Source organism: Malania oleifera, chromosome 8 (assembly GCF_029873635.1).
Source record: "Malania oleifera isolate guangnan ecotype guangnan chromosome 8, ASM2987363v1, whole genome shotgun sequence".
Lineage (NCBI taxonomy): Eukaryota > Viridiplantae > Streptophyta > Magnoliopsida > Santalales > Ximeniaceae > Malania > Malania oleifera.
Window position 1 is genome coordinate 60062532 of NC_080424.1, and position 144179 is coordinate 60206710.

Here is a 144179-nt window from a genome sequence, read left to right on the forward strand (position 1 = left end):
CTTCGTGACCTTATCTTTTTTAGGCTTTGATACTTGAAATTTTTCTTTTGCACATCTAGGCTTTTTGGGGGGCAATATCTTTCACTTACCCTTTCTAGGCTTTTTTAGAACTTTTCCTTTGTATTGTTATGCTTTGTCAAATTTAGTACCCTTTATCTTTTTAGGCTTATGACTTTAGGAATTCCTCTCTTAAGCCTTTTGATTTTAATAGCCATAGTCTCATTTATCCGAACTGATTTATGACCTTTTTAGGATATTTCGTGCGCAGTGCTCTAACTCTCAAGACTTATAACCCCAAGGATTTTTCTTTTATAAATGTAGGCTTTACAGGCTCAATGCTCTTTCATCTTTCCTTCACTCACAAGCCTTAATTTGGATTTTTATTTTATAATTTTAGGACTTATTAGGCTCAATACCATTTTAGGCTTTATTATTCTTTTAATATTAATGCATTTGTGCTTTATTTTATTGCTCCACATTTCCATTAGAGTTTTAAACATTTATTTTTTTTGTTAGGAAGAAATAACTTAAGCCCAATTTGTAATTGTGAGGATTAATTAGCATTGTATTTTAAAATATGAAGTTTAAATCTTGAAATTAATATTGTATAAAATTTAATATAATTTAACATAATTTTATACTATATTTTTTCTACATTCAAAAATTTAAGTCCCAAATCAATCCCCAACTACTGCTTCTTAATTTACATAGTTCATTTTAATAAAAACAATCATTCATTTTTCCTTACAGCCATATCTAAAGTATACTTACTCCAAAATATATCAATAACTTTGATAAACTAAATCTGATTTTGACAGCCAATAGTCAAATGATGATTGGACCATATCCCATATTTCATGCCCCCTCCCAAATAAAAAATGAATAAAAACGAAAACTAACATAGCAGACGTGTAGGGATAGACCCACACCACTGCCTTGTATTGTAGCATGCTATATAATATGTACCCATGAAAACGTGCCACTGTATTAAACAAAGATTAATTTGCTTTCACTAAACCCAAAATCCCACACAATCCATAAATCCCACTTTTCCATAGACCATTCACGCAGCTGTGAAGGCATTCCACCGGGAAACTACACTGCTGTCTGTGGTCCAAATTGGGAATCTAATTCTCAATTCCCTTTCAGCTTTCAGTCACTCTCTTCCACCAATCTTTATTCCTTTTTGATTTTAAGCTTGCAATGCTTCCAACCATCTTTATTCCCAGTTCCCCTCATAACTGAGCTGGGAACAGCTAAATTTTTTTATTATAGAAACTAATGCGTCATTTTGTAATTAGCTTGGCACCTAAGAATTTCTTCTCGTGGAAGAATTGGAGGCACATATAGTTCATTTCTGTGCACAAGCCCCGAGTTAAATTACTACAGAGACCCCTAATATGAGTGTCTAAGCAATATCAAGTCACAAAGAAACGAAGTTAGGGTTTTATTTCAGGGAGGTTCATAAGCAAGGACGCAACGTATGAAGCACCTAATGTGTCCGGTGCACGTCACAATTTAAACAAGGGCTTCTAATAAAAAGGAAAGAATGAAGAAAATCAAAGAGGCTGGCCATTGGCTGCAAAAAAAATTTATAATGGTCTTTCAATGCAGATAAAAAGTGAGCAATCTGAGAGAATAGGAACTCAATTTTGTTTTATTGTCTCGTTTTAACCATATTCAACCAGAAAGAGTGTGACCGCAACTCCTACAAATTGAAAGTCCCAAATCATGCAAATTTATTTCGTGTATATATCTTTTCCAATTGAACAAAAATGTATATCCAGTCTGAAACTCCAAGACCCTAAACACAAATCAAAACATTAATCATTGTATTTCACAAAGATAATAGAGCATTTTTCTACTGAAATTGTTTGTTAATGGCCAACCCATTTGACCCATTAAACATAGATCCCAGCCCCAACTCATTGATTTTCAGGTGAATTGAACAGAGGCTTGCGGGTCAAAGGATCTTTAAATCACCAAACCTATTTAAGAGAATTACAAGATTTCTGTGACTTCTAAAACCCTAAACTGTCACTGCTCACTTCAAAATTTTGAGAACATGATATATGCACATAGCTTCCCATTAGAGTCCATTCATACAGCGTCAGTATACGGGCATAACACTATTCACAGAGCATGGCAAATGGATGTTCTAGCCATTCCAAATTCACAAGTGCAGATCTTTTAGGAGGGTTCCCGTGTGTCTGCCTTCCTCCTCGGACGGGGGTGTAAGCCGCAACTTTTTTGCAGCTCGCTGCTCTGATTCTGACAACGTATCATCACCAACCAATTGCGCCTCATCACATGCACCATCCTGGTTTTCTTCCATATCAGAGTCCTTGATAGTGAATGACATAATTGTTGTTCGGCAAGAGCGAGACTCCCCATTCTCATCGCAAGCTGGCAATTTGTCATGGTCTTGAGTGTCTTTGACAGCAATCTCCTCTATTCCACTAGATCCAGATGCAATATGCTGTGTGGAGCAAACAATATTTTCCGTGGAGGGAGATGTAGATCGATCTTCTCCTTTATGGTTCAGGCCTTTATCTCCCCCAGTGGGGCTAATTTTATTGAACCCCATTTCTAACGAATCCTCGGAGGAACAACTTAATGTCTCTGGGGATGAGGCAGCAAGCTCATGCTCATGCTCATGCTCAGGGAGCTGCATAGAGATTCCAGGGTTCCACAAAGGCTCTCCTCTAAAATCTCCGCATGAATATGCAAGGGAACAATCATCATGAGGAATTCCACCCAATCTTTGATAACCAGTTTCGCCCACTGGTGGATAAAGTAGTTGCTCACCAGCTGCTGTCTCTTCCTGAAAAAATGAGTTGGATGGTTATGTCAGAATACAAAAACACAATTGAGACTGCTTTCCACTTCCCCTTCAATTAACAAATGCTTCACAAAAAAGCACAATAATCAAATGGAAATTTTTTTATTTTTAAAAAAAATAAAAACCAGCCTATAAAATTGTTACAATTTAAGTAATAGTCATTGTATATAGACGCACAATAGCCATGTGGTAAGTGCTTTAGTAACATTAGGTGCTCCAATATTCAACAGAATTGTCAGCTGTAAAATGTCATTTCTGGTGAGGGAAAATTACCCTCAAAATAATTGCCTCTAATCTCTAGACCACAAACAAGTAAAGATAATATTGAAGATCTCTTCATTTCTTTGTAGCAGGAGTGATGAAAGTTCTTTAATTTTAGAATATTATTGTCTAAAAAAAATTAAGATGTCTCATCCAAAACAATGTTCTTCCCAAATCTCACTCAGCTCATGGCGAGGAAAATAATAGATAGATTTCAGAGCTGGTTAATTATTAATAAAAATAAACATAGCACTTCTAAGTGAATTTATGCTTCTCATATATTTTTAAAAAATATATTAATAAATTAAAAATTTACAGATTTTCTATAAAACAATTCTGCATTTTTACATTAAAATTTTCCTTTAAAATCACAAGTCTAAAGAATACTTTCCACAATACCCACAGCTCAATGCAGACATTGTATTTTAAAGACAATGCAAACCAACATTAAAGGTGGAACAGCCTAACTTCCTTTACCACAAGAATTGGTTTGCCACATCCAAATGATCAGACTCGGGATTTCAATTTCAGTCCATGATTCAAATGGAATAGATGTTGACTATTAGAACTAGCTTTGAGGGACCTTTGTTTTTATTTAATGGGCATCATGCTATAAACATGGAGTCGGCATGTGCTCACAAGAACAAAGATATATAATAGGACGTTTTCAGTGGAAAAATAGAGGCCAAGGATAATTTAAAAAAAAATTAAAATTGGAGAAGATGTTTCTTTCAATCCCCCATTGACAATTGTTCAAATATATTAAACAATATAAACAATTTTATTTTAGAAATAAATATTTAAGGTCACTGACTTTCCTGAAAAAAAATTGAAGAACAAACATGAGTCTTTGCTCAGACTAAAGACAAAGAAAGTGATTACCATAACTGGTGCCATAGCATCATTAAGCCGATGAAAAGATGCTGTTGGTTCAAAAGATTGATACCGTCCATCAAGGAATGACCCTGCAGCAGCCCCTGGCTCAAAAAACTCCCTCAAAACCAAGCCTGAGTCACCAACACACTGAGAATTCCTCACTGAAGATGTTGCTAATAGAGTAATTTCAATTCCTTGGCCTGTTTGTGAGCTGGACAAATTTCCATGACAAGCTTTTGCAGGACTAAATCTCTCCTCAACAAACTCCACACCAGCTCCATTCTCAATTTTATTTTCTTGAAATTTCAACCACTGCTCATTACTGCAGCCACGAGGAGAGGTTTCCTGAGAACGATTTTCAAGGATATCATAGATCAGTCTCTGGATAAGAACACGCTTGAGAGAAGCCTCGGAAGGTGGAAACCAATTTACATTGAGCTGGAAAGGAGGAAAAGGAAAACAATCATGAGTTAGAACGTGGTCACCATAAATTGTCATCAGATTGCTGCAGGTTCCCAGAATAATTTCTAAAATAGATACAAATTTATTGCTAGAAATGGTCAGAATGCTAAGGAAAATAAAAATCTGCATCGATTCTTAAACTTCAACATTTTAGAAGAAAATTTCAAAGAAACATTAACTCTCATGAGCAACAGTTGCAGTAGTCATTGCAATTTATTATTATTACTGCTTTTTTTAATAGGCAAGTTGCGGAAGCGGGAGGACAACCCAAATATTGAATCCAAGTTGGCAACGTGGGAATAAATCAGAACAAATCCACTTGCCAACTGGGCACCCTTTTAGGTGAGATTAAAGTTGGAGTAAAAGCTGCAGTATTTTGCTAACCTTCTTCAACTCTGGGGAAGAAGAGTATTCCTAAGTAGTGGACACTTCGATAGGAGGAAAAGGCAGGCAGATTCAGCACAATTTTATTCATCAAAGAATATTATTAATATAGAAAAATTATACAGGAGAATAAGAAATCCTCCTTTAAAGAACAAAAGAACAAAATAAGGGGAAAAAACAAATAATAATAATAATAATAATAATAATAATAATACAAAACAGCAAACAATCATGCTGATCAAGTCGTCTTTCTGAATTAATACAACCCATACACAGCCCAATCTGCCTGAGTTTTGCTATTTAAAATTACCATTCAAACAACTTCATAAATACTTTACACATGTGAGAGTGCGCATAATGATATCGAATGCAGGTTTATCTTTCTTTATATGATTTTTATATTTTACATTCAAAAAATGGTATGACTCAGTTTCAATGTTATGAGACTACATTTGCAAATATTTTTTACATGCGATTTCCTTGGCAATTCAAATCAAGTGGCAACCAAAAATATCTTCCAATCATTGCATCAAGAGCACTGGCATAAAGAAATTTTCAAACAAATGTAAAATTTTGACCCCAATTTAAAAATATGCTAATATTTTTAAAATAATTTATAGATTCTCAATTGACATTTAACTATTTATATCATAATAAATTGCCAACAAAATAACAAGGACATGATAAAGAAGCTCAAAAAAAAAAATTAAAATTAAAACAATAAAAGAAGTCACAGAAGGAAATTAAAATTCCTGTCTACCAAAATAATAGAAAATCTGAAAGCAAAAATGATAACCTTTGTAGCCCATCTGAAGCTTCAAGATGTAAAAACTTAAGTGCAACAGAAACTATAAATCCAATGAACTGGGTTCGGGTTTATTGGATGGATCAGGTTTGTGCTTGGTGGTTCCAGTTTGAAATTCACCCCCGGTTTCTTCTAGCTAAACTGGCACAAGAACAAATAAATTAGCCTCCACCCACCCACTCCATTCTACGGGGAGGCACAGGAAGGGGCATAGTTTTAAATCGCAGTAATGGGTAGCGTAATGTAATGGTAACAGGTGTAACGGGAAGCAGGAGTACCGGATGTTACATAACAGGAAGTGGGGGTAATGGCTGTGAATTTTTTCAAGCACACATAACCTTGTGTATATTAGTGTATTTGCATGTTTTAAGCTTTTAACCCTTTTTAGAAAGAAGTTTTAGTATATTTTGGATCCTTTAGTTCAACTAAATTGTTTGATAAGGACAAGAAGTTTACATTTGTCGAACCACCATTCAAAGAAAAATTACGTGTATGTGTGTGTATTTATACTTCTCATTGTTCTCACGCATGATAAATTCTTATGTGTACTAAATTTATAAAACAAAATACATTATACACTCCATTAATCTATTTAGACACATAAGGCATATGAATAATACAAATATACAATAACTAGAAAAGAAAGAAGGTTGAAGTTAAAAAACATAGAACATAAATATCAAATTTCTAACATTATAAAAATAAAATATTTTCCTAACAAGTTAGTATTTTCAAATTGTTAACTAATGCATCTTTTGTGAATATTTAAAAAAAAATGGAAAATTTTGTATCATTATCATCCTCTTTATAATATTTTCCCCCTCTCACCACATAGTATATTAAGAATGATTTATGAAAAAGCGGGGGAAACAAAACTTAAGAGACAATTTTGAGAAGATCTGAATAGTATTATACAAGTCATACCAGGGACTGAGAAAATATTCATAGGAGGAAATTTGAATGGACACGTTGGAAGAGATAATAACAGTTATGAGAATATACGGATATGAAGACAAAAATGAGCCGGGGGACATGATCTTAGACTTCGCTATGTCATGTGATTTTATAACAATGAATACTGGTTTTAAAAAGGGAAAAGAACACCTAATAACCTTTAAAAGTCGACAAAATAGAAGTCAAATAGAATTTTTTTTAACTAGGAGCGCAGATCGTTTATCATGCAATGATTGTAAAGTTATTCCAGGTGAAAGTCTAACCACACAACATAGAGTCTTAGAATTAGATATATGTATTAAAAAATGGAAGAAAAATGATAAAATAAATCAATGTAAGAGAACTATGTGGTGGAATCTAAAGGGAGAAAATATAATAAAATTTAAAGATAAAATGATCAAAGATGGGGATTGGACTATAGAGGATTAGATAGATAAAAATAATCTATGTAGTACATTAGCTAGCTCTATTAAAAAAATAGTAAAAGAGATTTTAAGGGAATCAAGGGGAAGATTCTCGAATAGCAAAGAAACTTAGGGGGATAAATATGTCCAAAAAGTTGTGAAGACAAAGAAAATGATATAAAACATGACAAAAATGTAAAAACATGAATAACTTTGAAAAGTATAAAGAGGCGAGAAAAGATGCAAAAAATGCAATTAGTGAAACTAAATGCAAATCATTCAATAGTTTGTATGATAGATTAGAAACAAAAGAAGAGGAAAGAGATATATTTAAACTTGATAAAACTAAAGAAAGGAAAGACTAAAGACTTAGAAAATGTAAAATGTATAAAACGTGAGGATGATATTGTCTTAGTTAAGGACGAAGACATAAAAGATAGATGGCGAAGTTATTTTAGTAAGTTATTTAATGAGGCTTAAACATAGAATTGACAAATGAGGAAAAGACTAAAAATATGATATTAATTCGCAAAATTAGAGTTAACAAAGTTAAGTTTGCACTAAAAAAATGAAAAATGGAAAAACTATAGGACCGGATAACATCCGAATTGAAGTTTAGAAATGCTTAGGGGATAATGGAATTATATGGTTAACTAATTTATTTAACACAATTAAAAAAATTAAGAAAAAGCCAGATGAATGGGGGGAAAAGCACTTTAATATCTATACACAAAAATAAAGGAGATATTCAAAATAGTAATAACTATCGTGAAATTAAACTTATTAGTCATACAATGAAACTATAGGAAAGGGTAGTTGAACAAAGATTAAGGCTAGAAACGAAGGTCTCAAAAAATCAATTTGGTTTTTTATGTCTGAGAGATTTACCACAAAAGCTATATATCTTTTAAGAATATTAATGGAGAAGTTTAAGAAAAAGAAGAGGGACTTGCATATGGCATTTATTGACTTAGAGAAAGCATATGATAGAGTACCTAGGGAAGTTCTATGGTAGGTTTTAGAGGGGGAAAAAAAGGTGTATGTAGTAGGTATACTGATGTCATTAAGGATATGTACGATGAAGTATTGACTAGTGTAAGGACTATAGATGGCGAATCTAGAGAATTTCCAATCACCATATGTGTACATCAAGGACCTGCTTTGAGCTCTTATCTTTTTTGCTTTAATGATGGACCAACTGACTAAGAGCATTCAAAATGAGGTTCCATAGTATATGTTGATTGCAGATGATATTGTATTGATTGATGAAACTAGGGATGGAGTAGAGGCTAAGTTAGAATTATGAAGAGAAACTTTGAAATTTATAGGCATTAGGATAAGTAGAAATAAAAAAGAATATATGAAATGTAATTTTGGTAATGGTAGAAGGAATATTGGAGAAAAGTTAAACTTGATAATGAAAAAACGAATAGCACTTGTAGATTTTGATACCTTGGGATCTATTATACAAGCTAAAGGATAAATTGAAGATGATTTAATGCACAAAGTTAAAGCGGGTTTGGGTAAAATGGAGAAATGCTTCAAGTGTACTTTGTGATCGTAGAATATCCTTAAAATTGAAAGGGACGTTTTATAGGACGACTATAAGACCAACTATGCAATATGGATCAAAATGTTAGGCGATGAAGAAACAGAATATCCAAAAAGTAAAAGTTGCCAAGATAAGAATGCTTAGATGGATGAGTGAGTGATATAACACTAAAAGATAAATTAAAAAATGAACATATTCGTGGTAAGTGTAGCTCCTATAGAAGAAAAGATAAGGGAGGAACTACTCAAATGTTTGGGCACTTGCAATGTAGGTCACATAGTGCGCTAATGAGGATGAGTAAGTTAGTTACTGTGTTGGGGGGGTAGTAGAAAGGGTAAAGGTAGACATAAAATAACTTGAAATGAGATAATAAGGATTTAATAGCCCTAAATTTGTCAAAAGAAATTATCTATGATCGCATAAATTGGCGGAAAAGGATTCATATAGCCAATACACCTAGTGAAACTTAAGGCTTGGTTTTGTTGTTATTGTAAGGAGGAACAAAACTGAGAAGTAAAAAATAAAATAATTTTTCATACCTAACAATCCTATAGCACTTACGTAACTGTCGTAGCAACCTTCACATAACGTTCGCAGTCCGTAACAGCCACTACAACCGTGATTTTTCTTCCCACCAATTTCGCGGTGAGTAACGGTATCAAGAAGCCAAAAAATCATTACTTAAGGGCATTATGTAACGGTCACGGCCGTTATTTAAAACCATGGGAAGGGGAGTGGAGGTGGGGGTGGGGTGGGGTGGGAGGAGGGTTTAAAAAGACAACTTCTTGGAAACACCGAGAATTTTGGGAGCCTAATGTCCAACATGTGTTGGACTTTGATACCTGCTAGACAAGCATCCACCATGTGTCGAAATTAATTAATTTATTTTTATTTTTCGACACAGCTGACACATTTTTTGACAAGACAATGACATTTCCCCCTCCCTAAATCCATTGCCAGTTTGCCACACTGTTAATTTTTTCTTCTTTTTATTTCTTGATGAGCCACGCCCATTGCCCCCCACTATCAGGCTGTTGAGTAGTTTTTTTGTTGCTGGACCAATATTCTATAATATGAATGTAGCTAATGATTCTACAAGTGCGGTTAGTAAAATGTGTAATTGATAGTTTTGCAGGAAAGGTGCTCCTCATTTTTTCAAAATTGCCATATCGACATGTCAATATCGTGTTGTATCCATGTATCGTGTTGGTATCAGTGCTTCCTAGCACAGCCTCATTACTAAAATGGCATAATACATAAAAATACACCAAACAAAATCCAGAAAAAAAATTCAGAAATGCACACAGCATAGCAGACTAATTAGAGAAAAAGTAAAGTTGCCAAAACAACATTTTGATTCTAAGTGAATGATCAGAAAAACATTTAATGGTTGAAAAAGTGGCAATAAGTACCTAAAACATTCCTCATTAGATAACTTATCTTGTGATTTGTGTCTTGTCAAACAGTAATCAACTCTGTATCCTAGTTAACAATGTTTGTAGTTTTGGATCTAATGCATATTTCATTTTGTTTTAAGGTCTCCAACACCCCCCCCCCCCCAAATAAATTTGTAACCTGTATCGCTGTCCCATTTACATGTTTCATAACAGTTTCCTTTGAAGGTTCATTACCTGGCCTCTTTATGGTGTGTTGGTTTTGGTTGCTTTAAGGAAGTTAGTTTTTCAGACATTCAGCATGATTGGAGGAATCTTCTGCTCAGAATATTAACTTTTTTCCTTCTTTTTTTTTCGTTTTATTAGTTTATTTTTTCTAGATTATTGCAAAAGTTGACGGGTGAAGTCTTTTTCTCCTTTTTTGTAAATTCTCTTTTTTTCAAGAAATCTCTTCTTTTGTTATTAAAATAAATAATAAAAAAAAAAAGAGGAGAAAGATGGATCCCACTTTCCCTTAATGGAACATATAAATCATTCTGAATGCCAAAGCTGAAGTTGAATGTGGAACGGCCCACTAGACCTAATGAGGAAGTAAAACATCTCTCATGTCAACCAAGAAAACCGATGACTCCCATCAAGATGAAACTCATGAAAAGATTAGGAATCCTTCCTCAGAACAGATTCATGGAGATAGGCAAATAAAGAAGGCAAATGACTCCTACTGGCTCAAACATGTTCACCACCCACCTAGTCTTTTCCAAAGCAGCTGTAGCCTCTCTGTCCTATCATGATAAACATTTTGGCAGAATATTTTTTCCCCGGGAACTCTTGTGGAATCAACCTTGACATCTATGAATTGGAAGAAGAAAGAGACGAATATGGGAAATGAGAAAATCCCTTAGTCTAAAAATCAAAACTTCTGGAAAAGTGAAGTGAGCCAAAAAGCCATGGAGGCAAATGCTCATTGTTGAGCTTCTGGGTAAATCACTTATGAACAACTCATTAGCTTCAAGTAAAAATGGAATTGTAAGGCAGAAAGGTAGCTCATTGACCTATACAATCGCTACTAAGATAAATTTGAGAATCTGGGCGACTTGCATTTTGCTGGCATAGGGGCCATCGTTTTGAAGACCATTACCTTACCATCCAGAAACAGCACCCAGATTCAACCCTCATCAGACTGCTAACCAAGATGGTTCAGTGGCAGCTGAATGCACTCATAAAGAGGTATTTGAAGCATGTTGGTAATGTTGTAGGAAGTAATTGAAACCACAAACACAATGCAATTTTGGCGAGAGGAAATTTTTTCAGTTGTCTGAAAATCAACTTGGACGAGACCTAGTCACAACCTTACCCAGGCTCTCATTTTAAAAAGTTCGAATGCAATGGATAGCAGATTGTTTGCTTTGAATGTGGACAAATCGATCATTGCCTCACCGAAAATTCAGTCAGGCATCAGTCCATATAACTCAGGGTTTGACCTTGCATGTTGGTGGGCTGGCAACTGAGATAAGGACAGGTGATGCTGCCAGCGTTAAAAAGAGGAGCATGGCAGAAGTTAGCCGTATGGCCAAGGGGAGATTCTCAAACCTCTTTGCAAAAGGTGTTACAAGAAAATCAGAACCCATACAAAGATTTTGAATATTTGGGGAGTCTCGACTCAATTTCGCAACCTCCAAGGCCTGGATGACAAACAGATGAAAGAGGAAATTGAGAATGCCCACAATGAGGCAAAAACTTGCTGTGATTTTGCTAGTAGAAACTAGAATTGATGGGAGGATCTCAAAGTATCATCCACAGAATTGAGCTTCTTGCATTGACAGGGTTCATGCACAAGGCAAATTAGGAGGATATAATTTCTCTAGAGATGAGAACAGGTTGAAGCAGAAATTCTCTCTAGAACCCAAGTAATCAATGCCAAAGTACAACAACAATAACAACAAGCCTTAAGTCTCACTAGGTGGGGTCGGCCACATGAATTCTTTTCCGCCAATTCACTCAATCAAAAATGTTTTCCTCTAGATTAAGGGCTGTTAAATCCTTCCTTACTACTTCATTCCAAGTTATTTTAGGTCTACCCCTATCCCCTTTCATGCTAGAAACAATAATTCACTCTTCCTCACAAGTGCTCTACTAGGTCTACGTTTTAAATGCCAAAATCATCTAAGCCGCCCCTCCCTTATCTTGTTTTCAATTGGTGCTATGCCTAAATTATTACATATATGCTCATTTCTTACTTTATCCTTTAATGGTAAACCATTCATCCACCTTAACATTTACATCTCAGCAACTTTTATTTTTGTACATGTTGTTTCTTAATTGTCCAACATTCTGAACCATAAAGCATAGCTGGCCTTATAACCCTCTTATAAAATTTTCCTTTTAACTTTAAGGGTATTCTACGATCACACAACACACATGATGCACTACATCTTCTTCAATTTCCCCTTCAACTTGCAAAATAGATCCAAGATATCCAATTCTGCCAGTTTTATTAATCTCTTGATTATCAAGTTTAATCTTCTCTTATTTATACTCCTTACATTACTGAAATTACATTTCATATATTGTCTTATTCTTACTTATCCCAAACCCTTTAGATTCTAATGTGGCTCTCCAAAGTTCTAGCTTAGATCCCACTCCGCTCCTACTATCATCAATCAACATGATATCATCAGCAAACAACATGCACCAAGGAATCTCATTTTGGATATTGTTTGTTAGTTCATCAATTATTAAAGTAAAAGATAAAGACTCAAAGTAGAACCTTGATGTACACCTATTGTGATTGAAAAATCTCTAGATTCTCCTCCTACAGTCCTAATGCTAGTCACTACTCTATCATACATATCCTTAATAAATAAATAAAAAATGGCAGCCTGGTGCACAAAGTTCCTGCGTATGCAGGGTCCAAGGAAGGGACGGACCACATTGGGTCTATAGTACACAACCTTGCCTTGCATTTTTGCAAGAGGCTGTTTCCACGCCTTTGTATATCTATTGCACACTCCCTTCCTTTCTAAGACCCACCAAAGGACTTCCCTAGGTACTCTATCATAAGCTTTTTCTAGGTTAATAAAAACCATACGCAAATCCCTCACCTTTTCACTAATATTTCCATTAAGCTTCTTAAAAGATAAATAGCTTTTGTTGTTGATCTCGTAGACATAGAACCAAATTGATTTCCTGAAATCTTGTTTATAATCTTATTCTATGTTCAACTACCCTTTCACATTATTTCAGCGTATGACTCATAATCTTAATTCCATGATAATTATTACAGTTTTGAATACCACCTTTGTTTTTATACAAAGATACTTTTCCTCCATCCTTCTGAAACTTTCTTGGTTATATAACAGTATTGAGTAGATTAGTTAACCAAATAATTCCTTTATCCCCCGGCCATTTCCAAACTTCAATTGGTATTTTATCTGGTCCTATAGACTCCCCACTTTTCATCTTTATTAATGTCATCTTAACTTCAAATACTATAAATTTGCGAATAAATCTCCTAATTTTAGTCTTCTCCTCATTTGTCACTTCCAAGTTCAATCTTTCATTTTGGTTTTCATTAAACAACTTACCAAAGTATCTCCCCGCCACCTCTCTTTTATGTCCTCTTCTCTAATTAAGACATTATCATTCTCATCCTTTATACATTTTACATCACCTAAACCTTTGCATTTTCTCTCTAACTTAAGTAAGTGTATAACTATCTTTTTCTCCTTTTGTATTCAATTTAGGGCATAAAGTATCATAAGCTCTATGTTTAACTTCACTAATAGTCATTTTTGCTTCTTTTTTTTTTCTTACTTCTTTATATTTTTCAAGATTCTCTATATTTCTACAATTTTTCCACATTTTATACCGATTTCTTTTTGTCTTTACAGCTTCTTGTACTTCTTGATCCCACCACTAACTTTCTTTGCTACCCAAGTATCTACCTTTGGACTCACTTAAAACCTCTTTTGCTATCCTTACGATAAAATTTATCATTTTATTCCAAACATTATTTGCATTAACCTTATCCCCTACTATCCAATCACACTCTTTGTTCATTTTATCTTTGAATTTTACTATATTATCTCTCTTCAAGTTCCACCATCTAATTCTGTTGCATTGATTTATGCTACTCTTCCAATTTTTAATATGTATATCTAATACTAGGACTCTATGTTGAGTAGCCAAACTTTCACCTGGAATAACTTTACAATCCTTGCAAGAGAGATGATCCCCGTTCTTAGTTAAGAAGAAATCTATTTGGCTTTTGTTATACCCACTCTTGAAGGTTATTAAGCATCCTTCTCTTTTTATAAAGCAAGTCTTCAATATAACCAAATTGTGAGATAGGGCAAAATCTAAGATTGTGTTACCAACCTCACTTTTATCTCCTTATCCATGGTCTTTATGTATCCTCTCATATCATATATCCTTTCTAATGTGACCGTTCAAATCAGCTCCTCTGAATGTCTTTTCAGACATTGGCATCTCTTGTACAATACTATCCATTTCTTCTCAAAATTGTCTTTTAAGATTTTCTACTAAGCCTATTTAGGGAGCATACGCACCAATGGCATTCACCATCTCCAAGCCTAAAGCTATCCTTATTTTAATGATCTTATCCCCTATTCTTTAAACGTCTATCTTTTAGATCTTTGTCTACAATAATACCCACCCCATTTTTATGTTTCTCTTTACCAATGTACCACAATTTAAATCCTGATTTTTCAATTTCTTTAACTTTCTCTCCTACCCATTTTGTCTCTTGAAGACAGATTAAGTTAATTTTCCTTCTACATATTATTTCCACTATTTCCACACTTTTTTTCCCATAAGAGTCCCTATATTCCAAATTGCTAATCTAATCTTATTTTCTTGTGCTACTTTATTAATCCTTTCCCTTTTATACTGACCCGGTCCATTTCCGTCACCTAAGTGAATTTGGTTAGAATTCATGATAATAAGATTTGACAAATTTTTATGCTGGTTGTCAACTACCTAACACAACCTTACTCCTTTATCTGACTTGGAACCAGCTGTGTAAAAAAAATATTGTATTGCACAGGCAAATTATACAATTAACTATTTTTTTTCACATAAACAATTTTCTAAATCACACCCTTCAACTAGTAGAAACCACACACATACAATGCATTAAAAAAAATCTTTAAAGGAAAAAAATTTTAAAGCATACAATTTTGGGCGTGAATCTAGCTATACTACAATTTTGGGTGTGAATCAAGCTAAACTACAATTAAAAAGAACCATGCAATAGCACTTTTTTTGAAAAATTTTGTATATTCCAAAAACTGCAAATGAAAAACATAAAAAACACAAAATTGCATATACTGAGCCTACAAATCAAAAACACAAAATCTCCACTAGTAACCAACTATTGGAAAATACATATTAATAATAGTAATAAGAAAGAAATAACAAGAGAGAAGAAGATCTCAATGCTGACTAAAAACTAAAAGGAAATGACAATCATTTGGAAAATACTACCATAAGTATCCTTTGCCACATGAACTTTGATGCTAATGAAATCAATCGAAGAATATTTAAGAATGAGAGATTGCAAGAATTCTTCAATCTAAATTCAAGATTCAAACTCGAGAATATTGAGGAACAAGATTCTTCAACCCATAAAATCTTTATTGCTTCTTTATTGATCTCTCAATCAATTGCATGCCACAATTGAATATGAATCCTCTAAAAGTTCGGGAAAGCCAAACAAATTCAAATCCAAACAATGGAGGATGAAAAAAAGAAAATTATTTTCGCAATAGAATAACCTAAAGAATCTAGAAAAGACCCATGTCTCAGAATCCACCAGAATCTTTACAAAAGGCTGATATTTCATGTTGGTACCATTAGCCCTAGACCCCCTATCCGCAGAGACAAAGAAAGAGATCAAGAAGATACGAAACTTGGATCAAATTTCAGGATTTGAAACTCCTCACAGGACAACAGAACCGAAATGGAAAAGAAATTCAAGAAAAGCAAAAAAACAACAAAACATGAAAATCGAAAGCTCCAAAAGCTAGCAGGTCGCAAAATGGCAGCAACAGACCAAGACCCAGTTGAGAAAACGGAAATATTCTTAAAGAATCCAGGAAAACCACAACTGTTGCAATACAAAACTTGGATCAAATTTCAGGATTTGAAACTCCTCACAGGACAACAGAACCGAAATGGAAAGAAGTTCAAGAAAAGAAAAAAAACAACAAAACATGAAATCGAAAGCCCCAAAAGCTAGCAGGTCGCAAAATGGCAGCAACAGACCAAGACCCAGTTGAGAAAACGGAAATATTCTTAAAGAATCCAGGGAAACCCCAACTGTTGCAATAAATTTGTCACAAGTAGGCTTGTTAGTTCTGTGCCTATTTCGGGCCTCTATAAAGACCAATTGGGCCAGTCATGCTTTAAGCAGACCTAGAACCCTTGGCCTAATTTAGCCCATGCATATTCCATATTTCATCTAGTAGTTACGTAGAAAGAATCTTCCTGTTTGCAGCAGTTAGAGGAGAGAAAAGGTTAGTTCCCTTTATCAAGGGAATTGAACCAACTCGCTGGACATTCAGAATTGGCTGAGCTAAATCTGGGTCTGGAGGACGCTCCCTCGAAAGAGCTTGGTTCCTTTCTCCTGTGATTATTTTCTTTCTCAGTTCCTGTAGTTTCAATCTTTTGGCATTAATTCATCACAATCATTCCACAATTCTATCATTCCTCTCAATTCTTTTCTACTTCATTCCATCACCTGTCATAAATCCCTATTATTACAGACCATAAACATAGGAACAAGCTCAGAATTGTTACAAATTTTCAAAATATTGAAGCTATGTCTCAATCTGACTACTAGTAGAGTTATTCATCCTCCAAAAAGACTGAATTTTTTTTCCCCAAAATCCTACAGAATAGGTCAAAATATCAACAAGCAAAATTAAAATGCTGTGAAAATTTTCCAATTTCTCGTGCCTGGACTTTTCTTTCAATTCTTGAAGTATTAGAAGATCGTTGGAAATCCTTTGGATGTTCTTTGCTAGCGTATTAGTGCATTGGCTACTGGAAAGTTGAGATGCATCGTAACGAAGCGCGTGGTCGTGTGCTCTATCTGCACGGAAGCATTGTCGGTAGTTAACCGAACCAGCCACTGGAAAACTATACATCGGAACTGTCACTGGAACGCATAGAGAGAAAAAGAGAGGAGACCCAAAACCTAACACCAGCACTATGTAGTTTTGAGAAAATCAAATAGAAAAAAAAGGGAGAGAAAGGGAAGGGAAGAGAGGGGGAGGGGGAGGGGGAGGGAGGAAGAGGGAAGAAAGACGGGAGAGGACCATTATGTTCTAATCAACACCGTAGTGAAAAGATGAAATGATTGGTTGTTCTCTGCCCTCTATGAGAGCCCTAACCCTTCAAACAGAAAAACAACTAGGAAGTATTGGCCAAAAGTTTTATAGGATTAATTATCTCCCCTGATTCATTCAAGGTAATTTCAATCAATTAACCAAATTTGAAGAATGACACATATAAATCCCATTCATACAGCCATAGGGAACTTTAAAAATGCTTCAGCAGTGCAGACTTATTGATTTGCACTTCCCAAAACTGAAATTCATGTGGTCCAACTAGAGGACGGGATTACTGTTTATCTGGAAGAGGCCAAACAAGGTCTATGCTAAAGCTAGTTTCAAGAAGCATTGGTCTAGAACCTACCTCAAACTAGTTGGACCACTCTTTTGGAGATTTTCAGGGAAGGAATCCCCTTATCCGCAATCTTTGAGCCTTCCATGTTTTAAGTTGTCTCACTGTCTAGCTCTTAGATGAAGAGATTCACAATATAGTGGCAGAAATATAAAGCCCTCTCATCTCAATGACCCAGGAAAATTGCTTCAACAACAGCTGGTGAAAATTCGAATAGAAACACATTCGGGGGACATCTTTTCCAGGAAAAATAAAATAAAATAAAATAAGAATACTGGCAAGAATCGAAAAAGACTTGAGCATTGGGCTAACCCAGGGTGGATTTTGTCCAGCTCTAAGATTAATAAGATTGTGCTTGGCCACAGCCACAGACCCAGAACCCAGCCCAATCCAATCATCATGGCTCAATCTTGTACCCAGACCCATGCATAAAGCATACAACTGAAGATTCTTCAGCTCAATGTTGTATGTGTGCATATATGTGTATGTATGTGTGCATGATGCATAAAAATACAAATATATAAAAAACCTTACACTTATTAGGGCTGCAATCATATGGAAAAAAGAAAAGTTCAAAAGTCTACAGGACTCGATGCCAAACAACAGGGCAAGCAAAAAGCCCCAACTAGTTGAATGGGAAAAGAGTGAGGAGGAATGGGGGCATAGACCAAGCCTCCCCCATTGTCCTCCCAAATCCAACCAACATGGACCATACGAAAGATACCCACAATCCCACATTTGATGGATGATAAATCAGAGTGGGAAGGAATATCTACTCTCCCTCCCAAAAATGCAGCATGAAGTTCATTTTTGGCACTGTTAACTTATGTCTGATGCAGCATGTGTAGGATAAGACAGCCCAACAAGAGGCTTCTAAGTTAGCTCACATGGGCCAGAGTCAGCCAATCTAAACCCTCCACCCCACTGCAAGCTATTCGGTGTTCAGCTCAATAATGGCTCGTTCACCAAGATAAATGATCCAAGCTTAATCTAAAACATGAAACCCAAAAATTAATGAGCTGAGCATGAGATAGATGATACTCGGCTTGTCAAACTTTCAAGCCAGCTTGTTTTACTAGCTCGCAAGTTGGCTTGTTTGTAAACTCAAACAATGGGCTTATTTAATAGGATCATAAGTTAAATACTCAAGTTCATGAACATGTTTTGTTGCCGCATTAATTTATATAATCAGTTAGAGCTCATTTTTAAATTGATATTACATATATTTTTTCAATTTTTTTCTCTCAAGTTATCACTAATCACATTTTTATTTATCTTATAAATTTTTTAGAAGATTGTAAACACAAATCAATATATTACACATATGGTTCAAAAGAACTATCGTTTCATTAATGAGCAGTTTAAGGTTTAATTTTCACAAGAGATGCATTAATTAACAATTTGAAAATACAAACTAGTTAGGAAAATATTTTATTGTGATCATATTAGTAATTTGATATTTATGTTCTATATTTTTCAACTTCGACCTTCTTCCTTTTCTAGCTATCTTTTATTTGTATTATCCGTATGTCTTATGTATCTAGTAGATTAATGGAGTGCATAATGTATTTTTTTTAATTAATTAATTTAGCACACATAAGAATTCATCACACATAAGAACAATGAGAAATATAAATACACACAAACACGTAACTTTTTTGTCAATGGCAGTTTAAAACAAATGCAAACTTCTTGCCCTCACCAAACAACTTAGTTGAACTAAAGGATTCAAAATACACTAAAACTCTTTTTACGAAGGGTTAAAAGCTTAAAACATGCAAGAACACTAATATGCACAAGGTTGTGTGCGCTTGAATAAAACTCACAGTTGTTACACCCGCTTCCTGTTATGTAACATCCACTACTCTTGCTTCTCATTACACCCGTTACCATTACGTTACACTACCTGTTACTGTGATTCAAAACCATGCAATTTAAAAATTGTCAGCAATTTCCTCCAACAATTAAGAGCTAGTAAATCCTTACTATCTCATTCCAAGTTATTTCACGTCTGCCCCTACCCCTTTACTACTGCTACCAATAACTACCCCTCTCCTCACCAGTACACTATTTGGCCTAAATAGCAAGTGTCCAAACCATCTCAATAGCCCCTCCCTATCTTCTAGAGGTGTTATGCATAACTTACCGCAAATATGCTCTTTCCTTCATGTTGGATATGTGGCCCATATTGAGTGGAATGCATGCACCGAGAAAGCATGGTGAAGCAAAGAACAAGGAGGGGGGTTGCAGGAAGAAATTGTCGACTATTTGGTCGACGGTATGATCAACGGTTTGACCTCGGTAGATAACCGTCGACGGTTTCAGTCCATACCATCGACAGTTTTCTAAAACTATAGACAATTTTGTTCTGCGTAGATCGGTAGATTGGGAGATTTCGGAGGATTTTCCTCCGGGGATTGCTAAAGGAGCGTTTTAGATATAATCTAAGTCTTTTATACGCATAGGGTTGATATAAAAACTATATTTGTAACGCTTGATGAAAGCTTTGGCAATTGATAGTGAAAATCAACCGCTTGCTCCCATCAACGTAGGCAAGTTGTCGAACCACGTAATTTCTTGTGTCGTGTGTTCTTATTTGCTTTCATTTATTCTCTTTGTGAGTGATTGTTTCATATATTCTTCGTTGGTTGCTTGCATTGCTTGTTCCAAATTGATTTGTTGATTTTCACTATGCATTGGCATTCAGGCCACTCTGCACAACAAACTAGTATCAGATCCAGGTTGCAATGGCTGGGATTTCTTCTGCGAAGTTCGATATTGGTAAGTTCAATGGAACAGGAAATTTTGTACTTTGGCAGAGGAGGGTTAAGGACTTGTTGGTGCAGAAGGGTACGATGAAGGCACTATACGGAAGGAAGTTGGAAGACATGGATGACACGAGTTGGAAGGAATTATAAGCGAAAGTTGTGGCTATTATCAGACTTTGTCTAACTAATGACGTGATGTATCACGTCATAGATGAGGAATCGCCGGCAGCAGTTTGGCTGAAACTGGAAAGCTGGTATATGTCCAAGTCTTTATCAAACAAGTTGTCTCTTAAGCAAAGACTCTATGGGCTTAATATGGCAAAGGATACAGACCTAAATCAACACATCAACGTATTCAATCAAATAATCAGCAATTTGAAGCGGGTTGATGTGAAGTTCAAGGACAAAGACAAGGCATAGATGCTGCTGAATTCCCTACCTATGTCTCCTACATACGAGAATCTGGTTATGACTCTGACATGGGAAAAAGAAACCCTGGAGTTAGAGGATATCACAAGTGCATTATTGGGGTTTCATCAAAGAAAGAAGACTAGCGATGAGAGTTCACAAGGTGAAGGGCTCGTGGTGAAAGGTAATCAGGATTGTGGGAGAGGCAAGTTCTGGAGCGGATCGAATAATAATAAAACTCAGTCAAAGTCCAGGAAGAGGAAGGACGTTCGGTGTTTTAAGTGCAGGAAAATTGGGCAAATAAAATCGGAGTGTCCGAAGCGGAAGAAGGGGAATGCAAAAACTCAAGAGGGTTTGTCAAATTTTGCGAATGTAGTGAAAGGAGACTCAGGGAATAGTGATGGTGATATGCTTTCTGTTTCATCGGGTTCAGAACGCCTCACGGATTCTTGGATCCTAGACTTGGGTTGTTCTCATCACTTTGCGCCCAACAAAGACTGATTCACCACTTACAGATCGGTGAGGTCTGGTCCCGTTCTGATGGGAAACGATGTTGTCTACAAAGTTGTCGGAATGGAAAATATCAAAATCAAGATGTATGATGGTGTGGTAAGGACGTTATGTGATGTAATGCATGTACTCGAACTACGGAAGAATGTGATTTCATTGGGCACTTTAGATTGTAACGGACATAGTTACAAGTCTGAAAGTGGGACAATAAAGGTTTGTAAAAGCATTTTGATGGTGATGAAGGGACAGAAGTTAGCAGGAAATATCTATGCACTGTTAGGTACCAAAGTTGTAGGTGGAGCCAAGGTCTTAAATTTTGATTTCGACTCAAGTTTCAAAGCTCCAAAAGTACGAAAATTTCGACCAAAATTTTGATTTCAATTTCGATTTGAAAAAATAACGAAAATCAATAGTAAAACATGGAATTCTTTGTGAAACTTTAGAAATGGTTAACAAACATAATAATGTAAGTTTTAGGACTAATATATTACAAGTTAAATACATCTATGTTTTGTATGAGGTGGAAAAGTTGTAATATAGTATGTGTATCAAACATATTTGGAAGATAATGTACAGCAAACATATTTAGCTAATACAAATGAAATTCATAAATCATTTAAATATTATTTATTATACAAATAACGATAACTTAGACATAAATGATTAAATAAAATGTTGGTGAAAGTTTATTTTTTCATATAATTTCAAAAGCATTAGTAATAATATTTTGTTTCAATAAAAAATAATAAAATAAATTAACAGAGAAATTTCACTTCACTCATAAATCTCTTATTTGAATTTCAAGGAAATTTCATTGTATAGTTAAAATTTCGACAAGTTTCGCTAAAGTTTCGAGATTTCGATAAATTTCAGGATGATTCGTTGATTTCGATGGAAATTATGCAAGACGAAAATTGATTGCCATTTCGATTTCGAGGGTGACAGAAACCAAAAATTTCGACGAAAATTTCGACAATTTCGTGGAAATTTAAGACTAGGGGTGGAGCTATAGCTGCAGATTTCAAGCCAGATATTATTATTTTGTGTAAAACAACCACACAAAAAACAAAGGGTATTCTTAACTAAATTTATTTGGATGTTAGGGGACCGGTGAGGGTAGCATCACAAGTTGGACATATGTACCTCATGAGTTTATCACGAAAGGTCTGGGGGTACTTCATGTGGCACAAGTCAGAGATGTTTGTCAGGTTTAACTTGTGGCTAAGGCGGAAGACCAAACCGAGAGAAAGATCATCAGGTTAGACATTGGAACTGAGTACACTGGTGCTCAAAGAGTTTTGCGAGCAACATCTCAGGTTGTATGCAAGGCTTGCAAGGAACTTCCTAGTAAAGTCAGTGAGTATGGCGTGTTTCTCAATTAACAGATCGCCAAAGGTATCACTAGATGGGAAAGTTGTAAGAGAAGTTTGGATAGGTTATGCGGTATACTACTCTGGTTTGAGAGAGTTTGGAGGTGCAGCCATGAACGTTTCGAGTGAGGTGCAATCTAAATTTGTTGCAAAGTCTATACGGTACAACTTTCTGGGTAACGGAAAAGGGGGGATTTAAGCTATAGGATCCAATGGCAAACAAGGTGGCGATCAATGGAGACATGATTTTTGATGATAAATCCATGGTGCAGTGTACTCAGGTAGATGAAGAGAAACAGATGTCAGAAAGCTGCAGCAACAATGAGCATGTGATGCAGGTGAAGTTGGAGACTCAGGGTGGAGATGACATTGTTCATAATGCAGGGAGTTCTAACTTAAGAGACCAGTAGTATCACAATATAAACTGCAACAAAAAGGAGATTGTGATGCAGGTGGAGTTACAGACTCAGGGCAGAGATGACATTGTTCATATTGCAAGGAGTTCTAGCTCGGAGAACCAGCAGGATCACAATGGGCCAAGGTGCACTATCAGGCCACCGGCCAAGTATGAATTTGATGATCTGATGTCTTATGCATTCATTCCAACCAAAAATGTTCCTACTCTTTTTCAAGATGCGGTGCACAGCAAAGGAAAAAACATATGGATGAGTGTTATGGTGGAGGAGATGGAGTTACTGCATAAGAATCAGATGTGGAAATTAGTGGAGCTTCCAGAGGGAGAGAAGGCGATAGGATGCAAGTGGGTAATTTTTCTGTAGCTTTATGTTGATGACATGTTAATTGCTGAGAACATTTTGACTAAGATTAATCAGTCGGAAACTCTATTGAGAAAGGAATATGACAAGAAGGTTTCCGATACGGCCAAAAAAATTCTTGAGTTGGAGATTCGCAAGGATAAAGCTGCAAGGAGATTGGGGCTATCTTAGGATGGCTTTGTGGACATTACTGTAGGGAGATTGTAGTTATTTCAAAGTGGTTTTATGGAGAAGGTGCTAGAGAGGTTTAGCATGATCAATGCAAAACCGGTCACCAGTAAACCATTGGCGAATTAATGTAAAATGTTTACCACTCAGTACTCAAGGACGAACGGTGATGTTTGGGACATGTCAAAGGTCTCCTACGCCAATGCAGTGGGGCGTTTCAACAAGCAACGGAGTGATCTGTCAATTGTGAGATTCGTGAATACAGACTATGCAAAGGACTAGAATGACAAGAGGTCTACAATAGGGTATATGTTTACTGTTGTAGGAAGGTCTATTTGTTGGAAGTCCAGGATACAATCTTTGACACATTTTCAACAACTGAGTCAAGAGTACATGGCAATGGCTAAGGCTGCCAAGGTAGCATTGTGGTTTACAGGATCAGTCAAGGAGCTGGGTATTCAGCTAGGTGGAGTTTCTGTTACCACGGACAAGTTCAAGCATCGCTTGGACTTGGTTAACGTCTCCAAGTGCTAGACAGGAAGCGGTCCCAAGCTACTGTCCTGAGTGGAGCAACAGGTTATACTTTCATATTTCTCTTAAGTGGTGAATATTTTCCAAAGTGGAGATTGTTGGATATGTGGCTCATATTGAGTGGAACGCATGCACCAGGAAAGCATGATGAAGCAAAGAACAAGGAAGGGGGCTGTAGGAAGAAACCGTCGACTGTTTAGTCCACGGTTTGGCCTCGGTAGATAATCGTTGATGGTTTCAATCCATACCGTCAACGGTTTGCTAAAACTAATGACAGTTTTGTTCGGTGCAGATCACGGATTTTGAATCAGGAGATCAGTAGATTGGGAAATTTCAGAGGATTTTCCTCCGGGGATTGCTACAGGAGTGTTTTAGATATAGTCTAAGTCAACTGTACGCATAGGTTTGATATAAAAACTATAGTTGTAACCCTTGATGTAAGCTTTGACAATTGATGGTGAAAATCAGCCGCTTACTTCCGTTGACATAGGCAACCTGCCGAACCACGTAATTTCTTGTGTCGTGTGTTCTTATTTGCTTTCCTTTATTCTCTTTGTGAGTGATTGTTTCTTATATTCATCGTTGGTTGTTTGCATTGCTTGTTTCAATTTGATTTGTTGATTTCCGCTGCGCGCTGGCATTCAGGCTACTCTGCACAACACTTCATTTATCTTTTAATGTTACATCACTCATCTACCTTAGAATTCTCATGTCGGCAACTTTTACTTTTCAAATATGTTGTTTCTTAATTCCATATAGCATAGCTGGCATTATGGCCATCCTATAAAACTTTCTAATTTTAAGGATATTTTATGATCAAACAACACATCTAAAGAACTCCATTTTGTCTACCCTGCTTTAACTCTAAGAATAACATCTCCTTCGATCTCTGCTTCATCTTGCATAATAAATCTGTCAAATAATTGGGTAAAATGGAAGGCATAAAACCAATGATAGGTCTCTCCCTTTATTTATAATATATGTCAAGTACAATAGGAATTACCATAATAACCTTACTACTCACACTTATCACTAACCAAATTCTTAACACATAATAATAATGTTGAATGACTAAATAACCATTAACTCTCCCTCTCAAGATGGAGCATATATGCCATATGCTCCTAACTTGTTACAAATGAATTTCACATGAGACCTCTCAAGGCTTTAGTAAACAAATCAGCAAGTTGAAACTCACACTTCACATGAGTGATTATAACGAGCTTCTGTAAAAGTTTCTCCTAAATGAAATGGCAATCAACTTCAATATGCTTTGCCCGCTCACAAAAGACAAGGTTGGAGGCAACATGAATAGAAGTTCGATTATCATGCATCAACTCCATAAACCGAGAATGTGGAAAACCTAGTTCTTTCAACATGATCTTCAACCAAACAAGTTCAAATGTAGTGTGCATCATAGCCTTGTATCCTGACTCAGCACTCAACCTAGCCACCATAGTTTATTTCCGACTTTTCCAAGAAACCAAATCACCATTGACAAAGATACAATACCCAATTGTGGATCTTCAATCGGAAGGTGACTCGATCCAATCTGCATCTGTATATCCCTGAATATGGGTGTGACCCCGATCCTGATATAAGAGACCTCACCCTGGTGCACCTTTGAGATATCTCAAAATGCGAATTACTGCAACCTAGTGACTTGTTCTCAAGAATCGAGAAACTGACTCACAACACTTGCGGCGAAGGATATATCTAGTTGAGTGATTGTGAGACAATTCAACTTTCCAACAAGTCTCTGGTACCGACTTGTGTTAGGCAACAAATCACCCATATCTGGCACTTACTATTGGGATCCATGGGTGTATCAACAAGTTTGGATTCCAACACCCCTGTCTCATCTAAAAGATCAAGAACACACTTCCTCTATGACAAGACAGTTCCCGTATGAGATCTTGATACTTCTATACCCAAGAAGTGCTTCAATGGTCCTAAGTCCTTGGTCTGAGACTTACTCTATAGGAAAATCTTTAGGTCTTGGATACATCAATCATCATCACCAGTGATCACAATGTTATCCACATACACATTAAGCAAAATTCCTACCAGATGGAGTACGACGATAAAATACAGAGTGATCTACTACACACCAGTAGAGGCCAAACTCAAGTACTATAGCACTAAAATGGCCAAACCATGCTCTTGGAGAGATTGTTTTAATCCATACAACGATTTCTTAAGTTGATATACTAACCCTGACTCCCCCTAAGCAACAAACTCAAGTGTGTGCTCCATATATACCTCCTCATGAAGATCACCATGTAGGAAAGCATTCTTCACATCTAACTGATGTAGAGGCCAATGACAAGTGGTGGCTAACAAAATGAACAAACGTACTATGGCAAGTTTAGCAACCTTAGAGAATGTGTCTGACCAATCCAAACCATACACCCGAGTATACCTCTTAGCAAGAAGGTGGGCCTTCACATTGTACACCCAACAACAACCAACCACAGACTTATCAGGAGGAAGAGGTACCAAATCCGAAGTATCATTATCATGTAGTGCACACATCTCTTCAACCATTGTTGTCCTCGACCCAGATAAAGCTTCAAAAATAGATTTTGGAAGAGCAACAGAAGATAAGAGTACTAACAAAACAGTAATAAGAGGGTGACAAGAAATCATAACAACCAAAATTACAGATTGGATGTTGGGTACAAGTGCGTTTACCTTTTAGAACAGCTATAGGAGGATCAACATCATGGGAAATAAGATCATTTGACGAGGGAACTAGAAGCACAGTAGTAGAAGCTGGAGGAGGCACTTACCCCTTGAGTCGCCGTGTGTATACCTACAAATTGGGATGATCCAAGCGACGAAAAGGACTCAAACTGGATGAAGATGTAGGAGTATTAGGCACAAATACTAGGTTTAGATCTAGAAGGCAAGGCAGAGGAAGGGACTCATCAAGGTCAACAAAACTCAAGGAATCAGAGTAGTATGGTGTAGACTCAAAGAAGGTGACATCAGCGGAGACAAAGAATCAATGTAAAGCAGGACTATAACATCGATATCCTTTTTGAGTATAGGAATAGCCCAGAAAAATACATTTGATAGCATGAGGATCCAATTTACCCATTCCTAGAGTTAACTGATGGACAAAGCACACACAACCGAATATACAAGGAGAAAAAGGAGAACAAAAGAGCCTTAGGGAAGATAACTAAATATGGGATTTTACTAAATAAGGAGAGAGGATGACATTTTATTGATGAGGAAGCAAGCTGTGAGCACAACATCACTCCAAAAAACTTTGGGGACAGTCATTTGATACAATTTGGTATGAGTGACTTCAAGAATATGTCTATTTTTCAACCCTGCAACCCCATTTTGTTGTGGAGTGTGGGCACAAGAGGAATGATGGATCATACCAAAGTTAGTCATATAAGTACTGAATTGGGTACTGAAGTATTCCTTAGCATTATCACTATGAAGTATCTTGACTGGTATATCAAATTGAGTCTTTATTTGGGAATAGAAGGCACAAAAATGTCAAAGAACTCAGAACGATCTTTCATTAAATATAACCAAGTCATCCTAGAGTAGTCATCAACAAATGTAACAAAGTACCGAAACCCCAACTTTGAGGTGACACGACTAGGACCCCAAATATCATAATGGACTAGCATGAAAGGACTAACCGCCCGTTTTTCAACCCAGGAAGCAAAAGGAATACGACGATGTTTGCCCAATTGACAAGACTCACACTCAAGATTAGAGACAGAACTCAATACAAGAATTAGTTGTTTCAACTTATCTAAGGACGGATGACGAAGGCGACAATGGATTTGAAGTGGTGTAGCTGTGACTATGCAAACAATGGGTGGAGAAGGCAACAAGCAATAAAGTCCACAAGCCTTACATCCAGTGCCAATTGTATTTCTCGTCTTCAAATCCTGAATAGCCACAAAATTAGGAAAGAATGTGACTGAAAAAATTTAGTGACTTTGTAAGCTAATTGACATGAGATTGAAAAGGAGATTTCGAAAGGTATAAAGCAAAAGAAAGAGAGAGAACGAATAGGATTTACTGTTCCTATCCCCTTACCAGCAATAGTGGACCCTTCGGCAAGGTTAACTTGAGGTAGATTTTTAGGATACTAGAGATCAGAAAAGAAGTTGTTCACACTTGTTATACAGTCACTAGCATCAGAATCGATAACTCAAGGACTAATAGGAAGAATACCAAATGACATACAGACTACCTTTCAGGGGAAAAGACACAATGTGATAAGATGCTTGTTGAGATGATTGATATTGTAGAAACCTTCTCTGATATAGTCACAGCACGTGGTTCACTCAAACAAGTGACTAACAAAGGAACCATACTTTTGGGATTTGCAAACTCCATCCCAACATTCACAAACTCAGGCAAATGATCATAAGATTAATTGCTGGAACAATCAGAACAGCCACAAACAAGGTGACCCACCATGAACAAGTCACAAGTAAATCAGTACAAGGCTGCCACAGCATCAAGAAACTCAGACGCAACCCCAAGAAAGCAACACACAGCACTGGAACAATTGGAGAGGTGAACCACTGTAACTACCATGGATAAATCACCAACAAACTTATATAACACTGCCACACCCTCACAAAAACAGCTTATGAGAACTGCCACTGCTCACCAATGACTCTAACTAACACCGAACAACTACTAATGAGTTATCACAAGTGCATGGTCACAACAAAGATTGGATCTTTGAACAAAACACATGTCCAACAGCTTGATATTTTGATATATAGAAGGAATAAAAAACAGCAAATCCCACTGTTTCAGACCCAATAAACTCAATAACCATTGACAAACAGCTTCACAAAGCATCAAACAACCATTCCTTGGGTGCCTCACATGAGCAATTAAAAAAGGAGAGATCTTTGTGCAAAAAACATCACGAAAAACACCAATAACATGTTAATAGAGGGATTGGATCACTGATGGATGATTTCAGGTCAAAACCATGCCTGAAAGTGGCTTCACGCGCCAGCACATGGGGTTGTCCCTGGCAGCCTTCAACCAGCGCGTGAGGGCGTGTGGGACACTGCCTAGACATGGGATTTCAGTGGGGTGCAGATTGGCAATGTCTGTGGGAGACTATGGTGTTGGTTTTGCAAAATCTATGGTAGATTTGATGCTCTCAAACTGGCAGTGTCGCCCAGAAAATTCCAGCGACTGGTCTAACTTTCTGCTGCTGCTGGCTGTTCTCTAGGGTTATACTATTGCTGGAAATTCTTATATGATGATAGACATGCAGTGGATTTTGGGTTCTAGGCTTCGGATTTGATGGTGGTGGTAACAATTAGGGTTTAGGTTTCAGAATCATGCTCTGATACCATGTTGAATAATTGGGTAAAATGGAAGACCTAAAACCAATGTTACGTCTCTCCCTCTATCTATAATACATATGTCAAGTACAATCGGAATGACCGTAATACCCTTACTAACTCACACTTAATACTAACCAAACTCTAACACATAATTATAATTCTGAATGACTAAATAACCATTAACAAGATTAAAGGTATCAAAATCTAATAGTGCTATTAATTTCTTGATCATCAAATTTAATGTTGTCTCCTACATTTCACATATCTGTCTTATTTTCACTTACACTAAAACCTTTTAGGTTCTAAAAATTCTATCCATCATTCTAACTTATATTCTACTCTGCCCCTATTTTCATCAATCAAGACAATATCATTTGAAAAATAACGAGCAGTTTGATTTTAAAGCTCATTATAAATGACGAAAATTTGAACAAGATTAAACTTGACTCCTTTCGGTTTGTTTTAGGCTCGACAAGTAAATGAGCCAAACAAGCCAAGCTTGAACTCAATTTTAAAGCTCTTCTATTGAACAAGAGAAGCCTAAACGTGTTAAAGCTTGGCTCGGCTCAATTTCAGCCCTAATCCCTTATAGATGGCAACCAACTTTATAGATGGCAACCAAATGCAGGATAGGATAATTATCTTACGTACTCCAGTCCAATCCTATAACACCTTAGCCTGTGAAACAAACACACCCTTAAAAGTCCTCAGACAAACTCGACATAGGACTGGTTGGGAGTGGAATAGAAAAAATACAAGGGATGAGGCTAAATCTCTTTCCAGAATCATGGATACAGCCATACAGGACACTGCAGAGAAGAAAAGTGCTCACTTCCATGGAATACGAGCTCATACACAGGTAGCCTCCTTTGCTTGGGAAGCTGCTACTTGAAAAACTGCATAAGAAGGGAATTGTGCTGGTAAACAGATGTTTTCTGCACAGAAATGAAGCCAAGACAGTCCCAACTCCTCCTGATTGGGTGTAGTTGGACCGTGTATCTTCAGGACTCTGCATTGGTTATGTTGGGGATTAGATGATGGTGGCACGATTTGTTGTGGGGGAGCTAACAAGCTACGTGATTGGAGCAGTATAATAACTATCAAATTATTAGGGCTTTGAGCACCTCAATAATTCTCTCAATAACAAAAAATGGTAATTGATTTAAAATATTGTTTTCCTGGTTTTATGGCAGCATTTTGCCAACAGTCAAGCCACCAATGATTTTTTCTATGTAATCTCTCTGCAAATTCCTCTAATGTCTGTTGGATGCACCCCCTCGGTTTCCGCCTTGAGATCAACTATATTAAATTGAAGATGCTGTTGTCAGATTGAGTAAATTCAAAGCCCCAGAATCTGATGACTGCAAAGCTGCCTTCTAGAAAAAAAAATTTAGGACTACTGTTGGCAGTGATATATGTGGCATGGTTAAAGAAGCTTTCAGAAGAGCCTCTAAGGCTTGAAATTACTCATCATTCTCATCCCAACCTTCAAAAGTTAGGCCTACCAGCTAGTCCAACATTGCATACGAAATTGTTATGAAGGTGAATGTTAATTGAATTAGGCAACACTCACAAACATGCAGTTACTCCCAATCAGAGTAACTTCACCCCTAGTTGACACACAACAGAAAATAATTTGTAGTTGTCCAAAAGGTCTTACATTCTATAAAGAAAACAGAAGGGAGAGTTGGATCCATGGTCTGGAAAATTGATTGTCATTTAACAAGTACTCTTTGAGGTAGGGCTTCATCCCACATGGGCTGAAATTATCATGTGTTGTGTCCCAACCCCTAAACTCCACAGTATTGTAGAATGGTGAATTTACTGTCTGATTTGAACCAAAAAGAAGGTGATCCTCTGCTGCCACTAAACTAGCGCATTCACCCAGGACAAGAAATAGAAACAAGTGAAATCTTTAAGAGGGTGACACACCCTCTCTCTCACCTCTTCACTTATTCAATTCTCAGACACCTCAGTGGAACGAGCTGCAGTGGTGCTCAACTGCCTTGTGCTTTGCTCTATTTTTGGCTAGAGGGTGAACAACTCCAAATCTATGACTTCATTCTCCTCCAAATCTCCAGGAAGCCTAAAAGAAGACATCTCTTGGAGATATAACATAACATTCAAGATATCACCAACCCAGGCAAGTACTCCAGAAGTTCCACTTTTCATCAATAGTTTAACAGAGAGGTACAGAAACATCCTTGCTAAAGTCCAAAAAAGGTTGGCATCTTGGAAGGCCAATCAGTCCAGGCTTAAATTTTGTCACTTCCAATGTACATTATGCAATCAATTCTTCTTCCTGTCAGGTGTTTACAAGGATCTCATTAAACTCAACATAAATTTTTCATGGGTACACATTAAATAGGGAGGAAAGAAACATCTTATAAGAGGGATACATCTGCATGCCTAAATACAATAGGGAGGTCGGATCCAAGAAAATGGAACATTTGATCAACAACTATAATCGAACATCCCTTGAGACTTCGAAAAGAACCTTCAGAACTTTAGGCTCAGGTTCTTCACATTAATATGTACCTGAAAATTGCAGTGGTTTAATGCATAGCTCCACAGCAATATGACCTCCCATTCCTGGAGAAGCATCCTAAAATTTTGCGGCATCCTTAGAAAGGAAACCATTAGGCATCAACAGTGTGCAATATTGTTAATACCCTGGAGGGACAACTGGGTGCAAACCTGCACTTGAAATGCTTCCCTCTAAACAAATTACAAGAAAAGCACAAGATAAGGTTTCTGTTTTCTTGTCTAAGGGATGTGGCATGTTGAGAAACTACACAAATTTCTTACTTGGAGCCTTGCACGGAAAAACATTAGCCTCCCCATGGAAACTAACGGCATTTGAAAGACAATCATTTGAGATTTCTCGAGTGGAAGACAGAATGAACAAGTTGACTGCTGGGAAAGGATCTGAAATTCATATTGCACTTCAAGTGTAGCCATTTTATGGTTGGCCGACTTAGACAAAATTCTCACCAATACACAACAAATTATCAGGTTGCACAAAATCCAACACCCACCCCTCCCACCAAAGTGTGTGTATGAGTGTGCGTGGGTATACATATATATATTGCTGAAAGCATATCCTTAAGAGGGCATTTGGCTCATGGCATAAAAAATATTCCCATGGAGTGACATTCCCAGGGATCATATTCTTCGGAATGGGATATCTACCTCATGGGAATATTTTTGTTTAGTTTGCCCATAAGATTCCTAGGAATGTACAGAGGATACCTTTCAACATGGGACAATTATACCTTTGACGTGTGCATAAACAACATATGTTTTCAACACAAAAAAACTACTAAGAATATCTACCTAATTAAATTCATGTCCTAAAACATTGAACAATCATAAATTAAAAAGATCCGCAACTAATAATCCAATTATCCAAAATAATTAGGGCCGATATGATCTCCAAACTTGAACCATTGTATTATATTATTATAAAATATTATTATTACTACTTTCATTTTTATTAATAATCTATTATTTTAAATATAATAATAGTGCATAATAATACTATATTATGGGGGCATTGATGTCCAACCAGCCAAAATAGTGAGGAAACTTGGTCCCAAAAGTAGTATTTCAAGGAAATGGGATTCCATGAAACTTACCTATGGAAAAGGTTGGGAATGAGACACCCATGTTTTGTGGGAATCCTTCATTCCCAAGAGTGTTCGCATTCCCACTATGCCAGATTCCAGTGTCCAAAAAAACATGGGAATGAGATATGATTAGCATCATATTTCTGCTAATGTTGAAAGATCAACAAACCAAATGCCCCCAAAATTAGTGTCAACTGTACAAATTAGTGTCTCAAGACAAGAAACACACCCATCAAGCTAGCAGAAAATATATTTAGGAAAAAACATTTCATTGGTGGAGCGTGACTAAAATGTGACTCTATAGATAGAAAACATTGTGTTTAAATCTTCAAAGTGCAACTAAATGTTTCAAGTTAAAGGTCTCATAGCCAGAAAAAAGCATCAAAAATAGTAATAACAAAATGTCAATATTTGCAGTGAAAAATGCCAGAAACTTCCCATATCATATTTGAAACAACCGCAGTAAAAGCAGGTTTAGAAACGTAAGGACACTTACAAAGCTTGAGAATTTTGTTAGTTTGAATGGGCTGAAACTAGCAGGAGCTTCATCCAAAAAACGTTCCGCATAATGGAGCAAAAAGAGACCACAATCAAATGAATTTTCCTGCTGCGGGAGCTGCCATAGAATGTAAACTGAATGTCAAGATAGAACTGTATTTTCTGCCACCAAATTTTGCAAGACTTATTAAGTAATTATACATAAGTAATGGGAGAAAAAAGAAAACAGAAAAAGCTGTGCACAAATTCACCCACACCACAAAACCCTCAAACTTGTCCAATGACAGAAACATTTAAGATCTGACCAGAAAGGTGATTATCATATGTTGACGCACACATAGTTGTTAAAAGTAGGCACAAGGTGCAGTGAGACAAAGAGGCTTGCGCCTCAAACCAGGCGGGGCGAGGCAACCTGCAAGAGGCGAACACGAGGCGAGACGAGGCGCAGTGAGGCGACAGACGCAGTGAGTCGCGCCTTGTAAACTTTAAATCTTTTAAATGAGAGAAATAGCCACAGCCAGAGCCGTAGCCCTCATTCGACTCGAACGAACAGGAACCCTAGTCCCTTTTGGCCCTTCGAAGCCCCACGACCCTTCGCGATTTCGTTTCGAACCAGCAGGAGCCATCGCGATCCTTCAAACCAGCAGTGTGAGTTAGTCTGTGAGCCTTCGAACCAGCCAGAAGCCTTCGCGACCTCATCTTTGAGCTTCGAACCAGGATCGTGAGTTCGTCTTCAACATTTCAAAGCCCCATGACCCTTCGCGACTTCGTTTCAAACCAGCAGGAGCCCTCGCGTGTTCGTCTGCCAGCCTTCAAACCATCCGTGAGTTCATCACATCCTCTTCAACATTTTGAACCAGCAGCGAGCTCGTCTTTGAGCCTTCGAACCTTCGTAACTCTTCTTCTTCTTCTTCTTCTTCTTCTTCTTCTTCTTCTTCTTCTTCTGCCTGCGTGCTGCGTCCTGCTTCTTGCGTCCTGCTGCCTGCTGCTTCTCTTCTTCTTCTTCTTCTTCTTCTTCTTCTTCTTCTTCCGCTGCTTGCTGCCTGCTTGTTATAATATTATATGTAATTACAAATTAAATATTTAGTTTAACGTAAGTTTATAAATTATAAGTTTATAACTAATACATAATATTCTTTTTACTGAAATTTAGCTACTATTTTTTAATTTGTTTGGAAATGCATTATATAAGTCTTAAATTTTAAATGGGTCATTGCCTGTATTAGGCTATTAGCTACTAATACAAAATAAGTTATTGCCTAGTTTGCCTGAAATATATGATACATTGTTTTTTCAGTTAGGATACCAAGTCTAAAATCTTAAATGGATTCTGGATGTGAAAACTCGGCCTCGGCAAAGAGGCCACATTTATATTGGACACCGTGTGCTGCTCATTGCCACGATTTAATTTTGGAGGATATTGCAAAGATACCTTCAATTCATGCAACTTTGAAAGGGGCACTTTTTTTGAATGGTTATATCTATAACTGTGTTGGTGTGGTGAACTTGATGAAACAGTTCACTAGAGGAAAGGAGTTACTAAGGCCTACAGTTACAAGATTTGCAACTGCCTTCATCACCCTTCATTCAATCCACCTTCCAAAGAACAACTTGAGGAAGATGTTTACTTCTGAAGATTGGAATACTACTAAATGGGCAAAGGAGACAGCTGGCAAAAGAGCAGCTAGTATTGTTTTGATGCCTACCTTTTGCAGTATCGTCTATGCTCTTAAGTTGGCAGGCCCAATTGTTCGTGTACTCCATTTGGTTGATGGGGAAAAGAAACCTGCAATGGGATACATTTATGAAGCAATGGATAGGGCTAAGGAAGTCATAGCTAAGGCTTTCGGTGAGAGAGAGAATAAATTCAAGGAGGGATTTGAAATTATTGATACGAGGTGCGGATGCCAAATCCATCAACCGTTGTATGCAGCTGCACCTTACTTGAACCCAGAATTTTTTCTATTCAAACCCCAACATTTTGCAAGATGAAGAAATTATGACGGGTTTGTAGAAATGTATTGCAAGTTTACTGCTAGCCCTTGAAATGCAAGATAAAGTTTCACATGAGTTGGAAAAATACAATGTCTCTAGTGGCGTCTTTGGAATTAATTTGTCAGTGAGACAAAGGAAGATAAAAGCACCAGGTAAAGTGGCATTTTTACTACCTCTTTCTTTTTAAAATTATTTTTGCTATTTACCTAGTAGGTATTCATCTAAAATTTATTTTATAACAGCACAATGGTGGATGTCATTTGGATCAACAACTCCAAACTTGCAAAAGTTTGCTGTAAAAATTCTTAGCCTCACGTATAGTGCTACCGGCAGCGAAAGAAATTGGAGCATATTCCAACATGTAAGTCATTAGTATATCGTGGATTAATTATTAAAGAACAAGAACTACCAGTCTACTGCTTTTTAGAATCATTATTTACCATATTACTTTAAACCTTTTGCAGCTTCATAGCAAAAGGGGAAATAGGCTATCCCAGCAACGCTTGAATGATTTGGTATTTGTGAAATATAATGGAACTCTGAGGCGTCGATACGAAAAGCGTGACACCATTGATCCCATCCTCCTAAAGAACATTGATGATAGTAATGAGTGGTTGATTGGTAGGATGGATTCCGATGAGGATGATGAACTTGTGTTTGAAGATGATATTTTGACTTGGGATTATGTTGCTAGAGCTGCTGGACTAAATAACCCCCCGCATCACACTAGATCAAGAATAAGTTCAAATATGTCATCATCGTCTAGAGGAAGAGGAAGAGCTTCAAATAGCAGTGCAGCCAGTGCAAGGGGCTGGACCACAATGTTGGAACTTGTAGATGAGAATGAAATCCAAGTGGATAGTGCAGAGGAGACAGAAGAGGAAAAAGATATTGGAGAAACCAATTCTGATGCTGAAGAGGAAGATGATGATATCTTCGCAGACTTGGTTGATGATGAGTGTTGACTGATGATTGAGGAGGATTTTTAGATTTTATACTTTGAAATCTTTTATTGTACTATTTTCTATTGATGTTGAACTATGTTGAATTGTTGATGCTTTTGGGCTTCGTCCTGGCAATTTTATTAAATTTCCAACTTTGTTATTGAATGTTTTGGCATTTTAAATTCTAATATTACTAGATATTCATATGTTTGTGTGCCTCACATTCGTGAGGCGCAAGCCTCGGCTTCAAAGACCCTTTGCGCCTCGGCTCACCTCGCGCCTCTGACTACTATGGACGCACACACGTCTACAAGTTTTATATTGTATTGCAGGGTCCACATAAGGTAACATAGCATTCAGCAATACAATATACATGCCTGTAGAGATCCATTCAGACCACAAGAAAGCTTGTTCTTGTCCTGTCTGAATGCAACCTATTATAGTACAGGTTGTACAATGCGATCCACCAAAAAAGAAAAACAAAAAAAGCCTCATCCCATCCTTTTTCAGAAAGGTGTTCAAATCCAACTCCCCACTAAAAAACAGACACCCATCCCACTCCCATGCATGGAAATAAGCCGTTGATGACCAGCATAAATGAGCAACAGGTGGAAAAAACATATTACTGTAATCAAAGAGATTGCTCATGTATCATTTTTTGCCTGGGCTTTGATGAACAATCCGAAATAGCACCTTAACATTCCATGACATAAAATTGTCTTAGCAAAAGCTAATTATATGCGCGCTACTCCCAACACACTTATCATGATCAAAATATTTTATAAGCTATTATTTTCAAAATTAAATTACTAGAACCATTTAGCAGAAAATTTTAGTAAGACAACACAAAGTCTGAATGAATACAAACAGAAAAGTAAAGATACACAAAAGGTGCAAAAGGAAATCAAGCTTGTTAACCTTACTGCTCCCCAAGGATATCCAAAGGGCTAGAAACAATATATATAACAGTTATTTCTCCACGAATATGCTTAACAAAATTTACTCAGAATGCAGTACCTCAAGAGAGACAAAACGCAAATTCAAGAACTTCGAAGATATATCTTCAGACGTATCCTTTTGCCTCTCCTTCCACTCTTCCCACAGGTAACTGTCATTTCAATGGCAAAAAGGTGGACACGAAATGATTGTCAAAACAAACTTCTAAACATGCGTAAAGGTATGAATGCAAGTTGTAAATGAAAAGGATGCTCCTGGAAAAGAAAAGGACTCAAGAAATAACTATAACTACACTAATCTGTAAACCAATACCATGTAGCAGCTAAAGCACACCAACCCACCCCCAAAAAAAAAAATCCAAAAGAGTAGAGAACAGTTTAGTTATTTTAATAGCAAACCTATGATTCCTCCAAAATGTGGCAAAGCACTTCTATTTAACCATAACCATAAGAGAACATAACCTAAAGAGTATCTCTTTCAGAAAATATCTTTTGGCAAGCATAAACCAAAGTAATTTATTTCTCACTTACTTTGCTGTCATAATAATTAATAAATTCACGACTTAAGCTTACTCCAGTTTTCACCCAGAAGCAGATCATATTTTGTCAAACTTTTGAAACATGCTCAAATATGGTAAAAACATTAAAATAATAGATAACAGCTTGATCAACAATTGAATTAAATTGAAACACCAAATTCTTTTCGTATAGGTGTTATATCAAGCTTTAACACTCCCCCGCACGTGCAGACCGACAGCACGTGGAGAGATACACATACGATAGATAACACCCATTATAGGGAATATAATAATTTTTTTTTAAACACCACATAATAAACCCAGGCAACGAGACTAGAACATAAGACCTACTGGTAACCAGCTCTGATACCATGTTAGATTACCACATAACTAAAAGCTTAAGCTGTTAGGTTGTGGGCGAACAATATATGTCAAGCTTTAACAAGGTGAACCCAAGGGGATTAGAAACCAAAACGGAAGGAAAGACGAAGCTTACAAAACTCTCAAGTCAACCACCTCGAATCAAGAAGTGGTCCTATGTAAAATTTCCAAATCTCCAAAAATAAATAAATAATAGTGTGTGTGTGTGTGTGTGTGTGTGTGTGTGTGGACTCTTGAAACATGCTTAAATATGATAAACACATTTAAGTAATATATAACAGCATATTCAACAATTGAATTAAATTGAAACACCAAATTCTTTTCATATAGGTGAACAGATAAATGTATTAAAAATGCACCAAGGGGGTTAGAACCCAATGTGAAAAGAAAGAGAAAGCTTACAAAACTCTCAAGTCAACCATCTCAAATCAAGAAGTGAGTTCTCTTGTAAAATTTTCAAATCTTCAAAATAATAAACAAATAAATAAAAAATCGAGTGCGTGTGCGTGTATGGAATTTTGAAACATGCTTTTCAATTTCTGTACTCATAAAAAAAATTCAATTTTTTGCACAGAAAACTACTTTATTTTGTAAGCCCTGATACTTCTTTCCCTCACTCTGCTCCAAAACACACAAAGGAATGAAATATTCCACACCCTTTTGGAAACCATCATAGCCTACCTTCAAGTAATGAATAAAAGAAGAGACACAACTAGGCATCATCGAAGAAACATGAAATCACTATAAGATAAGGGTCCAAAACTGCAGCAGAAGATGATTAGGGCTGCCCCATCCTCCTTATGCATGAAGCACAAGTAAACAACCATCACAGCTCTTCTTTTAGTGTTGTACCCCATGAATTTTGCTTCCCAAGAAATTCCATTTGATTAAAAACAAAAAAGGAAATTTTTTTCAGTGGCCTTGGATTGCCAAAAAGCCTTTTAAGGAAAAGAATCAGTGTTACTTCTGCCAAGAAGATCATAAATTTTTTTAACAGTGATCCTGGCTTTTCGTCATACCAAGCTTTTTAATGGAGTCATTTAGGTTTTGAGTCAAGTCTAATTCTATAAAGGCTGTCCAATAAGTTCCCAGTTCTTCCAACTCCAATCCTGAGCATCCCTCCTAAATAGCACGTTCCACAATTTCCCCTGTAAACTTCGCTGTTTTTTCCTCTTGATCCCTTGATAAGTCAAACTGAGCTGGGTAAGCATCATTTTTAGAGCCACATCCCCATGCTGGACATCTAGTCAAAACCTAAATCACTTTTCATTGCCTGTCATGAAACCAGCAAACTTGGAAATTTCTTTTTCTCCCAGCAATACTACTCTTAGAAAGCTGCACCTCTGTGCTAAATGCTTAACGCATCTGTACACCACCACCCCTCAATCTGCTGCCTGCCCTGAACTTATGAGCAACTATCACACAAAGCAAACATCCACAACCACTTATCCAGCAAAAGCTGATTGAACACCTGCAAATTCCATATAGCCCAAGGCCTGCGGGCCTGAGAGAAGATGACAGTTTACTGCTCAGCAGGTGATGTGCTCTCTCCCTATCTGAACTACCAGTCCACAGGAAATCCCTTTGGAGTTTATCCATCCTCGCAACCAACCAAGCTGGAATACTGAATAGTGATGTGAAGTAACTTGGAGACTAGCAAGTGAGTTCTTAATTAAAGCCAGCCTCCCATCCTAGATAAATATTGCCTTCCCATCCTGCCAGCTTTCATTCAAATCTTTCAACCACACTATCTTATACAGCTAGGATTTAAAAGATGCATTGAGGGATTGCTCCAAAAAAATAGATAGAAGTTTGCTAGGTTTGCACCAATGGAAACACAAAATGAACTAATGAAGATTTTGATCCATTCCTCCAATCGAGTGCCAAACCTCATCCTTTCCAAACCCATGGACAGTGTTATATGCCTTCTTGGCTTCTCCATATCCATTTTGCAGATTATGATCCATTCCTTCCATCAAGAGCCAAATCCCATCCTATCCAAGCATCTAAAAGGAAATCCCAGAAACTAGAATATATGCCATCTCCATATCCATTTAGCAAAGTAAGCTAGGTTAAGCCCTTCTAATTCTTCAATCAATACATTTATTGGCAGCTAGAACCACATCTAATATTTGTCTCCCTAGCACACAGGCACTCTAAAGCTTTTGAAATCAGTTTCCTGATTACCGCTTTCAACCTAAAGGCCTCCCGGCAAACTAAAAGCAATGATGTCTCTAATGTCCACTGCCCCTCTCCTTTGGGAATAAGCACAATGAAAGTTGCATTAAGGCTCGTCTTAAAGACCCTTGTTCATAGAACTGCTGGAAAGTAGCGACAGCATCATTTCCAATAATAGCCCATGTTTGTATTTTATCTCCATGACACAAGTTGAGCTACACAGCTTCCTCCAAGAAAGGCCTCTCAATCCAAAATCCATCTTCTTCATTGATCATTCAGAACTCCATCTTGTCAAGCAAGGGTCTTCTTCTGGCTGATCCATACAGATTTTCACAGAAGTTAACCGTTCTCCAAGAAATTCCCTCCTCTTCACACTGTGTTCCCCTTCAATGGTAATTCTGTTGCTGCAGTTAACTTCCTGTGATAGTTGGAGACCCTGTGAAAAATCTGGTGTTATTATCACCCCTTGACAGCCATAAAGCTCTGTATATCTGCTACCAATAAATTTCTTCTTAGTTTAGAAGGCTTCCCACCTCACCCTTAATCATGTCCCTGAGAGCTTTCCCTTCCATAGAGGTGGTAATCTCCTTCCTAGCTATCCAGCACTTTGATTTCACCCTGCAGTAAACCTAGCTTGAAACCACCCTTCCAAAAACCTCCTATTTCCACTTTCTCAAGTCACCCCTTTTGGAGCTCCAGGAGCTCCCCTGAGTGCAAAAAAGCTCTTCTTTAAGCCATATGTTTTTATGAAAAGGGCATTTGTCAAAGGCCAAACATCCACAATCCAGCACAATTGCGATGTGATCTTCTCGATTTAAAATCAAGAACCTGTCAATTTTAGACCATGTAACTATATTATTTGATCAAGTAAAATCCCTCCCTGTAGTGGTAGAGCAATCAAGCTCATCTCATCAATGAATTTGGAGAATTCCATGACCCGATGAAGTTTTGTTGTACCCTATTTTTCAAACTGGAATCTAATAGTGTAGAAATCTTCTGCAATGCCCCATGAAAAATTCCATTCTGTCTCACCTCAACCAAGTCTGCGCATAACACTTTTCTAACTCTGTCGTCTACAGAGCAATAAGACCCTAAGAAAGACCAAACTTTTGTTTCCTCATCACAGGAAACAATGCTTTCTAAGCATGACTTCCAACTTGTTGAGATGCCTACTGTACAAAATATTGAAGATTCCCAGAAGTTCCATTAGGAGCTTGGGAAGCCCAATCCATACCTCTACAACTGCACTGAGTTGGGCCTCTAGCATTGTACTTCACTTAGGTTTCCTGCAAACATATACTTTCGGGATTTCAACTTCTCAAAAAGCCTATCATGACTTTCCTTTCGTCCAGGCCATACCCACGATTGGCCTCTTCCTCCACAATCTCCACCTGCCATCCGCATTGTATTGTGACGGTCTAAATGGGGATTTTCATGATCGAAATCCCCATTCCACCCTTACCACCATCATAATAGTGTAATCATTTTCCTTAACCAAAAGTCTCACCCATTTTAGGCTAGAATTTGATCTTGCGCCCTCATCAACTCCAATGAAACAACCACAGATGCCTCATATACCTTGAAAACCTTGTCCACCAACAAATGTGCAAGGAGGCCCACTACTTGAACCCAAATTAACTCACCTAGCTTATGAAACTTAACACCCAACCAAGGGTGCCACTAGTAGAACAGGTGGTCAGCTTCGCCCCTTGGTCCAAGCACCTTTCTCCAAAAACCTCACAGGTTCCTCCATAGACAAGAATTTAAGAGGACAGGTTCACTAATGTTTCATCCATCCCCACTCCAAAAGTGGCTTTCAACACCTTATCAGCCCAAATTTCCACTTCCTTTTTTAAAAAAATTTTCTCCTCCAAAAAACCTCCCAACAAGTTCTTTACCCCAAAAATTGAACAATGGAACCAAGGGTTTTAGGTTTAAGCTAATCATTCAACTGCCATTGCTCCAGCTAACACCCATTTTGTCACTTGGCCATGCTGCCATTGATCTGTTTCTCTGAGAGATTTTCTCCCATCCAAAAGGGGAGAAGCCTATCTTTTCTCGACAAGCTATTGGAAAAACTGCCCGGGGCTTCCCAAAACAATCTCTTTCTTGACAAATTTCCACAACTCTTCTGACATAGTCATTGCCGGTTTTTTTTTTTTTTTTTCACAAAAGCCCAAAGCATCTCATCGCCATATCTGTAACTGTTTTTTTTTTACCCTCAGCCATCTATCAATTTGATAACGTTGTTTGACAATTCAAGATCAATAACAGACTCAAATATTGAATGAAAACATCCTGTCTGCATTCCTCCAACCCGAACCTGTGTTAGTCGGCTCCTCAGTGTCATTGAGATTGATTATCCTCTCTCCAAGTTATAGACAAAACCCCATACCTTACCATTGATCCTCATTGACAACAAACTAAGAATATAGACGAACTTAAATTTTCTTTTCTTTCTTTCGTTAATTTTAAACCCAAACACTATTATTTGCAAATAAGTTATTTCAGTGAAGACAATTAGTTAAATGATCATTCAGTGGGATGCAAGGCCTCTTCAGTACTAAACATACAAATTCCAAATTATCAAAAAAAAGCAGTCTGGTGCACAAAGCTCCCGCTTATGCAGGGTCTGGGGAAGGGGCAGACCACGATGGGTCTATAGTACACAGCCTTACCTCGCATTTTTTCTAGTCATGCATGCGATAAATACACACATACACACACACACACAATATTTTTATTTATTTTTAAATGTCTCCTTATTATGTGCACATTTGCATAAAGAATGTATATGCTACTATAAAGTCACGAACACCATACACATTGACCATTTAAGAAGAAAAAAAATACCATACAAATTGTGTGTACATTTGCATAAAGAAAACATTTAAAGGATTCATGTGCTTGACCAAGCAGTTGGGGTTGAGGTTTGAACAACTTGAGTTAATTCTACTTCTGATACAAACCAATTAAAATTTTAGAATGGTACGGTTTAAAATGTTCTGTGTATTTTAAACCATCACCATTATAAAAAATAAATAAATAATCCATCATAAAGAAATATGATGAAAATTTTGGTTTCTCTTTGTGATGCTTACACTGACAAGGATACACCAAGAGGAACATAAATTTGGCAGATCATCTCCAATGTAAAAAAGAAAAAAATGCTCCCATGCCATCATCATGGACAAGGACTGCATGACGTACTAATCTGGATACTGAAAAAAGAAATTCCTCACCATCCATCTAATGATATCGCAAAGTTCTGGACATCTCTATTTTTATTTAGATGATCACCTTGACCTTTAAATTTTTCCCAGAACCACTTTTGCTATTACTTAAACACAAATAACCATTGCATCACTCCTCCAGTCAACGTAACGGGAAGCCTAAATCAATCAAGAAGCTGAAGCAAATCTTTCAAAGTAGTTTGTGTTCCACATGTTCTCATTCATTTAATTGGTTTATGAGACCCCAAAGCTACAACAGTGGGGGGTAGCTACCCGACAAGGACATAATCTAAAAACTTATCATTAGTTTTAGATAACATTTTATACAAAAGTGACCTATGTTCTGACTGAAAAACACAGACCTAAATATACACACAAAAAACCAACCTAAGTATATCAAAAAATGGCCCAAGGAAATATTTAATTATGATTAAAAAATAGTTTACTTTATAAGAATTATATGCTGTATTAATCAAAAACAACAAAGCTTCTAATTGCAAATCAGCCTTAACAAAGGCACAGCTGCCTTCAACTAGCTTCTTTGAAGCTGATATCCATAGAAAAGGTTTACAAATGAACATTTAATAGAAACAACAAAAGAAAACAAATGCTAAACAATATTTTACGTTCCTTAAAACCATTAAAAAATGAACAAAAACACATCATGAACATCAAGACAAATAAAATACCTTTGAATAATATTTTTAACGCTCATATGACTTCCTTTGATAGAATCCATGTGCAAAATACATGGTACTTTGAGAGACCTGAATATGTCCTCATCTGAAATATGACAAAAGTAAATGAGCAAGGGACACTTGATTCCACAAAAAAAAAATCAAAAAAAAAAAAAAAAAAAAGAAAGATGTGTTGCAATCCAACAAGAACTTGCCTTTAAAATTAGTCACTTCTCCAGGATGACATATTACAATTAAACTCCAATGGAGACTGTCATTGGCATGAACATGCAATTCAATTAGTGCTCAATCTTAATGAGAGATCTTTTATGCTCCATTTGTTTGGTAGGAGAACACTCCTCCCCCATCCTCAAATACTTTGTTTGGTTTGGTTAACAGTAATTTTTTTTCTGTAGAGAATTGTTTCCCTCCGCATGACAGAAAATAACTTCCCTTTTTTCACAAAGAAAGTCATTTTCCATTTGTTAAGAAAAAGTTAAAACAGTCCTCCACCGTCTTAAATATGGGTTTGAACCCTTCAATCAAAATCCATAGCATCAAATATTTTCCATTGTCACTTTTTCCCTCATAACATATCATGCTGAAAAGTTATGAAGGCTTAATACAAATTATCTTCAGGCGAGAGATGTTAAATTATTTCTTCCAAACAAATGGAGACAAAACAGTTTCTTCAACAATTTTCTTACTTGAAATTTACAGGAATGAAGATGAAGTCCTTCCCAAATAAATTCACTTTCCTTGTCCACTTGCGAACACGCAGAAAAGCAGCCCTGCCATCTGAAGCACTAGATGGATCTTTGTCCAGATCGGCCAGCTTCCGAAAGAAAAAGCTATTAAAGAAGTGGAACCTATGCTTTTCCTCAGGTGGAATTTTATTCTTCAAATATCTGCCAATTGACTAAGATGTTCAGGAAAAAGTACATTTATGCAGAAATAGAATCTATGACTCTAAATAAATCAGCGTGGCTGGAACTGAAAAGGAGATAAATCAATCACAAAATCCAATTCATTAAGATACACCCTCTTCACACAATAAGAAAACATAAATGCATCTTCGTCACATTAAAAAATAAACTGAAGTTTTTGTATTCCTGTTTTACGCCTCAAACAATGCCTTTTCTACACACAGAAGTGTAATTTTCAGTGGTAAGTACACAGATATTCACCCACTGAAAAAGCATATTTCCTATAATAGAAAAAAACTCTTTTATTTTTTTATTCAGTATTCAATAGCTGTCCAACATTTGCAAACCTATGAACAGAATTCCAACTCATGAGTAATTTGAACAAAAATGACATTCTGCAAACCAAACCAAGCAAAGCTTTTTTGAGATTAAAAAGGAAATTCATCAAGATAGAAAATATGCAAAGAGGATGACAAAACCTCCCAAAAAAAAGGAACAAAAAGAAGCTAAAAATAAAACGAAAATAAGCTGATAGAGCCAACCAATTGCACTGGATATCAGAAAAAGACATATTGCCAGAACACCCTGTTGTGAACACCCACATGGACACAGAAAAAACTATCCTGTCCCACAGCAAATCTACAAATGAACCACGATGTCCAAAGATCCAAGCATTGCTCTCGAGCCCAAGAACCCAAATAACGGTAAAAATTACAAACCGCCACAAGACCCTCATCTTCATATTCCGTCCAAAGCCTCCAAAATTAATCACAAAACAGGCTACACAAGAACAAGGGCAAACCAACACTCTCCCAACAAACCAGACAGTATGTTCCAAAAGCACCAAGGTATGGGGCACCGTGGATATAAATGAGCATGATCCTCATTACAAGCACAATACATAACTCACACATCAGAAAAAACAACTAAACAGGTGCAAAGAAATTACCAAAAATCCAAATACCAGACTGCAATTGAATCGTTTTACATTTCTATTTGGAATTTCACTTATGGTTTTCCCCTTGAGTCATTTAAGTAATTACAAATCTGTTTTCAGTTCAGTCTGGAAGGAGAACTGAACCAAAAACCTGAATTAAATATTTGATTATAAAAATTGTATAGATGTCTTGACCTGAATATTTTTATTTATTCTTCATTCATTATTCTCTGAGGAAATATCTCCGTTCTCGAATTTTCAATCAAAAGGGCTCTAAAGCTGTTCTTCATCATCAATTCATGGAGGTAAATTTTTTTTTAATAAATCCAAAAACCCACAATATTTTGAAATGCCATAAAGTACCCACAGCCTAAGTCTGAAAAATCTAACTATTTGTGAAGCAATTTTTCTCTCTAGAACCTAGAATCTTTACTGCTTTTTCATGCTTTCCCACTGGGGCCCATGGATAAGTTTTCTGTGAGGCTGAAAGGACAACTTGAGATGATTTGTCATAATTTAAGGACAAATTAACACTGCCCTTTTTTTACTGGAACTGTTTGCTGTGGGTTTAATGTAGCTCTCAAAGGCTTCACGATTTCTTTTGCTGGGAACTGACATCCCAGTTGGCAGTGGGTGAAATGGGGGCATCCCCTCCTATAAATACAATTACAACACCCCCCCCCCGGCCAAGGGGTATATCCCTTCTTTTCAGGCTCATATGGGTTCCTTGTAATGGGCAAACTCAATCTTTTATTCCTACTCTGACTTTAGATTTATAAGTATGAATTTTTTTATTGCTCCAATGTACAGAAGTTCTTTGGATTGTCAATTAAGGAAACCGAGAAAATTGAACCAAAAACAAAATCAGTTTTTTTAAACAGTTGATCTTTTATTGATTCGGGATTGGTTCTAAATTTTCTGAACAGATTAATTCAGTTCTTTTTTTGGTTTAAACCGAACTGAGATAAACCAACTGCGCTACTAGAGACTATATGTGGTCTTCAGGTATGTAGCAGATTGTTGGAGTTAACTCTACTAAGAATGGCAATCCACGTGAAAAGTCATTACCTTTGAAGAAATTTTAGCTTTCCACCAAGGAAACACAGACACTTCTGGAAGCCTGAAGTGTCAGTGTCCAGACACATTATGAATATAGACACCTGCCCGACATTACCCAACATCTATCCAACAAGTGCTAGAAATCAATTATTTTATTTTACTTTTCGATACGGTTGAGACACTTCCTGATACGGAATGAAACTTCATGCATTCAAATACTGCATTTTGTTGCCCCCTTAATTCTGTTAACAAAACCCAAATAAATAAATAAATAAATAAACAAATAAGGAGAAATCGAAAGACTGGGTCGAGACTGAGACATTGGAGTGGTTGGACTTCGGAGCTCCACTGCTGCACCAGCCTTGTAGAGCACCATCAAAACCACCCAGCCCCCAAATATCCCCCCTCTCTCTAAAGCCATCACCAGTTTCCCACTCTGTTAATCTGTTTTTCTAATGTCTTGATGAGCCATGCCCTTGAGTGGTTTTTTCGTTGATGGGCCAATATTCAATAATATGAATGTAGTAGATGATTGTATAAGTGTAATTTGTAAAACATGTACATAGATAATTTTGTGGGAAGGGTACTTGCATTTCATTTTAAATTAAAATTACCACACTATGTGTTATCTAAAAGGAAAACATGCCTAAATATATATACTAATTAATTAACATATCTCTGCCATGTCGTATACTGATACCCTCATTTTTCAAAATTCTCGGATTGCTGTCTCATGGTGTATCTGTGCCTGGCCTCGGTATTGGTGCTTCCTACCTTTCCACGCTCTATTAGCAAGACAAAAAGAAATGATGAGTGGTCTAGACAAGGATAAAATGACTTTTAAAAAAAAACCAAACCCTAATTATCTAAACAACAAATCTTAACATCCTGACAATGAGAATATTGAACAAATCAAACCACTCAAAGAGTGAAGAAAGATCCTCTGCATCCTATTACATAGATTTTGACGAAACTGAAAATCCCAAGACAAACAGAACTATCTATAGTGAGGAAAGAAGATAGGTGCATCAGGAAGCAAAGGTAGACAAAAGATTTAAGGAAAAGTAACAAAAAGCGTAAGTCCCTGGACCAAAGATCCTTCCAAAAATGAACCCTACAACTATCTCCCACTTTACATTGGGTACATAGAAAGAAAAAAGGAGTTAGCTGCGAGGAGAATTTCCATGCGCTTACATGTGAGACTAGCTACAATATTAGCATCCCACCCATTCTCTTGCCAAAAAAAAAAGGCAGCCCAGTGCACAAAGCTCCCACGTATGCGGGGGTCCGGGGAAGGGGCAGACCACAATAGGTCTATGGTACGCAGTCTTACCTTACATTTTTGCAAGAGACTGTTTCCACGCCTCGAACCCCTGACCTCCAGGTCACACAGCGACAACCTTACCGTTGCGCCTAAGCCCCCCTTCACCCATTCTCTTGCAAACTAAATTTATTTCAATAGCATTGTCAAAGAGAATCAGTTTCCAAAGGAAATGCCATAACCATTTACCCATCAAACAATGTTTTTGGATACCAAATTACAGAGACCCAAGCCATGCTCCTCCTTAGACCTAAAAACAATGTCCCAACTTATAAGATGATCCCTCTTCTCACACACACCAGGCCAAAGAAAATAGCACATGATTCTCTCTAATTTACTAGCCATCCTCTCCAGATTCTTCAAGGAAAGACATGCTTGGATTAAAGTAATGCAACCCCATAGGCAAAAGAGCTCGCGCTTCCACCCATCCAAACGTTTAGACACCTTAATGATCACCAGGTCTCAAAACCTTTCAAAACAAGGATTCTGACTTTAAGGAATACCTAAATAGGTCAAATACACTGCAAAATCCCACAAACCACAAAGAGTGGCATACCTAGAAGTCACGTCAGAACTCAAATTAACAGCAATTATACCACACTTAACAGGATTAAGCTCAATCAATACCCTGAACACATAATCATGTAAAAGAAAGTAGAAGAAAAAGAACACTTAATCCCGCCCACCACCTAAAACCAAAACCCTTCCTATCCAAGACTCTATCCAAGTAAATATATGTAAACAAATTACATATATTTTTAAAATAAATAAAAAAAATTTGAAAATCAAAATATAATGTAAAACAAAATCAAATATAATTTGCAAACTACTTGTTAGCCATTCAAAAATTGCTAACTTGAATGAATCATGACAAGAGAAAGCTAATAACATTATAGAGTTCAAATTATTTTTAAGATTTAAGATACAACACTTAATTATTTTCGAAATGTTGAGGTCTAGGATTTCTAGAAATCAACTCTTATCATGACATTCTTTTTATATAAACAAGGAGTTAAAATTTTCTAGCCAAATCTAACTTGAGAATCACACCCAGAATGCGTAAGCCTCAACAAAAAATGCGAAAAAAGTGTTCCTTTTGTACAAATGCATAAGCTTCAATGTGTAAAGTGTTAGCCTTTTTGGAATTTAAGGAATTTGGTATTTTAGATTGAGCCTCAAGGCATTTTAGACATGCCTTGCCATGAGGCAAGCCTTGATTGAGCCTTTTAAAACATTGCATTAATGCATTCTAATCCAAAAACTAGAGCAGTCCATAAGGTAAAAACTTTTTTTCAAGCTTGGATTTGTTTCAGTGGTTTCAACATTAACTATGGAGGTCTTGAGAAGTAAAAAGCATGAGTTCAAATCTGGAGTGAAGCGACTTCAGCAAAAGAGCCAAAAACACGATAGTAATCAACTCAAGACTAGCACTGGGCTATGGCCTGTCCTTGGCCCATCTTGTTTCATTTGTACTACTGCTCCCAAACATTGAATAGAGATAGTTTGCTAATTATAAATTTAGCCTTGATTCAAATCAAAGCTGCTTTTTGTACTTACTTGGCAAATTGGCAATAAAGCAAAATATTTAAATAAAGTTTCGAAACAGTATCAAATTTATGCACATAAACTTACTTAATATAGAAGTCAATGATAGTGTCATTGATGAATGTATCTGGTTGTAACAGATTAATATCTCTCTTACTTATGGAAACAGCATCAGAATCCCCTTTTGGATAAACAACATCTTCAAAAGGCTTATCAAAACTGCAATCCAACCCTTGATCAAACTTCATTACTTATAGAAGATTAAAAGCACAAAATAAAATACCATGCAAAAAGTTGAAAAGAGGCCAATTGCAAGCAAACTTCAACGAACTCTAGTTACTCAAAACAACAATCTTGACCACACAAAGAACAGCAATCAACATCAAGACACAAACCATGACTATCTTATTATTGAGACACAAAACATGACTACCTTATTATTGAGACACAAAACATGACTATCTTATTACAACCTTGGATTACATACTGAATAAAAATGCAAGTAAAAAGATAAAACCTACAGGAGCTTGCAGCAACCAAAAAAGCTACAATAGGTTAATATCAAAAGTAAAACTTGATAAACAGATCAAAAATGAAAAAAAAAAAAAGAACATTAATAAGTCATCCACTACTTGATAACAAGAAAAGCCAGAGTGCAACCAATATTTTTAAACCCACAAAAAACTGAACTTGGGTAATCTATTGATATTTACAATTTTTTATGAGGGAAGATTTATTGGAAAGTGCAGGATTTGCAAAAATAAGGCAACAAATTCTTAAAAACAAATGGGGAGTGTGTGTGTGTGTGTCAGTGTGTGTGTGTGTGTGAGAGAGAGAGAGAGAGAGAGATCATAGTCCTTACAGATAAGCTCATAAAAATACATTAGCTCATAAAAATACATTATCGATAAAAAACCAAGGCAGATTCTCACCTTTTAAGCAAGAGATAAGAGCCTTGGAATTAGGGCTGCAACTGATCCAAGTGGCTCTACTCAGCACTCAGCTCAATTATGGCTAGCCCGAACTCATTTATTAAGTTAAACAAACCAATTTCAAGCTCATTAACTAAACAAGCCGAGCTCGTCTAATTAAATATTTTAAACTTTAAATATAGTTTTCCCTCTAATCATCTTTACTAATTATCAATTAAATTTTACTAGATTAGTGGTTTGGTTTGTTTGTTAATTTGAAACGAGCTTCAGTCGAGTTGTGTTTGAGCTCGAGCTTGCAAGATACACTCGAGCTCAACTTGTTTATTAATGTGAAACAAGTTTTAGTCAATTCAAGAGCCAAGCTCGAGCTATATATATGCTAAATGAGCTGAGCTCAAGCTGGCCAAAGCTCGGCTCGTTTGCGGTCCTACTTGGAATTACTGAATTTCAAAAAGCAAGATCCTAAAAAAAATAAAACAACAGATCTCTGATGAGCATCAGTGGCAGGTGTTTTCCGAGGAGTTCCGTTTTCTCATATTCATAGTAACTTACACTGATTATGTTATGACTCTGTTAAGTTCTTCTCTATTTTGTTTTCACAGCGTGGGCCTCTGGTCCTGTGCTTTGTATATTATCTCTTCCTTCCATAAATTTTTCTTATCAAAAAACGCATTACATACGATACCAAAAACACCAAAGCAGGAAGAGTAGCTCTCATTAGACCCTGTGTCAAGGACATCATACATACCTGATACCACATCCATAGGAAATACAACAATGAGAACAATTTGCTTGCACGGTCCTTTTATCAGCAATAAAATATCAAAACAACATCATCTAAGTGGCACTCACCATGATGCCATATGCTGATTTTTTTTATAACATGCTATGAGCCATGACCACATGTCAGGGATTAAAAGATCCCCTGTAAAATTTTATTAGTCTCAATTTAGGTTATAATAATTTTGTCAAACCCCACACAACTAGGAAGACTTCAATTTTTTTTTTTAAATATTTAAAATGAAAATGTAATCACAAAACAGAAATGCATCACCTCATAAGCATGACTAGAAATTTCAAAATATACTCAAGCACACTTGCCCTTTTAATATACAGAACCACAATCCATGACACAAAATGAGTAGCTCAAAGCCATAAGAACTTATTTTATGCTCTCTCCCACTCATCATACAAGCAAAAGCAAATTATTTGTCAAATTACATAGCAAAAAATAAACACACAAAACTCAAAATGAAATCCTTGCAATAAAAAACAAAACAAGAAACATATTTTTTGTTAGCTTACGACTTACGTAATGATAAACCAACAGTCACTGAAAACTCTGATAAGGTAGAAAATAGCAATGAAGGATCAAAATCCCTAAGCCTTCCAAAGCATACAGAAAGTTGGAGAATATTAATGAGAACTCTTTTTTTCTATTTGAAAATAACAATATCATCCAGAACTATTAAACAAAAAAAGCAAAGCAAATGAAACTTGGTTAAGAAGCACGACAGTACATTTTGACAAGCCAATTCCACCAACCAAACAAAGCGTAAACGAAAAATGACTAATTTCACTCACATAGGAAAATAGCGTTTTGGACAGAAAACGTTTTTCTGTCCAAGTACAGCATCTTCATTGCCAACGCCATCAGCACTACAAGAAAACAAACAAGTTCAACACATTATAACAAGAGAATAAATATTTAAATGATGAGATAAATAAAACAACTTGCACAACAAACAATAGATTGTTAAATATTAAACATACAGCAAGCTCCACGCATACTTATACAAGAAGATGAGTTGAAGAAAATGATTTACAAAAGATAGATAAAAAATAAAGCCACATGCAGAGCATCCAGTAAGATTGCTCCTTTGTGACCCAAGGAGAGCCTCTGCATAAAAGCAAGGGTATAACTGTGTTCACAAGGGCAACCCTTCCCCTACCCTTGCAAAGATGGCAGCTGTGGCCTGGGGACACCCTTTCACATGCAGAACAGAACTTCAACTGAAAATACAATACACCACATCACCTGCTTCAATGTAAAAAGTACAGCAACTTAAGGAAAAGGCATGCATCACTATCTGTATTACATCAATGTGCATAACGAATATTACAAAAACAAAATAACAGAAAATAAACAATACAATACTGCACCATTAATACACATAATATGAATTCTTCTTTGACATGCTTCAACCTGCCAAACTAAAAGTAAATCGGCAAATAATTCCCCGGTGCATGTGAGTGTTCATTTCACTAGGTCAACAGAGCAAATATACACAAAACTTCTTATTTATTATCCTCTAGCAGGAAATTACAACAAAATGGTATATTTTGCACTTCAAAACTGTTTAAGTAAATACAAGGAGGTGACCAATTATTAAATAACTAATCCTCATATTTCAAAGACACTTAGTTTAAGGATCTAGGGTTGTATGTAAGCATCAATTGAACACTAAATCCAAGCACAAAAACCTTACAAAAACACAGAAAGAACAAGTGAAATTAAGCATGCACTGTACATTACCATTGCCCATCTAAATAAAATCAAAATGTAAGGCCCAAAACATAAAGCAGAAAATACAAATCTTAATTATGAGACTTACTGTAATAATTATAAAAATGTGATATACATTTATAAAAAGGAAATTTTGTGAACTCACTCGAGCACAACATTCCAAACAGCCTTGTATCTCAAATCCAAAGAAATGATTGCTTCCTGCTTCCCAGACCAGTTGGGGTCGACAACTGCAAACTTCAACTCCTCAATGCCTGTATGCAATTTAAGTAGGGTAGAAAAAATAAGTAACTGACATATTAACTGAAATCAAACTGTCAATTTCTGTATTAGGATACAGATTGGACAAATGAAGCACCCAAAAAAAAAAAAACACATTGGGTTTGGCGGAGCGAGATAGGGTAACCAAATATTCAAGCAAATATTCGCTTGTAGGTTTTGAGCTCCCTCAAACAAAAGTTATTTAGACAGGAAAAAGAGAAACGAAAACTCACTATGGGCACCAACTGGTTGCAACTCCAAACAGAAGTTAAGATTCTAGAAATGGAAGTCCCAAGCTACTTAGATAGGAAAAATGATGAGGACAGCACTCAAAATAATCATCTACAATGAATGTGGTATTTGGGAATACAAATTTGGAACCATGCATTTAAATTGTAAACAATCTTAATACAAAATTGTATGGAGTTTTACAAAAATTCAATTCAAATTAATGGCCCAAGATTTGCATTCCCAAGTGCAGCCTTAGTGGGCCTGGATTTAGGAAAATTCATAGTTTCAACGTTAGAGGTTCAAGTCACAGAAATAAACTATCCAGGTGTGTAGGTAAGACCACTTACATCATGTTCTCTCCAGACCCCCTATGGCAATGGGAGCATTATGCTCTAGGCGACTAGGTGTTGCGTTTTCCTTTTTTTCATAGTTTTAGGTCCAATTGGAACTTGAAAAACATTAGGGAAAGGGCCGGAAAAATATGAAAGAATCCACCTTTCCATGCTTGATTTCAAGGGAAGTGAGAAAGAAGATAAAATATATAGTAAATTAATGAACAAAAATTTTATTTTGCATGTCATTAACCTTTGACTTTCCTTAATGTCCAAGTTTCCATCCTTAATAGTATTTGATATTTTTAATGGTCATTTTAGTCATTTAGAATCATTCATGTGTTAGTGTTATGTTAATAAGAGAGTTAGTGAAGGACTATGGTCGTTAAAATGTATTTGATATATATTATAAATAGAGGAAGAGACCTATCCCAGTGTTAAGTCTTCTATTTCACCCCAAATTTCAACATGGTATCAAAGCAAGGTCCAACCTAAACTCTACCACCACCACCAAACCAAACCCTAAACCTAGCCACCCTATGCAAATCAGCCAGTATAGGAGGATCAACCACACTCCTACAGCCTAGAAAGCAATCTAGGGGTTGCAAGAAAACTCAGTCGCTGAAAAATGCCCTAGTCATCACTTCCCTTCTCAGAATCTTCAAAACCCTTCCATATTTCACAAAACCAACCATATAGTCAACAACAGAACCCCACGATCTGCAATTCTGCAAAATCTCCTCACCAGAAACCCCTTCACGTGCCCCAACGCATCAGCAGGCTACCGACAGTGCTAGACACTTCTCGGTATGGCTCCGCCTGAGGATTGGTTATTGCGTAGGTAGTGAAACGACCCATCAAAGGTCCTACCCTCACTCATTCCAGCGAGTAAAGATTGATTGGAGCTTTGTTAAGGCAGGTCATGGCGATCCCATTGACTATGAGAGTAAGGGACGACAGCACCTTAAGACCTTTCCTGTCCTTATGAAAATGTTAATTCACTCACATATCTGTGATGACCCAACCATCGCAGTACGGTGGTGCAACTGCACCACCCACAAAGATCTCTATGTACTTGTCCAGTCCAGGACAACTGAAATCTTCTCGTCTGCGTGTGTGAAAAGAGCTCAAACAAGGAAGAATTTCTTAAAATTCAAGCATGGCCTGCCCATCTGCTAGTACACCTGGGCAAGGTGAGGGCGCCACTATGCCCCACTGCTCTATTACGACTGATCCCCAAACTATGCAAAAGAATCGAGAAATAAAAACCATAGTGGGGATTTCAATCAAGAAAGGCCTTTACGCACTTGATGGGGAAGCAAACTCTATTCTCGTTCGATTTGTATTTGGCCACAGATAGATTTCCTTTGACCTTTCAGAAGCTATGGATCAAGAAGCTCTTTAAGAAAGAGTGCGTTGAAGCTTGGGTTGAATTGGGCTTAGAAACTACTATATTCCTAGCCCAGTCCCTATCATTACTTCATTTGACCATAATACCTAGCTACTGGCCATATTTTTTGTTCAAAAATCAAACCTTCTTTTACCATGCATTCATGGCAATCGGATGGTTGTTGTTCGGTATTAGTAAAGTCCATTGGTGAGTCTCTTGGAGCAGTGGCAGCCTTCATACGCTGATTTTGTGGGGCTGTGGCAGTGTTTTATTTGTTTGTTGGTGACTCGTCCGAGGTTGTTTCAGTAGTTGACCTTGTTCGTGGTTGTTTATGTTAGTCCAACTATTCCTCTTGTTTGACATTGGTCTAGTTTGTGAGTGTTGAGATGGAGTTTATGAATCCCAAAAATATGTTTCCTTCATCACTGCTATAGAAAGAACCAAAAAGTTGGATGGAAAAAATTATTTCCAATGGTCAAAGGCTGTTAGAGTTTATTTAACAAGGTCAGGAAAATCTGATTCCAATTTGGACCTTCTAATAAGGAGAAAAGAAGTGTGGACTTAAGAAGATGCTTTGATTGTTTCCCTCTTTTGGAACTCAATGGAACCCCATATTGCACAAATGTGTATTCACAACAGTGGTTCCAAGGAAGAGAGCCCCCTGTAGCTTCTACAACCATGCCTTTGGTTTCCTTGTCATATGATCATATTTCCCACAATGTTGATCCTCCCATTGATGTTTGGAAAGGCAAACGCACATGAAAAAAACATCCCATCTTCAACTTTGTTTGCTATGACTTCTTGTCACCCCCCTATTATTGTTTTGCTACTACACTATCGTCTGTTGCCCCTCTGAAATCTATTTTTGAAACCTTAGCTCACTTTGGGTGGAGGAATGCAATGGTTGAAGAGATGAGTGCATTATAGGACAATGGTAGTCGGGAATTGGCAAATTTGTGGTTGGTTGGTGCCTGGGTATATACTCAACCCTAATGGTTTTGTGTGGCTCGTCTGAAGGCAAGTCTTGCTGCTAAGGATATATTCAGGCGTATGATTTGATTATTTAATTACTTCTTCCCCAGTTGCCAAACTCAACTCAGTACATCTGTTAATCTCCTTGGCCACCTCTTGTCACTAATCTCTGCATCAGTTAGATGAGAAGGATATCTTCTTGCATGATGACCTTGAGGAGGAAGCTCATATGGAGTAACCACCTAGGTTTGTCGCTCAAAGGGAGTCAGGCTTAGTAATCTGCTCAAGAAGGCATTATATGGAGTAAAACAATCTCCCAGAACATGGTTTGGTCGATTTGGTGTTGTAGTACTTGAGTTTAGCCTTCAACGATGTGCCGTAGATCACCCTATGTTTTATCATCATACTTCATCAAGTAGGATTCTTCTAATTGTCTGTGGATGATATAGTAATTACAGATGATAAAGACATTCAAAGCCTCATACGTTTTCTACAGACTAAGTTTTAGACCAAAGACTTGAGGCCATTGAAATATTTCTTGGGCATGAAGTATCCAGACCTCATCTGAAAACTGTTTTGCCACAAAGGAAGTAAATTCTTGATCTTTTGAATAAGATTGGGCTTTTGAGATCCAAACTAGTTGATACACTCATGGATCCTAACAAGAAGTTAAGAGTCGGATGTGGGTGATTTGTTGCCTAACTTAGGACAATATCAGTGACTTGTTGGAAAGTTGAGTTATCTCACAGTCACTCGGCCAGATATATCTTTTAGAACAAGTGTTGTGAGTCAATTTTTGGATCCTCCGAGGACAAGTCATTTTGGGACAGTAATTTGCATCTTGAGATATCTCAAAAGTGCACCTGGGATAGGTCTCTTTTATCAAGATCAAGGTCACACTTATATTCAAGGGTATACAGATGTAGATTGGGCCAAATCACCTTTAGATAGAAGATCCACAGCCAGGTATCATATCTTTGTTGGTGATAATCTGGTTTCCAGAAAGAGCAAGAAATTGTTAAAGTTTGATATACATTGTTGGCCCACAACCTAACAACTTTAACTTTTATGTAAAGTGGTAATCTAACATGGTATCAGAACTGGTTACTAGGAGGCCCTAGGGTCTAGTCTTATTGCCTGCGTTCATTGTGTGTCTTTATCTCTCCACGTGCTGTCAGGCTGCACGTGCGGGGGAGTGTTAAAGCTTGATATACATTGTTGACCCACAACCTAACAACTTAAGCTTTTAGGTAAAGTAGTGATCTAACAGCAACAAACCGTAGTGGCCAAGTCAAGTGTTAAGTTAGAGTATAAGGTCATGGCTCCAATACTTGTGAGCTTGTTTGGTTGAAAAACATGTTAGAATAATTGGGTTTTTCACATTCTCGGTGTGGAGTTGATGTGTGATAATCAAGTTGCTCTTCATATTGCCTCCACTCCGGTTCTCCATGAGCGAACAGAACACATTGAAGTTGATTATCACTTTTCTAGGGATAAACTTGTGCAGAAGCTCATTACCACTACTTACATGAAGTCTAATATGTAGCTAGTTGTTTATTTACCAAAGTTTTGGGGGGTGCTCGTGTTAAATTTATTTGTAATAAACTAGGAGCATATGATATCTACACTCTAGCTTGAAGGGGAGAGTTAATGGTTATTTTAGTCATTTAGCATTATCAGTGTGTTAGTGTTATGTTATTAAGTGAGAGTTTGGGAGGGTATTATGGTCATTAGAATGTACTTGATATATATTATAAATAGAAGAAAAGACCTATCATGGCATTAGTCTTCTGTTTTACCCCAAATTTCAATATATATATATATATATATATATATATATAAAGAGAGGATACATTAGAAAATTGATTTCCTTCTTATTTTCTTTTCCTCCCCTTCTTTATACAAAATTCTTTATCCCAATGGAGCCTTAAGGATTTGCAAATTTTTTTTATTAAAAAGGAATATTTATTAAGAGAAGGGGTAAAATTCATGCGGAAAGACAAAATATCCTCCAAAAAATAAAAACTAAACAAAAAGTATATCTTTGCCCATAGTGTGACGAATATACTTTGTTTGAACCCATCTACAACGCACAAAAATCAGTGGTTGTGGAAAGGATGCCGCTCGACCAAGTACTCAAAGGAGAACAATTGATCTCTTGAAAAAGGGTTTCCACGAACATCAAGAACTCCTATTAAAGAGAGAGAGAGAGAGAGGTCTTCATGACAGAATTAGTTCACAAAATCATATTTGAATTTAGTGATCAGCACTTAACACTTAATTTTACCAAACGCAACCACCCCCCCCCCCCCTCTTAAGAGCCTCCTGCTAAAAAAACCACCAAAAGATGTCTTTTTAAAGGTCTTCGTATTGGTAGAGAAACGGAAATTTCCCACCTTCTCTTTGCCAATGGCACTAGTGTCTTCTATGAGGCAGAACCTCAACAACTACTCAATTAAGGTCAATTCTCTGATTTCAAGCAGTCTCACAGCTTAAAGTTGACTTGGGAAAAATTGAATTTATTCCAATTGGGGGCACTTGTGGGGCTACCTAATGGCCATTGACCACATAGGAGGCTTTCCCCTAAAACTATCTGATTCTCCCTCTCAGAGCAAAATTTAAAGCCAAAGGAGTTTGGCATCCTATTATCCAAAGGTTTGAGAAAAACTTGCTAGATGGAAAAGCAATAACCTATCAAAAGGAGGAAGTCTTACACTCATCAAGAGTACTCTCAAACTTTGAGAAAAGTCAAAAGCAAACTAATGAACAAAAGAATCAAGGAATCAATACCCACAGGATCTACAGAAAGGTGAAAATAGCTATTTCTTAGGATAACAGCGGTGAAGAGGAAGGAGGTGGCAAGGGAATCACAGAAGCTAGCTTCCCCCGATCAATTATGGAGGGTGAAAAAACAGAGGACACAGGTTGTGTAAAGTGTTAGAATGAGCTCTTGAGATAGAATGTTAGGTGTCTTGGATCCTAAGGAGCGTCAAAAGGCAGTTTCCTTCAAAAGTTTCCACCCATGTGAATATAAAGACTAAGTTAGAGTTGGTAGATGGATTTTAGCTAGGATTATTTGTCATTTGGATGTCTATATTTAAGGATTTGAAACACTTGGTCGATTTGTAACACTTGGTAGATGGGCTGTTCATAAAGTGTGTGTGGGGGTCTGGATTTAAGGATTGATCGTATTTGTGTACTAACAGCTCCTTAGAGATATGTTTGGATGATTGTGGGCAACATTGATAGGCCTGTGAAGGCATTTTCTTCTACCCAGTTAGAGGAGATGGATAGGTTCAGTGATGCTTATCTTCTATCAATTCTATGTATGAACTAAATATTCCGTGACGTTTATGGCTGTGTTTTCCTAATGGGGTATTGGGAGAGAATTTTAATATTATTAGATATTCTCGTGAGAATGTTGGGGGTTTCAGGACTTACTTCGAGCATGAGAAGGTTGAATGATTTTATTAGAGAGTGTGATTTGCAAGATGTTTCATTGACTAATGCTCAGTTGACTTGGTTTCATTCTTTGATAACAATTCAATAGTACATTAATTCCTTACAAATAGAAGTGTGGCAAGCACAATTTTGGATATGCTTTAGTGTTAAACAGTGGTAGTAAAGGGTAAAGCTGTTAAGAAAAGCAACTATTACAAGAAATGCAAAAGACAAGGCAGTGGAAATTAAATCGCACAAAATTTAAGGGAATGTCACATTAACTTCATGAAGCCCCAGACAGGTCATCACCTAGCCTCAAACTGAGAAAAGATTTCTATAATATACCAAAAAATGACACAGAAAGTTGTATTGGGTAAAAGTTCATGACAAAAGGAAACGCACAAAGCTGCCACTTCAATCAGTACAGGAATAACAACCACTGAACAAATGCACTACCTGAAGTACCATCTGCATTATCATCCTGTGCCACATCCTTCGATATCACATGGAGCTTCACTATAGCTGTTTCAACCTGAGCACAAACCACATAAACAAAAATTATTTGGAGCATAGAATAAACTTTTATATCAAGCATATACAAGCATCACAGAAAAGGCAACTCCTTTGGACAGTTTTTAAAAACTATAGTTTTATAACTCACCCTTCCAAACCATTGAGACTCGATACCAACAACATCATGAATATCCCATTGACAGTCATTAATTCCTTGTGTTCCATGTGCAATTGAACCTTTTATTTTGATGCAACTGCTGGAAAAGGACAATAGTGAAGCCGTACAATATCTATCCCGATACACAATATAATCAGGACAAACAACAACAGCCATATTGTCATCCTGCAATAAAAATAGAAATGGTTAAACTTGATAAGCTGTCCAACCATTCCATTAGAGAGCAGCTAGCACCCTGCAATAAATGTATTACATTTTGATGGAGGTGCAGCATTTATCCTCAACTAGTCCAACCTGACCACAGATTGATCACAATGGATGAAACACAAACAAAGCACTTATAAAATGGAGAAGGCATTTTATATGGAGAAAGCATACAATCAAAAAGATAAATAAATAAATAAATTGGAGAAAGCATCAATTGATGAACAGAAGAGGCGAAATAGTGAAGAAGATCTTCAACTACAAGGAGGCCTCCTGATTGAGTAAAGCACTGAAGACCTGTTTTGTATCATTTTCATTTTCTATTTCGTTGCAATATAATGAAGAACATGTAGCAATTTATGCAAATTCATTTTAGTGGATTAAATCACCATGTACATAATTTCTAATGACAAATTTGAAATCATAACATCCTTGAAGGGGTGTTTGCTTTGCAGTATTAAAAATATTCCCATGGAATGAAATTCCCGAGAATCTTGTTCGTGGGAATGGAATGCCTGCCTCATGGGGAAAATTTTTTTGGTTCACATTGTAAGATTCCCAGGAATGCAAACAAGACGCCCATATTAGTGTTTGGTTTAACATGGCAATTAAGAAGATAACCATTATACCCTTGTATAAACAATATATGAAGAATAATTATATTTTCAACATACAAAAATTGTACCTCATTAAATCCATATCCTAAAACTTTCAACAATCATAAACTAAAAAAGTCAGCACTTCTAACCCAATTAACCAAAATAATTAAGGTCAGCACAATCTCCAAATTCAAATCATAATATTATATTACTGTAACACTATAATTATAATTATAATCCTTTCATCTTTATTAATAGTTTTATTATTTTAAATATAATAATAGTGTGTAACAATATTTTATTGATGTCCAACCAGCCAAAAAGGAAAGGGCAATTTGGTCACAAAAGTAGGATTCCTACAGGAATGGATTAAACTTACCCATAGGAGAGGGTGGGAATTTCTATGACTTGTGAGAACCTTTCATTTCCAAAAATGTTAAGATGCCCACCACGTCAGATTCCACCACCCAAATGTGAGAATGTCATGTCATATAGACATCACATTCCTGAGAACGTAGGACAATGCTGCAAACCAAATGCCCCCTAAATGTTTTTGAATTTTATTTTTAAAAACAATTGTCCAAAATATTTTGCAATGATCAACCTCAAAGAACTAAAGAGTGATTTCAAATATATAATTATCAAGTAATCATCATTCTTATTAACAATATTTTTCAGGACAAACGACTCTAACCTCATTTGGCAAAAAGATATGGACCTCAAGTTTGGACAGAAGAGCAAACCTCCAATTTCAAAACCCTTGAGATCTATCAAAAAGAGAGAAACTTCCTTGATATTTGGCAAAGGCAAGCCCAAAGAGGAGTATAAATGTTCCAAAATTCAAAGGTAAGTAAATGAAGATCTATAATATTCTTAAAATAGGGAGGTCCGTATCCTTTTTTCAGACCTAAGGTGTCTTCAACTCTATAATTTTATTTTATTTTTATTTTTTTGCATTTTCTGTTATTCTAATTGATTCAAGATTTAAATTTATTTTGATTTATTAAGGTTTAATAATGGTATGGTTAAATTGCTTAGTTAGTACTTGACAATGAAAAATTTTACTGCGACTAAAAGATCCTATGATAACTAATTGTTATTTGATCCATGAACCAAAAATGAACATGAATTCAAGATTTTTAATTTGTTTCAACTTGGGGAAATGGCCAAACATATTACCATATTTCAGTTTTTAATTTTTGCTTTTCATTTTTAGTTTTCATTTTGAATTTTTGTTGTCATATGTTTTGCCCATGGTACCAAATAGCCCCCCACTTGTCCATTTAAAGCAAGAAGTGTAGCAGCACCAAGCAAGTCTAATATTAGGGGTGAGCATAATTCGGGAAAACCCAAATTAACCGAATTAACTGACCGAAATTGGTCAGTTCGGTTCGGTTAAGAACACAAGATTGGTCGGTTCAATTATGGTTTTACAAAGTTCAGTTAATCGGTTTAGTTAAGAGGAATGTTAATTCGATTAACCGAAATAACTGATTTAATAATTAATTAAAATTTAAATATAAATTAGTATATGTTAATATGTCAATTAGTATATGCTAATTTGTTAATATGTTAATTAGCATATGTTAATTTGTTAATATGTTAATTAATATTTGGTAAAAAAAGTCTACAATTATATTATGTTTTTATTAATTAATTTCAAATTAATTCGGTTAAATTCGGTTAACCGAATTACCCGAAAAGGTAATTTGGTCGGGTTCGGTTTGGTGAGGCCCCTCTATTCGGTCAGTTCGGTTAACAGCTCTCATTAACCGAAAATTTGGGTTAGTTCGGTTAATTAACTGAATTTGGACAAACCGACCGTTTGCTCACCCCTAATCTAATACACTCGATGACGATGTTGGCTTGCCAGAATCCTAATTTCTTCCTACGTAAAATCACATATAGAGATTATATATTGCTGGGACAAAAGAGAAATAAAGATAAAAGCACAAAGCAAGGAAGGAAATGATAAGATGCTGAATACAAATACTGAAATAAACATGTGTAAGACCTCATATTCTCTACTTCAGCCTCCTAGCATCATGAAAATTCCTATATATGATTATATCTACTATTAAAGTAACACATTGCACATTTTTAGCCAAAAAGGCAGATAGAATGATTACCTCTCCCCAAGCCCCAAAGCGTTCATCCAGTGCATGTCCATCTGAAGAAACTGAAATTATGCAGCACATTGCAGTAGAAACATCAAGGGCCGTTGCAGTAATGTTGAAGTTAAACGCAGGGTGAAACTAAAAAATATCAACAATTACATAAATGACGAAATATACCACTATCCTCTGCAATATCAGATGCAGGGGTTGATGGAGAACTCTCTTTCATGCTTCCATCAGTGTTAGTGGACGTGTCAACTGGCTCTGGCTCATTCTGCACAAATTGCAGACCCATAAAAACAAATTTGATAATACATAACAATTTCTGAATTCAGAACAAAACTTCGTAAGATATATAAATTTCAAAGTACACTGCACGGGGACTCCGGAAGGAGGCAGTCCAATTGACTGCTTCCAGCTACAGGCGCTCCAGGACTAGAAGCTTTTCTTTCTAATCCAGAAAAAATACTTTCACGTTCGTGATTATCAATTGTGCAATGGGAGTGTTCATGATTTCTACAGCTAGATTGCAGAACAGCCCCGAACCCAAACGTTACTTTGGTATCAGCGTCTTCTCCCGCTGCGCTCAGGGGAGAGCATGAAACGGCGTTGTCAATTGCATCAACATCAACACAAGGGGTACAAAGTCCATCGCCATCTTCCTTTGCCGGACCATTGGATCCATGGGCAGCTGGGAAAAAAAATAAGAGCGACGTGAAGGAAAATAAAAAGGCAGAGGAAGACAAAAATGGAAAAAACACAAATAAAAATACATTATTCTCTCTCAGAATCCCAGAAAAAGCATATTTCTCCTTTCATTCCCCTATTTTCGAGGGAACAAAGCAGAGGGTTTAGGGTTCTGCGCATCAAACATACCGAACTCAAGGAGCTTGTACTTCATTAGAGGCGAACTCTCAGCACTAGGGTTTTTGAATTTTCCCAAAACCCTTCGAGACGCGATTTCAGGAAGCTCGTCTTCTTCGTTGAAATCAAACACGTCCAGGCCCTTACAGGCGGAACTCTTCGTCATGGCGCCAGGAGAGCTCTAGACCATCAGTAAGTGAACAATGCGGAGGGATTCCGATGCGAGAATTAGTGTTTCACAGATCGGATAGGAAGGCAATCGGACACTTCCGGTCAAAATCGATCGGGGGCGGAGGATTTGGGGAGAATGGATTGGAGCATGCCCTAATTGTGCACGAAAATCCAGTTTGGACAGAACCACTGTCCAAGAAGTGAGAAGAAAACGCGCGTGTTGAGAGCGTGATTCCGCCTCTGCGGTTCCTTTAGCTGAGGACTTTCTCTAATGATGCTTATGGTGGATAGTGATTAAAAGTTAGCCGTTTGATCAAAAATTATAAAAAAAAAATTAAAAACTAAAAACTTGTTAATACTGATATATTTAAAAATATTTTAAAAAAAATATTCATTTTTATCTTTAAATCAAATAATATTATAAAAATATAATTAATAAAATTATAAAATAATACATATTAAAAATATTATAATAAAATTAAATTTATTATAATTATTTTACTTAATTGTTATACTTTCAAAATTTACTTTATAATAAAAATTTTATTAGGCATGACAATTGAAAAATAGTTAAAATATTTTGTAATTGGCTTAAAAATGTTTTGTAATTAGCTTTATTATTATTTGTTAATATTTATAAATATTTTTTTCAACTGTATTAAAATTTAAGCAATCATTTTATTTTAATTTTAACTTTAAAGTGTAGAAAATGAATGATTTAATCTTAAAAAAAACTATTTCTGAATATTAAAATTTTTGGTAACAGATTGTCAAAACAACTGAAAACTATAAAATTTAGTTTTCAGTTTTTTTTGCCAATAGTAGAAAACCAATAATCCAAACAGAAAACTAACAACATAAACAAACGTATTTTTATAATTTGTTTTTTTACTATACAAAAACAAAAACAAATTACAAGAAACAGCAACGATGCTAAACAGACCCTATTATGTTTTTGAAAGATTAAGATCCTCGATATCTCATTTTATTTTTCTTGCTTTATTTGATTTCTCAAACAACGAATACTAACTCAAGATAGCTAGTCAAATGAGAGAATTATCAATTCATCTGTATTAATTCTACTAACTCAAATGAGAGAAAATGAAACGTTTGATTAGTTTAGTTATAAAAAAAAAAATTGATTTTTAGGTTTTAGAACTTTTCAAATTAAGAAAAATAGACTCACAATTTTTTGAATGATTCAAAGTAACAACAACGACAACAATAACAACAACAACAACAACAACAATAATAATAATAATAATAATAATAATCTTTCCCAAAACTTAACATTTTATTAAGTCTATTGAATTTTAGAAAACAAAAAAAAAAACTTGTTTCTAGTGAACATTTCCTTAATGAAAAGAAAATCAAAGTTTAAATATATTTTTTTTTTTCAAATGAAAACATTGAAAACACAAAAATTTAATTCTAATAATAATAATAATCTTTCCCAAAACTTAACACTTTATTAAGTCTATTGAATTTTAGATTAAAAAATAAACTTGTTTCTAGTGAACATTTCCATAATGAAAAGAAAATCAAAGTTTAAATATATTTTTCCAAATGTAAACATTGAAAACACAACAATTTAATTCTCCAAACTCATATGAATGCTCAAGAATTCCTTTTTAAGCATTTTTTAGATTTTTTTTCATACTGGGTATATTTTAGCCAAATAATTAATTTTATTAGTTCGTCTCACATTGGCCTCTTATGCAAAAGTAGGTCAAAAAGCCTCATCACTCACGTAAGGGGCAGCTAACTAAAATTGAAGATTTTTTTGTTTACAATTTATTTTCACCTCTTTATTTTCTTTATTGCCCATTTTCATTTAATTATATCAAAATGATAACTTATTGATTGCAAAGATGAATTTGAGTTAAGCATCAAACCTATAAATACTTTTATGCCTTTGCTCCTGATACGGCCAAAATTAGTACACTATATTTATAACTATGCCTATGGAGGCAGGCAGCTATAAGGTCGGTTTTGGGTAACGTTGGGTGTCTCACATAACTCCCATTAAATTATAAATAATCCCAAGTGCGGTTATGGATGCAACAATTAATGGCTTACATAACCACCCATAAAGTTACTTGCATGAGTTACTTGCAAACCATAAGTTGCTCGTAACCCCCTATCTCATGAATGTCACGCTGGTGAAAGGCCTACCCTTGTTACTATAAAAAGAGGATCTTAGGGGGAGGTAAATATCTCATACTCACTTTTTTCTAATGTTGCAATTCAGACCCTCTCATTAATCCATTACTTAGGCATCAGAGTGATCCCCTTTAGTACACCCTGAGTCATCCAAGTCATTCTTATTTAATCTTTTCAGGTGGTCGTGATCGGTGAACGATTTACGAAGATCATTCGATTTTTATGCAGTAACAGTTGGTGCCGTCTGTGGGAATCATTTTAAGAGGTTTTTCCAATCCCTGGTCATGACTACCTCACACAATTCAAAGTCAGAACTTGCTATGGGTGATCAATCACCCCAATCCATACATTCTGCATCAGTTGGTAATTATGGCATAACGAGAGGTGATTTCTTTACATTCCAGAAAATGATGGAAAACATGTTCAATATGATCCTATAGTAGAAAGGGAATCATAAGGAACCTACTCCTCATCCTAACTGAGTTGAACCCGAATCAGATAGGAAGGTTGCAGTCTCACTAGAAGTTGCTAATAGGGCTTATGATCTAGCGAAGAAGGTTGAGGATGCGAATAGTGCAGGCATCTATGAACAACGATAACATGAACTAGAATAAAAATTTAAAAAAAATTATCAATTGGAGAAAATGATGAAGGAAGCTCACAACAACCCCTCATTTGGGGAGTCCTTGGTCAAATCTTCGGATCCACCTTTCACTAAAGAGGTAATAGATGTTCCTTTACCTAACAAGTTTAAAATGTCGAATATAGAAGAGTACGATGGTTTGTTCGAACCTGTTAATCACTTAGACACCTTTAGAGTGCTGATGCAATTGCAAGGCGCACCAGATGCAATCATGTTTCGAGCATTTGTAACCACTCTAAAAGGGAATGCTAAGGCATGGTATTGGACCTTGAAACCTGGTTCCATTAGATCTTTTTTCAAAATGAAACAGCAGTTCACTAGACACTTCGTCAGCAATAGGAAGATAGCAAAAACTTCTGTTGACTTTTTGAATCCTATCTTGTTTTGATTATGACAAATACAAAGTATCTTATCCGTGCATTGAGTTTGTGAGCGGGATTATTACTCTGCATGTACGAATGGTAAGGATAAAATAGAAGCCATGAGAAGCTGAAACTCAACATTAACTAGCGTATGGCACAGCAATACGAAGTCCAAAAAGGAATGATGACCAAAATTTTCAATTGTAAAAGTATTAAGTTTTTGGTCTGTAATTAATGCATTAATGCATAATGGGAATGATAACTCAACAGAGACCCTAGATTGACCTTAGGGAACACATGTTTTCACGAAAATCTTTTACCTAAGTTGTTAAACATTTACAAAGGTTTTTCAAATAAGCTTAAATCCAAAAAGATGACCAAAACTCAAGTTTTAACTAGGTCCGGTTGACCGACCTAATCATGCACTAAATGACTCGATCGATCGACCCTGCCACGTGAGGCATTAGCTGTGAATCCTTGATCAACCGAACCATTTTTGAATTGAAATGGTCAGCTAACCAAAGGTCCTTGGGCGACCAGCCTAAATGACTTAAAGGAGCCCCGCCCGACCAAACCTACGTAAGTTAGGTTTTCGCCTTTGGCTCAGCCAACCGGCTATGTCCTAGGCAAATTGATCCTTCAAAATAATTTGAATTTTACTGAGAGGTCAACCAACCGGCTGTAGGCCTGGTCAACTGACCCTATTGGGTCTGTTTTAAGTTTTGACGGTTCAGTCGACGAGTGTCTCAACTAGGTGATCGAACCTCTCAGGTTCCGGTTATTTTTAAGTGCTAAACACATTTAAATTTGCTATTAATATTTTTCAAAATACCGGTCGTGTCCCTAACGATAATATTTTTGGGGGATTTTATATATACCCCATTCATTAGCTAGATTGGCAACTTGATTAGCAAAGATTTTTCTCTCAAATTTTTGTGCTAATCTTGAAAGTTTTACTCACATACAAAGCTTAGATTTTCACTCTCTCTTGTATTCTAACTTGCATACTCATTTAGAAAGAGAGCATATTTTCTTACCTTCTTCATTTGCACTTTGACTACATCTTGAAGCTAGGTTGAGTGTGTATTATTTTGAGCATTACATATTATACCTCATAGCTAAGACTTTCTCTCATACTTGCATTGTTAGGCATTGTTTTTTGAGAGTTAGCTAAAGTTTTTCTCATTGTATTTCATTTATAAATATTTTTTGGGAAAAACTTCTCATTACTTGTGAATCTTGGCATCCATATTACAAGATTCAAAAGTTTGCATATTTTTTTTGATAAGTATTTTTTGGCAAGCTCGAAAACCTTAATATCTCCTCTACTTCATATTTGAAGAACAGTTTTTTGAGATATTTGCATAGGGTCTTAAAGATCTTTTGATAATACACTCAGTCATATAAAATACATATATATATATATATATATATATATATATTCTTGAATCAAAGTTCTCACTCTCTCTCTCCCCCCCCCCCACCCACACACACACACACAGAGTAAAGGTGTGGTTGTAAAGGTTGGGGCCAGCCCTGTGAATGTGACTTGGGGTATTCATCGCCTAGTAAGGAGAGGAGGTTGTAATCGGTGTCTCTCCACTCTTTAAGTGAGCATCTAGTGAATCCTCTTACTTGTGAGCTTGAGGCGGGGACGTAGGCAAGATTAGCTAAACCCCAATAACAAATATTGTGCTTGTTGTCCCTTCCAAACTCTATTTAATTTTCGCACTTTAAATTCAGCTCATGTGTGTTTAATTATTTCTGTATTAATTGTTTTACATACATGTTTTAAATAATTGTGGGAATTGTGATTGATTAGAAAAACCCTAGGTCATGCAATACTGTAGTTATCTGATTTAACCAAAGAAGAAATTTTAAAATCTTCAATTCACCCCCTCTTTTGGCATTATACAAATTACACCAACTTCGTTTCATTTGATGAGCCTTGTTCAATGAGAAAAGGAGATGCTAAAGGAATTCATGCACCGTTTCATCAACACCACCTTGGAGATTCAGAAATTAGATCACGCGGTGGCAATAACAGCCCTAACAACAACCCTCCAACAAGGGATTTCCTAAATTCACTGGGGAAGAAGCCCTGTAGTTAACATAGGAGAGTTGATGACACCCATCAACCTAGAGGAAGTGTTGACCATGAGAAGGATTCGAACCGATTTGAAAAGGAAGGACCCAAGAGATATGGAGGAAGCGGCCAAAACAGTAAAAAGGAAAGAAAATAACCCAACTGATAAGCTCAGCTCATGAGGCCCAAAGACTGGTCAAACTGATGGACATAACTCTTAAGGCCCAAAGAATTGGCCCAACTGATGAGCATAACTCATGAGGCCCGAAGAACTAGCACAACTGATGAGCACAACTCATGAGACCCGAATAATTGGCCTGATGAGTACAGCTCATGAGGCCCAAAGAACTGGCTCAACTGATGAGCACAACTCATGAGGACTGAAAAACTAGCCAAACTGATGAGCACAACTCATGAGGCTTGAAGACTAGCCTAAATTGATGAGCACAACTCATAAGGTAGCTAGAATTTAATCTAAAAACTTGCGAAGCATCCTGTTCAAATCGAGCAGAAGTATAAAACAAATTAGGTATAAAACAGATTAGGTAAAAACATTGATTAGCTCGGACTGAGCCAATTTGGGGAGAAAGTGGCTTGGATTGAGTCGGTCATGTTGTTAGTTTTGGCTCTCTTGGAGCTGGGTGCTAGAGTCATTGGCTCAGGTTGAGTCGATTAAGGTAAGAACTAGTTTGGATTGAGCAAATTATCAGCTCAGATAATGCTGGGGGCTAGAATTGTTGGCTTGGATTGGGTCGATTAAGAATTTAAACCAGCTCAAATTGAGCCAATTATATAATAATCCTCGGCTAGAAGGCCTACTTGGTCGAATGGGGCCAGAATGTTGGAATTGGTGTATTCCCAAGAGGGGGGTGAATTGGGTATTTAAAAATTTTCTTCTAGATTCAACTAAACCAGCAGCGGTAATATACAGCCTAGGGTCTATTAGCTTTGGTGCAACCCCAAGAGGGGGGTGAATTGGGAATTTAAAAATTACCACCTAAGTCAATCGGTTTAATAACAGTATTACACAACCTAGGGTCAGTCTATGCAATCAACAAATAAACATACACGTGCAATAAAAGTAAGGTGTAGAAAAGTAAGCAATACACGTAATATGTTATCGAGGTTTGGCCAAATTGCCTACATCCCTGCCTTGGCTAACAAGCACAATAATTACCACTATAGGCTCACTTAACGAGTGGAGGGGCACCTAAACAACCAGGTCACTTAGCACAGGACTGACCTCAACCTTTACAACTAGTTCAATTAATACAGGACCAACTTCAACCTACACAATCCTTCCGGACTGGATTACCGCCCCCTCAGGCCACACCTGGAATACAACAGATTTCTTAATAAACTTTGTGTACTACAAATGTGCTTCTCAACTAAGTAGATATGTACTACAATACGCACAACATAATTAATGCATACCAAAAGATAGGATTTGATAAACTCAGTGTAGTCTAAGTATCTACTCTCAAATATTTATGCAAATATTGCAATCAGTGCGTGAGAGTGTAAATGATATGATCTTTGTGTCAAATAATGATTTCAATCACAATGCACAAACAAAGATCACAAGTACACTTCAAATATCTCAACAAATAATTTTTCTTAATATAAACCACAAGAGATATTCAAAAATGGTTTGTAAAAATTTATTTGATCTTTGTATCAAGATGATAATCTCAATCAAAAAAAATAACAAAGATCTTTTAGCACTCAAGCTAATATCGCAATATATGTATATATATTTCTCAAATATGAGCACAAGAGATATTTTGAAAATGATTTCTAAAATATTTTAGCAATCAAAACACAATATGAACTCTTGAGTATTATAATGAAAATGCAACACTCAGAAGCTCTAAGAAGTTTTTCTACGAAAGACTTATTTACGAAGCCCCCTAGAAAAGCTAGAAGTTTACTCTCTATGAAAAATAAATCTTAATCAGAATAAGCAAGTGAGAGTTTAAGCTTCGTGAGATGAACACAAGAGCACTCTTACTAAGTGGTATTTGCAATATGGATGAGTAAGAATGGGAGTATAAAGCTTGAATATGAAAAATAGGCTTTTTGAGATTTAGAGGATATTTGCTAATTATATTTGCTAATCTTTTACTATTTTTTGCAAATGAAGGGGTATATATAGAGTTTCCAAAAAATATAATCATTCATGACATGTAGGGTATTATGAAGATTATTTAAAAATATTTTATCATAATTAACCTCATTTAAAAACTTTAACCACGGTAAAAATATTTTGACAACCCGAGAGCACCGATTGATCGAAGGCAGGTTTGGTTGACCGAGTTGTGCAAGTTCGGTCAACTGGGTAAGATTTGAACTAATAGTTCAGTCGATCGAACATAATGTCCTAAGGGCGATTTTCCTTTTCTGCATGGTTCAGTTGATCGGGAGTTTTTGAACTAAATAGCACGGTCGACCGGAGCATTGAGTTCTCCCATGTGTGAACTCGATTGACCAAGGCGTTGGCTTAAGAATTTGGCTCGATCGACTGTATGGTCAAAGTGTTGACTCAGAGGGAGTTCGGTCGATCGGGTAGTGGTCAAACTGTTGACCCGACACCGTTTTGGTCGACTAGGTGATATTGTACTTGTGTAATACAATCGACCGAACATACATCTTAAGTGCATTTTGGTTCTATTTAATTATGTGAGCACCTCATCCATATAACTATGTATATACATGCATGTATGAGTGTCCTCGGATCATTCGAGGTCTTATTTAGGATATCGAAAAAATTCAGTATCGGTCGACCGAACCGAAGGGTGATCCTTATGGTCTATCTATGGTCTTGAACTTATCCATCCTACCATGGAGGTAAAACATTAATTATTACAGACCATTTTCCTATCTTACTATTACAGACCCAAAATGATAAATATAAATTACAATGAATAAACATTTTGAGTCTTCGTCTTCTTTAAGCTCATGTGCTTGCATCATATGATACTTCCGATTAGTCTTGCACACAAACCCATCAACCATTAAATATCAGAGTATTTGTCATAATCAAAACGGGATATGACTTATAAGGTCAACAATCTCCCCCTTTTTGATGATGACAAATACTTGCCTACTTACTCAAACAGTCCAGTATTCTTAAAACATGAAATAGAAGTATAACTTTTAGTCATTCAAGAGATAGAATAGCCATACAATGCAAAATGAATGACAAAGATAATTTCAGCAAATTAGCACACAAACAATACAACTGGTCATTTAAATGATTTAAATGACATGAAAATTTGAATTAGACCATAGATATGCACAAACCATTTCAATTGACACAAATCACAAGACCTGTGAAAGATTTGAGTTAAAAGCACACGACAAATGATACCAAAAAGAAGGTTTGAGCTTAAACACAGTCTAACTAGTTCGCATGCATTTTTATGTGAAGTTACCGAACCAATTATGCAATTTTATAACTTATATGTATATAATAATAATGATGAGGTAGGATAAAAAGTTTGAGTTTTGAAAATAATTCTTGTCATAAAGTATTAAAATAATTATATATGTATATATATAAATATATATCCCCCTTATGATGTTTGCTTAAAAAAAATTGGGGGTTTGCTTGCTGAAAAAGAAGCTTTAAAGATCAAGCAAGTACCAATTTTCTGGTTTGTCAATTAAGAACATACAAAAATATAACCAGAAAACCACAACCAAGATGATCCTAAAAATTTAATAATCACATGTAAGATCGTATGGCAAACACAAACAACTTGTGGCAAAGCAATGAATATCAGCTTAAGATTTTCACAAAGATCATTTCATTTAAGCACATGCCACACTATATTTAAAACACATCTAAGCCTTAAAAGTTTGTGAGCATAATATGATAGGCATTTTAATTTTAGATGCTCCCCTTATCAATATGAATTATTGTTTAGATACAATAACTTACTTATACTTTGCAAGGGAATGATTTTATTGAATATGTCAAAGTATAAGTGAGCACATAAACCATTCTTCAACAACTATAATGGATATTTATTAACAATATTTATCTCTAATCAGTATAGTCATCCCTATAGACAACAAGTGCATCGGAAATAGATATTAAGGCATTCTATGCACTTCACGACCCAAGAACATTTCATATCAAATCATAGAACTTTAAGTGCAGGATATAACGTTCAGGGATATCAGAAGAGCCTCAATATTTCAACAAACGATAGTGATGCATGTGAGTCCTATGAGTTCTTTCTATAGGAAAGGTGCTCAGCTCTCCTAAAAACCCGATGATTATGCAAGGATGAAACTTAATTTTGAAATAGTTTTTACTCATCTTTTCAAAAATATTTTAACGTTAATTTTATCATAATCATTTTTAACACAAGGTTTTATGTGGAAAAATCCTGGCAAAATTTCGGCAGCATGCCGTTTGTATATAGGACATTTTCCCATAAAACATGTACCTGATAGGTTCAATCAAGCAATTTATATTTCAGTTCAAGGCACATGAGAACCTATATTCACTACCAGGATGTAATTCTCATCAACTACATCCGCTATACAGGAGACTTTCAACACAGACATGCAATCCAGTAGTATAGTCAACAAATGATATAAAAGACAAACTATCCATTATAAGATATACTCATTTAATGATTAATGAATAGTAGGAATTAAGTGCTTTTCATGTGAAGGCATATGGGCATAAAAGATAAAAATCATGAGAGCATTTAATGTATATATATTCATGAGGAGAAATGTTCCCCCTAAGTTATGCACTTATTCAATTTATGCATTTTCTTAATTATCAACTTTCTTTAGTCAAGGTTATTGAGATTATCAATGAATTTAGACTTGGTATGAATGCTTTAGGCTTATTGGACCAAAAAGTTACAATGATTATTTATTTCATTACGTGTGAGAGGCACAAGTTCAAATGACTTGTCTTTCTTATCGTTCATGCACAGGTTTCTTTGAATTTTGTTCTATCATCTAGATTGAAACCTATATTAATCATTTTAGCCATTTAACTTAATTCATGAGGATGAAGCTCTAAATGATTTTATACAAAGTTTGAGAGCTCAGAGGAAAATTGAATACTCTTTAATAAGTAAATTTCTATTATGTTCATAAGAGTATTTAAGATAGGCAGGACATTTTTCAAAATAGGAAGTCTAAAGATATTGTCCTAATTGTTTTAGTAAAGAGCTCTAAAGTATATAAATTTTGACTGTAGCTCTTTGGTGATTGGAAAGTATCCTTTAAGTATGATCACTATTTTGAGTAAGGATATGAACCATGGAATAGGATGAAAACTTTACCGAATGTGATCGTGGTTGGTAAAGAATTTTCCCGTGAAGGATACGATGAACCAAAATTATAAGATTTTTATATTATAAGCACAAAAGGAAATATTTTGGTTAATCAGTGAAACTAGAATCCCTTAGTGGTTGCTTATAATTTTGATTATGGTCTTTAAGTAAGCACTAGATAGAATAGGGACTAATAATCATTAGTGTTTAAGCCTGGAGTAATGACTAAGCTATGGTTAAGGCTTTTATATTAAAAAAAAAAAAGTTTAGGTTTAAATAATATATATTGAGATGGATTCCCTAAAGCTCAAATATGTGTAATGGACAAGATATGCTTAACTTAAGATTCCCTAAGCCAATTTGGGGAGAAATTGGCTTGGATTGAGTCGGTCATGTTGTTATTTTTGGCTCTCTTGGAGCTGGGTGCTAGAGTCATTGGCTCGGGTTGAGTCGATTAAAGTAAGAACCAATTCATATTGAGCCAATTGTGAGTGAAACCAGCTCAAGTTGAGCCGGTTAGCATGGTAGGCTCAGCTCAGATAATGCTGGGGGCTAGAATCGTTGGCTTGGATTGGGCCAATTAAGAATTTAAACCAACTCGGATTGAGCCAATTATCAAATAAACCTTGGCTAGAAGGCCTACTTCGTCTGATGGGGCCAGAATGTTGGAATTGGTGTATTCCCAATAGGGGGTGAATTGGGTATTTAAAAATGTTCTCTTAGATTCAACTAGACTAGCAGCAGTAATATACAACCTAGGGTCTTTCTAAGCTTATACCAATTGCACAGATAAAATTAATATGCAGAAATTAAATCATGCGTAGCATTCACAATATAACATACATGTGTAGGAATATAAAGTGCTGGAAATTAAAAGTAGACACACAATATGTTATTAGGGTTCGTCCAAACTGCCTACGTCCCCACCTCAAGATCACAAGTAAGAGGATTCCACTAGTTGCTCACTTGTGGGTGGAGTGACACCATTTACAACATCTTACAGGCTGGTGCACCTAGTTCTCTTAACCATGTCTGAATCAGTCCGAGACTATTCACAGGGTTAGTCTCCCTCTTTCGACCATATGTCAGGAATACAATAGATAATCAATATTTTTGTGTACAAGGAAATGTGCTTCTAACACAAGCAGTTGATGTACCACAATATGCTCAGAAATACACTCATGTATGATTAGGAGTTAATGCTTAAGTGAGATTGATCAAACAATATATCAACTCACAATAATATGTGCATCTATATGTATATGTGTGAGTGAGTGAGATCTTTGAATCAGAATGGTATGATCATAGTATGAATATTCAGAGATACTCTACCACCCTAAACAAATATCTCAAGAAGATTTTTCAAATATTAAGCACAATAGATATTAGGGTTTTTAGCTCAAAAAATGTTTTCGCAAAAACAAGCAAGAGAGCCTTTGAATCTTGCAATGGATATGCAAGATTCACAAGCTAAGAACATATTTCTCAACCAAAAAATATTTGCCAAAGATAGTGTGGGAGAAACTTGAATAATACTCTCAAAGTAGGATGTGAGAATTAAATGCAATATAAGAGTAAATGAATTTTTGATTTGTAAAACAAATACCCAAGATAAATAAAACACTCTCTTTGAGAAATGATTTTCAAAGCAATAACAAAGAGAGGATAAAAAATTAAGCTTGGAAGATGAAAATAAGATTTAAAAATTTGAGAGAATTTTCTCACTAATCATCTTACTAATTATGTATAATGAGGGGGTATATATAGAGTTGGGTTGAAATCTGACCGTTGGGGACCTATTAGGTAATTTGAAATTATTAAATTAAAGTTTAACCCAAAATAACCTTAATTAACCATGATAAAAATAAGGCAACTCGAGAGTTTCGGTCGCCCGAAGATATCCTTTAAATGTTCATGAAAATCCCAGATGCTTATGGTCTTGATTTGGACTCCGCCTTATATACACGACACCTCTTCATGCTCATGACCCGTGTACATTCTAATTTCAAATTTAATGTTAAAAAAAAACTATCCTGCAATAATCACACACGAGGGTCCATAAATGTTCGGCAACAGATAAGGTAATTATCTTAAAATTATCGGGTGAGCTCAATGATTAAACCATTAGACAAAATTGTGCATTTTAATTAAAATTATGATCTTGAATGCATGAAATTAAATGCATAATTACGCAACTGTGGCCCGTAATCACTCATGTTGCCACACATTGATATTAGTCAATTTCTTTTACTGAGAAGTGTCTCGCCCTAACATTATAAATATTTCAGGAAATCCTGACAAACGAGTGAAGCGAGCTCCGTGACTGAGGAGTTTGTTGGTTTTACCTAGTAGTTGGGTAAGTAGTTGAGTCAGGGATATGATGGATTTTTGGAATATTTATATTTATATGTAGAAAGAGTGAATCTATGGTATTGTATATATGTTGAGCATGTTATAGTTTCGCTGCTTAGGTAATATGTATACATAAACAGGTAAATCCTCGGTACCTATAGGTCCGAGTTGACTTTGATTATAGATTATAGTAATAATATTTTATGAAAAAAAAAGGTTCAAAAATCAGGGTGTTACATATACAATATATACACATTGGTTGAGAGTTGACATATAACTTTACCTTATCTCACTTGAGCATAAATCCTTATCATACGTGAGTGTATTAAGCATACTGTTGTACATCATCTGCTTAGTTTAGAAGCACATTTCCTTGTACACAAAAATTATTTGAATATTTGTTGTATTCCCGACGGGTGGTTGGAAGAGAGAGACTAGCCCTGTGAATAGTCCCAAACTTGCTCAGACCCAGTTAGGAGAGCACCGGACTGGTTTAAACCCGGTTAGGAGAACTAGGTGCACGATCCTGGTAAGGTGTTGTAAACGATGTCACTCCACCCGCAAGTGAGCAACTAGTGGAATCCTCTTGCTTGTAAGCTTGAGGCGGGGACGTAAGCAGTATTGGCCAAACCCTGATAACATATCATGTGTCTGTTTTTAATTTCCTGAACCTTATATTCCTACGCATGTATGTTATATTCGATATATTGTGAATATTGCGTATGATTTAATTACTGCACATTATATTTATCTGTGCAATTGGTATTTGCTTAGGAAGACCCTAGGTTGTGTATTACTGCTGTTAGTTTAATTGAACTTAGGAGAAAATTTTTAAAATTTCAATTCACCCCCGTCTTCGGAATTCGCTAAAGTCAACATCTTCTAACATGTTCTCGATTCTTGAAGATTGACTTGCAATAGTTTGTAATATTTGATTTGTATAATTATTTTGACTTATTATTTGATCAAATTTATTGTTTCCTTCTTTAACTTCTTTATATGGTGACACTATGACTTTTGTTCCTTTATAATCAATTTTGAATGAATTTGGTGGCGGAAGTGTTGATGATACATTATTATTATTTAATAATTTCCAATTTTTTTATTATCATGGATAACGTTGAGTGTCTGTCTATCTTTCAAATACTTAAAAAACAAAATATTCTTTTGAGCTTTTTGCATTTCTTATAACTACTCAGCTTTTATTTTTTCTCTTTCTTCCTTACTATATTTATTCAAAAAAATTTCTCTATTCCTTTGATTAAGCTTATGTGTTGACTCTATGGGTCCAATCTTGTTTTGATAATGAAAAATCACTTGATATTTGACCTGTACAATTAAGTTTGCGAACAGGATCATGATTTAGAATGTACGAATGATAAGCTTGATATGGAAGCCACGAGAAACCTAAAGTACATATCACTTTACTCAATCCATTGAACTAGAAGAGTATAAGGACGAAAAAGCAAGCTTCAAGTTCAAAATCTTCAATGGGAATGGGTATTTAGAATTGAATGTATTTACATATGTCATATGATATAGTTCGAAGCTCAAATATACCCTAGACAGACCTTATTACTCAAACATTTCATGAAAATCTATTTACATTAGATCTAAGTTGAATGGAATTTAGAGGCAAATTTTTATGAAATATAAAGGCCTCATCGATGAACCCCATGGCCTTGTTGACGAATGCATGAAGGCCACTTGGTGACGAACAATTTGTTCTCGTCAACAAGAAAATACCAAGAGCCCAAAAATTTCAGACAGGTCTCTTATCGACGAACTCATGTTTGCAACGACGAACAAGTTTTGAACACTCGTCAATGACTGTGTCTACTCTTCGACGAAGGTTGCGGCGCAGAACTGCGTTTCAGCCCAAATATGGACAGATAAATGTTTAATCTTCATGATCAAATGGCCAGAACTTAATATGATAGCGATAACACTATTTAAACATACCCTAAACCCTAGAGACAAAAAGAAGAAACACTTTAGAGAGACTAATCTTGTTATCTTGTGCTAAGTGTGCCTCTATTCCAAATACTTTGCCAACACTCTGCTACATTTATATTCTTTGGGAAAATCATCTTTTTTTTTTTTTTTTAAGAGCATTCATCTACACATATTGCAAGCATTCGTGGTGATTGAGGTTTGATCAATAAGGGATTTTTTTGTGGATTCAATATATATATCAAAGGTTTTTCATCTCTTAAACTCTTATATCTAATATTTTTTATTGAGAAGAAAAATCCTTGTTTTATTACTTGAAAAGTTTATTTGAGAAGGTTTTTGTTAAGGTCTGAATCTTTGCAGATATTCAAGTTTATATTTTACCCAAAGATTTCATCTCACGATATTATTGCAAAACCTTTTGATAAGCAAATCCTAAGGATTTTAAAAAACATAGCCTTGAGAAATCTTTTTGAAAAATACTAACTTGTGTTCAGATATTTTATTATATTTTATATATATATATATATATATATATATATATATATATATATATACGAAGATCATATATTTGTTGATACACAAATATCATTGAAAATATCTTACACACTCATTGAGCTTCATGTTTTATCATATGAGTATGTACTAGGATATATCTTGTACTCACTAGTTTTGTTAGTAGCATTTTGAGTTTTGCAGAAATTGTAATCTTTATATTGTATTCACGGTTGGAGTTGTGAACCAGGGTTGAGGAGGAAGCTACGTCTCTTGTAAGCAACAGACTATAACGGGAAGTTTCGTCCCAGTTTAAGGAGCGGGATTAGTGGAATTTTTAAGTAAGTTACTCAAGGCGAGGATGTAGATTAAGGTAGGCTGAACCTCGTAAAAATCGTGTTTGCATCTCTCTTCCCTTAACTCTTTTTAACTTCTGCTTGCATTTAAATTATCTGCTTGTTGTGTATGTGTTGAACATTTGGTACGTTTGTGAGCAATTGGGTAAAATTGTATGCTTGATAAAGACACACAATAAATTGATTAATTGTGAAATATTGAGCTAGTTGTTAAGTGGCTTGCAAGTTTGTAATTGATAGTTTTCAAAATTAAAACTTGAAGGATTTAATTTTTAAAATACCCAATTCACCCCCCTCTCTCTTGGGATAACACTGGAATTCACTTTATGCTTATAGTCTTCTCGTAAAATTTCCATATTAGGTTAATAAATTTTTCTTTCTTTCTTCTAAGGCTTTTCTTTGATCTTCATTTAAAGCTTGAGACATAGTTGGTGATATAGATTCTTCATAATCCTTTTGATAATAACCTTGTGGAATTCGATTCAAAATTAATTCCTTTAAGTTTGTAATTGTAATATTTGTTTGGCTCAGTATATACGCTTGGAATGCTTTTTCTTCCTAAGTCGTCTGATTGTCTTGAACTTGATTGTCCTAGAATTCTACTTTTTGTTAAGAACGATTGAAAATTTATTTTAACATTTCCACTTGGATCTTGATTTATACTTGTTGCAACTATCTTATGAATACTTTGAGCTTTTTCTTCTTCATTTTCATTAAGTTCATTGAATTCCCATTCTCCCCCAGTTTGAATCTTATGCCAAAGTAACTTCTTTGGTTGAGATACCAATGTGGTTCTCTCACTGTTAGCTTGTAGTAAGAGGAAAGCTACCTTATACCAAAGATTTTACAGAGGATAAAATACCTACTAAGGCTCAACTAATACAAATAAATCATAAATTACTCGAATACTGTAAAAAGGAGATTAAAGACTTATTGGACAAAAAATTAATAAGGAAAAGTAAGTCTCCTTGGAGTTGCTCAACCTTTTATGTTTAGAACCAAGTCAAAATAGAAAGAGGAGCTTCGAGATAAGTCATAAATTACAAACCCTTAAACAAAGCTCTTGAATGGATTAGGTATCCAATACCTAATAAAAAGGATTTATTAAATAAATTAAGCACTGCCTTAATATTCTCAAATTTTGATATGAAATATGGATTTTGGCAAACGTAGGTTGCTGAAGAAGACAAGTACAAAACTGCATTCACTGTGCCATTCGGACATTACGAGTGGAATGTAATGTCTTTTGGTTTAAAAAATGCCACTTCTGAATTTCAAAATATTATGAATGAAATTTTCAATCCTTATACAAAATTTACAATTGTATACATTGATGATGTCCTTGTATACTTTGAATCAATAGATCAACATTTCAAACACCTAAACATTTTCCTTGAAGTAATCAAGATAAACGGTCTTGTGGCACTACAAAAACACTGGTTTTTAGTGACAAAAGTATTAGTGACGAATTCAATTTCGTCACTAAAAGTTGGTATTAGTGACGGTTTTTAAAAAAGTCACTAATAGTCTAAGCATTAGTGACGGTTTTAGCAGCCGTCACTAATACAACACTATTAGTTATAGTTTTAAAACCGTCAGGAAAATATTAGCGACGATTCCAGGGTATTCGTGACGGTTTCAAAACTGTCACTACTAGTGTTTTTAATTTAAAAAATTTTAAAAAGAAAATAATTAAGGATATTAGTGACGGTTTGAAAGAACCGTCACTAATAAGGGGGTATTAGTGATGGTTTGAGAGAACCGTCACTACTAGTTTTTTAATTAAATTTTTTTTTAAAAATAGTTAAAGGTATTAGTGACGGTTTGGGATAACCGTTACTACTAGTTTTTTTATTTAAAAAGTTATAAAAAAGAAATAACTAAGGGTATTAGTGACGGTTTGGGATAACCGTCACTAATAAGGGGGTATTAGTGACGATTTTCAAACCGTCACTACTAGTTTTTTATTTAGAAAATTTTAAAAAAGAAATAGTTAAGTGTATTAGTGACGGTTTTGACTACTAGTTTTTTATTTAAATTTTTTTTTTAGAAAATAGTTAAAGGTATTAGTGACGGTTTGGGATAACCGTCACTAATAAGTGGGTATTAGTGATGGTTTGGAAACCGTCACTACTAGTTTTTTTATTTAAAAAATACCGTCACTAATAAGGGGGTATTAGTGACGGTTTTCAAACCGTCACTACTAGTTTTTTATTTAGAAAATTTTAAAAAAGAAATAGTTAAGGGTATTAATGACGGTTTGGGAGAACCATCACTAATAACGGGGTATTAGTGACGATTTTGAAACTATCACTACTAGTTTTTTATTTAAAATTTTTTTTTAGAAAATAGTTAAAGGTATTAGTGATGGTTTGGGATAACCGTCACTAATAAGTGGGTATTAGTGACGGTTTGGAAACCGTCACTACTAGTTTTTTTATTTAAAAAATACCATCACTAATAAGGGGGTATTAGTGACGATTTGAAAACCATCACTACTAATTTTTTATTTAGAAAATTTTAAAAAAGAAATAGTTAAGGGTATTAGTGACGGTTTTAAAACCGTCACTACTAATGGTTTTATTTAACACAAAAAAACCCTAAGGGCCCCTAACCCGCGCAGCGGCTCTTACCCTTTCCTCATCTCTGACCTCTCAGCTCTCACTCTCTCAAATCTCAATCCTCTCCTCTCCTGAGTCGCCTCTCCTCTCCTCTACTGAGCTACTACGTGCCGGACCTATCGGTGCTGCGAGCCTGCGAAGTGCGAATGATCCCCAGCTCAAGTCATCGTCTCCTCCAGGCTCCACCGACCACAGCCACATGCATCAGTCATCCCTAGCTCCACAGGCGACTTGACTCCACACCACCAGCCTCCAGCTGCTCCATGGTAAGATTAAGCTCCCTCTATTTAGGTTTATGCTGCTCTTGGACTATAGTTTTCTATGATTTGGGATTAGGATTCTGCATATTGAATCGACATTCTTTTTCCCAAAATGAATGCAGGTTTATGCCTTAAGATTTAGTTGTTGAACAAAATAAATGTGGTTAAGATTTACAATTTTTTTTTTCACTGAAGTAAATATTATGAGAAGGATATGCACACATTCGCGACAAATGAAAAAATACAAAAGAAAATAATAAAAGAATAACAATTTCCTAATTTGTGTCTTGTTCTGTACTTTGGGCGTTGAACTCAGCTCTTCATATGTTGATTCGTATTTCGTACTGGCTTGATTAAATACTGCTTGCTCTGGTCATAATTGTCCTGTGTTCATGTAGTTTCTTTGTCCTTAAAATTTTTCTAAATTTTCAATTGCTGAAAATAGATATGCAGAATCAGTAGATAGATTGGGAGTGGGTGGTGGGAATAGATTCTCAAATTCAGGATTGTGATTTGTTCAAAGAAGTAGACAATGTGCTATATAATTTAATGGGTTTTGGAATGATAATTAGTCAGGGATTAGGTAGCTTCAAGGTGTTCACATAAAAAACTTCTTTGTAGCACTATTTATTTGTTGTATTTATATGATCCATTTAGTTTACTGCTTTCTATTGAATTAGTCTATGCAGCAGAAAATTGATTATATGGGTGGAGCATGGGTGAGCAAGTTGTTTGGCGTTATATAAATTAAGTGTTGGCTGCAATTTCTTCTTCTTTCTTCTTAAATAGATTCATTGGTTGTTGTGGTCTCTTAGTTTGGTACCTAGGATATTTGATTGTGGATGCATGGCTGAGGCAAACAAATCAAGGCTAGAAATTATCTACTACTACTAGATATAATGGCAACTTTGCTATTCATCCTCACTTGTAGCATCTACACACCATAGCATATTGAAGAACAAAGAAATGAAAGGTATACAAGATATAGCAAGGTCTATAGGTAGAACCAAAAAAGAAAAAAGAAAAAAGAAAAAAGAAAACTAGCTGTCAAGACTAGAAAATTACATACTTGCTAGCCTTTTAGAGTAGAGATGGATAGATTTCTTGCTCTCCATGGACTTTGTTAGCTAAAATAAGCTTGTTATGAGTTGGTATAGCTCCTCTTAGAATTGCAATTCTTCTCAACTCATTATTCCATCTTTTTTTCAGGCCAACAATGGATTCTCATAGCAATAATAACAAAATATATTATATGAACATATTCAATTATATATTTTCATTTTCACCTGATCAAGGGTTTCTTTGAGGTCTCCCATCTCCAATAACATATTTATTTATTTCATATTTTGCTTTCACGCCTTCACAAATACATCAACTTATGTTTATATATATATATATATATATATATATATATGTATTTGATGTTAACACTAGCACATAACATAGTCAAACTTTAATAATTAAGGTATGAGATAAGCCTTGAGTCTAAACATTGGTTACACAATTTAACTTTGAACATTTAATTGATAAGTAATGAAATATAATTTAACTTTGTATCTTTGATCATTCTTAATGCACTATTTATTCTCAATACTAATACAAAAAAGATGAACATTTGATTATTAATTAGTTTATTCACATATATAATTAATTCTTAGACATGAAACTTCATAGTTACCTTGTTATTTAGTGTATTTAATTCAACTATAGAAACTTTATATTATTTTGGTGGATTATTTGTATTGTTTCTATTGTACATTTTCCTTTTAAATTATTAGTATCCTACCCTCCTTAGCTTAAACCACATCTTTAAGTCCCACTTGTTGCAATTCTATTTCCTCACAAAAAAAATTCCATAATGCAATCCAAGCATTACACAAGTAAAACATGTTTGATTCCATAATGCACATTCCCTTACTATGGGACTACCATGATTTAAATCTTGTTTGGAACTTGAAAAAAACATCATAAAAGTGTTGAAAATGAAGCAAGAAAATTGAATAAATCTATTGACTTCATGTTTCAAAGCTTGGAATTCAATTTTGAACTTGTGTAAATTTAGATAAACATAAATATAAAATTATACTAAGTTCTTTCTAAATTTATTCAAATTCAAATTCAAAGTTTGAAGTACACTCGATGCACAACTTGAAATAGTCTAATGATTTGTGAGGGGTGCATTAGTGTAGATGAAACTTGAGAGGACGCCCAACAATCGCAATTGGGTTTATATTTTTTTAGCTATTTTTTATTAGTTGATGAAAAGCAAAGATTGTTTTTAGTTGATGATTAAGTGTTATGAGTTTGTAAGGGATAGGCATATTAAGGAGGCTTCAGGACAGATTGGGTTTTAATTTTGTTCAGTTTATGAGGAGCCTTATTTTATAGTTGAGGATGGCTGCTAGGTGGTTCCTAGCTTTAGAAATTACTTCTAGTAAATCATGTATATATTTATAGATTTTTAGTTGTCTATTCCACTAATTTTTCTAATAATATTTCACAAAGCTTTTCGGAGGTAAATTAACATTTTGATAAAAAAACACTCGCTTTGTAAATGACATTCACCCAATATTTGGGAGTATCATCTCTAGTTATTGAAAATTTGAACAAAATATAATACAGACTTACACTGATTTTCGTCTAAATCCACATAAAATCCTAATTCAAATCCAAAATTTGAAATTTACGCTCCCCAAACACCACCTAACTCCCAAACACAACCTAAAAATTAAAATATGTTCTCCCCAACACAACCACAATATCTAGAATAAGTTAGAACCAATAAGATTTCAAGCAGGAAAGAATCTCTACTTGTGCTTGTTTCAAGTAAGAGAATCAAGACCAATGTTTCAAGATTTTTCTTGATTGATATATGCAATTGATTTATCCTGCAAAAAACAGTACATTTGTTGGGCAGATTTTTACAGTGATGATGTGAACAGTTTGTTTGCATTTGCTAGTTTGTCTTGGAGGTGGTAACTGGTGTGGAGGTTAAGGCTATACCCATTTTTTGTGCTGAAGAATGATGAAAAACTAGCTTGCTAGTTGACAAGGTGGTGGGGGCTAATCTGAATTAGATAAAGAAAAGGATTGATGGTTTTGTGTAGTCCATTTGTGTATGTGCAGCCTAGGCTAGTTTGGATTTTAAAGCTACTGATGAGTTTGTGCAATTTGGAGTTTGTGATGGTGGTAATCCTGCATCTGCCAGTGGCTGTGGATGAGGATGATGAATTGGTGATTGAGGCTTCTGTGTTAGTTGCTTTGAAATATCTAATTGATCTTCCATTGCCCAATTAATGCAAATTGTTCCTTCTGAATTAATTAATTGACACAGAGGTTTGAGAACTTCTATACTAAATGTAACCTTGCAACTCCAGCAAGTCATGAAAATGACTAATCCATCTTGCAGTTTTGCAGGCAAGGCCTCCAAAAGAAGAACTAGAAAAGTCACAATCACCTAATTACATTACCTTTTTGCAGACCAGCAAATTTCCTTGGTGTGTCAAGTTGGAAGTTTTAATTACATTACCTCTGGTCCAATTAGTCATGGTACTTGTTAGTTGTCACTTGTGTTAGCTCTATATCTTTAAAACAGTGTTTGGAGCAGTTTTGGGGAAGACAAAGCCGCTACAGACTTGAACTGTAACCACAACAGCAACCTCATTAGCATACTGGTAGGATAAATTGGCATGAAATATATATAATACAGACACTAAGTAACATGATTTTGTAATGCTTTAGAATAACATTTTTTCTCTGGTTTCTTAGTTTGTATACTTCCTTTGTCTAGCCAAAAAAATGAAAGAAGTACAAAAAATATTATCAACAATCAGCAACAATCAATTACTCGGGTGCTAAGTTAAAAGGAATTGAACACAAAAGGCAAAGAGGATTCAATTTTCCACCTTTTCTTGCCTGTACTTTGCACATATAGCATTCAGAGGGCAGCCATTGGTGTTCATCTGCAAATCTTGTAATGCAAAAGTCATAGTCCCTTACTATGGGACTACCATGATTTAGAGGAAGGCCTAAAATCCCACATCAATAGTTGAGAAAATAAACTTACAAGGCTGGGATTCGCTCCACAAATAATTTACATTTTAAGAGCAGAACTGGAAGACCTAATTCAGCCAAAATTATGTGCATGTGAAGTCATTTTGAAATTGAATTCCAATCTTCTGAGTTTAAGCCCATGAAAAATATCATACACTAATCAATGATGTCAAAATGGATCATAAACTATTATATAAGAATGTTTAAACGAATTTTAAAATGTTGAATGCATCACATTATCTTCAAACATTATATACTTTTTCATTTTTTTTCCCAAATTTTGTACCCAAGTCTCACATATTGTGGACTACAAGTCCTACATTGATCATTAATAATTTGCATATTCTAGCAACTTGAAACCAACTTCTCAAGGCAGTAAACTAGCTTGGCTCTCTAGCCGCTATTAAGAAATTACTAGTCCCAAAAAATCAATAAGCATTACAGTCCCACAAGCAAAAATCATTGGGCTGCATATATTCTGTGCGCTAAAAAAGTTAAAATCCGCTTCAAAACTTCAGCGAGATCACATAAGACTGAAAATAAAGCTACATATCAAAAACATTTTCTTGAGTTCTAAACACCTACAAACACTCATGGCTGTATAGAGATCTGGGATGGCTAGCGAAAAAACCCTTCAAGGCACAACAGGACCATAAGAACACTGATGGAGAAAAAACAATCACCAGCTCTCTTTGCAATGCACACCATTACCATTGCCATACACAACATTTAGTGACCCATTGGAGGTTCTATTCGCATGTCCATTTCTGTGGGCTTTCACCACTGATTGTCTGTTACAAAAACCATTTCTCTTTGCAGCTACCTTGCTTACATGGCCATGACCAATCTTCTGCAAGACTACATCAAACTGCCCTTAAGCTGCTGCTATAAGTCCTGCGAACATGAAATGGAATTTAAATCAGGATCAGATTAATCAGCAAATTAATCTACACACAAGTGGGGAAGTTTCAAACTGCATTTGTATTCTCCTTTTTGACTTTGTTTTTCTTACAAAAGAAATTATAACTGGGGTGAAGACGAGCTCCCTGAGATGGCAAGTGATTCTGTGGGAATGTCCTTCATGACATTTGTAGCCTTCGCCTTGAGTTCTCTCATATTTGGTTATACCCTTTCGACTCTCATACACACGTAGTCAGCGCTGCAAACATACTAATAAATCAAAGAGATGCCTTTAACCACATACCCCATCCCAAACACTTGAAAGTACATCGACTAAGCTATAGATAACAAATTTCTCATCAGCCTTCAAATACACAGTTGAAATCTCCCACAAATAGCCACGAGCCATACTTGCAATACTCAGTGATGTTTTGCCATAGAGGCCTTCTAGAGACAGTGGTATGAAATCCATAAACAAAGCAAACTTTGAAATAATTATTAAAAGTTAAACATGTTACAGATTACTGTAATGCCTAGGGAGATTTAAACAGTATCTGCATTTTAGCTTTGCAAGGGTTCCATCCAGCATTATGCTCATCAAAATTATTGTATTGAAACCAACCCACCAGCTTCTTTCTCATGAACTCTTCCATTCTTCTTTCATTCATTCGTCTCCAATAATCCCATAATATCAATTCTATTATTCTTAATGAGGTCAAAACCCCATTTTGCTTCAAGGGTTTATTAAAACCCCTGATATTCCAACAAGCAATCCTCATTTTGTTTTAGAAGGCGGCATCAACCTCTTCCCAAACACTAGAGGATAGAAATGAGATCCCTTACCCTTCTTCTAATTCCTTACAGGAACAAACTCCTCTACTTTCTCCTTCCCTTTACTCATTTGCTTCAAGGGCAATGCTTGATTGTCACTGCCACTACCTACAACTTTACTTTTCCTAAATCCCATTACCTCGCCCATTGAAGCATCTCCTACCACCAGTTCCATTTGTTTCTCAAACTTTGCTTGCATTTGATCATCATCAGGTTTCTCTTTTATCTCACTGCAAGAGATTCCACTACTGCTTGGGGTAGCATGCATCAATTGGGCTGAATTACTACAAATTGTAGTGTCCCTTTTTGGTTCCTCTAACTCTCCCTCATACTCCTCCCCTTTACTCAGCAACGGGCCCCCATCAGTTCCATCATTTACCACTGCATGGTTAGTTCCATTCAACTCTACTCCTACTACACCATTAGGGTCATGCCCAGTAGGTTCACCTACAAGATTCACTGGTATATCTTCCTTCATAGGCTCCATAGCCTTAAACCTAGTACCCCGAGGCCCTCCACACATCTTCGCTTGGCTTATAGAAAGCCTCCGAGTGCCCAACAGCTTTGCACTTATCGCAGAATCTTGGAAGTTCCTCGTACACTATCTCCTGCATAAAATGATGTCCACTATAAAAGCTAGCCTTAAATGGCTTCTGAAGGAAGGTAAAGGTAATGGTAATGGGATTCAAGCAGTGGCCAAGAAAGCTGCTTTAGCCATCATAGTTTATTGGATTTGGCACTTTAGGAATAAAAGGAGATTTGAGGGTATTATTACCCAGGAGGAGGCCATCATTAAGGTGATTCAAACTCACACTCATCGAGTTGTGTATGACAAATTTCCTTTTTTATGTAATTGAGTTGTAGTTAAATAGGAGCTTGCACCTGGTATGCCTAGGATGATACTTTAGGAATAGTCATGTGAGGTCCTTGTGATTTAGATGTATTTATATGATGTTTGGATGGAGTTAAATTCTCTTTTCTCCTGGGTATGCCCAGTGTAGTTGTACATATCCATTTTGATCTATATAATTATAATTTTCGGATAGAACAAAAAAAACATAGATTGTGCTGTCAGCATGCTGCCCTAGAGTGGTGGCTTTTCTTGGGAAGGATATCAAAAGTAATTTTGATGTGTAATGATTAATGTTTTACTGGAAAAGAATGCTTGTGCTCCGCTGTAGGGCACTGCTGTGAAAAGAAAGTTAAAAAGTTTCAAACATTGAGAAAATATATTGGTCTGATATATAGGGTAAAAAATGCCTGTGACAAAACTATGGACTAGATGCAAAAACATTTTCAAGTCTTGGCAGATCCGCAGCTTATCTTGATGGAGAAGATCCTTGTCCTCACCTACTCTCACCTCAATCTACAAAGGAAAAACACAAGTTCATCAGGCTGGAGAGGGGGAAAACTATTAATAACTAGACACAGATTGTTGTTTTTGACATGAGCTTTGACTTATAAGTCTCAAGTGAGATCAACTCTTATTGTTTAAATTGTTAACTAAGCTATAGAAAAAGCAAACCACTCCACCTAGCAGTTGAAATCTCCAGGAAACTTGACTGTGTATTGAACTGCTATGGAAAAGAATGCCTGTGCTCCGCTGCTATGGAAAAGAATGTCTGTGCTCCACCCGCACAAACTGGTAAAAGAAAAAAAAAAAAAAATTTAGTTATCATTTGCATTCACATACCCCACAGGCCCACACCACACGACTCCCTCCCCACTTTTCCATTATTGCCTCTGCTTCTATATTTGGTTTTGGAGGGTGGAGTCCTAAAATGTTTCTTCTCACCATTTTTGATAAATTATAACTAATTTTTCTTACGTTATGTGCCTTGCTCATGTCGCAATACATTTTGTTCTTTAAAAATTCTAGAAGATAAACACCTTCTCCACTTTTACATGAAACCTCTTCCCTTTGTTTTTTTTTTTTTTCATAAAAAAAAATAACAAATAAGATTGAATCCATAGTTTTGATGAAGTCTCTAATTTTCTCAACTACAAGAATATTAACAAATGAGAAATTGGATGCTTTATGATCTACTTAAAATTGATTTGTTATCTATAGCAGTTGTAAATTTTTTCAACTGTGTATTGAAGGCTAATGAACATAATAGAAATTTGTATCTTATGATGATATCTTGCCCATCTAGCAGACCAAATTCAACTGATCCAAATCAGCAGATGGAAAACACAAAACCCATATTATCAATCATTATTTTTTAAAAGACTTCATCAACATAAATTTTCAAAATTAACCAAACCAAAAGCATGAATGAATGGGGAAAGAAAAACTCATCAAAAAATCGATAATGACGTAAACCTACAAGAATTCCTTCCTTTGCAATACTTCTGTAGGCAGTGTAATGATTACCAGAACAGGTCGCCGAAGTGCTGAGGTCTATCTCTCTACTTGCAAATTTGACAATCACTACATTGTCATCCCCTAAAACTCTTTGCAGGTGAGTCCTTTGTTTGTTTAGATATGGGCCCTAGAATAAATGTAATTAACTAATGAGAACAATGAAAAGAAAATGATACTTTCTAGAATATCAGCTTACATCTTGAGAAACTCCTCTCTAGTTCTGTTTGGAAAAAGATTTTTAAGAGTGATGCTAAATTTCACATTATGTCCTTCAAAGCCTCAATTTTGTGGTGGCAGTCCAAAATACATCTTCAATGCATTACTTCAGCATAAGACAACTTACAAATGTTTTTGATTCTTCTTCTAATTGGTTGTCGAGTGAAGATACTGTAATGATGTTGTGTGTGTGTACGTGATAACCTAGCCCTGCTTGCAAATGCTTCTACCTGCTGCTAGATTGTTTATTGAGTGTCAGCACGGCTGCTTAAGTGCCTATAGTTATTCGAGGCTATGTATATCTGTGATTCCTCCTAGAATACTGAATTCTGTAGTCGTGACTGCTTTTTGAACTTAACCTTTGAAGTTCTATACTGTTGCTTTGTGCTAGTGTGCGCTACCTAATTTGCATTGTTGCTGTATTTTCATTCTTTGTATTGGTGTGTACTGATTGAGGGGTGAATTATTTCGTCCTCTAAAATCTGATGTTGATGTGATTTATTTTTTATGCCTGTATATGTGCTACGTAGTGATTTATTTTCTAAAATCGTATACTAATTTTTTTAACTTTCTTAATTTGTAGGGTTTGCAACTGTGACAACGTCAAGACGATGTCATGCAGCTCGAATGCAGCTTTCCATTTTTTTTTTATCTGAACAAATGAAATGTATTTAAATTTGAATTTCTATAATGTTGTGTATTTAAATTTGAATTTGTATAATATATTTGTATTTGAATTTGAATTTGAATTGCCATTATGGTTTTTACAGGAATTAATTTGAATCAGATTTTTCCAGGAATTAATAATTGGAAAAAAATATACTTTACTATTAATTGTGCAATTTAAGTATTAGTGACGATTTCAAAATCGTCACTAATACTATGTCTTTAGTGACGGTTTAAAATCATCACTAAAACCATAAGTAACGGTACTGCAGTGCAATAGTGACGATTCGGAAATCATCACTATTGCTAGACAAATAGTGATGGTTCAGAAATCGTCACTAATAATGAAGTAATAGTGACGAACTTGAACCGTCACTAATAATTAGTAATACTGACGAATATAAAACCGTCACTAATAATGTAGCAATAGTGATGAATTTAAACCGTAACTAATGATATAGAATTAGTAACGAATTTAAAACCATCACTAATAATAGAACATTAGTGACGGTTTTTGATCGATCTGGTTTAGAATCTATAGTGACGGGCTTCGGTCTTTAGTGACGGATTAGAACCGTCACTAATACGCCATTAGTAGTGACGAATTTAAACCGTCACTAATACTCTATTATTAGTGACGGTTTGAAATATTTGTCACTAAGAAGTATTAGTAACAGCAGGTATAGCGACAAATTGAAAACCGTCACTAATACTCATAGAACCATCACTAAAACTAGTAGTGACAGTTTTGTGAGTATTAGTGACGGTTTAAAACCGTCACTAATAACCTTATTTTTTGTAGTGGTGTCTCAACCAAAGATCAAATTATTTCAAGTGAATGTTAGATTTTTAGGTCATAATATTTATCAAAATACAATTACTTCAACAAAAAGAGCATTAGAATTTGCTGACAAATTTCCAAACGAAATCAAAGATAAAAATTAGCTACAAAGACTTTTGGGATGCTTAAATTATGTAGCAGATTTTATTCCAAACTTAGAATTATACTCAAGCCATTACTCAAAAGATTAAAAAAGAATCCGCCAGCATGGACAAATGAACACACTCAAATAATCATAAAGGTCAAAACATTAGTCAAAACTTTACCTTGCCTTAGTATTCCTGACTCAAAAGCCTTTATGATTGTAGAAATAGAAGCTTCTAATGTTGGATTCAAAGGTGTTCTCAAGCAGCGGTTAAGATCAAAAGAAACTTTAGTCAGATTTCATTCAGGAGCCTAGTGAGGTCCACAATTAAACTATTCCACAATCAAAAAAGAGATTTTATCAATAGTTTTGTGCATTCAAAAATTTCAAGATGATTTATTTAACAAAAAATTTTTACTAAGAATTGATTGTAAAAGTGCAAAAGATATTTTAGAAAAAGATGTTAAAAATCTTGTTTCAAAACAAATTTTTGCTAGATGGCAAGCCATTCTGTCAATTTTCAATTTTCAAATTGAATTTATCAAAGGAACTTCTAACTCATTATTAGATTTCCTTACAAGAGATTTTTTACCGGGAAAAAATGCCTCGTCAAAAGACTAGTGACTATTACTCAAAAGCCAGCTTCTCAAAAGATGTCCTTGTTCAAAATAGGTTTCAACCCCTTATCAAACCTCCAACAGTGTCAACACCTTCATTCAAAGAAATTATGCAAGGACAGCAACAGATCTTGTAACAACCCGGGATTTTTGCATAGGGTTCATCGATGAATACAGGGGATTCGTCGACGAGTGCATAAGGGACTTCGTCGATGAAGCCACGTCTCGTCGACGAGAAAATACCTAGAGGGGTTTTAGGACATCTAAAATTCGTCGACGAGGGAGTAAGGTTCGTAGACAAAATTACTGAAAGATTCGTCGACCAGATGACGTGTCTCGTTGATGAAGGCCGCAGTATAAATAGTGTTTAACCCGGATTTTTGATGAAAAACATCGCAAGAAACCCTCCCCTTTCTCTCTTTACGTCCCTCTCTCCTTCTCTCTTTGTTTTCGGGCATGTTTTGCGCTGGATCGAAGATCTGAGGCTACCACGACACTCCTGGCGAAGTTCTTTGCAAGTTTGTTGAAACTGATCGTTGGAAAAGTTGGTTTGAATTTTGTCTCAATCTCAGGGTAAGACATTTATATTCAAAATTTTCCTTTCCCTCAGTTATAAGAAATGTTGTAGGTAAGAAAATACTGATATTTTGTTCTGGGGGATTTTGTTTTCAGGATGTTGAGCTGGGAACCCTGTGGGTATAGAGCTAGAATTTTATAGGGGTTTTTCAAAGTTAAGGTAAGAGAAATATGGTATGCTAGGAGTTTTAATAATGTTAACAGAGATTTCATATATTATACAGGTTTTACAGAATATGAGTTTAAATGCTTGTGTGGCCTGAGTAGATTTTCATGTGATGAAGGATTTATACAGCTTTTATAATATATCATACTATACTGAATACACAGATATAGACAGTATATACAGTTTAAATAGTTTTTCTTGGTATATGTGGTTATACAAAATATACAGACATAGATATATATTCACAGAGATTATACAGAGAAATATACATGCATATGCAACTTTTATACGAATAGTTTCATAAAATATATATATATATATATATATACATATACATATACATATACATATACATGTATACAGTTTTACTTAGATCAGAAGATATATATTACAGCTTTATATAGAACAGTATATACAGTGTTATAGCATGCCATGTTTCTTATTATCATAACATACAGAGTATATAGACAGAGTATACAGACAAATATATAGAGATAGCATCAAGATGCTACAGATGCAGTATACAGAGATTATAGTATTTACAGTACAGAAAGATAGCGTTATGGTAATTTGGGAAACATGATGAAAACAGTAAAAGAGTATACATGTATATATATAGTATCAGATCCCTGTGGAAAGATTACAGACAGATACGGTACAAATATAGAATACAGAGCACGGTACCGCTGCTATATACAGATAGAGTGCAACCACATATCTCAGATAGTGTGTGGGTACCGTCAGCCGTAGTTGGAGAGTATGCAGCTCCCCAGTTCACTGGATGGAGGGGGCCGGTTTGACGAGGTAGTAGCTAGTCCCGAGCCTAGGAGTGGATGCAGTTTGGCCAGACTGAGGTAGTGTAAAGTATATTGACTTATCTGGAGGGTCGACCAGATGAAGTCCCCCCTGCAGGCCGCACAACCTTGTCATGAGGGGTCAAATCACGACATACAGAGTCTCAGGGATAAAGCACAATTATGTATATGTATACAGTTTTACTATATATGATGAGTATAGTGTATATTAGCAGTATGAAAAGTAGAAAATACAGATGATACAGTTATATTTTAAATTGTGAAAAGAAAGATATGCTTTATAGATTGTTTATTGCATTACAGTTCAGTTGTTATTTAAAAAGTATTCTTAACTTAGTTGGCACACACTAGTAATAGCATATTTCCACATACTAAGCGTCGACTCACCCCAGTACTTTAACATTTTTCAGGTGAACCAGTTAGGTGAGCAAATCAGGCTCGCAGATAGAGAGTAGTTTGATTACCCTGGTTATAGGGTGAGTTTTTGACAGAGTTGTGTATATTTTTGGGTAGATGATGCTGGAGGGGTTATTTTTGTATGGCTATGGTCTGTATATACTGGATTTTTGTATTGTATAGTATATATGTAAATGGTTGTATGATTTGTGTTTCCGCTACTTAGGTATGGATGTAGATACATGGATATATATATATAGATTAAAAAAAAATAATAATAAGAATTTTGAGGATGTTACAGAGCTCTTCTTCATCAAAGAAATCTGCAAAAGGTTACATTGATAAAGATATCATCGAAGATCCGTTTCCCATTGAACCCGAATGGGATTCTTCTTCCCCCTTCAATGTTATCAAAAGTTATTTTTTTTCAGAGGATGTCATTTTGACACTCTTGACCCTCTAAAAAAATCAAAAGTTGTATGAATTAGTTTTTATTGAAACAAATTTTGTTTTCATATATCATAACTATGATCTCAAAAAAGTTTCAAAAATCAAGGTTTTAAAAATCATTACTCCTTCCGGGTGGGGTTAGCACCCACGCGTCTCAAGAAGGCTCAGAGGAGTTTTTTGTCCTCAAAACTATAACTACAAAGACTACATTGATGTCTGGTTCAATACCATGTTCATTCGTAATTATAGCCATTCATGGTTTACCCACTTTGATCAAAAGATTTTGAAAGACTTTCCAAAATGGTTTTTATCATGGTTCAAGTTCTTTGGTCTTAAGAAAATTATTTTTCTTGAATCAATTCAAAATGATTTTGAATTTTTTCAAAAGAATTTTCATCCTCCTTAGGATTTGTCTGATTCCTCCTTCAAGCTCGTATTGTTTTGTTCATATTTTATGATTACTTGGATCTTTTGTTGGGATTATATTATAGTTCCTCCTAAAGAAAGTTTAATTTGTTATTCAAGAACTGCTCGAAGGGTCTACAGGGTACGTTGGTGGGACAAGTTCTCCATGCCAGAAGGGAAAGTCAGAGCTTGGCTCACTCAAGCCTCTCGATCAAACCCACTTGTTTGTTATCCAAAATCAAAAGACAAGAAGAAAATTTTTTAGGACGACTCTATCTCATCCTATTTAGGAAGATAAAAATCATGCAGTATGAAGTCAAAATTAATCAAAATGATTGCACAATTAGAATCAGAGGCCTCTGATGATTCTGATGATCATAACTCGCCCAAGACCATTCATCTTAATCAATTTTGATCAAACATCGAGAATTGGTATGATTTTATTCATAAGGATGATCCTACGACCGAAGTAGCTTCAAGATCAAAAGAGCCAAGGTCCTCAAAGAAAAAAATAAATGATTTCAGTATTTTTCAAAAGTTCCGCATCAGCATCAAAAGAATAAGGATGACATTTCAACGTCCAGCCTTATTTTTCAAAAGGAGATTGTCAAGATGTCTCTATCGTCATCAAAAGCATTTTACAGCTAGTTGTCTTTACTCCATCTTTGTAGTTAAATATGTAAATTATGAGAGTGTAAGGGAGTGATTTTACACATGTCCACCACTTAGGGCCAGGGCTGTAATTTTCAAATCATTAAAGTTACTTTTGTGGTAGTGGATCTTCCACCCAAAGGGTCAACTGCCTTATAATAAGGGCATTTCATGCATCGCATGCATAATACCTACACTAGTGTCTTGACACACACATTTCGTTAGGATCAGAAATTCTTCAATCAGTGATCATGGGACAAGTAGTAGCACACATGTTTGATTCTCCATATTTTACTATGAGTGGAAAATAAAGTAATTTTATGAAATTATTTTTGTATTACGTATCCAAAACTTGTTTACACAAACTTATGAAAATTTTTATTTTTTAAATGCATATTTGATATTATTTGATTTAGTTTATTCTTCTAGCCTTAAGGTTATATTTAACTTGGCAATAACTACTGGTTATGAAAAACTACATTTTCTATCATTTCTACAATTTATATAATGATTTGAGGAAATACTTACTTGTCTAACAAATTTGTAAGATTCTGTATTGCGAGAATTTTTTTCCCTCTCAATTATTATAATATCTCTAATATTTTCATTATGGGGTCCATCTCTGTGCGTATGTTTATTTTTATATTTTGTTCTGTTTATATGACAGATTATGTGTCCACCAAGTTGTGTTACTTGGACTGTTGTGAGATGTGGCTCACATATTGAGTGGAAAGCATGCACAAAGGGAAAGCATGAAGTAAATCAAGCAGCAATAGGGGAAACCATCCACGGTAAGGCTTTAACCGGTGAAGGTTTGGAGCAGTATTTCAGAAAATTTCCATTCTATCTGAAACCATCGACGGTTTGACCCAAACCATCGATAGTTTGGCTCGGGAACCCAGCTCAGATTTTTGAATTTTGAAAAAGGGATGCTAAGTTGGTTGGGGTTTGGAGGGAAATTCTTCGAGAACTTTATTTATATGTAATTTGTGATGTATTTTTTTAATATTGTAAGTGTCTTTGACATCAGATAGTAAGAAATCTTTGTCGATTGCTCCTACGGATGTAGGCATTGCCAAACCACGCAATTCCTTGTGTTATTTCTATTGCTTTCATACATACTACGTGGTTGTGTTCTATGATTGTTCTATCATTGATTGCTTCATTTAACTGATTCAATATTTCGCTGTGCAAATACAACTTATACGACAAATTGGTATCAGAGCATTGTGGTATTGGCTTCTAGTACTTTCTCTGAGAAATTTGACATTGTCAAGTTTGATGGAATCTAGAATTTCGGCCTGTGGCAAAGAAGGGTGAAAGATTTGCTTTTGCAGCAAGGGATGGTGAAGGCCTTGTATGGTGTTCAATTGGAAGGCATGGATGAGGCAAATTGGAAGGAATTGGAGGCAAAGGTTGTGGCTACTATCAGATTGAGTTTGGCCGATGACGTGATATATCACGTCATAGAAAAGGATTCTACTGTGGCTATTTGGTAAAAGCTTGAAAGCCGGTACATGTCTAAGTCTCTTATGAGTAAAATTTTTCTTAAGCAAAAGTTATATTGGCTTAAGATGGTGGAAGGTTCAAATTTGAACCAACCCATCAATGCATTCAATCAAATCACGAGTGATTTAATGCGTGTTGATGTGAAATTCGAAGAAGATGACAAGGTGTTGATGCTACTGAATTCCCTGGCAACATCTCACGCGTATGAGAACTTGGTTACGACTCTTATGTAGGGTAAATAGACCCTTAATTTGGAAGAGGTAACAAGTGCGTTACTGGGTTTTCATCAAAGAAAGAAAGTTAGCAATGAAGATTCACATGGTGATGGGCTTGTGGTGAAAGGTAACCATGAATGTGGGAGAGGAAAATTCAGAAATGGATCGAATCAAAATAAGTCCCGATCTCAGTCCAAGAAGGAAAAGTCCATCCCATGTTTGAAGTGTGGTAAGAAGGGGCACACAAAGTTAGAGTATCCAGAATGGAAGAAAGAGAATGCTAAAAAACAAGAAGGCACTTCAAAACCAGATGTAGTTGAAGAAGAAAATTTAGAATGCAATGATGGGGACATACTTTCAGTTTTGTCGGGATTGGATCGCCTCATGGGCTTCTAAATCCTAGACTCGACATGCTCTTACCACGTGACTCTAAATAAGGAGTGGTTCAGCACTTACATGTCGGTTAATTCAGGTTCAGTCCTTATGGATAATGATATTTCATGTAAAATCATTGAAATAGGAAATGTAAGAATTAAGATGTTTGATGGTGCTGTAAGGACCCTATGTGATGTAAGACACATTCTAGACCTATAGAAGAGTCTAATTTCATTGGGCACTTTGGATTGTAATGGATTCAATTATAAGTTCGAAAGTAAAATTATGAAGGTGTGCAAAGGAAATCTAACTGTGATGAAAGGGTAAAAGTTAGATGGAAACATCTATACACTGCTGGGCACTACAGTTGTACGTGGAGCTGCAGCCGTAGATTCTGAATTTGATGACACCATTTTGTGGCATATGCAGCTAGGGCATATGAGTGAGCATAGCATAAAAGAACTTCACAAGAGGAAACTCTTGAAGGGTATGAAAACATGTAAGCTGAACTTCTACAAATTTGTGTTCTTGGGAAGCAGAACATGGTGCAATTCAAAACAACTATTCACAAGATGAAAGGTATTCTTGATTATATACATTCTGATGTTTGGGAACCGATAAGAGTAGCATCAGGGGGTGGACATGGGTATTTTGTGAGTATTATTGACAATTACTCACGTAAGGTCTGAGTGTACTTTATACGACACAAGTCATATACATTTGCTAGGTTTAAGTTGTGGAAAGTTAAAGTGGAAAACTAGATGGGGAGGAGAATTAAATGCCCAAAGTCAAACAATGGGTCTGAGTACGTTGATTTAAGGTTCATGGATTTTTGTGAGTAGTATGGCATTAGAAGACATTTCACTGTTCGTTGGACACTTCAGCAAAATGGTGTGGCTGAAAGGATGAATCGAACTCTAGTTGAGAAAGCTCAATGTCTCAGACTGAATGCAAGGCTAGCGAAAAACTTCTGGGCTGAGGCAGTTAGTATGACTTGTTTCTTGGTAAACCGATCGCCAAGGGCATCACTAGAGGGGAAAGTGGTAGAGGAGTTATGGACGGGTAATGTCGTAGACTACACTTGTTTGAGGGTATTTGGTTGTCTAACCTATATACACATATCTAGTGAGGAGAGATCAAAGCTTGACGCAAAATCTAGACGCTGTATTTTTCTGGGCTATTGAAAGGTGTGAAGAGGTTCAAGTTATGGGATACAATGACAAACAAGGTGGTGATCAGTAGAGATGTAATTTTTGATAAGAGAGCTATGGTGAAGCATACTCAAGAAGATGATGAAGAGAAACAGAAGTTGAAAGTCGAGGTGTGATCCCAAGAGGGGGATGAGAAGTTCAATCAATTCTTAATATGATTTTCACAATTATTATGACTTCTTAATAACATTTGTATTCTTAGAAAATAAATATCCTTAAATGTAGAAGAGTTTATGCTATGATTTCAATAAGTGATTAAACTACGCACTAATCACGATATTCACAACAGTATTCACAATAGATTTATATCAATATAAATACACTTAACTAACACCGAATATTTGCAATGATTCCAACAACTAATGCAACTATGCAATGAAAGTAAAAGTACTCACAACATTCATAAGAGATAAATATCAAAATAAAAACTTTTACTTTCATTGCATAGTTGGATAAATATCAAAATAAATATGCTCATAAATATGAAAGAGTTGGGGAAAAGTGTGATACTATATTTTTTACAAGGTTTAGTGACCGTGCCTACGTCCTTGCTTCAAGCAACCCGCTTTGAGGAGTCACTGTCCCTTCTTCAGTAGGCAGAGAAACCTCTCTCTTTTAGTAGGCGGAGTCGCCTCTCTCCTTTACTTAGGTGGAGTTACCTCTCTCCTTTGCTTAGGCGGAATAGCCTCACTCCTTCACTAGGTTGAGTCACCTCTCTCCTTCAATAGGTGGAGAAACCTCTCAAGCGAAAGTCCTCTTTCGCTTGTACAAAGAAGTAATCAAAAACTGATTTGTACATGATTAACTCTCTGAAAAGAGTGGATACGTACACAATTAAAGCTATAATACACTCTCAAAAGAAGATTGCAACGAAGCTCAAGGAGTTTGGCTAAGGTTCTCTGGTTTTGAAAAGCAATAAGCTTGAAAATATGAACGCAGAAAAGCTTTAAGCAAGAATGGTGCAAATCACAGTTGATATTTGATAATAGGTATAATCTCTTTTTTAAAATACATTTAGGGTTAGCTATTTATATGTAGGTTTGAAGTATAGTTGTTTTTTTGTATATTTTAGTAACTTAATATTTAAGAATCAAAAATATTTTCTATCATTTGTGAAATTTATCGTAGCACTTTGATCGACTGAACTGAATATTCGGTCACCTGAACCAATTTCAATAAGAAATTTCCAGAGTGGCAGTAGCCATTCGGTCGACTAAACCCTGAGGTTCGATCACCCAAACTAACTGTGTCTGGAACTTAACAATGGAAGCAACCATTCGATCCACTGAACCTAAGGTTTGATCGTCCGAACTCCCTCATGCCAGACCGGTGTTCAGACTATGCTTCGATCAATCGACTATGCACTGTGCCTTAGTCGCCCGAACACCCTGAAATTCAAATTCCTTTATATTTTTCATTCCAAAAATGATTTTAACCTTTTGAAATAACTTTTGGACTTGTAAAAATATTTTCAAAGAATTTCAAGGTATCTAGGGTCCAATTAAGTAACTTAAGAGCTTCATAACAAAATTCAAATTAGGTGCACTTACATGAATTTTTAATTTCAATTACATAATCAAAAATTAAAGTCTTCATGTCATTAAGCTTAATCTTCATACAAGCCTCATGTCAACAGCCATATATAATTGGCGTGTATGTTTCATAGCTTTCCATTTTGCATCTTTCATTGTGCTTTAATACCGTAATACCAGTATACACACTTAATGGCATAATTAGATGTCTTGATTTTTCATTATCGAAACGATATTAAGCTTTATTAGGCCAACAATCTCCCCCCTTTGGATGATGACAAACAAGGAGCAAATTGAGGTAGCCTTGATAAGGCTCCCCCTCACAATATGCATAAACATAATAATAATTAATGTAAAGCATGTTTATCATAATCCTCCCAAATTTAACCATATTAGTAACACTCCTCCTTTTGACTTAGAATTCAAAAGTATTTTTCTCATAGTTCTCCCAAATTTAATCATATAACCATTTTGCATTTTCTCAAAAAAATTCTCCCCCTTTTGACATCATCAAATGGCTCAACAGAAATCAGCATTATGTCACAACCATACATGAATCAGTCTACATAAGGCGGTCAACATGCATCAATCAGCAAGCATAATCAATATCAACCAGCATGAAATACCAATAGACAATATATTCATCATAAGCATAATAGTGGTTGTAAACCAAGCCATATATATTAATAGTTGTAAGCAAACATACATGGTCAAGCCATTTAAAAAAAAAAAAAAGACATATTCAAAAACAAGTACAATCAGTTACAAAAATCTCTTCCCCTAAAGATTAGTGCTCCCTCATCTAGTCCTCATTAATGGCTTCTCCACTGGATGAGCTCTCATCCTTATTGTCATCGTTGTCATCCTCTTCCTATTCTTCTTCCTCATCCTCTACACTTAGGATTGCTTCCATTAGTGCCTTCCCTTTAGAAGAGGTAGCACCTCCCAATTGCGTTTCAAGTTGTTCAAGTCTCTGATTGAAGGACCTGAAATTAGAGTGGATGTCCTGTTGCAAAGTGTTGAATCAGAAATCAATGTGCTGACGAAGATCACTGATAACTCCTTGGAGTGAAGCATAATTAGGAGGAGCATTGGCTATGCCAACAAGAGCAAGTGGCTCCATATGATGTGGATCATCCCTACGAGTATATTCTCGTTCCTTCTCCATACGTGCTTTATCTCACAGAGGTGAACGATATTACGGGATCCATCCAATACCAGTTAATTGATAGCCCATTTGTTTCACAGTTGTAGATGAGAATCTATCAGAGGATTTTCATCTAACAAATAGGGTAGATGGACGAGCTATGCCAAGATGCTCAAAAATAAGGTTTAGAGCCTCTCTGTAAGGGAGAATGACTCTTCGAGATTCTTCTTTGGCAATCATCCATTTTATTATAAGAAAAGGGAGATCAAGATGTATGCTAGTGTAACACAAAACAGTCTAAATAAGACACGTGATCTCTAGACCTACTTTTAGGAAGGATATCGTATATGATAAGGAGGTGGATAATTTTGGCTTCAAGAGTTAATTGTTTGTACAAGGGGGATGGCCAAAATTATTGCCTTGTTCAGTTAATACAAGAGGAAGAAAGGCTTGGGGGGTAAAATCATGTACCATTATCTTGGAAGGTCTAACTCTAGGACACTCAAATCCCATCTGTCAAGGTTAAAAAGTGCAGCGATGGTGTTGGCGGTGAGTGTAAAATTTTTGGTCACTATTCGAGTGGTGCAGTGTTCACTCTCCTTACCAAGGTTTGCATAGAAAAGGGGCACAAGGTTCGGGTAAATGGCTTGGCGTTGATGAGACAAAAATCTACTCCATCCTAAATCTGAAATCAGTGAAGAATGTTCGGAAAATATTTTGCATAAATGAAAGGTCAAGGATCTTACCAAGTATAGGATCTAAAGATCTAAGGTGCTCATTATAGATCTTCTTGGCTCCAGACGTCATAAGCCAACGATGGATGAACTCAGTATCATCTGGACTTTTTGTTGAAGTTTTTCGAGCAAGACCCTTTCTTCTAGACATGATAATGGAGTTCGAATGCAAAGAATTGTGGATTTGGAGGGGAAATCAGAGATTAGAAAGAGAAATCGGAGCTTAGGAAGGTCAGACAGGGAGAGTCGCACCTTTGGGTGAGAGAGGAGTGACATTTGGGTGACTAAAATGAGAAAAAGTTAGGGTTTTTCGCGAGTTTAAATTTATAAATCCTCGCGGTTCGGTCAACCGAGTGTGGGGTTCCGTCGCCTAAGTAACCTGACGCTCCCAATTAATAAGTTTAGTATAGGTTCAGTCGATTGAACTTAGTCATTTGGTTGACTAATTCATTTACTTTCAGTCACTTGAAACACTTAATATTCCCCAAATTTTAGGTCATTATGGGTTCGGTCAATCGACCTTCATCCTTCGGTCACTCGAATTGTCTGGATTTCAAAAACACCTTAGATAGATGTATTTGGTTTACTAAGCTATAATGTTACGTCGCCCGAGTGTCCCAAAATTTTCCAATTTCTTAGATTTAGATTGGAATACTTAAGGTAATGAACCAAATCTCTTCAAACACCTTCCTTAACATGTAATAAGCTTGATTTGCTTCGAATTCTTCCCTTTTTTGATCTAAGATCATTCATTTTGCAAACCTTCATATAAGATCTCCATTTTACTAAAGAATAACAATATTATGATTGGCTAAGGTCTGAATGGTTTTGCAATTTAGCTTAATTGAATCCTTGTGCAATCAATGTAGATTTGTTGAGGCCAACAATGCCATTCTAATAGTACGAAGTTCTAATTTATTGATCAAGGATTGAAAGCTTTTAAGAGATTATGAATGAATAACCTAATAATAAGTTTAGAAGAGTATTTAGAATAATTTTTCTTTTTGAATCAACCATATGTTATGAGTGTTCAAAACATTTTGCTTTACACTAATACTTTAAAGTTCATGGCTAAGTCCCTTAAAACCCAAATCAGTGCATTGGAAAAAATATGCTACACTTTTAATATTCAAACTTAAGCATACATAAATCATTTATAATTATCCTTTGAATTTCTCATATTGACTTGATTCTCTAAAGTCCTTAATACGGTAGATTCTTATACTAAGATTTGACATTTAAGCTTTATCCACTATTAGAGCATTATATTGTCATTACTAACCCTCTTCATTTAGACATGGCTGAATCGACTTAATCCTTAATAGATGAACTAAGATCTAAGGAAGATCTATTTTAAAGATTATGTAATTCGTTTTGGTACTCATTCTTGGGTCTCAAGGGTTAGTACTAGATGTTTTCTTGATTCTCCAAACCTTCTTAGTTTCCACACTTTTCCTTTTGAACGGGAAATCAAATTTGATATAGCCCTTCTTTTTGCACAAGAAGTTGGTTGTGTGAGTGTAAATATTTTTCAAAGAAGTACTAGCGTAGAGTTTAGAATCCTGTACAAAATATCCCAAGTAAAGGTTTTTCTTCTTCTTGTTCTCTTTACCATTGAAACTAATGCCTTCTTTATCCAAGGTCATGTTTTGAGAACTCACTAGCTTATCAAAGTTATCTTTTCCACTAGTAAATTTATATATTATTTTAGCATAGTCTTCAACCTTACTTTCTAAGCTTGTGATTTTCAGATCCTTCTCATTTTCAATAGTAGCTTGAGATTTTAAGTCTTCTAACTCTTTTATCACTTTTTCAATCTTATCCTCTAATCTATTAATTTTTAAGTCCTTTTCCTTTTCAACAATAGTAAGAGATTCTAAATCCTTCACTAAAGCTTTATTCTCATTCTTTGATGAAGTGTTTCATTTAGACATCTTAACTAGAATCTTATGAACCTTAAATAATTCTCTTTGTAGTTCCTCATAAGGAGGCATGCTTTCATCATAAGATTCATTATAGGATTCATTACATGAATCATTAAATGAGTTCAAAGAGGAACTTTGTACCTCATCATCATTCCATGCCAAAAGGCAGAAGTTTGCAACCTCTTGGTCACTTTATTCGCCTTCTGAGCTACTTGAGCTTGAATCGTCCCAAGTAGTGGCCTTAATAACCTTCTTCTTCTTCTTCTTCTTCTTCTTCTTCTTCTTCTTAGAGTCATTTTTGAGTAGTGGACGGTTTGGTTTATAATGTCTAACCTCCTTGCAGTTGTAGCAAGTATGCTGTTCTACTTTTGACTCTCTTCTTCTTGACTCTCCCTTATCCTTCTTGGAGTCTCGGAATTTTCTTGTAAATTTCTTATTCTTCTTAAAGAACTTTCCAAGTCTTTTGGTCATAAAGCTTATGTCATTTACATCCATCTCTTCTTCATCTTCATCACTAAAGCTTTCTTTGGAAGCTTTGAGGATAATGGATGTAACGCCCCAGACCCGCCAAGTGAGGCTCATGGTGTTATGAGACCATACATACGTCTCTGATACCATTCAAGCAGCAGAACTAATTAAACAATCCCAAATAAATACCAGAGTGCTATGTATATTTACATATGCAAACCCATAAAAAGGGACAACCATATTCACCATATTACATAACTAGGACAAAACATTAAACATAAAACTTTACACATATCCGTTCTTTTACCCACCCACAAAATCCAACCCCGTCCTAGAACTTTCTAAGCTTGATCACCTGAAGTGCCTGAAAAGATTGATAAATCGTCAGGGTGAGACACCTCTCAGTAAGGAAGAAATAAATTACAATAGTGTGTGACTGAAGTTTTGAATATATAATTACAAAGTATACATACATTTGTGTTTCACTATCAATAGCAATTAAGAAAAATGCATCTATATAATCACATCATTATCGATTTCTCGGTTACCTAATCACATACACACATACATAATTACTTTTACTGATAATTCCCGAGAATAAGGAAGTTTACTCGCCCATACAAGTAGCTTCCCTCTGCTCCAGTACTGAAACCAGCCAGGTAAAGTCTCCGAAGTTAGGGAAGCTTACCCACCCATACAAGTAGCTTTCCTCAGCTCTAGTACCAATAAAGAATTACTAGAGCACTCGCCTTCCTCAGCAAGCTCTCGGTGGAAAGTTCTACTTTACCATAAATACCTGTGCAATTAAAGGTACATGCAACCAATGCTAATCACTTCACAAAGTTCCATATGTACACATGCATATCACAATCAATCCACATAGGATATACACATACCTCCCTATTCATGGTAAATAGGTAAAATAAACTCCTCATATCACTGTGAACGTTTTATGATGGTTATATCAAGTACGATATAACGAGCTCCTCATACCACTGCCAACACTATATCGCAATTTACATGAACCATAAAACAATACACATCCACTACAGGTAAACACATCATTACATTCCCATTCACAACATTTATTTATCCAAACGGCATCACAACCAAATAGAATTCGCAATCCAAATAGTAACCACAAGCAAACAACAGACGAAATCAAGCAGTACTTGCAACCATTTAATTATCAAAGTTTTTTTCATGCCACACGGTTTTTTTTCCCCAATATAATATATAATCAAAAACAGAATTTTCAATGCCTGCACTGTTTAGAAAATTATACCTAAATTTATAGAAGTTATACTCAAACTTAACCAGTTTAAAATTAATAAAAACTGTTATAATGTATTTCCCCTTACCTGCTCCTCAAGTTCCTGCCTAAACCAAACAGAAAACGAGACCCTGTAATCCAAAATTCCCAACCCACTTAAATCTCAGAAAAATACTCATTTAATACTTCCTAGGCTCCATATAATTATATTTAGCAAGAAAACTCCAAAATTTCTCACTTACCCTGATTTTGGGATGGTGCCCCAAAACCCCAAATCAATGATCTGCTCTAGAAACTTTGCAGAGAACAATCTTACGAACCTCATGGTAGTTCTAGATCATCAAACCGAGATGAATCCAAGCTGGACTTGAAGAGAGAAGGCAGAGGGGCTGTTTTTAGACAGATAAAATGAGAGAAGAGTGATTTCTTCGCTGAAAAATGAAAGAAATCGTTATTTATAGGCAAGGACTCATCGATGAGACACGTGGATTCGTCGACGATCCTATGAAGAACATTCATTGACTAGACTGCGAGTTCATCAACGAGTTTCAGAATATCTCAAACCCTCTCGATAAATCCTTGTTGACGAGACATATGCCCTCGTCAATGAGCCAAGGAAGAAAGTTCATCGACGAGACCAGTTGGTTCGTCAACGAGGCCTCGCTAACACTCCTTTTAAAAATTCTTTTTTCTTCCCTTCTCTCTTTCCTTTCCTTTTCTTTTATTAGTTTTATTTATTAAATTTTTTGGGTTGTTACAATGGATTTCCTAGTTTTAGGGTTTTCACTTGCTTGTTCGTTAATAGTCATCTTATACTTGTCTAGGGACATTATCTTCAAATTTCTACCTTTAACAATTGGTGCAGCCTTTAGTTCCCAAATAGATGGGAATCCTTTGAGAATTTTCCTAATCATCTCATAGGGGGGTAATTCTTTCCAAGAGCGCTAGGGAATTTATAATATGTGTGAACCTAGTGTGCAAGCTAGATATAGATTCATCAGGGTTCATCTTAAAGGCTTCATACTCACTAGTGAGTATGTCTATATGACTATTCCTAATGTCTACGGTTCTTTTATAAGTTATTTATAACTTCTCCCAAATTTCTTTACCATTCTTATAGGCCATTATCCTATTAAATTCATTTGCATCTAATGCACAGTATAGGACATTCATGGCATTAGAGTTTATTTGCATAAGCTTCATATCAACTTCGTTCATTTCACTTTTAGTTTTAGGCACTTCCTTATTATCAATGAATTTTGTAGGCACATAATTTCCTTGGACAATAACTCTCCAAGCCCTCCAATTCATAGTTTGAATAAAAATCCTCATTCTTTGTTTCCAAAAGGTGTAATTAACACCACAAAAGATTGGAGGCCTTGTGGAGGATTGATCCTCACCAATTGGGGATACACTTAGGTTTGCCATTAGATCTTTATGCAACTACTTGTTAGGTTTTATTGCAATTAGGCTTTGTTGCCAATTGAAAGTCGAGGTGTGATCCCAAAAGAGGGGGTGAATTGGGTGTTTGAAAAATTTATATGGAAGTTCAATCAATTCTTAATATGATTTTCACAATTATTCCAACTTCTTAATAACAACATTATTCTCAACAAATAGATAGCCTTAAATACGGAAGATTTTATGCTATGATTTCAATAAGTAATTAAACTATACACTAATCACAATATTCACAACCGTATTCACAGGAGATTTATATCAAAAGAAATACAGTTAACTATCACATAATATTTGCAATGATTCTTGTTTGCCTTAGTGGCTAAAGTATCCCAATCTAGTAGGTTTTGATGATAACAACCATTCGTGATTCTCAGGTTATTTATTTTTCATACATCAAGTGTAGTACAGGTCAGTAGGATAATACTAGAGTAAGCACAAGGATTAGGTAAATTTCGATGAAGCAATGGTCAAAACTTACACAAGGAATATCCAAGCACAACCAACTGAAGCTATATAAGGTCTTACATGTAAAATGGGTTGTGTGTGAGAGAGATAGGATATCTTGTAACTCTTGTGTTATGATATTATTAAGAATATCTAGCAAAAGTTGAGCAAATACATATGCATATTAGTCCATACTAGTGTATAGGATATGAAAACGAGTTTTCATATGCATACTAATATATAAGATGTCAAAATGAGTTTTCAAATGCATTTTCACACACTAAATATTTTATATTCAAATGGAACTTCATAAGGACAAGTCTTAATTATCATTAGTATTTATACATTTCATATGCACTTGTCCTAGATTGGTTTAATTCAATAGAAAGCATATTAGTATGAAAAACAAGGCAATTAGTGGACTAATTGGGTGTATTCATCAACTAATTAAACCAGTAGCCAAAGTGAGTTTTTGCCCAGTGAAATCGTCGATGAATGGGGTAAGTCGTCGACAAATTGAGGGAATTCATCGACAAATTGGAGCATATCGTCGACGAATTTATCCAGTAGCTAAATGAGTTTTCTATCCACAAAAATTTTTGACGAATTGGGATAATTCGTCAACAAATTTGAGCCACTCGTCAACGATTTGGGTCACATAGTCAACGATTTGCATCGAGAAACGTGAAACAACAAGCTTAAAACAGCTAGTTTTTTACTTGTTAAAGAGACCTGAACCTAGAAAATAATAGAAAAATAAATAAAAGAAAGGAGAAATAGATAAAAAAGAAAAGAAAATAAAAGAAAAATAAAAGAAGTAAAATGGGTTTGGAACAAGCCAAACCATCGATGGTTTCAGGAGGCTCAGGAAAAACCGTCGACGGTTTTAGTAGGGCACGATTTTCCAAGACCAAATCATCGGCGGTTTCAAAAATCTTAGCAAAACCATCGATGGTTTCAACTACCGAGAGTTTTTATAAAGCGATCTCAGGGCTAAACCGTTGACGGTTTCAGGAAAACCATCGACGGTTTCATGTGGGCCAACTCACCTACTTTTTTTTAGAAATTCCATATTCTCTCTCTCTCTCTCTCTCTCTCTCTCTCTAAGGTTAGGGTTCCAAACTTCTCTCTTTCTCTCTCTTCTCTCACGTGTCTCTCTCTCTCCCAAGCTCATCTAGAGTCCACTCTTGCTCCTTGATTGTCTCTCTCTCTCCTCTCTCGGCTTGCTGGCTTACTTCCCGCAGCGGTTTCGAAAGGCTAGGGTTTTCATCTTTCGAGTGAAATAGGCATATTTTTACGAACAAGTAAGGGGAATAGATTATGTCAGGTTGTTTTATAAATTGAACCGATTAAATTGTAGTATATGGATATATGAATACCGTGATAATTGTATTTCAAAATCCAACTAGTTAAAGTTGAGTAAAAGTAAAGGGAATAGATTATATCGTGTTGTTTTGGAAACTGAACCGTTTAAAATGAAGTATGTGATTATAGGAACACTATGAATGATTTTCAGAATGAATCAAGTATATGAAATAAGGGTTTTGGTATTATACTGGTATTTTGGGGAAAATATAAAGTGAATAGGGTTGATTATCTCCGTTTTCATTCAAAATATATTTTTGTTAGATTAAATTATGGAGATGATCATTCCCATATTATCAGCAAAATATACGAGTATATTATGATATCCTTTTCTTAGGTTTATGTATAAAAGTATGAATTAATATCCAAATTGTGTGGCATGAGATTAATTTTTGTTATGAAGTTTATGGTGATTTTTATGATGTTGTACTAGAAATGTATAGTATTATACTGATTTTACTGGACTTGTTAAAAAGAATCCACGAATAATGAAATGATAAATGGTATGGTGGTGTACAAACCACAGAAATGATAAATGGCTACGGTAATGCATGGATCATTGAAAGCTTGGTACCAAAGCTACTAGAGGAAGTATAGTGCAGTCACACTGTTGGGTGAAAGTGTTGGTGTGGGATAGTCAACTTAGCCAGAGAGGAGTAGTGTTCGCTCCCTGTATACGAAGGTCAACATGGGATTTTATCCTCCCGGTATACAGGCCAGCATGAGGAAGTACCCTCTTGTATACGGGTCAGCATGGGATTTTATCCTCTGGTATACTGGTCTGCATGGGGTCGACAAGTCGTACTTACATATAGGACTTAATTGACTTAGTTTTGGGTTGATCACCTGAACTAAATCCAGCCTTTGGGCCACACAACCTAATCATGCGGGGTGAATTCATGATGTTACATGATTTCTAGACAGGAAGGTTCTTCTATGAATAATGATAGAATTATGTTATGAATGGAATGAAAGTATATGGTAGAATTATGTTATGAATGAAATGAAAAGTATGTTTACCTATTTATATAGGCATGAGTTACAATTTTAAATGCATTTTTTCTTAAAGTTAAAGTAAAGGTTATATTTATCCACACGAAAACTCATGTTAGCTACACACTATTGATAATCCATTCCTTCTTACTAAGAATTGTCTCACCCCAATGAATATTAAATTGTTTTCAGGACCTGCAAGAGATCGAGCTTAGGAAGCTTTGGAAAGTTTTTAGTTTCTGTAGTTGTGAGTGGTTGTAAGATATGGAACTTTTTATGTTTTATTTTAAAATATTTGGGTTGTAATAACGTTATATGGAGGTACCTATGTTTGTAATGGGTTAGCACTTTGGTAATATATTTGAGGATTAAATGGTTTTCGCTATTTTTATTGATAATTGTGGTATGAGAGACTATAGTATAGAGAAATAACACCCTGGACCCCACTCTCAGGTTTGGGGCGTTTCACTTGTCCTATCACATTTAATGCCTAACGACCAAATAACGGCTAGTTCGTCCATTTGCCCATAAATATAAGCTACTGACATTTACTAAACACAATAATTAGTGATCAATTGGTTGTTGCAAGCATTCTAGGTCATTATTTGCTCAAACTCTCTTGCTTCTTATTCTTGTGAAGTATCATTTACTCAAGAGAGTAGTGTCAGTTTGTATATTGTAATATCAGCTCAAGAAGGAGCACTCGTTGTATCATCTAGATTCTTTGTGATTGTAAAAGGGTTCTTGGTGAACCGTACAAGGAGGTTCTTGGTGAACTTTGTGTACTGGGTCTTGGTGAGCATCAGGGATTTGTTCTTGGTTTGTAAAGGCTTCTCCATCTTGAAACGAGATTGAATAGTGGATTTTGCAATCCTTGAGTGTGTATCACGGCGTGGACGTAGGCTGGGTGCCGAACCACATTAAAATCACGGTGTCAAACTTTTCTCTCTTTTCTTCTCCCTTATTTACTTGTGTTATTTAATTTTCAATTATTGTGATTTAAATTACTTGTATCTTGCCAAGTAGTATTGTTTTGTATAAAAATATTTAATCTGCTAAAAGAGTCTATTCACCTCCCCTAGACACAACTCTTGGGCCGACAAGTGGTATCAGAGCTAGTCGCTTGACTTATCAGAGTAAATTCTATGGTGCAAAGATCAAATCGTGGATACGATTGAGGCACTACTCACCCTGGGACAATCTATTGATCGACCTCCTAAATTTAGCGGAAGTAACTATCTAGCATGGAAAAATCAAATGACTATCTTCATCAAATCACATGATCTTCAAATGTGGAGATTCATCACAACGGGAGATTATATCTTCAAAAATGACAAAGGTGAACCTAAACAAATTGAGGAGATGACACCCACCAAAATGAGGTTAGTTCAATTAAATTTTAATACTAAGAACATTTTTTATTATGCTGTAAGTGATGAAGAATCTAATCGCATTTGCAAATGCGACACTGAAAATGAAATTTGGGAAAAGTTCAAGGTAACGTATGAAGGTACGTGTCAAGTTAAAAAATCTAAAATTTATACGTTACTAAAATAATATGAAATGTTTAAAATGGACAAAGGTGAATGAATTACTTCCATGTTTACCCATTTTACACATATGACAAATGGATTGAAAGCACTTGATAAGGATTATTCTATGGAAGATAATGTGCAGAAAGTTCTTCGATCATTGCCCGAGTCATGGCATGCAAAATCAATAGCCATCGAAGAAGCAAAAAGGATCTCTCTAAGGTTACCTTGATGAACTGATTGGGTCTCTCATGACCTATGAGATCAAAAATAAAAATACAGCAGTCCAAAAAGACAACATGCATCGCCTTAAACTCAACAAGCCAAAAAGAAATAGTTAAGGAAGAAGAAAGTGATAATGAAGATGAGGTGGCTCCACTCACAAGAAGATTCAGAAGATTTCTATCAAACAAAAAGTCTCGGAAGCAAAAAAGAAAAAGGGGAAGCCAGCATGAAATGCTATAACTGCAAGAAAGTTGGACATAGAATGGCCGATTATTGTCAGTTAAAAAACAAAGGTAATTATCAACAAGGAGACAATAGGAAGTACAAAACCATGAACGCAACCAGATGGGATGAGCTGAATGGGTATTCAACCGATGAAGAAAACAAAGAGGAAGTGTCAAATTTCTGTTTCATGGCAGAGGACCAATATAAGGTTATTTTTAATGATGAGAATTTTCCTTCATATGATGAATTGAGAGATAACTATAGAAAACTATATGATGAGTTAATTGTAATTAAAAGAAAAAAAATAAACATCTTGAAGAAAAACACTCAAAGTGAAAACAAAAAGAAATATGTCTTTGCTCCACTTTAAAAGAAGAAAATGCCTCTTTTAAAATAAAAAATAAAGAACTTATTAAACATTCTCAAGAAGATCATGAACTCTTTCAAAAGAAAATTGAAAACATGAAAAATCAACTTGATAAGAGTTTGGAAGAAAATATATCTTTGAAAAAAAAATTGAGGATCAATGTAGCATAATTTATAAGTTCACTAATGGAAAAGAAAACTTTGACAAACTGTTAGGAGCTTAAAGAGTTGGGATTTACAAAGAAAGTTTAGGTTATGGTTTCTCCTCATCTAAATCTATTAGGTTTGATAGTCTTTGTGTTAAAAGAAGTTCTTTACCAAGTAAAAACACAGCACCCAAACTAAACTCTTTATGATTACGCGTCAAAGTTGCATAATTAGGCATTTAAATTTATGCATTAAAGATTATAATTTTAATTAAATGATTGATTATGTCCATTGTTTTAATCAGTGAGCTCATTTGATAATTTTTAGATAATTATCTTATTTTTGTCAAATATTTACGGGAATTTGTGTTTTATTATTGCAGGATAATTTTTAGAAATTAAAGTGAAAATTAAAATGTGGTTGGGTCGTGTGTGAGAGAAACCGGGCCATGCATGCGTGAGTTTGAGCCCATGAAGAGGCCATGCCCTTCTCGTGGAGTTAATGCAAATTGGAAGTCGTGTGTGCTTGTGTGTGAGAAGACTACGTGGGCTTCATGCACATAAATCTGTGTTATGCAATGAAAAGTGGGCCGCAATCCAAGTCCACAATTCGCTAGGAGACAACCTAGATAGATTTTGGTATTTTAGTAATAACTCTCTCATATAATATCAGATTGGTGTGATTCAAGTGGCATTGGATAGATTACAAATTGGGTTTGAAGTTGTTGCGCTGGGCTGTGTCTAGTGCTTAAGGAAAAAATGAGTCTTAGGCCACCAAAAATAGGCCCATGCACCTATATCAAAAGGAGACACGGATAGGGAAAAATATTAGAGGGGGAATAGGGTATTTTATGGAAGAATAGGGTTTATTGGGGCGAGGAGAACAGCGTGAGGCGGTGCTACGCAGGACAGCAGAGGACCCTCGGCCTCTCTCAAATTTTCGGCTATCTCTCTCTCTCCCTTGTTTTTTTTTTTTCTTTACTTTATTGTTCGTTAAATACATTGTTTAAGTTTATTTTTATTCAAGCTTTTGTTCAAGTTTAAGTTTATTTTTTTGTTTAAGCCATTGTTTAAGTTTAGTTTATTTTTATTTAAGCCATCGTTGAAGTTTAAGTTTAATTTATTTTTGTTTAAGTTATTGATTGGGTTAAGTTTTTTTTTTTTTTTTGAGTTAATGTTTAATTGAGGATTTTATGGTTGAATGTTTAATTTGAGTAATAAAGTTTTCATCTTTGGTATTTTGTCCGAAATTTCTAACGTAGGATTTATTTCTTTGTTTGAATGTTTAAACGTAGGTTTGTTTTACTCATTTAATTTTGTTATCATTTATTTTATTGTGTGGATGGATCATTGAGCAAAAATATTAGTTGTGTTGAGTTTTCCATCATCTATTTACCGTAACTCGTTTCTTGTCATTTATTTTATGCATGTTAGGTTCTTAGTTTATATTATGCGTTATTTTATTTTAGTCACAAAATCTAAAAAATTCTAGGAACTAAATCTGAACTGTGTTTAGTAAAATTTTATTTTCTTATTTTCTTTTGGGATTACACAAAATTTGGGATTAAACTGTATTCCATGAGGAGACGATGTGGCCCTTGGGCTAATTATTACTTGACTGAACTCCTATACTTGGGATAGTTTCTGAACTGCTCATTTTAGAGTGAGTCACTTTACATGTAGATAAAACTTGTTTATACTATGAGAGAAAAGGTCATGCTCGCTACACTTGTCCTTTTAGAGGAAACAAAGGAAAAGAAAGCAAGTGTGCATGGGTCATCAAGATAACTAACCCTCTAGGACCCAAGAAAGAATGGGTACCAAAACAAATCACTTAACTTTGTTTTGCAGGTTTGCTTGAAGACCACATCCATGAAGAACAAATGGTTTCTTGACAATGGGTGTTCAAGGCACCTGATAGGAAACATTGGCGAATTCATCTCTCTCGCCTACAAAAGAAAGGGTTTGTGACTTTCAGGGATAACGCCAAGGGCATAATCATTGGCAAAGGTAAAATAGGTAACTCATCATTTTCTGTTGATAATGTAGCACTTGTTGACACATTGAAACATAATCTATTGAGTATCAGTCAACTATGCGATAAAGGGCTTAATGTTATATTTCAGTCCATTCAATGTCTAATAAATGATTTAAATAGAAAAAATATCTTGATAGGACATTATGAATCTAATATCTACACTATTGAGTTTGATGACATTAAATCTAGTGATATTTGATGTTTGGTTGCAACTAATGAATCCAATTGGTTGTGGCATAGGAGACTTGGTCATGCTACCATGGACCTACTACAAAAATTATCCTCTAAGGACTTAGTTAATGGTCTACCAAAAGATAGCAATGTAAAAAACAGAGTATGTAATGCATACCAGTATGGTAAACAAATCAAGTCACCCTTTACAACCAATAAGGTAATCTCAACAACTAGACCCTTGGAATTAATCCATCTTGATTTATTTGGGCCAAATGACATTGCAAACATTTGGGTAATGTTTCTAGAAAACAAAAGCGACACTTGTAATGCTTTCATAAATTTTTGTGGCAAAGTTCAAAATGAGAAAGGGATACCCATTGTTCACATTAGGAGGGATAGAGGAAGAGAGTTTAGAAATAAAGGATTAGAAGACTTCTGTAATGAAAATGGTTATTCACACAACTTCTTCGCACCAAAAAACTTCACAACAAAATGGAGTAGTTGAAAGAAAAAATCGAACACTCCAAGAGATGACTAGAACAATGTTGAACGAACATAGTCTTCCCAAATATTTTTTGGCCAAAGCAGTAAATATTGCATATGTTAATAATCGTGTAATCATCATATCCAAAATTTGTAAAACTCCATATGAAATATGGAAAGGTCGGAAACCCAACATATCTCACTTCAGGTCTTTAGATGTAAGTGCTTCATTCTAAATGATAGAGACTATTTGGAAAAATTTGATCCAAAGTCTAATGAAGGAATTTTCTTAGGATATGCTTTGAACAGCAAAGCCTACAAAGTGTTTAACAAAAGAACCCAATCTATTCAAGAATCAACTCATGTAGTTTTTTATGAAGCAAATCCTTTTGCCCCTAAAGCCATAGTTGATATAGAGGAAGATGATCAAGTAACTACCCTCAGAATTGAAAAGGTACTTGAGCAACTTAAAATAAACAACGAACAAGAAAAAAGTTCCCAAAATGACACGTCTAACCATCAAGGGTGGGTCACAACCTCAGGATTAAGCCTTGAAACTAGATGACGTAGATCAGGAGCTCCTTAAAGCCTATAAATTCATCAAAAATCATCCAACTGATCTCATCATAGGAAATCCATCTAAGGGAGTTAGAACTAGATCGCACCTTAAGAGTGGACACAACCACATTGCCTTCGTGTCCCAAATTGAACCAAAGAATTTCGAAGAAGTTGAAAATGATGAAAGCTGGATCATGGTTATGCAAGAAGAGCTTGATCAATTTGAAAGGAATAAAGTATGTAAGCTAGTACCAAAACCCAAAAACACTTCCATAATAGGTACAAAATGGGTATTTAGGAATAAGAAAGATGAAGACGGTAATATAGTGAGAAATAAAGCAAGATTAGTTGCAAAAGGGTACAATTAGCAAGAGGGTATGATGAAACATATGCCCCTGTAGCTAGACTAGAAGCTATTAGAATGTTACTTGCCTTTGCTAGGTGCAAAGATTTCAAATTATTTCAAATGGACGTCAAAAGTGCCTTCCTCAATGGGTATATAAATGAAGAGGTTTATGTTAAACAACCCCCTAGATTTGAGAGTCATGCCCATCCTGATTATGTATTTAAACTCTCAAAAGCACTTTTCGGACTAAAACAAGCACCAAGAGCATGGTATGACCGATTAAGTAAATATCTCTTGGAAGATGGTTTCAGAAGAGGATAATTTGACACTACCTTGTTCTTAAAACACAAAGGAGATGATATGTTGATAGTACAAATTTATATCGATGATATCATATTTGGTGCTACAAATGAAAGTATGTGTGAAGAATTTGCTCGGTCTATGCAAGAGACCTTGAAAATGAATATGATGGGAGAATTAAGATTTCTCCTTGGATTGCAAATCAAGCAAATGAAAAATGGAATATTCATAAATCAAGCTTAATACGTAAAAGATATGCTCAAGAAGGTTGACCAAAAACTTACAGAGGAATGATTGGTAGCTTACTTTATCTGACTTCTAGTAGGTTAGATATTATGTTTAGTGTATGCCTATGTGCAAGATTCCAACGTGTCCCAAAGAATCACACTTAAATGCTGTTAAGAGGATTTTGAAGTATCTAGAAGGAACATGTGACTTAGGACTTTTCTATCCTATGAATGCACCATTTGATCTTACTTGCTATTCATATGCTGATTATGGAGGATACAAAACTAATAGGAAGAGCACTAGTACCACGTGTCACTTTTTAGGTCACTCGCTCGTTTCATGGTTCTGTAAAAAGCAAACCTCAGTGGCACTATCAACCATCGAAACTGAGTATATAGCTGTCGGCAGTTGTTGTGCTCAGGCCTTGTACAAGAAACAACAACTTGAGAATTTTAAAATCTTAGTGAAAGGTACCCCAATTCATTGTGATAATACTAGTACCATTAGCTTCCAAAAATCATTGCCTGCATTCTAGAACCAAACATATCGAAATTAGGCACTGTTTTATCCAAGACCATGTATAAAAAGGGGACATTAAACTTGTATACATCAACACCGAAAGCCAATTGGCTAATATTTTGAAAAAACCCCTAAATAAGGATAGGTTCTTGCAAAATTAGACATGAATCGAGAATGTGTACTCCTAAGGATCTGTATTAAAAATGTGAAAAATTCCCATTCAATTAATTTGTCTTAGTTGGCTAAATCAACGAAGTTCACACTTCAGTTCTGTTTCAATTTGTCAATGAATTGGATGTATTCATCAACGACTTAGGTTAATTTGTTCATGAATAGGGCGAAATTGTTGATGTATTCTATCGCAAGAAACATTTTAATTTTGCTGCACAACACTCATTTTCGAACCGTAACTCACCCGCTCTTTTTCGTTTTCTCCCTTCTAGTTCTCCTAACACGAAATATCTCTAGCTAATCCTCTTTGACTCACTCGAAAAATGAGCAGTTCGGAAGCTATCCCAAGTATAGGAGTTCTATCGTATAATATTTAGCCCATGGGCCAGATCATCACCTCAAGGAATGCATTTTAATTCCAAACTCATGTAACTCCAAAAGAAATTAAGAAAATAAAAATTTACTGAACATAGTTAAGATTCAGTTTCCAAGGATTTTTGAGATTTTGTGACGAAATTAAAACAACGTGAAATTTAATTTATGAACCTAACATACACTAAATTAACGACAAGAAATAGGAAACAAGCACAATAAAATAGGTGGTAACAAAATTAACTGTGTAAAAATAATCCTACATCTAACCATTCAGACAGGGAATACAACCTACGTTTGAAATTTTGGACAAAAGCCTAAAAACAAAAACTTTATTACGCAAGTGAAATATTCAACCCAAAAATCTTCAATCAACCACTAACACAACCAAAATTAAAATTTTAACACAATCAAAATCTTAACAAAACGTAAATTAAAAACTGAACTTTAATAATAACAAGACAGAAATTAAAAATTTCAAGACTTAAATTAAAACACAACTTAAATAAGCAAAATGAACTTAAACAATTATTTAAAGGAAAAGAGAGAATGAAAGAGAGAGAAAAGAAAAGATATGGAGCAAAAATTTATCTAATAATAATATTTTTAAATTAAAGAACTAACTTAAATAAAAATTTAATCCCAACTTAAAATTGAAATAAACTAAATTCTTAACAAAAATTAATTCTACACTATTAAATTCAAAGACAGAGAGAGAGAGAGAGAGAGAGAGCTCCCCTGGTGCGCACGACATCCAAGGCTCAGCCTGCTGCTGCCCCCAAAAACCACTAAAGAAAACCAAAAGAAAACCCTACCAAAAAAACCCTCCTTTGACTTGTCAAAATCCTTCTATATATATATGAAACATATTACTGCCCTTTTTCCCTCTCCGAGCACCCAGCACACGTTTTGCATGGCTGGGTCACGTCAAGGATTTATAGGTTTTTTTTTTTTCATCTCAATTTGGCTCCAGCTGCCCTTCACTTTCAAACCCAATTTTGACCTAATGAACATCCATATCTCTCAAAGCTCAAAACACAAAAGTTGTAGAGCTCTTTCTTTCCTCATAATTTTGAATCTTCTCGATCGGAGTTCGAAAGAGAAAATTATGCCTAGATTATGAAGTAATGTCAAAATAGTCCATAAAACAATGTATGGTACTTCATGTTCGATTTTGACCTTGATGCAGCCAGTATTTCTTAAAACACAAAACATGAAAATTGTAGAGCATTTTCTTATCTTTCTACAGCATCACGAATCATCTGAATCAGAGGTCGGATTAGAGAGTTACACATAGATTACAAAGTGTCGTCAATTTTTAGCTTCCAACAGTCGCCCTGCAATAAAAAAATACCAAAAATTCGTAAATTACTCAATAAAAGCCAAATAATATAAATAGGACACAATGTTAAAATATTGAAAGTAATTTGGCATTTAATTAAAAATATAATTCATAATGCATGAATTAAAGCAACTAATTACGCAATTTAAGCGCGTAATCACACCCCCCAACTAAAGTTTTGCTAGTCCGTAGCAAAATAAAAAAATTGAGAAAGCTACCAAATCCTATCTACCTCCTCTTTCGTGGGAAATACAATTACATTTACCAAATGCAATAAGACTTTAAACCCCGAGGTTGATCCTAGTAGACGAGTTGTAGTCTCGTGACATTTTCCAGGGTGACACCCACAAACACCAATTCTAGTGAATATTAAATGAATGCACATGCAACACAAATATACCATTTCACATACATGAATATTACCAGATTACACACAAGCTCATATACAATTCACGCAATTCCGAAGCAAGTCATTCATGCAAATTTCGTCCTTATGTAGTCATTAAGAACAATATACTCACATAAAGTTAACCAACAGTACAATTCAAAGTTAATGCACTCATATAACTTTGTGTATAAATAGGTGAAATCTCTAAGAATGTGTGATGTGTGTGACTTGTTATACCTAGGATACCAGTGGACACCTACAAAATGGTCATTTTGACTCGACCTAACTGGTATACCCTAAAAAATACTTAAAAATGATAGGTTCACTCATTATATGTGAGGAGGAGTATCGTGATCAAACATCCCACATATTGCAAGGAACAAACGCTAAATGTATGGAGTGGACTAGTCGGAAAAGGATCTAGCCTATTTGTGAGGTGTCAGATCCTTCACCTTAACATCTTCTCACCTAGTCGCCATGTCCAACCAAGACCACCCTAGATCAACTTATTCACAAACCAGACGTGAATACATTTGAGGCATTAAGCGGTTAAAGAGTCTTCATATGTGGAGATCATGTGTCGTGTCCATGACTTTTTATGCATTTCTATGGAGCAGGTATTAATCTTTCATTTCATGTGCATTTCTAATTTTCTTATTCTTTCTTCTACTCATTCTTCATTTTTTGTCTTTTCTTGGTCAATTAGGACAATCATTACATTTCTTTTGTTGTCTTCATACCACTAAGAGGAATCAAGCTCGAACAGTAGTCCATGAACTAAGTCTATTTCTAAGGATGGTTCAGCCTTCACATCTTGAGTAGGCTACATGACCTAGGTTTTTATCTCCCCACTAGATGTCATCTCTAGGCTAGCAAGTCAAAAACATAGACTAGTGTACAAAGAATATCTAGAGAAAAAGGAAAGTTGAGTTTCAAGAACTCTGAGATGACGTCAAAAACTCAAAATAACGATAAATGAATCAACAACACCTTACAAGGTGTCATAGTCGTCACAAGCGCTCTCTCAGTGCTCACAAGGAACCCTACGTGCTACAAGTCATGTGAACGTATATTTTTAGCTTCATGAGATACCATGTAAATACAAGATTTTATACAGCCAGATTAACACGAATGAACTACTAGTCAACCAACATAGAGTTACAATTCCTAGATTAGCCATATAAAGAGAAACTACACATAAATAACCCACTATACAGCTTAAGTGTGTAATTCCTAGGTTATATGCAAGTATGTAAAGGGTATCAATCAGTGTTAATCATGGCCTAATCATCCATATTCAAAATTATTTTTTCAATGTAATTTATCATCCCCCCAACTAAAGTGGAACATTGTCCTCAATGTGAAAGCAAAAGGGAAATAGAAAAGATGTGCATGGAGGAAGTGGAGTGTACTTGGGTGGAGAAGTAAGGGGAAAGAAAAACTGAACTAAGGAAAAATGTACTTGAAAATTAACTAAAAATAAAACAAGGTAAAACAAAATGAAAATAAAGGGAAGAAAAACATCATAGCCTGTCTGACAGAGGCTCTAGAGGAATTTCATCTGGTGAGTGCAGGTCTATAAATTGAACGAGCGAATCTCCAAATTTGAGTCGCCACAATAAATCAGTCTTGTTACCTACACAAAAGTTAGCTACGTTCTAAGGTACCAGGAAAAACATGTGCAGAGTGCCTTCCCTTTTTTAACAAGAAAGGATCTTTATTTAGTATATTTTCTAGGAAAGTCACTTCTTTAAGAACCAGACTTTGAGGAAAAGTTGTCAGAGTAGTCACCTTTGATTCTTTAGAAGCATCAACATTAAAAATTTTACCTGTTTCTTTGAAAATTAAACTCTCACCAGTCTGCTCACCTTATTTATCAGGTGTACCCATCACCTTACCACTGCAGGGATTTGCTTCAGCATTGTGCTTCTTGACATTTAGTCCAGTAAGGAATGATGGTTCCACGACTATCAATCTCTGAGGGTTAGGTACCATAAATTGGTGCTCGTTATTGGTCTCGCTCTCCACGTTAACTGATTTCTTCAATTCTGGGTTTGCTTCTTCTAATTTTTCTTTGACCTCATCTATCTTAGTTGTAACTTCAAGTGTCGGAACAACTGTTGGTCTGTCAATAAGTATCTCAGGTTGGGGAACTTCTTTTCCACTTCTCAAAGTAATAATGACCTCCATTGTCTCAAGAGAAACATTATGTATTTATTGCTTTTGGTTCTGGTATTCTTGAGGATTAGGCTAAGGTTCTACTAGAAATTTCCCTTTGTCTATGATATTCAATTGCGTGTTCATCTCATTAATGGTGTCCCGCAATTCATTTGTGGCCTGAGTGTACTGATTGTTAGTTGTCACTTGAATTTGCATGAACTGTTTAAAGGCATCCTCAAGAGACTTCTCCAGTGGAGCAGGTGCTGCATTAGATTGAAATCCTAAAGGTGCATAGCTTTGAGAGATCTGTTGTGGCTGATACTGATGTTGAAAGGCAGCCTGATGATATGACGATTGATAAGTGGGTGCATAGGACTAGGAAGGTTGATTCCAAAGTTGCTCTGTACTATTTTCCTTTTCTATCTCCATAACCTCCACTCTTCTAGCGAGTTTATCCATACGTGTCTTAGCATACAAATCATCTTTTAGTTCATATCACTTTCCATCATGTATTGTTCTTAATGGTTGAGCTGGAATTGGTCTTCTGTCAATCCTAGTGTTCCACTGCTAAGCATAGTCTAGATAATCAGAAAATCCAATGCCTCATCAGGTTCCTTGTTGATGAAATATCCTGAACACATAGTATGAACAAACTGTTTCAATTCAGGAGTCAATGCAGTGTAGAAATAGTTGTCCATGCGCCATTATTCAAATCCATGGTGGGGACACATGTTAACCAGATCTCCAAATCTCTCACAACTTTCGTGAAATGTCTCATCAACTCCTTACATGAATCGACTGATTTTTTCCTGCAAAAATTGAGTTCTCTGTAAGGGAAAAAATTTATGCAGAAATTCGTTTTGCATATCAAACCAACTAGAGATAGAATTAGGCCTAAGAGAATTAAACCACGTCTTAGCCTTGTCTTTCAATGAAAAAAGAAATAGACATAATCTAATTGCCTAATTAGTGGTAGCCCCATTTATGAATGTAACACATGCAAGCTCAAAATCAGTTAAATGTTGATATGAATTTTCACACTCCATCCCATAAAATTGAGGTATCACAGATATCATTCCAGACTTAATGTTAAAGTTCTGTGCATTCTCAAGCAATATGATGTAAGATGGTTGTGTGTGGGCTGCAAAAAATCCATAAGCATGCGTGGTGCAGGTGCAACCAAATTTATTTTTATTTTTTTTTCAAAACTCAAATTTTTTTTATTTTCTTTTCTTTTCATGAGAAAAATTAAAATAACGGAAAAAACACTAGTTTGAAACTAAAACTGACATTCCCCGGTAACGGCGCCAAAAACTTGACTCACTTGAAAAATGAGTAGTTCAGAATCTATCCCAAGTATAGGAGTTCTATCGTGTAATATTTAGCCCAAGGGTCAGATCGTCTCCTCAGGGAATGCAATTTAATTCCAAACTCGTGTAATTCCAAAAGAAATTAAGAAAAAAAAAATTACTGAACATAGTTCAGATTCAGCTCCCTGGGATTTTTGAGATTTTGTGACAAAATTAAAACAACGTGAAATTTAATTTATGAACCTAACACGCACTAAATTAACGACAAGAAACAAGAAACAAGCACAACAAAATAGGTGGTAACAAAATTAACTGCGGAAAAATAATCCTATATCTAACCATTCGGACAGGGAATACAACCTTTGTTTGAAATTTCGGACAAAAGCCTAAAAACGAAAACTTTATTACGCAAGTGAAATATTCAACCTTAAAATCTTCAATCAACCACTAATGCAACCAAAATTAAATTTTTAACACAATCAAAATCTTAACAAAATGTAAATTAAAAACTGAACTTTAATAATAACAAGACAGAAATTAAAAATTTCAAGACTTAAATTAAAACACAATTTAAATAAGCAAGATGAAGTTAAAAAATTATTTAAAGGAAAAGAGAGAATGAAAGAGAAAGAAAAGAAGAGAGATGGAGCAAAAAATTATTTAATAATAATATTTTTAAATTAAAGAACTAACTTAAATAAAAATTTAATCCCAACTTAAAATTGAAATAAACTAAATTCTTAACAAAAATTAATTCTACACTATTAAATTCAAAGAGAGAGAGAGAGAGAGAGAGAGAGAGAGAGAGAGAGAGAGAGAGAGAGAGGGAGCTCCCCTGGTGCACACGATCTCCAAGGCTCAGCCTGCTACTGCCCCCAAAAACCACTAAAGAAAACCAAAAGAAAACCCTACCTAAAAATCCCTCCTTTGACTTGTCAAAATCCTTCTATATATATATGAAACATATTACTGCCCTTTTGCCCTCTCCCAACGCCCAACGCACGTTCCGCATAACTGGGTCACGTCAAGGATTTATGGGTTTTTTTTTTTCATCTCAATTTGGCTCCAGTTGCCCTTCACTTTCAAACCCAATTTTGACCTAATAAATGTCTGTATCTCTCAAAGATTGAAACAAGAACGTTGTAGAGCTCTTTCTCAGCTTTCCCCATAATTTTGAATCATCTCGATCGGAGTTCGGACGAGAAATTTATGCCCATATTACGAAGTAATGTTGAAATAGTCCATAAAATAGCGTATGATAACTTCACGTCCGATTTTGACCTTGATGCAGTTAGTATTTCTCAAAATGCAAAACATGAAAATTGTAGAGCGTTTTCTTATCTTTATACATCATCCTAAATCATTTGAATCGGAGGTCGGATGAGAGAGTTACACATAGATTACGAAGTACCGTCAGTTTTTAGCTTCCAACAGTGGCACTGCAATAAAAAAGTACCAAAAATTCATAAATTACTCAATAAAATCCAAATATTATAAATAGGATATAATATTAAATTATTGAAAGTAATTAGGCATTTAATTAAAAATATAATTCGTTTTGCATGAATTAAAGCACCTAATTACGCAATTTAAGCGCGTAATAACTCTCCTAAGTTATCACCAATCCTCATGGCTCCTAAAATGAATAGAAAGGTTGCAAGCTCCTCCAGGAAACCCAAAGCTGCCATAGGCTCCTCCCACGAACAAATCCGAAAAGATTTTGAAGAAAGGAGAGTTCGGTTCATGACTCCGGAAGTATAGAATCAGTACAAGAATGCTATCTCCAAACGAAATGTAGTGTGTGGTAAGATTGTTCCAATCAAATTTTTGGAAGATAACTTTTCAATGCTTGTAGACAAAATTAGGGCTATAGGTTGGGAACCATTGTTAACATTGAATGAGCCTACCCATGTAAATTTAGTTAAAGAATTTTATGAAAATTTTGTACCCTCTTCTCCCGAATACACGTCATATTCTACGGTGAGAGGGAAAACAATTTTGTTAAATCATGCTACGTTCAATGCTATTTTGTCTTGTGAACGATATCCAATCCACAACATCACTATCAAAATGTGGCCTACGGACCTTCCATGGTTTAACCCTCACGAAGCCCTCAAGCTCATAACTGGAAACCCTAATATACCAGAGGTGGCTAAACCTATGGCTAAGGAACTTACTGTTGAGTTTAGAGTACTACACCACATTATCACGTATAATATATCGCCGGGACAAGGTGGGCGAGACACTATTACCCTCGGAGACGTATTTGTGTTATTTTGTGTATGGCATGGATGAGGACTTGATTTGCCCTCCATCATCGTAAACCACATGGAGGATAACTTTAGATGTAAGAATTGATGCTTGCCTTTTGCTCGCATGCTCACACGACTGTTCGCACCATGACATCCTATGTATAGCCATACCAGGGATTTTACCTACACATGATGACATCTATATCGAGGCAACCCTATGTCATATGCGCTTCATTCAGGATGAACGCTCACGAGTTTGGATAAAGCCAGACCACCCCAGTTGGGGGACCTGTAGATGAAGTAGATGAAGCGATGGAAGAAGAAGAAGCCGTGATGGTTGGAGAACATGATTTCCTTGAAGCACATATAAATATTCCTGAGGCTAGGGAACACTCAAATGACCCCACTTTGCAGCGCTTGGATAGGGTAGAATTGGGGCTAACTACGCACATTGACGCTATGGAACAAGGAATGGACGAACGTCTCAATGGATTTAGAACTCTCTTTGATGGATTCGATACTCAGTTTGAATCCACGCAGCAGGAAACACACACTCATCTAACTAACATTGATTCCAATCTAGCCACAACCCTTGATCTCCTTCATTGTAATAACTAGGACCTTTTTTTAAAAAAATGACGGTCAATGGGGGAGAAAGATTTATTGGCATTGAATATTGGTGTTAGTGCTGACTGATTGATGCATGCTTATAGGATATAGATGTATTTTTGTAGGCTAATACATGTTTTGATTAACAATCTCACTTGATGAGGCTTGATAGTTGTTGAGTACTATAGATATCCCATTTTTACTCGGACCGATATAACAAAAGTATTGATATTATTATTATTATTATTATTATTATTATTATTATTACTTTACTATTATTATTATTATTATTAGTACTATTATTAGTATTATTATTTTTATTATTTCTAGTATCATTATTATTATTAATATTATAATTACTTTTAAATATTATTATTACTACTTTATTATTATTATTATTATCATCATTATTATTATTATTAGCAATATTAGTATTGTTATTATTATTATTATTATTACCATAAAAGTATAAAAAGGAAAGAAAAAAGAAAAGAAAAGAAGAGGCTAGGGTTTTAAAAGCCTATAAATAGGCACAACTCACACACCCAGCCGGGGAGGGGGCGGAGAAAACAGAAAATAATAATAAAAAAAACCCCAACCTTCAATCCTCTTCACTCTCACAGCCTCCCTCATTCTTTTGGTCGACCCTCTCTCATTCTCTCATTCTCCCTTGAAGCCCCCAGCCACACTCTCTCCGGCGTCACCCCCCAGCTCCGCCGTCACTCCCTCTCTTCCCGTGCCATCCCTTTCTCTGCTCTTCCTTCTCTCTCTCAAACTCTCTCTCCCTCTCTACTCTCTACCTGCTGAACCTGAAGTTTCCTGCAAACCTGCTCAACCCCCGGCCAGCCACCGTGAGCCATTGTTGCTGCTGCTGTTCTACAAACCTAAACGACTGCTGCTCCGACCACCACCAGCCACTTCTCTCTGCTCCGGCTATCACTCCAGCTGATGTTGTTCCTGTAGCCACCCAAAGCATCTTTCCACCAGCTCTGCTCAACCCCACGACAGCACACCAACAGTCCTCACTGCCAAAGACACAGCAACACGCAGCTAGAGCAACTTCCAGCCACCCCTCCGGCCAACCACCAGGAGTCCACGCATCACTCCAGCCGCCAGCTAGCAACTCCATCATCCCTCACCCACTGTAAGCCCCCTTTGCTGTGAGTTTCCTGCAGAACTCACACACACACACACAGTAAACTCACACCTATCGGCACACACACAGTGAAGCACACACCTCATGTATGTGTTTCAACACCCTCGGTTCACACACATGCCCAGCACACACGCAATTTACGTAACGTCTAATTATTTCCATGTTAGGGTATATTATTAAGGCCGGATTTATTGGTAATACTTGTGGTATATTTTGGATATATAATATTTACACGTTATGATTAATAGTATTATAATATTTTTTTTATTAGTTATTTGAAATTTCGGTAAAATAAAGAAATCATAAAAAATAGAAAATTAGGAGAAAATTATAAAAATATTTTTTATTTGACTTTCACTAATTGTCTTTTAGTTATTTCAAAATTCAGCAAAATGTGGAAAAATATAAAAAATCGAAAAAATAGAAAAAGTCAAGAAAAATATTTTGAGACATGTAAACATCTTTTTTTACACAATTTGAATTCCAAAAACCTCCCATACTAGTATTTTCTTATAAAAAATTATATACAATTTCAAAATTTGGGTATATGTTCTTAAATATTTTCTCGATTTTCATCTCCATGATTGCAATAAAAAGGGTATAAACTTTTGAAGTTTCACGTATCTCTGTTCTGAGGGAATATATATTATATATTAATATTGGGTATTTCAAAAATTCACTAAAAGGAATCAATTTCAAAACTTTTTAAATTTATTTAGAGATAATTTCATAATTTAGTTACCGCTCCTATGAACGGGTGTGTAGGGGGTGCTTGTACCTTTACCTCGCATAACCAAACTTCTGATTCCGGCTTTGGTAACGCAGACCCATTTTGCCCTTAACTGCACAATTCCCTCCTCCCTCTCTCCCATTCACTCACGCAGCCACTACCACAACCTCTCCAGCAACCACTCCGGCCATCCCATCTCACGACCATCATCGCCGTTCTCGCCTTCTCTGCTCTCCCTATTCCCCAACCTCCCTCACAGCATCCAACCTCCCTTACGGCCACCTAGCTGCTCTCCCTATTCCCCAACCTCCCTCACGGTCACACACCAGTGCTGGCGGGCCTCCCAGCTCCGAACTTCAACCCCGGCATCTCCTCCCTTTGCCGCAGTAGAGGCTCCGACCCCCGTGCATGCCATCGCCTCCGCAGCACACAACTCCGATACCACCAGCCACGAAGCAGCAGAATTACGCCCCACCGGAGCTGTTGAAGCAAGGCATCGTCGTCATCTTCGTCGCCCACGTCGCCGGAGAGGAGCGTCATCAGTTGGAGGCCAACCAGGGCGTTCGTCGTCGTCGCTGGAGTATCCTCGTCGTCTCCGGTGTTTGTGCAGCGCCAGCCAGGGAGCAGGCCTTCGTCGGGGCTGGGGGTCTTCGTCGGAGCTCTCCCTGTAAGCCCCCTACATATCGGTTACACACACCACATGCACACACTCACGCACACTTGCACACAGCAAACGCACACCCACTCACGGCCACCATCACAAGCACACAGCCGCCAAGTCGTCCTCCATAGCCACCCTCACCCCTTCTCCTTCTTCCAAAGGTAAGCTGTTTTGAAAGGGGGGGGGGGGGGTATTGTTTTTTTAACAGTTTCCTGTGTATGTTATGGTATTATTTATTATTATTATATTTTTTGTGCAGCTATTGTTATGGTTGAATATTGTAGGTTTATTGTATGTTTATTATATTATCATATTTGTATGTATTTCATGGATTTGGGAATATCATTATTGTATTTATTGCTTCATATTTATCGGGGTGTATATTTTTTTATTGTGAATATTTATTATTGTTACCATAAGATTTTTTTTATAAGTAATTAATATCCATATTTAGTGTAAATAGTAATTGAGTTTATATTATTGTTGTAGGATTTTTAACGTTTATCCATATCTTTGTCAATATCAATTAAGTAGGTATTTTGATAAGTTTGTTTTTACGGACTTAGGGGTTAGGATATATTCTAAATATTTAGCACCTTAAGTAATATAGTATATTTAGTAATTTAATATTTTAGGTAATGTTACATATTTAGTATTTTAGATGATTTAGTAAGTTAGTGTGTAAGTAACATTATATATTTAGTAATTTAGTATTTTAAGTAATGATATATATTTAGTAATTTAGGATTTTAAGTAATTATATATTTAGTAATTTAAATATTTTAAGTAGCATTATATATTCAATAATATAGTAATCTTAAATAATTATATATGTTTAGTAACATAGTATTTTAAGTAATTATCTTTAGTAATTTAGTGTTCTAAGTTATTATATATATCTAGTAATTTAGAAACATTATCTTTAGTAATTTAGTATTTATACATATTTTGTAATTTAGTTGTTTAAGTAATATTATATTTCTAGTAATTTAGTATTTCATTCAACATGTTAGCTTTTAACTTATACAACTTAGCATTTTAGTAACACTGTATATTTAGTGTATTAGATTTTAAATTATATATTCAGTATTTTAGTATTTTAGCATTATTATATATATGTTTAACATATTGAATTTGTATATTTATCATTATTATAATATTTTCATATTATGTATTTTAGTGTGTGTATATCCCTATGATTTCAAAAAAGAGTATAAGCTTTCGAGCTTCACGAACCCCAGTTCTAAGGGAATATATATTATATTTTGTGCGATTTATTTCTTTAAATGTGTATTTCAAAAATTCACTAAAAGAGAGTAATTTTAAAGATCTATTAAATTAAATTTAGGATAATTCTTGATTAATTAGGTACCGTTCGTAAGAACGGGTGCGTAAGGGGTGCTCGAACCTTCCCCTTGCGTAATCGAATTCCTGATCTCGGTCTTGATAACGCAGACCAACTCTACCCTTAACTGAGTAGTAATTAAGTGTTCTAACCACACTAAAAGGTTAGTAGTGACTCCATTTCTGTTTTTCTTGAAAATCTAAAATAATTTTTATTTTGCCGACCCGCAGCACCCGAGCTCAGGGACGTCGCGACAAGTACTACTGTTGATACTATTGAGCAATACTGCTATATCATACAAGTCATGTTGAGTCCACTGATTGATATCACAAGTCGTGCCTTTTAAGTAATACCACTGCCATATCATAGGATATTTATAAATCACATAAATGATGGTTGTGTACTACTGTTTGCCATTATATGAACTGGTTATTAGCACTGTGGTATATGTGCATGAAAGAATCATATTGAGTTAGGACTTATTGGATATACTGTATACTTATTGGGACATACTGCTTATCTGTTGGATATATTGTTAAATTGTTGGATATACTAACTCTCAAAGAAAGTTCAACATTTGCTTACTGTTTCATATTAAAAGAACTTTCAAAGCTTTGCATAATTGTGAAATATAAAGTTGAATACTTTTATCATGCATAAAATGCATACAGTAAGGGGGAGGAATGCTTTCTTAAAACAAGTATGCATATTTTGAGGGGGAGTTTTTAAGATATATCCTACAAGAACACCAATGGTTTGCCATCATCAATAAGGGGGAGATTATTCGCCTTAGTGGCTAAAGTATCCCAATCTAGTAGGTTTTGATGATAACAACTCATTCGTGGTTATAGGTTATCTAATCTTTATACATCAAGTGTAGTACAAGTTAATGGGATAATACTAGAGCAAGCACAAGGATTCGATGAATTTCAATGAAGCAATGGTCAAAGCTTACACAAGGAATATCTAAGCACAACCAACCGAAGCTATATAAAGTCTTACATGTAAAATGGGTTGTGTGTGTGAGAGATAGGATATCTTGTAACCCTTGTGTTATAATCTTAGTAAGAATATTTAGCCAAAGTTGAGCAAATGCATATACATATTAGTTCATACTAGTGTATAGGATATCAAATGAGTTTTCATATGCATACTAATATATAAAATATCAAAATGAGTTTTCAAATGCATTTTCACACACTAGATATCTTATATACAAATGGAACTTCATAAGGACAAGTCTTAATTATCATTAGTATTGATATCTTTCATGTACACTTGTCCTAAATTGGTTTAATTCAATAGAAAACATAATAGTATGAAAAACAGGGCAATTAGTTGACTAATTGGGTGTATTGGTCGACCAATTAAACCAATAGCCAAAGTGAGTTTTTGCCCAGTGAAATTGTCGACGAATTGGGATAAGTTGTCGATGAATTGGGGGAACTCGTCAACGAATTGGAGTATATCATCGACGAATTAATCAGTAGCTAAATGAGTTTTATGCCCAGGAAAATCATCGAACAATTGAGGTAATTCGTCGATGAATTGGGGCAACTCGTTGACGATTTGGGCGAACTCATTGACGATTTGGATCACATAGTCGATGATTTGCATCGAGAAACCTAAAACAACGAGTTCAAAACGATTAATTTTTTACTTGTCCTATCACATTAAATGCTCAACGACCAGATAACGACTAGCTCGTCCTTTGGCCATAAATACAAGCTACTTGCACTTATTAAACACATTGATTATTGATCAATTGGTTGTTGCAAGCATTCTAGGTCATTATTTGCTCAAAACTCTCTTGCTTTTTATTCTTGTGAAGTATCATTTACTCAAGAGAGTAGTGTGAGGTTGTATACTGTAATATCAGCTCAAGAAGGAGCACTCATTATATCATCTACATTCTTTGTGATTGTAAAAGGGTTCTTGGTGAACCGTACAAGGAGGTTCTTGGTGAACCGTATCAAAGGAGATTCTTGCTGAACTTCGTGTAGTGCCTGTTGGTGAGCGTCAAGGATTTGTTCCTTGTTTGTAAAGGATTCTCCGTCTTGAAAGGAGATTGAATAGTGGATTTTGCAATCCTCTAGTGTGTCTCAAGGTGTGGATGTAGGCTGGGTGCCGAACCACGTTAGAATCACGGTGTCAAGCTTTTCTCTCTTTCTTCTCCCTTATTTACTTGTGTTATTTAATTTGCAATTATTGTGATTTAAATTACTTGTATCTTACCAAGTCTTATTGTTTTGTAGAAAAATATTTAATATGCGAAAAGAGTCTATTCACTACCCCTCTAGACACAACTCTTGGGCCGACAATTCCAACAACTAATCCAACCACGCAATGAAAGTAAAAGTATTCACAACATTCACAATAGATAAATATCAAAATAAATATGCTCAGAACTATTAAAGAGTTAGGGAAAAGAGTGACACTAGATTTTTTACAAGGTTAGACTACCGCGCTTATGTCCTCACCTCAAGCAACCCGCTTTAAGGATTCACTATCCCTCCTTCAGTAGGTAGAGAAACCTCTCTCTTTTAGTAGGCTGAGAAACCTTTAACAAACACTCCTTCAATAGGCAAAGTCACCTTTCTCATTTACTTAGGGGGAGTTATCTCTCTCCTTTACTTAGGCAGAGTTGCCTCACTCTTTCACTAGGCAGAGACGCCTCCCTCTTTAATAGGTGGAGAAACCTCTCAAGAGAAAGTCTCTTTTCGCTTATACAAAGAAGTAATCAAAAACTGATTTGTACAAGATTAACTCTTTGAAAAGAGTGGATACATACACAATAAAAGCTTTAGTACAATCTCAAAAGAATATTGCAATGAAGCTTAAGGAGTTTGTCTAAGGTTTTTTGGTTTTGAAAAGCAATAAGCTTGAAAATATGAACACAGAAAAGCTTTCAACAAGAACGGCGCAAATCGCAGTTGACATTTAATAATATGTGTAATTTCTTTTTTAAAACATGTTTAGGGTTAGCTATTTATATGTAGGTTTGAATTATAGTCTTTGTGCGTGTTTTAGTAACTTAATATTTTAGAATCAAAAATATTTTTTGCCGTTGCAAAACTTTTCATATCACTTCAATCGAATGAACTGAATGTTCGATCGCTCAAACCAATTTAAATCAAGAATTTCAAGTAATAGTCATTTGGTCGATTGAACTCTAAGTTCGATTGCCCAAACCAACTGTGTTTGGAATTTAACAATGACAACAGTCATTCGGTCAATTGAACCTGAGGTTCGATCGCCCGAACTCCCTGATGCTAGACCAGTGTTAAGACTATGCTTCGGTCAGTCGACTGAGCATTGTGCCTCAGTTGCCCGAACACCCTGAAATTCAAATTCCTTTATATTTTTCATTCTAAAAATGATTTTAACCTTTTGAAATAACTTCTGGACTTGTAAAAATATTTTTAAAGAATTTAAAGGCATCTAGGGTCCAATTAAGTAACCTAACAGCTTCATAACAAAATGTTAGAATTGGTGTATTCCCAAGAGGGGGGTGAATTGGAATTTTAAACTTTTCTCCTAGGTTGAATTAGATATTGGCAAGATATTAAAACAAAGGGACTTTCCATGTAGTTCCAAATATGCTGATAAATATAATATTATTAAAACAAAGGGACTTTCTATGTAGTTCCAAATATGCTGATAAATATAATATTCAGAAATTTAAATTAAGCGCATCATCCACATAATAACATACGCGTGCGGTAAATATAAAGTGCGGAAATATAAACAAACACACGATATGTTATCGGGGTTCGGCCAACTGTCCCTACGTCCCCGCGCTCGCAAGCCCGAGGATTCCACTAATAGCTCACTTAAGGGTGGAGCGGCACCATTTACAACCAAGTCAAATTAACACAGGGCTGACCTCAACCTTAACCAGGTCAATTAGCAGGGCTAACCTCAACCTACACACCTTAACAGGACGACGCACCTAACTTTCCTAACTGGGTCTAAGCCAATCCGGGACTATTCTAGGGCTAGTCTCCCTCTTCAGGCCCGTGCCTGGATATACAACAAATGTATATATAATCAGATGGTACAGTGATTGTGCTTTTGTATAAAGCAGATATGTACCTAGATACGCGTAATAACATACACCACAATATGATTCAATATGTAAGCTTAATGTAATCTAAACAACTCAACTCTCAAAGATATTTTCTATCTGTGTAATGCGTACATGAGAGTGACAAACAAGTAATCTTTGTATCACAAGATGTTCAGCAAATAAGTTCACACAAAGATGTCAAGTCTCAAGTATCTTCAATCAGCAAGATATCTCAAGCATGTAAGTATCATATGATGTATATGCTTGGTTTGCAAAGGATGTGTAATCTTTGTATTCAGCAAATAATGTGTGAGTGAGTGAATATTGCAACAAAGATCACTATCACAAACACAAATATCTTTTCATAAATATATCAATGTAAATCACACCAGATATTTGAGTATGTTTTGAAAATGATTTTGCAACCCAAAGACAAATACAAGCTTCCTAAGATATTGCAACACAAATGCAATACTCAGAAGCTTAAGCAAGTCTTCTTAGGATATGCTTATTAGCAAAAGCCCCCTAAGAATACTTAGGTTTAGCTCTCGTAAAAAATCGAATCAATCAATCAAGAATGGGAGAGCAAACCTATTTAGGCTAACAATCAATCAACTTATAGAGGATTTAATCAGTATGTGAAGGTAAGTATGAGTGTAGGAGGGTCAAATATGAGTATTATAAGATTTGGAAATTTCAGAGAATTTCTCCTAATCAAGGTGGTTAATCATCTGTAATTTTCTCAAATGATCTCATATATATAGGCATAGGAGAAAATGTGACCGTTGGGGACCAATTGGGTATTATTAGGAAAGTTTAATAATATTTAAAGCATTTTAACCCTGTTTAAAAAATATTTAACTGCGGTAAAAATCAGGGCAACCCGAGAGGTCCGGTCGACCAGAATAGGTTCGGTCGATCAAGTCTCATATGGTTCGGTCAACCAGGGGACTTTTGAACTGAGGGTTCAGTCAACTAGGAGGTGGTGATTTCTCAATTTTCTGAGATTCAGTCGACCAGGCCATTTTGAACTAGCTAGTTCGGTCAACCAGACCGTTGGGAATTTTCTCAAGGACCCTCGATCGACCAATTAGTTGGAGTTCATTTCTGTCTTGGTCGACCAGATGGTCAAACTTTTGACCCAAGGGGGTTTCGGTCGACTAGGGCTTTTTGAACTACCTAGTTCAGTCGACCAGGTGGTCAAAATGTTGACCAGGGAGGGTTTCGGTCGACTAGGGCTTTTTGAACTATTCTGGTTCAGTCGACCAGGACCCTAGTCAACAATTGACCCAGGTCTGGTTCGATCGACCAGGCCAAAATGAACTGACTTGACTGGTCGACCGAAGGTGTATCATGTGTGCATTTCAGTCCAGTTTAGAAACATACAAACCCTATTCAAGTGCCTAACAAACATAGGTGCAAATGTGAGTGTCCTAGGGTCACTTGGGGTCCAATTTGAAGACACCAAAAAAGTCCGGTGTCGATCGACCAAAACCCTAAGGTCTTTCTAAGGTCATTTTCATTTTAAGCTTACGTATTAAGCCATGCAGGTGATGCATGCAATTATTACAATCAAAGCCCTATTTACTATTACAGACCTTTCCTACTTAAGTATTATGGACCCGAATATAAATTACAACAAATAAATTATATCTAGGGTCTTCAGAGTCTTCATTTTCCTCCGGGTCTCCGAGTGCCATCATAGGATACTACCAAGATAAACCTACACATCAACTCGGCAGTCATTAAATACCTGAGTATTTGTCATAATCAAAACAGGGTATGACCCATAGGGTCAACACAAAATTGAAATGAGGTGTACTTACATGAATTCCTAATTGCAATTACATAATAAAAAATTCAAGTCTTCATGTCTTTAAGCTTGATCTTCATACAATCCTTATTCCAATAGCCATATATAATTGTCGTGTATGCTTCATGGCTTTCCATTTTGCATCTTTCATTGTGATTTAATATTGTAATACCTGTATACACACTTAATGACACATTTAGATGTCTTGATTTGTCATTATTAAAATGAGATTAAGTCTTGTTAGGCCAACAGAAGCCATAAAACTAGAGTAGAGATGAGCATGTTGTGCAGGTGGATTTAGAAATTCAGGGCAATGATCTTGGTCCCTTGGTTATAGGGAGTTCAAGTTTGGGAAACCAGCAAGTTGATAGTGTTCCTATGCGGAGTTCCAGACACACTATCAGACCACCGCCAAAGTATGGATTTGATGACTTGGTATCTTATGCTTTCATTACTAGTTGTAATGATCCAATTACTTTTCAAAAGGCAATGCACAACCAAGAGAAAAGTAGGTGCATGAGTGCTATGATTGAGGAAATGAAGTTGTTGTATAAGAATTGGACTAGGAATTTAGTGGTGCATCCAGATGGGAAGAGGGCTATAAGCTGCAAATGGGTATATAAGAAGAAGGAAGTAATTTCAGAAAAGGAATGAGAGTAATTAAAGGCACAATTAGTGGCAAAGGGGTTTTCACAGAAGAAGTAATAGATTATGATGAAATCTTCCCACTTGTGGTTCGACACACATCCATCAAGATAGTGTTGGGATTAGTGGCACATTATGACTTGCATTTGGAACAAATGGACGTAAAGACAATATTTCTCCATGGTGACTTGGAGGAGCAGATCTATATGGTACAACAAGAGGGATTCAGTTAACCCAGACAGAAGCATTTAGTTTGCAAAATGAAGAAGTCTCTTTATGGGCTGAAATAGTTGCTAACGCAATGGTACAACGGTTTGATTCCTATATGATCTAGATAGGCTACCGGAGGTGTGAGTATGATTGCGTGTATGTGAAGAAACTTGATGATGGTTCTCTCATTTTCTTATTGTTGTATGTTGATGACATGCTAATTGCTACGAAGGACATAACTGAGGTAAATCAAGTTGAAGATTTTGTTGTACAAAGAGTTTGATATGAAGAATCTTGGTACAACTAAGAAGATAATTGGGATGGAGATTCGTCGAGACAGAACTGCAAGGAGGTTATGTGGAGAAGGTGTTGGAAATGTTTAACATGACTAATGCAAAATTAGTATGTAAACCTTTAGTGAATCACGTTAAATTTTTTACCGTTGAATGCCCAAAAATGGATGATGATATCCGAGACATGTCAAAGGTCCCCTATGCTAGTGTTGTGGGGAGTTTAATGTATGTCATGGTGCGTATAAGACCAGACTTGGCACATGTAGTAAGTGTGGTGAGTAAGTTTCTTTCTAATATAGGTAGACAACATTGGGAAGTCGTTAAATAGATTTTCAGATACTTATAGGGTGCTTCTAATTATGACATCATGTTCGACAAGTAACAAAGTGATCCATCAGTTCTGGTGTTTGTTGATGCTAATTATGTAGGGAATATGGATGACAAAAGGTCTACAACGGGTTATGTATTCACCCTTGTGGGAGGACCTATTTGTTTGAGGTCCATGGTACAATCCTTGGTGGCATTATCTACAATTGAGTTTGAGTACATCGTGTTAGCCCTAGCGGCTAAGGGCTTTCATTCCAACTTTATTTGATGACAATAACCCATTAGTTGTTCTTTAAGGTTACTAACACTTTTCCTCTAGTCCAATTCAAATACACAGGATAGTTCCAAAGCAATCATAAAGGTTAAAAATGTATCAAACCGGCATAGAGCAAATGACCATCAACAAAGTCCAACATACGACATATCCGAAACTTAACCACCCAACCAAAGCAGTTATGGATCTTACATTGCGAGCACAAGCTTTGGGTTGTGTGTGTGTGTGTGTGTAAGGAAGGTTGATATTGTTGTCGCGACGTCCCGAGAGCGCGTGTGCCCCGGGCGGCGAACTAAAAATCAATTTTAATTTTCAAGAAAAATATAGAATATCGGAGTCGCCACTAACCTTTTAGTGTGGTTAGAACACATGATTACTACCCCGTTAGGGGTAGAATGGGTCTACGTTACCAGAGTTAGGTTCGGGAGTTCGGTTACGCGAGGGGAAGGTACAAGCACCCCCTACGCGCCCGTTCTTACGAACGTTACCTAATTAATTTGAAATTATCCGTAAGTTAATCTAATAAGTCTTTAAATTACTCATTTTTATGAATTTATAAATACATATGAAAAATAAATAAATAAATAAATAAATATAATATATACATATATATTCCCTCAGAGCTTAAGGTACATGAAGCCCGAAGGCTAATATCCGAACATTAAAATCATAGGGAAAATAATTAAGAAAATACACTCCCAAAATTTGGAAATTGTATATAAAATTTTATAGGAAAATACTAGTATGGGAGGTTTTAATATATATTAATAAGATAATAAAATAAGAAATTAAATTACCATAATACATGTAATAATAATAGGGATACATATATGTTAAAATATTACAAATGTCAAAGTAAGTAATGAAATACCGTGATACTATATATATTAAGACACTAAAGATACTATAAAAAATAATAATAATAATTAATACTAAATATATCACGATACTAAAAGTAATTAATACTAAATATGTTAAGATACCAAAAATAATTAATATTAAATGTATTAAGATATTAAAAATAATTAATACTAAATATATTAAGATACAAAAATGATTAGTACTAAATATTTAAGATAAAATACAAAACAGAACTATAATACCATAATAACTACATGTAATAAAGGAAACCCTAAAAATACCTAAAAGAATGTAAACTGATCAAAACCCTGAAATATATATACATGGAAACACGTAAAGCCCTAAAATTAATATATAAATATATAATATTACATATGGAAACAAATCAATCTTAAAATTAATATACCAAATACAATAATAAGTATGGGAGCAACTAAGGCAATTAAGGAGACAAATCAACCCTAAAACCAATATGCAAAACCACTAATGAAATTGGGAAACAATCCAATCCTACAATTAACGGACAAGCTATACAATATGAAGACAAATCAATTCTAAAATTAGTAGACACTTACACGATTATGAAGATGACACCAAGATAATGAAATTATGGAAACACTTAAGATCAATATACATGTAATCTCTAAAGTTAGTATATAAGTCATATGGAAATAAATTAAATCTTAGACGCAGAAACCAATAGAAACTCTAAACATGCTTAAATAATAATAAAACATAATTACAATCCTAAATAATATACAATAACTATGAATAATATGAAGATAATGAGAGTTTAAATAATACAACTGCAAATCTAGAACTTTGAATAATATAACAAGAAGTGAAAATGTAAACATGTATACTAGTCATTAAAACATATAAAAAGTTTACACATATATAAAACATGATGTCAATACTTAAGTTAATTTATAACAATAAATCATAAACACCAAAAAAAAGCAAAACAAAATAAAATAAGACCATAATAATAATACACATATAACGTGAAAAACACCTTAACAATAAATACTTTACAACATGACAGTAATTATTTTATATAAAAAAAAGATAATATGGATATTAACATTAAAACCTTTAAACTCATATGATAACAATATAAACTTCAAGATTGCAATAAATATCACAAAATATGAACATGGACATTAAATTTGGAGACACATGTTGCAGGAAAGAAAATAAAACCTACAATAAAATAAAAAAACTGATCATGGATTATCACAAGGGGTATACAAGCATTTAATAAAATAAAATAAAAGGTATATGTGCTCTGTGTGGGTCGGAGACATGCATGGGGTGTGTGCGTGTGATCGGGATGCAGAAGCTTACCTGGGGGATAACGCCGAGAGGACTGAGAGAGGGATTTGAGATGGCCGGAGATGAGGCTGTGCTGGTGTGCTGCTGCTACTGCAGAGGGGTAGTGCCGGAGTTGGGGAGTGTCATCCAGCTTTGCAGGTGAGATGGTGGTCGCTGGAGATCCTGAAGGCTGGCCGGAGATCTTGGAGGCCGTGGAGTAGGAGGAGTGGCTGGTCCATGGCCGTTAACAGCGTCGGCGAGTGGGCAGTGGTGACTTGCAGCGGCGACGGGACTGGTTGCTGGAGGTTGGTGATCGTGTGGTGGTGCTCACGACAACGTCTGAAGGGCTGGATCGCTACCATGAGTGGCTGGCAGCTAGATGGCTGAAGATGATGGCTTGGCTCGTCGGAGATGCTAGTCGGATGGCTGGTTCGTGCTCGGCTGGCTGGAGCTCTGGCAGGTTGTGGAGAGTGGTATGGAGGGGTGGGGAAGGTGAAGGTTTCTGGTGGCTGCGCGAGTGAGAGATGGAGAGAATGAGGGTGAGGGACTTAGGTTTTTTTTTTTTTTTTTTCCCTCCTCCGCTGCGCTGCCCCCGTGCTCGCCCCCCTTTGGCTGTGTGTTCCCGCCCCCTTTATAAAAAAAAAAAAAAAAAATTCTAGAAAATCCTAAAAAAACTTCCTTTTTGATTTTCTTTTTTCTTTTTTTTTCTTTTATTCTTATGGTAACAATAAAAATAGAAATAATAATAATAATAATAATTATCATAATAATATAAGGATCAATAAGGTAATAATAATAATAATAATAATAATAATAATACTAATGGTAAATAATAATAAATAATTATAGTAAAAATAAAAATGAAGATACTATCGATAAAATAATAATAATAATAATAATATTAAAAAAAATAAAGTAATAATACTAATATTAAAAGTAATAAATAATAATAATAATAATAATAATAATAATAACATTACCAAAAATAATAAAAATAATAATAGCCAAAATAAGATACTAATGCTAATAATAATAATAATAATAATAATAATATATCAAAAACAATAAAATAAATGAAAAATAAAAATAATTATAGTAAAGTAAAAATAAAATAAAGATAATAAAAGTACTAGTAATAATAAAAAAATGAAAAAAAAATAATAATGATAATAAAAATACTAGCAAAATAATAGTAAAGTACAAATAATATAGGAAAATAATAATAATAATAAGGTAATAATAATAATAATGAAGATAATAAGAGGGGACCCGTGTTCTATTTGGTTAGGGCAAAAATAGGGTGTCTACAATTGTAATTCCTTTGTATGGTGCTGTTCAAAAGTAATCAAAAAAAGATGGGCAAACTACATATGCATTTAGTTCATGATAGGCTAGAACATAGACACTAGGCTAACACATGCATATCGAGTCAATTAAACTACATAAGATGTCTAAATAACTTTCAAACTTATTTTATTAACCCAAGACATCTTAAAATAAGTTAAACATTATTTCTGAACAAGATGGAACCTTTACCTAAACATAAACCAAGTTGTCAACATTTTTTTAAACCAATATAAGTAAAGGGTTTGTCGACGAATACAGGGGATTCGTCAATGAACATAACAAAGCACCTCATCGATGTACACATGGTACTCATCGGCGAAAAGATACTGAGATCGCCTAAAAGTTCAAAGCAGGTTCGTCGACAAATATAGGGGATTCAGTGACAAAGACAATGTGGTGCTTCGTCGACGTACACAGGATACTCGTCGACGAAAAGATACCGAGACCACCTAAAAGTTCAAAGCAGGTTCATCGACGAATACAGGGAATTTTGGTGACAAATACAATATGGTTGTTCATCGACGTACATAGGGTACTCGTTGATGAAAAGAAACCAAGACCCATTTGAATTCAGAACCGATGGTTCATCAACAAACACAAGGCATCGTCGACGAAGGTACACATGGGACTCATCGACGAAGGCGTGACCTTGTCGACGAATGTCGGGCTACAGACTACATTAAATGCGCTTAAATGGCTAGTTTTCAATTTGTATTATGTCAATTAATGCCCAACGGCTCTCCAGCGCTCATCTTGTCCCTTTGGCCTCTAAAATGGGTCTTATGCATTTATTTCAATGTAGATAAGCAATTTGGTGGTTGAATACATTTATTGTGCATTCATTCTAGGGTTTCACTTTGTGCTCTCCAACTCTCTTGCTATTTACTCTTGTTTACACACCATTGCAAATAGAGAATAGTGTGAGGTTTATATTCGTGTATTCAGCTCAAAAAGGAGCATTCTACATTGTATCTACTTGCTTTCAAATTTATTGTATTGGGAGGTTCTTTGTGAGCCATCATAAGGTGACTCTAGGTGAGCACCATTGTT

General features: G+C 35.6%; 1 protein-coding gene across 4 annotated transcripts; it reads right to left on the reverse strand.

The window, feature by feature from the left end:
* Window positions 1-1805: 1805 nt before the first annotated feature.
* On the reverse strand, window positions 1806-65325 carry LOC131162311 (probable ubiquitin-like-specific protease 2B). 4 transcript variants are annotated; one of them, XM_058118645.1, is made up of 16 exons: window positions 64897-65325; window positions 64578-64711; window positions 64198-64294; window positions 64033-64082; window positions 61071-61265; window positions 60866-60941; window positions 53928-54036; window positions 52840-52914; window positions 50411-50542; window positions 45243-45443; window positions 44751-44806; window positions 44548-44641; window positions 37610-37700; window positions 33652-33771; window positions 3986-4417; window positions 1806-2824 (listed from the first exon to the last, which is right to left on the reverse strand). In XM_058118645.1, the coding sequence occupies exons 1-16, from the start codon at window positions 65048-65050 to the stop codon at window positions 2174-2176; spliced, it is 2667 nt and encodes an 888-aa protein (XP_057974628.1). In that variant the 5' UTR covers window positions 65051-65325; the 3' UTR covers window positions 1806-2173. The 4 variants fall into 4 exon arrangements, with proteins under 4 accessions (XP_057974628.1, XP_057974626.1, XP_057974627.1 ...); XM_058118643.1 differs by having other exon boundaries at window positions 64392-64711; XM_058118644.1 differs by lacking the exon at window positions 50411-50542 and having other exon boundaries at window positions 64392-64711.
* Window positions 65326-144179: the final 78854 nt, after the last annotated feature.

What these genes read in the sequence shown, in the direction of transcription:
- LOC131162311 (XM_058118643.1), bottom strand. Translation starts at nt 65,050, where the DNA reads ATGACGAAGAGTTCCGCCTGTAAGGGCCTGGACGTGTTTGATTTCAAC. An exon ending in ATCATTGACTTCTATATTAA is followed by an intron (nt 45,444 to 50,410) that starts GTAAGTTTATGT and finishes GTCAATTGGCAG; the next exon opens with ATATTTGAAGAATAAAATTC. An exon ending in TTCATTCCTGTAAATTTCAA is followed by an intron (nt 44,807 to 45,242) that starts GTAAGAAAATTG and finishes TGCCAATGACAG; the next exon opens with TCTCCATTGGAGTTTAATTG.